Source organism: Culicoides brevitarsis, chromosome 3, assembly GCF_036172545.1.
Source record: "Culicoides brevitarsis isolate CSIRO-B50_1 chromosome 3, AGI_CSIRO_Cbre_v1, whole genome shotgun sequence".
NCBI classification, from domain to species: domain Eukaryota; kingdom Metazoa; phylum Arthropoda; class Insecta; order Diptera; family Ceratopogonidae; genus Culicoides; species Culicoides brevitarsis.
Genome location: NC_087087.1, coordinates 24,905,727 through 25,047,480, shown reverse-complemented (window position 1 = coordinate 25,047,480; position 141,754 = coordinate 24,905,727). Strand labels below are relative to the sequence as shown.

General features: G+C 27.8%; 16 protein-coding genes across 29 annotated transcripts; 8 read left to right on the top strand and 8 right to left on the bottom strand.

The window, feature by feature from the left end:
* The first annotated feature begins 998 nt into the window (after positions 1 to 998).
* On the top strand, positions 999 to 9,997 carry LOC134835410 (calsyntenin-1). Its single transcript, XM_063850287.1, has 13 exons — positions 999 to 1,038; positions 1,546 to 1,685; positions 1,753 to 1,871; positions 1,938 to 2,013; positions 3,579 to 3,884; positions 3,951 to 4,058; positions 4,505 to 4,619; positions 4,683 to 4,862; positions 5,372 to 6,613; positions 6,674 to 6,757; positions 7,502 to 7,638; positions 7,700 to 7,823; positions 7,884 to 9,997. The coding sequence occupies exons 1-13, from the start codon at positions 999 to 1,001 to the stop codon at positions 7,940 to 7,942; spliced, it is 2,730 nt and encodes a 909-aa protein (XP_063706357.1). The 3' UTR covers positions 7,943 to 9,997.
* Positions 9,998 to 11,229: 1,232 nt separating this feature from the next.
* Positions 11,230 to 14,763, bottom strand: LOC134834173 (glycine receptor subunit alpha-2). 5 transcript variants are annotated; one of them, XM_063848742.1, is made up of 10 exons: positions 14,308 to 14,763; positions 13,200 to 13,333; positions 12,864 to 13,140; positions 12,723 to 12,805; positions 12,064 to 12,198; positions 11,877 to 12,001; positions 11,703 to 11,814; positions 11,564 to 11,647; positions 11,447 to 11,499; positions 11,230 to 11,392 (listed from the first exon to the last, which is right to left on the bottom strand). In XM_063848742.1, exons 1-10 carry the CDS (start codon positions 14,406 to 14,408, stop codon positions 11,237 to 11,239), a joined length of 1,260 nt encoding a protein of 419 aa, XP_063704812.1. In that variant the 5' UTR covers positions 14,409 to 14,763; the 3' UTR covers positions 11,230 to 11,236. The 5 variants fall into 5 exon arrangements, with proteins under 5 accessions (XP_063704812.1, XP_063704814.1, XP_063704813.1 ...); XM_063848744.1 differs by having other exon boundaries at positions 11,230 to 11,383; XM_063848743.1 differs by having other exon boundaries at positions 11,573 to 11,647.
* A 3,658-nt stretch (positions 14,764 to 18,421) lies between these two features.
* Positions 18,422 to 21,523, bottom strand: LOC134834658 (CTTNBP2 N-terminal-like protein). Its single transcript, XM_063849397.1, has 4 exons — positions 21,245 to 21,523; positions 20,356 to 21,182; positions 20,182 to 20,297; positions 18,422 to 19,003 (listed from the first exon to the last, which is right to left on the bottom strand). Exons 1-4 carry the CDS (start codon positions 21,416 to 21,418, stop codon positions 18,675 to 18,677), a joined length of 1,446 nt encoding a protein of 481 aa, XP_063705467.1. The 5' UTR covers positions 21,419 to 21,523; the 3' UTR covers positions 18,422 to 18,674.
* A 1,575-nt stretch (positions 21,524 to 23,098) lies between these two features.
* LOC134835409 (sodium channel protein Nach) lies at positions 23,099 to 25,947 on the top strand. Its single transcript, XM_063850286.1, has 7 exons — positions 23,099 to 23,262; positions 23,319 to 23,528; positions 23,598 to 23,991; positions 24,047 to 24,346; positions 25,168 to 25,283; positions 25,335 to 25,374; positions 25,435 to 25,947. Exons 1-7 carry the CDS (start codon positions 23,099 to 23,101, stop codon positions 25,945 to 25,947), a joined length of 1,737 nt encoding a protein of 578 aa, XP_063706356.1.
* Positions 25,948 to 26,008: 61 nt separating this feature from the next.
* On the bottom strand, positions 26,009 to 27,058 carry LOC134835408 (type-1 angiotensin II receptor A-like). Its single transcript, XM_063850285.1, has 2 exons — positions 26,408 to 27,058; positions 26,009 to 26,350 (listed from the first exon to the last, which is right to left on the bottom strand). Exons 1-2 carry the CDS (start codon positions 27,056 to 27,058, stop codon positions 26,009 to 26,011), a joined length of 993 nt encoding a protein of 330 aa, XP_063706355.1.
* Positions 27,059 to 28,315: 1,257 nt separating this feature from the next.
* On the bottom strand, positions 28,316 to 29,198 carry LOC134833820 (ER membrane protein complex subunit 8/9 homolog). Its single transcript, XM_063848276.1, has one exon. The coding sequence runs from the start codon at positions 29,096 to 29,098 to the stop codon at positions 28,505 to 28,507; it is 594 nt and encodes a 197-aa protein (XP_063704346.1). The 5' UTR covers positions 29,099 to 29,198; the 3' UTR covers positions 28,316 to 28,504.
* Positions 29,199 to 31,433: 2,235 nt separating this feature from the next.
* LOC134833039 (high mobility group protein DSP1-like) lies at positions 31,434 to 51,432 on the bottom strand. Of its 2 annotated transcripts, XM_063847195.1 has the most exons (6): positions 51,265 to 51,432; positions 49,565 to 49,813; positions 36,306 to 36,542; positions 33,150 to 33,313; positions 32,008 to 32,182; positions 31,438 to 31,945 (listed from the first exon to the last, which is right to left on the bottom strand). In XM_063847195.1, the coding sequence occupies exons 1-6, from the start codon at positions 51,271 to 51,273 to the stop codon at positions 31,814 to 31,816; spliced, it is 966 nt and encodes a 321-aa protein (XP_063703265.1). In that variant the 5' UTR covers positions 51,274 to 51,432; the 3' UTR covers positions 31,438 to 31,813. The 2 variants fall into 2 exon arrangements, with proteins under 2 accessions (XP_063703264.1, XP_063703265.1); XM_063847194.1 differs by lacking the exons at positions 49,565 to 49,813; positions 51,265 to 51,432 and adding an exon at positions 45,591 to 46,247 and having other exon boundaries at positions 31,434 to 31,945.
* Positions 51,433 to 53,436: 2,004 nt separating this feature from the next.
* LOC134834325 (NFU1 iron-sulfur cluster scaffold homolog, mitochondrial-like) lies at positions 53,437 to 54,588 on the bottom strand. The gene is made up of 4 exons (XM_063848948.1): positions 54,468 to 54,588; positions 54,021 to 54,399; positions 53,840 to 53,960; positions 53,437 to 53,786 (listed from the first exon to the last, which is right to left on the bottom strand). The coding sequence occupies exons 1-4, from the start codon at positions 54,518 to 54,520 to the stop codon at positions 53,527 to 53,529; spliced, it is 813 nt and encodes a 270-aa protein (XP_063705018.1). The 5' UTR covers positions 54,521 to 54,588; the 3' UTR covers positions 53,437 to 53,526.
* A 99-nt stretch (positions 54,589 to 54,687) lies between these two features.
* On the top strand, positions 54,688 to 55,681 carry LOC134834980 (proteasome activator complex subunit 3). The gene is made up of 2 exons (XM_063849817.1): positions 54,688 to 54,828; positions 54,961 to 55,681. The coding sequence occupies exons 1-2, from the start codon at positions 54,799 to 54,801 to the stop codon at positions 55,678 to 55,680; spliced, it is 750 nt and encodes a 249-aa protein (XP_063705887.1). The 5' UTR covers positions 54,688 to 54,798; the 3' UTR covers position 55,681.
* A 1,814-nt stretch (positions 55,682 to 57,495) lies between these two features.
* Positions 57,496 to 86,764, top strand: LOC134834548 (integrin alpha-PS1). Of its 2 annotated transcripts, none has more exons than XM_063849267.1 (7): positions 57,496 to 58,272; positions 60,280 to 61,165; positions 77,954 to 78,081; positions 82,619 to 82,862; positions 82,916 to 85,235; positions 86,041 to 86,262; positions 86,324 to 86,764. In XM_063849267.1, the coding sequence occupies exons 2-7, from the start codon at positions 60,930 to 60,932 to the stop codon at positions 86,531 to 86,533; spliced, it is 3,360 nt and encodes a 1,119-aa protein (XP_063705337.1). In that variant the 5' UTR covers positions 57,496 to 58,272; positions 60,280 to 60,929; the 3' UTR covers positions 86,534 to 86,764. The 2 variants fall into 2 exon arrangements, with proteins under 2 accessions (XP_063705337.1, XP_063705338.1); XM_063849268.1 differs by having other exon boundaries at positions 57,496 to 58,305.
* Positions 86,765 to 89,342: 2,578 nt separating this feature from the next.
* Positions 89,343 to 98,015, bottom strand: LOC134835021 (ephrin type-B receptor 1-B). Of its 8 annotated transcripts, none has more exons than XM_063849866.1 (12): positions 97,878 to 98,015; positions 95,753 to 97,360; positions 95,618 to 95,692; positions 94,362 to 94,463; positions 93,966 to 93,983; positions 92,459 to 92,506; positions 92,124 to 92,177; positions 91,991 to 92,065; positions 91,808 to 91,924; positions 91,120 to 91,719; positions 90,809 to 91,059; positions 89,343 to 90,164 (listed from the first exon to the last, which is right to left on the bottom strand). In XM_063849866.1, exons 1-12 carry the CDS (start codon positions 97,945 to 97,947, stop codon positions 90,060 to 90,062), a joined length of 3,123 nt encoding a protein of 1,040 aa, XP_063705936.1. In that variant the 5' UTR covers positions 97,948 to 98,015; the 3' UTR covers positions 89,343 to 90,059. The 8 variants fall into 8 exon arrangements, with proteins under 8 accessions (XP_063705936.1, XP_063705938.1, XP_063705940.1 ...); XM_063849868.1 differs by having other exon boundaries at positions 91,829 to 91,924; XM_063849870.1 differs by lacking the exon at positions 92,459 to 92,506.
* A 281-nt stretch (positions 98,016 to 98,296) lies between these two features.
* On the top strand, positions 98,297 to 99,535 carry LOC134835023 (uncharacterized). The gene is made up of 2 exons (XM_063849875.1): positions 98,297 to 98,440; positions 98,497 to 99,535. Exons 1-2 carry the CDS (start codon positions 98,361 to 98,363, stop codon positions 99,263 to 99,265), a joined length of 849 nt encoding a protein of 282 aa, XP_063705945.1. The 5' UTR covers positions 98,297 to 98,360; the 3' UTR covers positions 99,266 to 99,535.
* On the bottom strand, positions 99,353 to 101,966 carry LOC134835025 (ADP-ribosylation factor 2). Its single transcript, XM_063849876.1, has 4 exons — positions 101,759 to 101,966; positions 101,393 to 101,655; positions 101,208 to 101,333; positions 99,353 to 99,645 (listed from the first exon to the last, which is right to left on the bottom strand). Exons 1-4 carry the CDS (start codon positions 101,823 to 101,825, stop codon positions 99,559 to 99,561), a joined length of 543 nt encoding a protein of 180 aa, XP_063705946.1. The 5' UTR covers positions 101,826 to 101,966; the 3' UTR covers positions 99,353 to 99,558.
* Positions 101,967 to 103,098: 1,132 nt separating this feature from the next.
* Positions 103,099 to 104,654, top strand: LOC134835022 (asparaginyl-tRNA synthetase). The gene has a single exon (XM_063849874.1). It carries the CDS (start codon positions 103,168 to 103,170, stop codon positions 104,599 to 104,601), a length of 1,434 nt encoding a protein of 477 aa, XP_063705944.1. The 5' UTR covers positions 103,099 to 103,167; the 3' UTR covers positions 104,602 to 104,654.
* Positions 104,655 to 106,437: 1,783 nt separating this feature from the next.
* LOC134835407 (sodium-coupled monocarboxylate transporter 1-like) lies at positions 106,438 to 110,674 on the top strand. The gene is made up of 8 exons (XM_063850284.1): positions 106,438 to 106,796; positions 106,849 to 106,913; positions 106,980 to 107,074; positions 107,134 to 107,199; positions 109,127 to 109,149; positions 109,219 to 109,247; positions 109,306 to 109,400; positions 109,460 to 110,674. Exons 1-8 carry the CDS (start codon positions 106,564 to 106,566, stop codon positions 110,672 to 110,674), a joined length of 1,821 nt encoding a protein of 606 aa, XP_063706354.1. The 5' UTR covers positions 106,438 to 106,563.
* Positions 110,675 to 122,574: 11,900 nt separating this feature from the next.
* On the top strand, positions 122,575 to 123,862 carry LOC134834573 (leucine-rich repeat-containing protein 15-like). The gene has a single exon (XM_063849298.1). The coding sequence runs from the start codon at positions 122,587 to 122,589 to the stop codon at positions 123,391 to 123,393; it is 807 nt and encodes a 268-aa protein (XP_063705368.1). The 5' UTR covers positions 122,575 to 122,586; the 3' UTR covers positions 123,394 to 123,862.
* Positions 123,863 to 141,754: the final 17,892 nt, after the last annotated feature.

Sequence of the window (141,754 nt, the reverse complement as noted above, 5' to 3'; positions counted from 1 at the left end):
AAACACAAATTTTTGTCTGTTTTTTTTTTGTCCATTGTACCCATTTCACGTCACTCCACTCCGAAAAGTGTTTCTGTAGGTGAGAGGATGAAAGACAGATTTGGGATGAAATGGAACACGAAAACAGCAACAACATGGGGAAGGCAACCATCCTTGAAAAGCTTTAAAAACAGCAAAAGCAGATACAAAAATAATTATCTTTATGCTTTTGTTAGCAAAATTGAGGCAGATTTTTTTCTCTCTCATAAATTTTTCTTTTTTGAGAGATTTTGTATCGTTTGTTGTTCTGGCAACGAAAAAGCTCCTTAACATTTTTTTTTAAATAATCAAATTTAGGCATATTCAATATGTTAAATAACATTATCAAAGTGAATTGATAACTGAAAAATAAATCCTCAGTGAAGGTAAAATTTTCAGTAAAATGTGAAAATTTTCAAAATGAATATTTTCTTTCAAAAAATTTTCAAAAACAATTAAAAAGTAAATTTTCAAATAATTTTAATTAAAAATTAAATTATAAAAAAATTTTTAAATATAAAAAAAATAAAAGTTGATAAAAGTAAAAAATTTCGAGGCATTTTTAAGAAAAAATATGAGTCTCAAATTCTTATTTGAACTTATTTTTATTTTTTAAATCTTTTATTAAATTATTAGTTTTTATTTGCAAAAATTTAAAAAAAAATCGAATTTTTGGTAAAATTTAATTTTTTTAATTTTAAATTTTTGAATATTTTGCTGAATTTCAAAAATTAACTTAACCAAAATTATTTTTGGAATTTTAATTTAATTTTTTTGTAATTTTTATTTTTTGTTAATTTTAATTAAATTTTAATTATAATTATTTTTAAATAAAAATTTTAAATAACTAAAAATTAAAAAAAAAATAATTAAAAAAAATTAAAATTAACCAAAAAATAAAATATAATAAAAATTCCAAAATTAACGATTTCTTGAAAAAAAAAATTAAATAATGAAAAATTCTCACCTGATTAAATAAAATGTGTCTTCAAAATCGATTCAAACACATGCCAATTTCAGGTAAACAAACCAAAGACACAAATCAGTGATAACAGATGCTCTTAGCTTGATCCAAATTCATTTGTCGAAATCATGCGTGTTTGTTTCAATCGTTCTAGCTGTCTGTCTGCCTGCCCATCAACTCTTTCACGTATCAAAACTAAGTAGGCCATACATAAATTTTGAACACTTTTATGCTTTCACTCACTCACGTTCCTCAAAATTCTTCTAATCTAAATTAAATTTCATCATCGCAGTTCAGGAAAAAATAAATAAAAAATAAAACGCGTCGTGAAAAAAAAAATTCGAACATAAATCTTGATTTGTCACCTCTTGTGATCTCGTAAATCAGTGCAATATTCCTAATAGCAACCGGGTGTCTGTTTCGCCGTAAATATTCATATATGAAAAAGGTCGCCCACCTACCAGCGACAGATTCTCATTCAACACGTTCTTTATCACTCCACGCGTCGTACGTGCTTGCACCGAAAAATTTAAAACATGTCTTTTCGTTGTGTGTATTTGCAGAACGTGTATTAGAATCATCATATCATGGATTAATCAAGGAGAACGAAACATATGTAGAAATAACGCCACTTATTAAAGTAGACGAGAATAATGTTTGTGGCTTTCGTATAATTAAAAAGAACAAAGAGATCCCATTCCAGGTAATGTGACGTCTTTTTCTCCGTAAATGACAAACAATCTATAATAAGAATTGCTTTTGTTTTTTAGATTGAGCTCGTTGACGGCTTGGGAATACTCAAGGCAAAACGTTCGCTAAATTGCGAGAAACGAAAGACATACAAATTTGAAATATCAGCAGTATTATGCGATGGAACACATTCTAAAAGGTAAATTATTTGTCGTCTACGTTTGACATTTGAACTAATTAATTCGTTTATACGCTTTTATTGCAGTGCAAATGTCCACATATCAGTCATAGATATTAACGAGTACTCTCCGACATTTTTACAACCGTCGTATGTCACGGAGGTGAGTCAACTTTATTTTTTTCGTTAACATCAAAAGTTTTTCCCGGAATTTTTCGAACTTTGTTTTAACATATTTTTTTTAAATTTTATGATTATTTGATGGCGATAATTTTTTATTATTATAAATAAACTTGTTGAACTAAAATTTATTTAAATATAAATAAAATATTTATTTCATTAGTTTTAAAAAATATTTTTTTTACATTTGTTTAATTTATGATTATGAAAATAAAAAAATTATTTTAGTTTTTATTTTTTTAATTAAATATTTTATTTATTAAAATTAAAAATTTTTTATTTAAATTTTTTACAAAAATTTTTATTTTTATTTTATTAAATGTTAAAAAATTAATTTTAATTTAATATTATTTTTTTTTATTTTAAATTAAATTTGAACTTATTGAAATTCATTTTTTTTATTTTTAAAATTTAATTTAAGTAAATTATAATTTTAATTTTTAATTTACTTAATGAAAAAAAAAAGTTTAATTTCATTTGCTTTTTGGCCTTTTTTTATTCAAATTTTTTTTAAAAAAATTTCACTTTTTAAGAATTTTTTTTATTAAAAATCGTATTTTAACATGAATTTTCTTCTTTAAAATTTTTTTCAAAAAAATTATTTTTCAAAATTTTTTGACAGTTATTTTTACGATTTTTTTTTTGTTTAAATTTTTAACTTGAAGTACTCTGAGATAAATTTTAAATTATCAAATCTTAATAAAATCAACTAAAATATTGATTAATGACAAAAAACTGTATTGTGTTGTATGAAAAAGTATTTCAAATTTTTTTTTTATCAATTTTTTGTCTCCCCCCCTCGGATTTTGTCGAAAAAATTCAGGGGGAAAAATAAAAAATAAATATAAAATACAAATATTTTTGACATATTTTGGAATTTTTATATTAAAAAATCATGAAAAATTACTGTTTATGGTTAAATTATACAAAAAACTAAAGAAATTTGCTTAATTACGACATTTTCTATTGAAATGTTGAAAAACATTTTTTTGAAAGTCACGTGACCAAAATTATTTTTTTACAAAAATTTTTATTTTGGGAGATTTTGTTGATTTTTCTTTAAAAGTTCAAATTTTAAAATAATTTAAACTAAAATTTTAAATGTTTTTTTTCAATTTTAACGTCTAAAAACGTTAAAAAATTACAAACGAAAAATTAAAATATTTATTTTTTTAATTATTTAATTCAAAAATCCTCAACAAAAAATGAAAATATTATATTTATTCGCCTTATCTTTTTTTTACATCAAGAGTCAAAATTAATTATAAAATTATTATCAAAAAAAAAAAAAAAAAAATATTTTCAACAAATAAAAATTAAATTAAATTATTTAATTAAATTATTTATAATTTTGTTAAATAATAAAAAAAAATTATTCGAATTTATTAAATTTTCTTTCACTTCAAGAGTTAAATTGGTTTAATTAAATAAAATTGTATAATTGTCCAATCAATAATTTTTGAATGAATGTTTAAATTGAAAAGTTTTATTTTTTTTCTACCTACACAAATTAATTCAAATTTTGTTTTACTTTTTCTCTCGCAACAGGTTGACGAAGGTCGTCTCTACCAAGAGATCCTCCGTATCGAAGCTACGGACAAAGATTGCACTCCATTGTTCGGTGACGTGTGCAAATACGAAATTTTGACAAAGGACCAACCGTTCACCATCAACAATGAGGGTTCCATTCGCAACACCGAGCCGTTGTCGCACAAGGTATCGCACAACCATATCCTGTCAATTGTCGCCTACGATTGTGCCATGAAGCAATCGGCTCCGGTGATGGTCAATATTCGTGTGCGACGCGTTTGTGAGGCGCATGTCATGGGAATTCCCGAACGCATCGACTACGTGGTAAGAGGAGTTAAATTGAATTTTGGGAAACAATTGACAATTTAAATTTTTTTTTTTATTTTTTAGGCTAATTCCATGGAGAGTGTCTCATTGTTCCCCAAATATCACTTGGAATTGTGTGACATGCAGTGCAAGGGAGAAGAAATGATTATTCAGTCGACAATTTTACTCAAGGTACGGTTTTTAATGCTTTTCGAAGAAAAAAAACATTTTTTTTGATTAAAAAAATTTGAAAATTTGCATTGGGACAAAAATTTTCATTGCTGCTTGGGTCAAAAATTTTAAAATTTGCATTGGGTTAAATTTTTTAAATGTGTTTCGGGTTGAGTCACGTGGTTTTTTAATTAAAACTCGTTTTTCTACCATAATTTTGATGAAATTTTGACCGAATTTTCATTTTCAGCACAAAATTGTATAAATTTTTAAATTTTTGTTGAAAAAAAAAAATTAAAATTTGAATTTTAAGATTTTAATTCCTAAAATATTTAAGAAAAAAGCAAAAATTAATAAAAAAAATTAAGAGTAACGTCCCTGACCTTACATAATTTTTTTTTACTATAAATTTCATCCGTAATCATCTCAAATACTACGAAATTTATTAATAACGCATTTATTTTCAGACGAAACACATTTCCTTTGGATGCGATCGCGATGTGAGTCATTGTGTAAAAGATGACTTGGTTGATCTCTTGCCAAAAGATGCAGAATGGACGAAAGATTTCATCTATGACGAAGGTAAATGACACAATTTATCAATATTTCACGTCTTTATGTAACGGAAAAATCAATTTTTGGCAGGTGCTGAATCAATTTTCCACTTTGACGGATCTACCGGAGCTGTTATCCCGAATTCCGTCGTCAAGGTACAGGAATTTGCGACATATCCCTTCAGTATCAGCACGATGTTTAGACATCATAGCAGCGCTACCGCCGATAAACACATGAAGGAACATATTATTTGCAGTGCAGATGATCACAGTGAGTCAAGTTTTTAATTTTTTTCCTGAAATTTGAAAAAAAATAAAATATTGGGGAGACAAAAAAATTTTTTTTTTAAATTTTTTAAATCAAAATATTTTAATAAAAAATAATTTTTAATTTTTTAATAATTTTTTAAATTAATTTCTCATAAAATTTTTTTCAAAATAAAAAAAAATAATAATAATATTTAAAATCCAATTTAAAATTAAATTAAAAAATTAAAAAAAAAATTCGCAAAAAAATTAAAAAAAAAATAATTAAAATTTTTTTATCAATCAAATTTATTTTAAATTAAATTAAAGTTTAAATTTATTAAATTAATTTTTAATTTATTAAGAAATCAATTTCTCAAATTATTTTTTTAAAAAAATTATTTTAAATAAATAAATAAAAATTCATCATTTTGACAATTTAAAATATTTTTTTGTCTCACTAATTTTTTTTTTTTATTTTAAAATAGAAAAAAATGATAAAATTTTATTAAAAATATTTTTTTTTCTTCGTAGAAATGAATCGTCATCACATGGCATTATTCGTGCGCAACTGTCGTCTCATCTTGTTGCTCCGCAAGAGTTTCAGCGAAGGCGATTTGAACATCTTCAGTCCCGCAGAATGGCGTTGGAAGATCCCTCAAGTGTGCGACAACGAATGGCATCATTACACGGTGAACGTGGACTTGCCCAAAGTCGAATTATTCATCGATGGCGCCAAATTCGAGGACAACACCGAAGATCGTCACAGCAATCCCGAAGTAATTGACGACTGGCCATTGCATGCGGCGCACGGAATCAACACAACACTTGCCATCGGTGCGTGTTTCCAAGGCAGCGAAAGTCGTTTGAAGCACGGTTTCACCGGAGACGTCGCCGAAATCAAACTCGCACTCAAACGCACCTTGACGCCGAAGGAAATCGCGTGCGGCAACGATTGCGCCGAACGTTTGTTGCCTCCAGCCGAGCAATACATGGAATCCGACCAACAAATCCAATCGAACACGCACATGAACGAGATTGTCATCGAAGGCACGAACAAGAGTAACATCGAATTGCTGCTCCAAAAGGTCCAGTATGTCAATACGAAGGAAAATCCCACTGTGGGACGTCGTAATATCGAAATTCTCACAACGGTCAGTTGTCCCAACAAGAAAGCCATCCGTTTGCCAAGCATCGATACATACATCATGGTAACGCAAAACCCATCGCAAGCAGCACATCACAAAGCTGCCACCGACAAACCACTCACGGACGAGCAAAAACCCCAAATTACCATCTCCGGCAGTCAAAATCACCTCGTTTCCTATCCCGACATCAAGGAAGGCGTCAAAATCCTCGCCAACATCAACATCACCATCTTCAGTGGCAACCAAATTAACGCAAATCTCCAAAAATTGGATTCGTGCAACGTCAACGTCTTCCCGAGCTTGAATCCGGATCACGAGGAAATCACGTTGGACAACAACGACAACTTGTCGCCGCAATTGGACATCAAGACAAGCATCGGCAAGGATGGCGTTGAGCTAATTGGTTATGATTCCATCGAAAATTACTTGCGAATTCTCAAATCGCTCGTTTATACCAACAAAAAACCCGCCTACTACTTGAATCGTGTGTTTAAATTGTCCTGCTCGCAGATCGGCATCAACTTCAGAAGTGCCGAATACACGTTGACTTTGACCGTTTTGCATCCCAAACAGCAACCGACAGTCGCAACAATCCCCGAGAAGGCAGAAACACGTGAACGGGAACATGGTAAGAGATTTTTTTGCTGAAAAATTTGAAAATTTTAATGAAAAAAATTTTTTTTTTCAGACTCAAATGTGTTTGCACATGCAATGATTCACTCACATGACATCCAAGAGCCACAAGCTAAAACACATAATATCGTCAGAACCGGTAAGTTTAACGATTTTTTTTATTTTTAACGTATTTCGAAGAAAAATTGATTTAAAAAATCTTTAAAATTTTCAAAATGTGCATTGGGTCAATTTTAAAAAATGTAAACTGGGATTAAAATTTTAAATGTGCAATCGGTCCAAATATGTTTTGATACTTTTTTTACAATTTAAAGTTTTTACAGCTAAAAATATTCAAAATTTGCATTGGGTAAATTTTTTTAAAATGTCGACTGGGATTAAAATTTCAAATTTTGACATGGGCAAAAATTCTGAATATAAAATTTTGATACAGACAAAAATTCTAAATATGTAGTTGAACCAAATTCGTTAAGAATCAGTCAAAATGTGCATTGGGACGATTTTTTAAATGTACACTGGGATCAAAATTTTAAATATGAAATCCGTACAAATTTTTTTGAGACGTTTTTTTACAATTTAAAGTTTTTACAGCTAAAAATATTTAAAATGTGCATTAAGTCAATTTTTAAAAAATGTAAACTGGGATTAAAATTTCAAATTTTGACATGGGCAAAAATTCTAAATATGCCATGGGTCAAAATTTGTTTTGTTTTCATGTAGAAACTTTTTAAAATATGCATTAGGTCAAATATTTAAAATGTAAACTGGGTCAAAAATTTAAAATGTGCATTGGGATAAGTCACATAGTATAAAAAATTAAAATTTTCTGTTATTTATCGTACTTCTGATGAAAATTAATTACCTTTTTTTCTTAAAATTTCAGCACAATCTGCTTCCCACTCAACTATGTTGATCGTAGTAATTTGCTCATCATTCGTTTTGCTTATCTGTGGTGTCGGAATCGCACGATTACGCAACAATTCCGTCAAAAATATCGATAAACATCAACCATGTCCTAAGGTAAAAGCCTCAATTGTCTCAATTTTGGCCCAAATCTCATTAAAAAAAATATTTTTCATAGATTGCCGACCAACAACTTGATTGGGATGACTCTGAATTAACAATTACCATCAATCCAATGCAGCAGGAAAGTCTCTCCGATGAAAGCTCAGACTCGGAGAACTCTGATTCGGATGATGAAGAAGGTAAATTTAAAAATTTTAAACAAAAAAAATTTTTTTTTAATTTTTTTTTTCAAATTTTAGTAATGAACGGTCGCTACAAGAACGTCAGTCAACTCGAATGGGACAACTCAACTCTTTAAGTCTGCTAAATCAAACAAAAACATAAAAAAAACGATGATTGAAAATGATTTTTTTGCAATTACTTCATAATTACATAACATATAATATATATAAACAACATATATAAAAAAATACAAAAAAAGGAAACATTGAATTGTTTAGTAACTGATACAGTGGCGAGCCCAGAGCTAAATTTAATTTTAATTTTTCAACGTTTTCTTCAACACACTCATCTTTCAAAAACAAAAAAAAATATATATTAAAAAAAAGATAATAAAAAAAGGAAAATGTTTATATATAATAAGCAGATTGACATTAAAATAATTAAAAAAGTGTATATTAAATAATAAGAAATTCACACTATAAAAAAATTTAAATATATAATCATTGTCATAAATAGATGTGAGGTGTGCAAATCTGAATCAGATTTTTCGAATTACGTAAACTAAACACAAGAAGATTTAAATAATATGTATTCATCCCTAATGAGAACAAAAAAAAAATTATAACAACCAACGGTGTTAGGCAATTTATGTATTCTGTCCATTTTTAACGTTAGTTTTAATTTTTTTAAACATATATATTTTAAATAATTTTTTATTAAACGATTTTAGTTGAAATTTAAATCAAAATGCCATAATATAAAACGAATTATGTTAAAAAAAATATTAATTAATAATAAAAAAAAAACGCTTTTTTGATCAATTTTTTATACACGAACACGAAAAACTACAATTACATGCATTTAATTTTTAATTATTATCATTACTATTATTATTATAAATAATTAAAACAGAGAGAAAGTTATTATATATAGTTAATTAATGATATGTAATAATTGATAAAACAAAAGAAATATAAATGAAAAAGACAAGCAAGCTGGTTTAGAATAAAAGTTTCGAGAAACAAGCATCATACATATTATAAAATATTAATAACAATAAACTTCAATAAATTGTGTACTTAAAAAAAATATAATAATGAGTAAATTTTTTGAATACTAACATATATAAATATATATATATAAATACATATATATACTATTTTTAGAAAACATACCTTTTAAGCAAAAAAACCGCAAAAGTAATAAGAATATAAAAAACTCTTGGTACCGATTTTGTTATAATTGATTGACATATCTATGCTATACATACCATTATATACCATCTATATGTTACAAAAAAAAAACTTTTTAACTCTTAAAATCATAATATCTATTTTATTATATATGATAATGAAAAAAAAAATGATGTAAAAAATATCATTAATGTGGTCCTTCAAGTATTTTTTGCAATATATATTTTAATATTTAAAAAAAAATCAAAAACTAAGCCTACCTATATATTAAAATATAATTAAAATCAAAATTCTGGTGATTCTATCGTGTCATTTTTTATTTTTAAATTTTATTTCATATTACTTTTTTTGGGCGCAGGACGCAAGCTTGCAGCATTTCCATCTTCTCTATATACATACAATACTAAACTTTCATCAACACATAGGAAAAAAACTAAAATATACATCATATATATAATTTTGCCATGCAGTTTGTACAAAAAAAAAGAACATAATGAAAAAATTGAAACTATATATAGATGATAGAAATTTATTATGTGACTCTAAAATGCTTATTATTATAATGCTTATGCAATATATAGAACACACAAGAATGTTTAATATTTAAGGAAATGATGCGATGTTAAAAAATTAAATGAAAAAAAAAACACACAAACACACATAAAAACACTACATTATAAGAAAAAGGCAGTTACTTTGAAAACTATACTAAGCTTCATACTCAAACAGATACAAAAAAAAGTTAATAACGTACAATTTATTATTATTAATTATTACATTATATATATGAAAAAAACACATAACAGCTGAAAAAAAATTGTTTCCAAAAAAATCGGGGTTTTTGCTTTAAAAATATATTAGACGATGATGAACAAAAAAAAGCTCTTTGAAGATTTATATAGAGATAGTGAGAAAAAAAGGATAGATTTATAGTTTTCAAATGCACCTCATTAAATGTCCATCCATAAAAAGTAAAATGAAAATATTCTCATAGCTGGTAATAAAATAGTTAAAGAATGTGAAGAAAATGTGTTTTATTATTTTCCTAGATGCGGTTTTTTTCCTTTTTTCTACTGTATTTATTGTGAGAAAACGAGAAAAAAAATAAAATCCATCTGTACAAGTGTTACATACAAAGTGAAATATTTTTTCAAAAAAAATTTAACTCAATTTCGATTTTTGGCGATTTTCAAGCAATTTTGGAATTTTGGTCGAAAATCAAAATTTTTTGAAAAAAATTTTTTTACTGGAATTGTTCGTTGTCTCGAGTAGATCATTTTTCTCTAAGAAACATATGCCTGCAAACCTACCATTGCTTCAGAAAATCAATTTTCCATGTCTCGCCTTGCGAGTTTATATTGTTTTTAAAAATGATCTAATTTTTTTTTCAAACAAGAATGAGATGATTTTTTTCTATTTTTGAAGGTTCAAGTTACAATCTTTCAAGGTTTTTGAGATTACAGTGAAACAATTAATTTTCTACAAATTTATTTTACAGTTTTTGTCCAAATTTTTTCTCAATGGCGATAAAAATTGGGCATTAAGTATCTAAAAAAAAGTCTAAAATTGGATTGAAAATATTAAAAGTTAAAGAACATACATGCGAAAAATGTCTGAAATTGTGAGAGTTTTCTTCATTTTTATTTAATTTTTGGTTAAAATGTTTGAAGATTTATAAAACATCTAATATTAGCTTAATATAACGTTTCAATTTAGGCCGCTCCAAATTTTGTTCTATGTTTTTGGCCCATGCCCCATTTCAAAAGCTGAATATAAAAAAAAAAGTTAAAAATTTCATCAAAATTGACCGTTTTTTAAATTTTTTTTTATGAAAAACAAAATATTTTTGAATTTTCTTCTCTAAAAATATTTTCAATAACATTTTTTTTCAAAATTACATACAAGTAACAAGTTATTTACAAGTTTTGGGTCAAATTTTTAAAATGTGCATTGGGTCAAAAACCTTGAATGTTCATTGAGTCGAAAATCTTGAATATGCTTTGGGCCAAATAAAATTTTAACGTCAAATGGGGCAAAAACGATGAATTTACATTAGGTAAAATTTTTTAAATGTGCACTGGGTCAAATTTTTTAAAAAGTCAACTGGGGTAAATATCGACTATATAATACTTTAAAAAGTTAAAATATGCACTGGGATGAAAAATCTAAGAAAACTAGAAAAACTTTTTTTTTATCTAATTTTTATTCACAAAAACAACACAAAAAGCAAAATTTGTTTAAAGAAACGTCGTCCAATACACAATATTGAGTATAAAAAATGAGAACGGAAAGAAAAATCTCGAAAATTTGTCGATAAAAAGTGCTGTCTCGCGCCCATGACAAAAAGTATCGTACTGCACTACAGACGGTCTTGGCTCTGTTCCCTGAATGTACTGAAAAAGATGAAATTTTGAGTCTTCAAATACGAAAAAATTCGGCGACCTTACCGAAGAGAGATCTTCATCGGAATATCCCTTCATAACTTTTGTCGCAACGGGTCCTAAAAATTTAAAATTTTTTAAATATTTTTGAAAGCAAAATTATTTGTCAATAGAAATTTTTACCACCCATACCCATGTAATTGTTCACGACAGCAAACTCCATCAAGGAAAGGAAGACAAAAACGGAACAACTGGACATCCAAACGTCTTTAAAAATTGGTTCAATTAAAATTTTTCTTGTAAAAAAAAGATTTAAGCTCACCAATGGCCTTGACGTAACTGACTGGCGGGAGACTTTGTTGACTTTGGGTGTTTTGCGTCGCTAAAGTTAGCAAAGATGTGACTCCTAGTGTAACTCTTGCAGGAATTGCTTCCTATTTTCGATCGAAAAAATAATTATTCTATCAGATTTTTATTTGAAAATTAAATTTCTCACTGGTTTAATCCAAAAACTGATCCAGGACATGACGACAATTAGTGCACTTGGTATGTAAGTATGGAATAAATGGTAGCCCAGACGACGTCGAAGGTTAAAAACAACCGCTAAGCATGTGAAATTTCCTAAAAAATAAAATTTTTCATTAAATTCTGATTCCTTAAATTTTTTCAGGTTGATTTTTTACCGGTTGAATATTCAATTGTACAATCCGAAGTATAATTATTTGAGATGTCGAGTTGTGGAAGTTCAATGTCGGGATTTACTACTAACGGATCTGTCATGTTCCAAATGAAGACGAGATCGTGAACGGTATGAGACACTGAAAAATGTAAAAAATTATTAAATTAATTTTGTTTTATCTGAACGAAAGATAAAATTTTCACATTTTTGTACTCCTCATGTTCTAGAGGATTCACATTTTTGTACGCCTCACTCATAATTTGAATTTTTCATGATTTTATGACTTTATTTTTTGAAGAAAAGAGAAAATTTTGTACTAATTTTAGAATTTTGAACCTCTTGTGGACCAAAAACTTTAAAATTCTATCAAAAGAAACAATTTTCTCATTTTTGAACACCTCATTTTACAATTTTGTACTCCTCGTGAACTGAAAACTTCACATTTTTCTTCAAAATAAACAATTTTCACAATTCATTACTCATAATTTGACAATTTTGTAGTCCTCATAAATTAAAAAAGTCAAAATTTGATCAAAACTAACAATTCTGACATTTTTGTACTCCTCATTTCACATTTTCGTACTCCTCATGACCAATTTTTCAAATTTTTGTTAAAAATATCAAAAAATCATTCAAATTGAAAAATTAAAAGAAGAAACTTACGACTTTCAATCATCATGGAGCAATATTGCGTGTCATGGGGATACGTTTCGAATTTCATGGCGCAACTCAGAACCAAAGTTAACCTAAAAATCATAACAAAAATTAAAAATTATTCAAAAAATCGGTTAAAAAATGCCTCACTTTGACATGTACAGCAGCGTTTTGTCATGATACAACCACAAATAATGGTTCGGAATCGACATTTCGTGAAACGTGACTTTTTTGGCGTTCTTGAAGAAACAATCCGGTCTCCAAATGTCGTGAAGCCATTCGACATCGAGGATTCTGTACTCTTCGCTCATGTTTTCCGGCAGTCGTAGGCGCGGATCGCGCCAACTTTGAGCGAGAAAGATGTCCGTCACATACGTCATACTATTCTCATCGATGGAGTCAATTTGCAGGACTGTCACGTGAAAATCTGCAAAAAAATTAATAAAATTTCTGGCAAAAAAGAGTTTTTTAGGAGAAGCGACTTACAAACAACCGTTGGTTGACCCATAAATTTCGGCGCCCGATTTTTGTCGTAATGCTTCGTTTGTTTTGGCAGAATGTCTTGCAGCGATAAGCTCGTTTCTGTGGGCGTTACTAACTCTGAGCTCTCAGATTGGTTCCTAATTCAGCATTTTTTTTTGGCAGAAAAAAGAATATGGAAGGGGGAAATGGAAAGGAAAATTATCAAAAAGTATTTTTATGTCACAACATTCACTTTTTTAAATAAAAAAAAACTTTTCTAGATACGAATTTTTATGAAAAATTTAAAGAATTAACGAAGAATAATTTTGACAGCTCAAAAATGTGACAGATGTCAATATTTTTGTCAAAATATATTTTTTTTAAAAATAAATTTACATAATTTGTTGTCATTTTGAGGGTATTTTAACTCTTAAAATATAGAAAATTTTAATTTTTTTTTCAAAATTTAATTTTGACAGTTATCAAAATTTTGACAGATGTCAAAAAATTTATTAAAATTATCAAATTTTTCCAGTTTTGGAAGATACATTTTAATTTTTTAATCTAAAAGCTTTTAAAATACTTCAAAAAATAAATTTAGTCTTCTAAAATCATTTAATTTTAACATTTTCAAATTTGACAGCTGTCAACATTTTTCTTAAAATCTTAATTTTTGACAAATTTTTGGTTACTTCAGAAGAAGACTTCAAATTTAGAAATTTATTTTTCGTTTGAGAGACTTTGAACTTTTTAAACTGGATGAAAAATTTTAGTTTTTAAGAATTTTGACATCTCAAAAAAATGACAGGTGTCAAATTTTTTGTTAAAATATTAATTTTTGAATAATTTTAAATTATTTTAGAGGTTTAAGTTACAGAATTTAAATTAAAAGAAAAAATATTTAAAATCTTTGAACTTCATTTTCATTTTTTTGAATTTTAAATCTGACAGCTGTCAATTTTTTTTAATTAACATATTAATTTTTGAATAATTTTATTTTTTTAGATTTTGAATAATAATTTCGATGAAACCGAAAAAATTGAAAAAAAAATTATTTTAAAATCTTTAATTTTTCTCCATAACTTCGTAGAAAATTAAATAAAAAAAAAATCACAAAAAAATTGATGCTCACCTATAATGGTGATGTTTCGTCGTGACAAATGCGGGAAACGTTAAGGTCATAAGAATAATTCCAAATGCAAAAAATGTGTCAGAATGTACAGCCACATACATTATTGTTATCTCCTAATTACGAACTAAGAATTTTTTTATACGATGTCGATGAATCAAGTATCAATAGGCTCTTAAATTTTTATTTTTAACATTATTATTATCGAAATAATTGTCGCGTTTTTTCTTGTGTGTCAAGCGTGCTTTCACTTCAACTGCCTGCCAGACGACGACATTCGTACACAAAATCAACGGTATCCAAACATGTTGCGGCGTGTCTGTGTGTGGCTCTTTTCCTTAATTTAATTAACGGAAATTTTCTTTTTTTAATTTGCTCCACTTTTGATTAAAATCCTTTTTTTGACAGAAATTCAAATCAAAATTCAGATTTTTTTCAGTTTCACTTAAATTCATCATTAATTTAAATTTTTTTATTTTTTTTTTATAAATGTTTAAAATTTTTTAATTGATTTTTTCTTCATTTTTTCAAATTTTCACAAATTAAAAAACCAAAAAAATTATTAATTTTTATTTTAATTAATTTTTCATTATTACACAATCCATTACATAATTTCAATTGTTTTTAATCAACTTTTAAATTTAATCCTTTTCTGATATCTTTAGCAGTTTAAATTCGATCTTTTCACGTTCGCAGCTGACTCAATACTGAATGCAAAAAAAAAAGTTTGTGTGCGACGGAATTTTCCTTGTATGTCAACTACAGCAAAAAAAAAATGAAAATAATTAGCATGTCTCGTAAAAGCGGATGCGACGAGGAGAATTATGGAAGAAAATGGTCAACCTTGTTAATATCTCATTAAACACAAACAACAGGAAAAACTGCTACTTGGATTTGTGTGTAACTGACACTAATATTAGTGCGAATGTTATACAAATTACAGGAAACTTTTGTGAGGTTTCTTTTGTTTTTGTGTTTGTTGAAGAAAAAAAGGAAAAAGAAACGATTATTTTTTTTGAGTGAGACGAAACCGGCATAGATTTAGTAAGTTGTATTGCCAAGAAAATTAGGAGAATTAATTTTTTTCTCAAAAAAAATAAAAAAATAGAAACAAACAATATTGTATTAAAAACTGGATTGTAGTATCCGACGAACCAAAATTTTTCGTTTGCATTAGCGTTTTAGGTTCGTAAGTCATGTTTTTTGACAGCTGTCAAGTTTTCTGACACATTTTTTATCAATTTTTATGATTTTTAAAGTTTGTAAATACTTTTCAAAGACGAAAAATTTTTTGAAGTATTTTTGACAGCTGTCAAAATTTTTGACAGTTGTCATTTATTTTATTTTTTTCAGTTTTGAAAAAAAAAAATTTTTTTGAGGAAAATTTTTTGTGTGTGTCGCGGATTTGTTATTTTTGATAGGCAAAAAAATCCTTCCGATTAGCTGTTCAAAATTAGCCAAAGTTTACGTGAAACTTCTTAGATTTGATCGTCGGGAGAAAAAATTCGGAAATAATATGACTTTTTGATAAAAATGTATAAAAAAATGATAATTTTAGTCAACTTCCAAATTTTGAATTTTTTATTTCGTCAAATATCGACCCAATATGAACAGAAATCAACTTTAGAATGAATATTTATTCAATTTTAGGCTTAAAACTGATCAAAAAATGACTTGCAAAAAAATCAGCGTTTGAACTTCCAAACGCTGATTTTTTTGTTTTGTCAAATATCGACCCAATATGAACAGAAATCAACTTTAGAATGAATATTTATTCAATTTTAGGCTTAAAACTGATCAAAAAATGACTTGCAAAAAAATCAGCGTTTGAACTTCCAAACGCTGATTTTTTTGTTTTGTCAAATATCGACCCAATATGAACAGAAATCAACTTTAGAATGAATATTTATTCAATTTTAGGCTTAAAACTGATCAAAAAATGACTTGCAAAAAAATCAGCGTTTGAACTTCCAAACGCTGATTTTTTTGTTTCGTCAAATATCGACCCAATATGATCAGAAATCAACTTTAGAATGAATATTATTCAATTTTAGGCTTAAAACGCTGATTTTTTTGTTTTGTCTGATCAAAAAATGACTTGCAAAAAAAAAAAATCAGCGTTTGAACTTCCAAACGCTGATTTTTTTGTTTTGTCAAATATCGACCCAATATGAACAGAAATCAACTTTAGAATGAATATTTATTCAATTTTAGGCTTAAAAGATTTTGCAAAAAAAATCAGAGTTTTTATTCAATTTTAGTTTTGAACTTCCAAACTCTGATTTTTTTGTTTCGTCAAATATCGACCCAATATGAACAGAAATCAACTTTAGAATGAATATTTATTCAATTTTAGGCTTAAAACTGATCAAAAAATGACTTGCAAAAAAATCAGCGTTTGAACTTCCAAACGCTGATTTTTTTGTTTTGTCAAATATCGACCCAATATGAACAGAAAAAAACTTTAGACTGAATATTTAATCAATTTTAGGCTTAAAACTGATCAAAAAATGACTTGCAAAAAAATCAGCGTTTGAACTTCCAAACGCTGATTTTTTTGTTTCGTCAAATATCGACCCAATATGAACAGAAATGAACTTTAGACTGAATATTTAATCAATTTTAGGCTTAAAACTGGCTTAAAACTTAAAAAAAAAATAAAATTTCAATTAAAAAATATTATTCGTTAATAACAATAAAAGAAAATTTTTTAATAAAAAAAAATCAAATAATATTTTATATAAAAAAAAATAATTAGGTATTTAAAAAAATTATTATAATAATTTAAAATTAGAATGTTGTATGTTTTTTAGAAAAAAAATATATGTTTAATTTTTTTATATTTTTTATTTATTATTATTATTTTATAATAATATTCATCATTTTTTAAATTCATTATCAACTACGATCTTCTCGGAAAAATTCTCTTTTTTTATTTAAATATTTTTTTTTTACTTTTCTGATGCTTTCAGAGTTGTCATCCAATAATTCATTTTTTTTTAGATTATATTTTCTGGTTCTTAAAGTATTTAAAAGTTTTTTCTATTAATTTCCTTTTTAATTTTTTTTTTTACATATATTTAATATTTTTTTCTTCTTGTGTTTTTTCAGAAGTTTATATATTTTTTTTTATATTTATTTATTATCATAATTTTTATAAGTTATAAGGTATAACTTGTCAAGAAACAGATATAATCCCTATTTTCATATTATTAATTTTTGTTGGTTTCTGTTAATGTTTAGTGTGGTCAGTATGAAAAAGTAAGTAAATATATATCATTTTGGTTATGGATTTAATTTAATGAATATATAACGTATGCACGATAAAAGGCGATCTAATTATTGTATATATGTTTAATGTTTTATGTATGTTTATTTGACTATGTACTTTTTTTTCGTTAATATTATGTTGTTTATGTTATGATGTTTTTTTGAATGTTTATGCAATGGACGAAACACTTTTGATATTTATTTATATTGGTTGTTGTTGTTAAAAGTAAAATAATAAAAAAAATAATTTTTTTATGTATAAAATAATAATTTTTATTTATTTATTATGTCTAATAGTTTTGTGTATATTTACAAAAAAAAAGAAAATTTAGAATGTAAATTATTAAAATTTATAATTAAAAAAAATTACAAAAATGAGTTAAAATTTGAGTTCGACGCGATAAGTTGCCTATAAAATGCTTAAATTATATATTTATAAGGAAACATTGTAAGAGATCTCTCATCATTGTTTTGTTGATAAAAATTAATATTATATAACTTAGAAATTATTTTTGATTTTTTAAGTTTAAAAGTTAAAAATTTAAATTAAATTGAAAAAGCTACCTTCTTTATAGATTTTTTTTAATAATAAAATTTTCGGTGACTCAATAATATAAAAAATAAACTTAAATATAATTATAGCTAAAGGTTAAAAATATTCAATCCTTAAATTGATCACATTTTTATATATTTATATTAATTAGTTGTATTTTTATATATGGCAAGATATTTTTTTTTCTACCTATATAAATGGTTTGTACAGGCCAATATAAAGAAAAATTAAGCTTAAAATTAAAATTTAAGTATTTTTTGTTTTATCAAAAAAAATTTCAAAAATTATACTGATTGTTTTTTAATTAATTTATAATTTTTTGTATAAAAAAATTAAGTTTTAATTTGGAAATGAGTACTATCTATTGCTATTTTCTTGGTTATAATTATTTTTTTTTTATATATATTGAGGACTCCTATACATATTTTTCTCAAATTTTATATTTTTTGTCAATATATTTATTTTTTTTTTTTTGTCTAAATGTCTGTTCTTGTGATATATCAGAGAAAATACTTTATATATTGTTGTATATATGTATAATATTTACTTATTTCGTAATATTGCTGCTAAATGCTGCGACGACAGCTTCTACGGGATTGCCCGTGGCATTGTTGGGAGCTGATGTGACATTTGTAGCTGCCGTCGTGGCATTATTATTGGTGCTTGAGACTTGCGTTACAAAGGGAATCCGTGAATTACTGTCTCTCTTTACCGGTACGATTGGTTTGTTCGGTGGAATTGGCGGCGGATTTCCGACTTTCTTTAACGGAGGTTGGGGCGGCGTTATTGCAGCTGCTTTGTTACTCGTTAAACTACTGATTTGGTTGGCGGAACGCAAACTCTGACTACTTACCACGGATTTGGCGATACCGGTTGCTAGATTTTTGGGAGAAAGAAAATTTTTTAAGTTTTTTTTTATGAGAAAATGTTCGAAAAAAGTAGACAAGATTTTTTTAATTTTTTTTTTGTGTTAAATTAAATTAAATTTAATCGAATTTTAGTTTAATCTTAACCTTAATCTTTTAAGTCATCCAATTTTATATTTAATAAATTTTCATACAATTTTTTATTTTTAATTTTTTAAAAAAATTTAATAAGAATTTTAGTTTTTTTATAAGTGATTATTTTTTTTAATATTAATGTTGAAATATTTAATTTAATTTAATTTTAATTTAAATATAATTTCGTAAAAAATTTAAAATAAATTTTCATAATTTTTTTTAAATTTTGAAAAGTACATTTTTAAAAGCAAAACATTTTTTTTTGCTTTAAAAAAAAATTTAATTATATTTTATTAATGAATTTTTAAGTATTTTAAGACAAGAATATTCGAAATTAATTATTAAATTACTAAAATATATTTTTTTTAATAAAAAAAAAATAAAAACAGCAATTTTTGATAACTTTTAAAAATATTTTTCAAAGATTTAATATTTTAAAAAATTTTTTAAGCATTATTTTTTTACAAAAATATTTTTTTAAAAATTTTTTTTTTTAAAAATTATTTTTTTAAAAATTATTTTTTTTTAATTTTTTTTTTTAAATTATTTTTTAAAAAATTATTTAATTTTTTTTTCTAAATTGACTGAATTAGAATCTAAAGTTATTTTAACACAAATTTTCAATAAAAATCGTGTCTACTTTTGAAAAATTGTTCATCTGTCATGCATGAAATGATGAAAAACTATAAAAAAATACTAAATACACAACGAAACAGGGAGCTTCTACTTTTTTTTTTTGAGGAATGATCCGAATAATGGATACTTCTAGCGATACAAAAAACAAAAAAAAAAAACAACAATTCACGACGACGAAAAAAAGTATGAAGATGACACCTACTTGGCCCAGACACGGGACCCGAAATAGCAATAGATGTAGGTTGAACTACCTTAACCAATGGATTTGATGTGGCAACAAGTTCATCACCGATTGTCGCGCCTTTAGTAATTTTATTTAACGGACAAAAGTGTGTTAGAAGAGAGAAAGAGGAGTTTTGTGAGTCATAATGGAAGGAAATGTTAGTGAAAAATTATTATTAGACGAGAATTTCTTACCGGATTTCGTTTGTGGTGACGAAATAAATTTTCCTGTAACTGTTTTGGGGCCACTGCGTTTCAATTCTTCGATTTGTTCTCGTAGCTGCTTGATTTCAAAGTCTTTTTCGCGAACGCTGAAATGGATTTGTGTGAGAAAAATCACGAAATTTAAAGGAAATTTTTTTTTCTTACAGTTGTTGTTCACTGGCGATGTTCGCGAGCAGCGTTTCCCGCTCCTTGGCATGCGCTTGCGACTGTTTCTCGAGTTCCGCTTCCATGCGCAGCGATTTTTTGCTCTCCTCCTCGAGTCCTTCCGCCAACGTATCACACTTGAGTTTCTCCTCTGTCAGAATGAGGGCATAGTCTTCGGAGCGTTTGCGTTCCTCGATGTACTTCAGCACGAGTTTCTTCCGTTCGACCAGCAGAAAAAAGACTAATTGCTTCTCGCGCGTCTTTTCCCGTTCCAGTTGTTCCTGCAACTTTTTCAGATCCTTCTCGAGCTTCTTTTTCGCCTCACGTTCCTTTTCCAGATCTTGTCGCAGTCGCGTACGTTCAACTTCGAGCCCGTACGTGATGTCGTCGCCTTGTGCCGTGTCGTGTTCATGCCGTCTCCGGGCCTCATCCAGCTCCGTGACGAGTTGTTTCTCCTTACTTTCCGCATTTCGGAGAATTTTGCACATCTGGAGGTGCGTTTGTCGTTGTTGCAGCACCATCGAATCGAGAAATTTCAAACGTTCGTTGGCAATATTGCGACTTTCTTGCTCGCATTTCGCCACCAAAGCGGAGGATTGACGACTTGCGATGTTTCCGGAGCTCGCAACGTAGTCGCGAAACAGTGCGGCATGCGGATCATTCAAGTTACTCGCTTTATTTTGACTCTGCGACGCAGCTATCAAGTGACCTTTTATGCTTTCGGAACGGAGAGCGGCAATTACGACATCGCGCGCTTGCAATTCGCCCTCCAAGTAACAAACTAACTCGAGGATATCACTTTGTGCTAATTCACTTTTTGGGTTTCGCTGCAAAAAAGAAAAAAATTCTCGTCAAATTCGCGGAAAAATTAACAAAAGGAAGCACTTACTTTCACGGTGTCGCTCACTAATTTGAGTTTTTGCGTGTCTAGCTGCGTGAATTTTATATTTTTATTGTTTGCTGCTGCTGCTGCGGACGACGACGATGAGGAGGAATTTGGTGCCTTTTGTTCCTCGGTCTTTGTGTCGCCCGTTTTTGTCGTTGCTGCGTTACTTTGTGACATCGTGACTCGTGCACTCTTGCATTTACCTTGACGTCGCTTCAACGTCCCGAGTTACAGGCTTTTTTTGGGGATTTTCTGCAATCTTTGCGATTTTCACTCTTGTATCACGAGACGAATGAAAATGATTCAAATGGTTTTCGCTCGGAAAAAGACTCTAAATCTATTTCCGATGAAAAGCTGTACTGTTTTTGGAAAAATAAACCCGAGTTTGTTACCGAGCGAAAACAGAAGTGAGACGAATGAAAATGATAATTGGTAACGGTACAGCGAATGGCGCAAAATGAGGTCTTTGAGAGCATTTTGTCACGTTTTGGAGCACAAAGATTACAGAAATTGGTTTAATAAAAGGTAAGGCGACGCTTTGTTTTATTTTAATTTTAATTATTTTAAATAAAATTTATAAAAAAAAACTAATAAAATTCAGAGCTTAACAAAAAGTAAATCGACGCTTTATTTTTGAAATTTATCTTTTTGAGGATACATTTTCTAAAAATATTTCAAAAGTAAAGCAACGCCTTTTATTTATTTTTTTCTAAAATTTAAAAAAATTATAAAAATCGTATTCTTAAATTTTTGCTTGAAGCCTGAAATTGATCAAAAGTTAAAGCTTTTTATTTTATAAGACAAAAGCAAAGCAACGCCTTTTTGGATATTTTAAACCTATAAAATTTCATTTCTGATAAATTGAATTTCTAAGAAAAAAAAACGCCTTTTTAAATATTTTTGATCAAAATCATAGATTTCAACTTGCAAAGTTATGAAACTCTTCAAAAATTTTTGGATTTTAAAAACCAAAAGTAAAGAAAATATAAAAAAAAATTAATAAAGCGTTGATTTTTTTTACCATATGACTATAAAATTTTTTTCTCTAATTTTTCAAAATTTATGCAAAATTTATTTATTGAGAAAAACCAAGATAAAATCTAACTTAGAAGAATAAAGCAAAGCAACGCCTTATTTGAAATTTCATTTTTGGCAAATAAAAAAGTAAAGCAACACCTTTTGTTTTAGGTATGAAATTTAATATTAAAATTTAAAAAAGGTTAAGCGACGCCTTATAATACAAAATACTAAAGTAAATTAAATCTGATTAAAATATTTTATTTTAATATTTTTCTCAAAATTTTTTTGAAATGGCTACAAATCGATAATAGAAAAAAACTTCAAAGTAGAATAAATAGAAAAAAAATTTCAAAGCAAAGCAACGCCTTTTTTTAATATTTCATTTTTTGCAAAAAAAATATTCAGATTTTAACAGAAATTTTTTATTCGGTTACTCTAGTACTATGAATAGACTTGAAATTGTACAAAAAATTAAAAGTTTCTTCAAACTTGAAAAAAAGGTAAAGCAAAGCCTTTTTTCAAGATTTTTTTTACAATTTGCACCCAAAATCGAACAAATCTATTTATAATTTTTCTTTTTGATTTCATTTATTGAAAATTTTTTAAAATAAAAAAGTAAAGCGACGCCTTTTTCTAAAAAATTAACAAAAATTCAATCAACTCACTCACACGACATTTTCGATAAGGATCTCTTTGTTGCATGTCTTTGTCCCAAAAAATGCTTCGCTATCACCTTTTATCATCTCTCATTACCTTACACAATCAATTATTGCCTTAATTACGTATATTAAAGCGGAAAATCATGCAAAGCCATTCAGTTGCTGTCCAGATTCGAACATGAAACGTTCAAAGGCGAAAATTGTCAACGACGAAAAGGTCGGATATGGCGTTCCAACGTTGATTCATCACAGCTATGTCCATCAAACGAAGGAATTTTTCAGCAATTCTACACTTCATGGGGTGCGATACATCGCCGAAGATGGTCGTCCATTTCGAGAAAGGTAAATTTTTGCGTGAATTTTTTAAATTTTAATGAATTTTTGAATTTTTTACACAGATTTATGTGGTTTTGCTTCATTGTTACGGGGATTATTGCTGCCATCGTCATTATCATGGATCTGTGGGAAAAATTTCAAACAAATCCAACGATTACAGGTCTCGATACGGATTTTCACAATCAGCTGTTGATTTTCCCAACGGTAATGGTTTGTCCGGTGAAGCCATTCAATCCTGAAGTCATACAAGAAGTAGCTGAAAAGCAGTTGGGGTGAGATTTTTTTTCATTTTTTCTTTTAAAAAACCATAAAAAATATTTTTTCTTTAATTTTTTGGTCAGAATCGAACCTGAACTCAACAACACGAAATATAACGAGTTCCTTGAACGTCTCCCGGGCTTATCGTACAAGTCAATGTCGGAATTTAGTGAAACTTTACGCGACATATCCAGCGATGACGTCATCAAAAGTGCAAATTTACGACTTTTAGCATTTTCCACGGCAATCAGTTGCAACGAGACCTTCACGTTGTGCAAGTACAAAGACGAGGAAATCGATTGTTGCGAATATTTCCAGCCAATGTTCTCGGAAAATGGCTTTTGTTACGTCTTTAATGGGAAATATCGTGACACAGCGACGGGCGAAGAGGCAATTCCGGAGCAGTACAGCTTGTTTGAGACTGACAAAAAGTGGGGATTGAAGTTTGTGCCTGCACTTGTGTCGGAAATTTACTTGGTGCGTTGATTTTTTTTTTTAAATTTCAGATAAAAAATATTTTTTTGGCTTTTAGCATTCATTTCAAGAAGGTTCCGGACACGATTTTAAGCCGAATGTCAAATGGGAACCAAATTTCGCCGTGGAATTGTTAATTTCAATGAAGCAAACTTACACGACGGAACAAGCGCGACAATTGACAGTCAGTCAGAGAAAATGCATTTTTGAAGATGAGTTCAATATGAAGTACCGGAAGGAGCAATATACGTTTTCGGGATGCATGAGAGAGTGTCGCATCCGAAATTCGATGAAATTTTGCGGTTGTGTGGCGCCGTTTTATATTTCGGATCGACATTCGTTCAAATATTGTCCGATTGTAAGTTATTTTTTAAAAAAATTTTTAAATTTTCAACATAAAAACTCTTCGAAATTAAAAAAAAATAATTTAAAAAAAAAATATTAAAAAATAAATTTAAAAAAATTAATTTCAATTAAATTAAAATAATAAAAAAAAATAAAATAATTAATAAAAAAATTAAGAATAAAAAAATTTAAATAATAAAAAAAAATTAAAATTCAGAAAAATTGTAAAAAATAAAAATAATAAAATTAGTGAAAATTAAAAAAAAATTTTTTTTTGCTCTTCATTGTCTGTCTGTATAAATTTTTGTTTAGAAATTTTTAAAAAAATAAAAAAAAAAAAAAAAAAAAAAAAAAAAAAATAAAATAAAAAATAAAAAAAAATTAAAAAAAAAAAATAAATAAAAATATATAAATTAAAAAAAAAAAATTAAAAATAAAAAAATTGAATTAAAAAAAAAATTATATTAAAAAATATTAAAAAAATAATAAAAAAAATTAAATTAAAATAATAAAAAAATATTAAAATTAAGAAAAAACTCAAAAATTGAAAACAACACTCGTAAAATTTTAAATTTTCTAGAAAAATCTTAAAAACCAAAAATAATAATTTTAGTGAAAATAAAAAAAAAACTTTGAAACAATTAACTCCTAAAAAAAATTTAAAAAAGTAAAAAAAATTAAAAAATCTGAAAAAAATATTTAAAAATAATTTTTTTAAAATAAGAAAAAGTTAAAACATCAAAAAAAAAAAAATGTGAAAATTCGATATTATTTTAATTTGAAAAATAATTAAAAACCAAAAACCATAATATTAATATTTCTTTAATTTTTTAGGAAAAGTATGAATGCTTGGCGAAGAACATGCTGAATATCACGGACATCGATAGCTGTCTTCATTGCGAACTTGGATGCGCCAACACTGTTTTCGACATTGAAAAATTCACCAAAATGTAAATATTTTATTCTTTTTTTTCAATTTTTTCTAATTTCATATTTTTTAGTGCTGTCACTGACCAAAAAATGAAGGATTATATCAACATTGTAAGTTATCCTTCACATTTTTTCTTGTTTTTTAAACAAATTTTCCTCTAAAATTTTCAGGAATATCTCACCTGGCCCATTATCCGTTACAAGCGCGAAGTGCTCTTCGGTTGGGTGGATCTTCTCGTGTCATTCGGCGGCATCGCAGGTCTTTTTCTCGGCTTTTCCTTGCTGTCTTTCGTGGAAATTGTTTATTATTTCACGTTGCGCGTCTGTTGCATGATGTACAAAAATCGTTCGGAGCTCGAAGACATAATTGACGAAAAAAAGGGAAAATCTCTCAAATACACACCCGATTGGGAAACGGAATTTTCGTATCATCGCAAGTATCAGGAGGCCATTGAGGCGTTCAAGGTGAAGCCATTGGGCGAAGAAACGAAATACACGAACAGCGTCCTGATTGGACAACAATCGAAACACGTGACGGACATCCCAAAGTTGAAAATGAACAAAGTGAAGCCAGTGGCGAGTAAACCTGCAATGCCAAAGACGAATTACAACCAAAAAGCGAACTGGAATAATGTGTGGGCGACTCAAACGGAGTATCTGCCTTATGGACAGTACTTACCTTAAAGGAAAAATTTAAAATTTTCTTAGATGTTTGTGTGAAAAATTACTTTTTGATGTTTTTCTTCTATATTTGAGGCACAAAAGACCTTTTGACGACACAATCCATCAATAATTTCCTCGAATTTTTGATATTTCTGGCGTACAAAAAGGGATTTATCATCGAATTGAGTTGCATGCACAACAAAACAGCGATTCCCAAGTTGAGTGATCCATAAGATGGAAAATATCGGTAAATTATGAAGCCAACAGGAGCTGGAATCCACACCAAGAGGAAAAGAAGAATCGTTAGGAAGAGAATTAATGTTGCACGAACCTCACGAGCACTTATTCCAGTCAGAATTTTACGAGTATTTCGACGAATGATGATTTTTTCAGCATTTTTCATGGACTTGGGAACAGTTTTCGTCTAAAAAATAATTTTTTAAAACAAAAATTAGTTCAAAAGTCATAAAAATGTACTTACCGAAGTTCGGATAGCTTTAAAAATTCTCACATAAGCAACGACGAACACAAAAATCGATGGAAAAACTACAAATAAAATTACCGGTTGACTATAGGAGTCACTAATGCGTTCGTAGCTGACGAAACAAATCACTTCTGGATGCGGCGACTCCAAATTCCTCGACAAATAGCACAAAAAAGCTAAAATTCCTCCCAAAATGTAACAAGCGACGATCACGAAGCACGTAACGCCACTTTTGGAATGCACTCGATGCTTCAACGGATAAAAAATCGCCAAATATCTGTCGCAGGTCATCGTCACGAGCAAAAAAAGTGTCACGAGTAACGTATAGGATACCAAACAAATCGATTCCACGCAAAAATTGTCGTTCACCCGAAGTCCAGTTGCAGCAGCGTTCATCAAAACGGGCGTCAAAATGATGCCGCTTTGGAAATCAGCGGTAGCTAAGGCGATGAAAAACTTCCGAGCTGATGTCATGGAGGCAGAATTGAACTTTTTGCGTGTCAAGTAGAACAGAAAAAGTACGATTGAAGCTCCGGTGCAAGTTATGAGCCCGATAATGGCTTGAAAAATGATGAACCACGAACGTTTTTCAAGTAATTCGCGGTAAAAGTTGTCGAAGGGACTTGAATTTGTTGATGGAAGCTGCATGACTGAGAGATGCAACAAAGGAATAAACACTGAATGGGTTAACGGATGTAGGAAATATTAGCAGCAAGTTGTGATTTATTCAAATTAAGTTAAAGGTAAATATTGAAGTTGGTAAAGTTCATGAAGTTATTGAGAGTTTTTGTTCATTTTATGGAAAAAAGATGCTGAGAATGAGTTTTGGAAGCTAAAAGATAATTTTAAGGGCCTTAAGTTCATTTTCAGAGCTAAATTGTTCATTTCGAGAGCTGAAAATTCATTTTTAGAGCTAAATTGTTCATTTTTAGAGCTAAATTGTTCATTTCGAGAGCTGAGAATTCATTTTTAGAGCTAAATTGTTCATTTCGAGAGCTAAAAATTCATTTTAAGAGCTTAAAAGTTCATTTCAAGAGCTAAATTGTTCATTTTCAAAGCTAAATTGTTCATTTTCATTTCGAGAGCTGAAATTGTTTTTAAGAGCATTTCATTTCGAGAGCTGAGAATTCTAAAGTGTTCATTTCGAAAAAGATTTTTAAAGCTAAATTGTTCATTTCGAGAGCTGAGAATTCATTTTTAGAGCTGAGAATTCATTTTTAGAGCTAAACTGTTCATTTCGAGAGCTTAAAAATTCATTTAAAGAGCTGAGATTTCATTTTTAGAGCTAAATTGTTCTTTTCGAAAGCTGAATTGTTCATTCCAAGAGTTAAAAATTCATTTTAAGAGCTTGAAAATTCATTTTCAGAAATAAATTGTTCATTTCGAAAGCTAAATTGTTCATTTCGAGAGCTTAAAAGTTCATTTTCAGAGCTAACATTTCATTTTCAAGAGCTGAGAATTCATTTTGAGAGCTAAATTGTTCATTTCGAGAGCTGAGAATTCATTTTTAGAGCTAAATTGTTCATTTCAAGAGCTTAAAAGTTCATTTTTAGAGCTAAATTGTTCATTTCGAAAGCTGAAAATTCATTTCAAGAGCTCAAAAGTTCATTTCAAGAGCTAAATTGTTCACTTTGAGAATTCATTTTTAGAGCTAAATTGTTCATTTTTAGACCTAAATTGCTCATTTTCGGAGCTAAATTGTTCATTTCGAAAGCTAAAAATTCATTTTCGGAGCTAAATTGTTCATTTTGAAAGCTAAAAATTCATTTTCAGAGCTAAATTGTTCAATAAATGCCTTGTTTCTTGTTCAAAGTTATCTTTAAAAACCGAAAATTGTTAAAAACAAAATTTTAAATTATATTTTGAAGTAAAGGAATTAATTTAATAAAGGGAATTTAAATAATTGCACACACAAAATTTCTCCGATGTTTCCATAAATTCACCTAATAAAGTCTTTTATTCGAAACTAAATAAAAATTCCTTACAAATTACAAACTAAAATGCAAATCTTTAGTCCAAAGTAGTCAATTTAAACGCCACAAATGACAAAATCATCGCCACGAAGCAATATTTCGCCACGAACATCAACAACCACTAAAGCTCAATCTGATTTTGCAGCACATTCGTCAACGGATTCTCAAATTTCTCCGGATTATCCAAGTGATTATCGAAATCCACCAATTCCTTCATGGCTCCATCTTGCAAAAGCGACGACACGGCTCCCAGCGTTTCTTCTTGATCGTGCAGCGAATATTTGGCGACGCCCCATTTGGTCTCGTTCCACTGCCACAAACGCAGAGCCGGTTGTCTCATGTCCATCGACACGAGACGATTGTCGACCAGCACGAGATACGCATTCGCATTGAATTCGGCGACTTTTTCCGCAACTCGGAGACCCGGAACGCGATCCAAGGTGTTGTCGTAAAAGTTTTCCGCAGCAGCATAGTACCCGGCGATTTGAAGATTTTCCTTGGCAGCGCGTGCCTCAGCTTGAATGAGGGCGATTTCTGCCATGGGAGTCACATGCACGCACTGATGGAACATCGGAATGGCATCGACAATTGCGGGACTTCGGGATTTGTCACTTTTGTCGGACAGCAGGAGCCCGTTTACCGCAAGATGCGGATATTTGGCGGCATGCAGGAGGATTTTGGCGTATGCCTTGGCAGACACGGAGGCTTCAGACATCGCTTTTGGGCTTTTTTCGTGACGATTAACTTCGGAGAACGCCTTAATTAATGGAATCAATTGAAAATTTCCGTGTTTTGGTTTTAATTTGAGACGAATGAAAGTGATAAATTTAGTTTTAATACTTACCGCTAATTTCCAGAAGTCGCTGTTTAAATTTTTGAGCTTGTAGCGCCTTTATTTATGAGCGGTGAGTTTTGGAACTCGATTTAAATTGACAGTTTTTGATATTTTTTGGGAAATTCACTTAATTTTTCCAATAATTTTCTTGATTTTTCTTATTTCAAGACCTTCTTGAGGATAATTTTGACAAAATATAGAAAATTCGAAAGAAATTAGTGAAGCAAAATTTGAGTTAGTTAAGGATTTTAAAGTTCAATTTTGAAATTAAAAAAAATAATTAATTAAAAAAATATTTAAAAATTAATTAAAATTAAAAATAAATTAATTTATTATTATTGATTTTAATAAAAAAAATAAAAAATGATTAAAAAAAAAATTATAAATTAATAAAAAAAATTAAAAAATAATTATTACTGAAAATAATTTTTATTAATATGTAATTATATTTTTATTATTTTTTAAATTTATTTTTTTATTAATAAAAATTAATTAATTATTAATCCAATTAAAAAAATATTTAAAAATTAATTAAAATTAATTATTGATTGATTGAATTAATTGATTTATTTTTAATAATTATTAATTTTAATAGAAAAAAATAAAACTAAAAAAAATAAAAAAATATTAATAAAAAATTTAATTAATAATTAAAATCAATTTTTATAAATAAATTAAATAAATTTATAAATTTTTATTTTTTTTTTATTAAAAATTTAAAAAAATTAATTGTTTAATTTAAATTAAAAAAAAATAATTATTTATTTAATTAAATCCTATGAAAAAAAATTACACGTAAAAATAAAAGATCAATATTTTTTTGTTTTAAATTTTTTTTGTTGCACTCTTTATTGATTGGATTCATCGAATATAGATTACAGTTTTCTCTCAGTTTTGTATTTATTAATTTTTTTTTTGTTTGAATTTATTTCTTCCTGGATTTTGATTTTAATTATCCCTTTTTCATTACTGTGACGAATTTCTATGTTTTATTTTGTTTGTTTCATTAATTATAATATATAAAATTTTTTAATTAAATGGAATACTTTTTCTTGTGTTTTTTTTTCTTCACGCAACATTTTACAATTACTTTCTTTTTTTTGTATTTAATTTTTTTTTCTTCATAATTTCTCTAAATCACTTTTTACACATTTTTTGACTATTTATTATTTTTTTTTTTGTTTGAATATATATATTCTATAATTATTATGTACTTTTTTGTTGTTTTTGAGTAAATATTTATATATATATTTTATAAAAAAAATAATAAAAATGAGATACAAGCGACGATGAGTTAAAAATTTAATAAAAAGGGAAAATTAAAAATTATTTTTTTTTGATTTCTGAGTTTTTTTGCTTATTATTTATTATTTTTAACATTTAACCGATTGATTTTTTTTATGTACGTATGGGAATTTTATTTTATTTTATTATTTTTTTTTAGGAAGATGTCTGTTTTTTTTCTTTTTTGGATGGGAGAGACATTTAAACTGCGTTAACTGCGTCAATCACTATCGTTTTCATTTTTAAAAAGTTAAATTTTCATTTGAATAATTTTGCTTTTTCAATAAAGGCAGAATTATTTCTGTACATCTGATTTATTATTTTGTTTGCTTGTCCGCTTTTTTATTGTATTTTTTTTGTTTATATATATTTTTAATCATTATTAATATTATTACTTTATTTTAAGTTACTACTATATTTATGTTGTAAGAGTAATCCTAAAAGCTATTTTTTATTATTTTTCTCTAAACAATATTTTATTTAGTTTTTTTCATTTTTTTACTTTTATTTAATGTCTGTTCTTACAATACTAAGGTTCATATCAACGTAGCTCTAGTTTGTTTTTTTTTACCTATTTATGAGAGAATTTTTATGTTTTTGTTTATTTCTAGTAATAATTAATAATAATATATAATAATAATAGATTTTACTTTTATTAAAAGTTTTGATACGTCGAGCATTTCGTACCTAAATATATAATATAATAATTAATAAACGAACATTATTGACTATTTAGAAGTTTTTTTTTAATAATAATAATTAATAATAATAATCAAAAATTATTTTTTTTTAAGAAATAATAATTAAAACGAACTTTTAATTTAATTTTCTAAAAGTATTTCAACATTATTTTTTTACTTCAGTTTTTTTTTCAATTATTATTATTTCTTATTACATTTTTTTTCATCATATATTCATATATATATTTTTTGTTTCAAGCTTAAATCTTATTAATTTATATTTCTAGCATTTTACATGGATTTTTTTAATTTTAAAGAAAGTTGAAAATTAAATCCTTTTTTTTTTGAAAAAAATGCAAGATAATATTTAGTAATAATAATAATATTATAATATAAAGTATTGATCACTGCTCTATCATATCTTTCCTTAATTTTTTTTTTCATGTTCACTGGAGCTTATGATATATTTTTTTCTTTTATAATCTCAATTTAAATTTCAATCTGACTTCAAATTAAATTTTGTCGCAAAATCAATGCAAAAATGTGCATTTTCTTTATCATTACTATAGCTGCCTACAACTTATACAAATATATTAAAATAAATCAGGGCGAATTTCTTATTTTTTGCTGTTTAATCCATGTCGTCTTCGTCGTCATCATCGCCATCCATGCCGCCATGATTAGCTTGATTCGCCTGCAATTGTTGCACCGAAATGCCTTGGGCTTGGGCGTTCTTGCAATCTAACTTGTATTGGGTCATTTCCTACGAAGAAGAGATTTTTTTGTCAGTAAAATGGAAATGCGTGTGATTTAGGTTGAACTTACTTGCTCGTAGCGTTTCTTGTCACGATCAGCCATCACTTCATACTTTGACTTGGCTTCCGCATCACAATCTGCCCACTTTTTGCCGAGCTCTTTGGCAATATCGCCAACGCCGTAGTCTGGGTTGACAGCCTTTACTTTTGCTCGTTCGTCGTGGCAGAACCAGAAGAATGCAGATCTGTAAGTAAAAATTGTTTTAATTTATTATTTATTTTTTTTTTTTAAATTAAATTTTAATTATTTTTTAATTTAAAAAAATTATAAAATATCTTTCACTTTAAAAAAAATAAAATTTATATTGAATATTCTTCATTAACTTTTTTTTTGATAAATTTTTAATTTGATTTAATTTTGTTTTAAAAAAAAGAGTCAATTTTTTTCAATTAATTTAATTAAAATAAAATAATTTAAAGATATTTTTTATTTAAAAAAAGAATCTATTTTTAATTATTTATTTTTTTAGATTTAATTTTTAATAATTTTTATTTTTTTTTTTATTAAATTGATTATATTCTTCATAAATTTAAAATAAATCGAATCCAATATTTTTAAGCACAAAAAAAAAATAAATTTTTAATATTTTTTTCATTCAAAAAAAAAAAAATTTTAAAAATATAATTTTTAAGTATTTATTTTTTCAATTTTATATTTAATATTCTTCATTAATTTTTTTGTCCATAAATTTTTAGTTTAATTTGAATTTGAAATTTAGAGACAATTTTTTGTTTCAATCAATTTAATTATTTAAATAAAAATTAGAAAATTAATTAAATTATAATAATTTAAAGCTATTTTTATTTTAAAAAAAGGATTATTTTTATAAATTATTTTTTTCCATTTTTTTTTTTATTTAAATATGTAGTTTAAATTTAATATTTTTAGTTTTCATTTAATTTAAAAAAATTTAATAATTCTTAATTTAATACGAATTTTTAATTAATTAATTTTTTTAATTTTAAATTAATTTAATTAAAGAAAAAATAAAATGTTACTTTAAATAAATTATTTAAAAAATGTTAAACCGAATTATTAAAAACAAAAAAATATTTTTTTTTTAAATATTTTTAAAAAAATAATTAAAAAAAAAAAAAAATTTAAAAAAAATTTTAAAATTAAATAATTTTTTTTTTTTGTATGAAACTTACAGTGATCTCTTGGGGGCATTAGGATCCTTAATGTGTTTCCTTTTCTTCCCCCGTCCAACGACCGTGCCTTTTGGTGGGATATAACTTTGCATTTCCGTGTCATAGCGTTGCTTGTCCTTCTCCGCCATCTCGTGGAAGCGCTTCTTCTCCTTATCGAGCATTGTCTGAAAATTCAAAGAAAAATTTTATTAATAAAAAAGCTCGAAAAAATTCCACCAAGCAACGATAGCGTGAATTTCAATCATAAATCATGCCCTAATAGAGAAAGTAATTAACTGACATTATGATATTAAATACAGCGAGACACACACACCAAAAAGAGGAAAAATCGGCTTTCTTATCATTGTAATGCAGAGAAAACTAGATGCATATTCCCCGTGCTTTAAAATGGTGTCAAAAAAGTATTTTATTTTTGTTTTTATTTTACACCCTCTTGTATATTTATGTTTGAGCGCACGCACGAACGACCGACAGCAGGGTGCTGTTACCCTTATATTTTAAAGCAAGCACACAGACACACACACAGAAAAATTCCAATCTCCTTTATTTCCCTCTTTATTAATCAACTGCACGACGGCTGTAGCGCACAAAGGCGTACAAATGACGGACCAAAATAAAATAAAAAAGGTGATTGCTTTATTTATTTATTTAAATTTTTCAATTTTTTTTTTTTTTTGAATACAACGACGATTATGAAGCAGACAGATGATGAGAATTGAAGAAATTAGCATTTAACTTTTTTTTTGTCGACCTTGAATTACTTCAAGAAGCTAAGTATTAGGAACAATGGAAATTCGATACGTTCGATAGCAAAAGAGAAGATAATTATCTAATTTTAATTTCGAACAGCTGTCGGGAACGTACGGGGAAGTGTCTAATGTGCAGAGAAGCAGAGAGCAGGTGAGTCATAAATATTTTATGTGTGCCTTTTGTGATAATAATCTGCTTTTCAGGTTAGAAACGGATGTGGCTACAAACGGAAAAACAAAAGCGCGGTAAGTTGATGGGGAAATTTGGTTTGATGTGATAAGGGAATTGCGTGAAAGTAGGATTAATTTTGAAATTTGTCTGGATTTCCATAAATTATTATTTTAAGAAAATTATTTAATTTTTTTTTTGAACATTTTAAAAAATAAGATTTTTTAGAATTTTTTTTGTGTTTTAAAAATATTTTTTTGTTAAAAAAATTTGATAAAAATTTTATTTAAAAATTTTTCTGAAAATTAATTTTTAAATAAATTATAGGACTTTTCCTTTGAAACGGTAATTAATTTATAATCTTAAATTTTTCCTATATTTTTCAGTATTTTTTTTTTTTTTAGCTAAGAAGACCTTAAAAATTCAGAAAATAAATTTAAGAATTTTAATTCTGCTTAAAATAGTTGCATCAGTATTTTCAACTTAACCAATATTTGATATTGAGATGCTTTAAAAAATTAAAAATACAAAATATTTGAAAAAAAATTAAAATTTTTGAAACTTTTTCTTTTAATTGATATTCAGAAAATTTAATGAATCAAAAAAAAAAAAAGAAGAAAAATGTTCAAAAATTTATTTTTTTTAAATCATGTTCATTTTATTTGAATTTTTTATCGTAAAAAAATAAAATTTATCATACTTTTTTTTTTGCAAAAAATTCAATCAATTAAAAAAATATTAAAATTAATAAAAATATTTATAATAAAATTCATTAAATAAAAATTTTACTAAAAATTTTCTTAGTTTAACAAACAAAACTCAAAAGAAAACTTTCTTTTTTATCAAAATTTTATTTTTTTAATTTTAATTTAATTTTTTAAAATTTATTTTGAGCTTAAAAAAATTTAAAAAATTTAAAAAAAATAATTTAAAGTTTCAAAATTTAAAAAATTTTTAAAATTAAATTTTTTTTATTTTCAAAATTTAAAAAAAATTTAAAATTACATTTTTTTTTATTTAAATTTTTTTTTTTTTTAATTTTTCTTTTTTAATATTTTCTTTAATTTAACAATTTTTGAACTCTTTTTACCAAATTTATTTTTAATGCATAATTAACGAAAAGCATGTTCATCGAAATTTTTCGCCCACATTCTGGAAAAATGTTAATTATTTATTTATCTAAAAATTTTCATAGCCTAAAAACGGAGTAATAATGAAATTTGCTACAAAATTCTATTAGCACAGACACACACACACATAATTTATAAATATTCAAATCAATTTCTCTTCTTCGTCGGTGATAATGTCGCCTCGAACGCAAAACGCTTCTCGGAGGCATGGGTGCAATAATCTGGCGTGTGTGTGTGTGTGTGTGTTGGCGTTATCAGTAAACCATCAACTTTCCACGTAATATTTTCCCTTCACAGACAGCGCGCGCTACGAAAAAGGCAGCAAAATTTCTAGTTCCTCATTCTCTCTTGCGGCATGTACAGTACATGGAATGGCGGGCGCGTTTTCGATACCAGTGGCATTCCAAGCCATCGCCACATACTCTCTCGTACATAGGCGACACACGTTCACATGAAAAATTAGAATAACCACCCCCGCCCCCCCCCTCTCCACGGCACGCCAAAACACCCCTTCTAACATTTATGTACAACACCGAGCCAAGGCAATCTATATTTATGTACTTGGTGTGTCTTCAATATTGGGTCTCCCCCCATACCACACGGCACATCGCACACACAACAATAAAAACATGTACAATTTTATACTTTTGGTGTGCTTGGCTGCCTTATGTACTCCGGGACTCGTGTGTGTGGGTGTGTGTGTGTGTTTGCCGAATATACAGATTATTTCCCAACTTATTTACTCTGCTTCACACTATATATGCGCAATGTCCTGATATTTTCTTGCCAGGGATAAAATCGTTTTAAAAACTTAAAAAAAAAAATTTTTTTTTTCAAGAATTTCCCTTTAAAAAATTGACCGAAAATTTAATTCTGGCACAAAACATGACATCGTCACAAAATTTCCATACGCAAGTCCAAACTAATAACGTTTTAATTAAAATTTATGATTCATTTGAATTGACAAGCTTTCAACATGCATCTTAACGATAATAATAATAAATGTAATTTATTCTTGTGCTGTGCTTGTGACAACGATGACGATGATGATGGTGATAGAGTTGATGTCGTCATCGAGGAATTTTTAATGAGAAAATTTGCGACTTACCTTCCATCGTTCGGCACATTTTTTGGAAAATTCCGCGAAAATAACTTGCTCGTCGGGATGCTTCTTCTTGTGTTCCTCTCTACACGTTTGTACAAAAAATGCATAAGCTGTCATGCGGCCTCGTGGTTTGCCATCGGCATGCTTGCCCTTTTTCGCAGGTGCCTGCGGAGCCTGCTGCATTGGCTGGTTATTGGGTTGTGAATTGCTTTGTTGTTGTTGGTGTTGCATGTGTTGATTCTGGAAGAAAAAATGGAAATTTTTATTAGAAAAATTTTAAAATTATTTTTTGAAAGGTTTTTAAAAAGAGCCAAAAGTGTCATGAACCTTTGAAAATTCGATGAAAATCACAAAAAAAATTTTTTTTTCGAAGAAATTCCAGAAAATTCGAAAAAAATCAGAATTAACAGAATAAATTTGTTCTATTATTTATTTAATTAATTATTAATTAATTAATTAAATTAAATTAAATTAAAATTTAATAAATATTAATATTATTTAAATATTATTAAATAAAAAATTTAATTTAATTTAATTTAATTAATTTATTGATTATTTTATTTATTATTAATTAATTTAATTTATTATTAATTAATTAATTAATTTAATTATTATTATTTAATTAATTTTGGTAAAATTTACTTTAACGCCCAAAAGTATGCAATTAATATTTTAACAGATAATTTACTTTTTTGCTCCATGAGATATGCAATAAAGATTACAAATCTTATTTGATGATTTTTCTTAATTTTTCACGAATTTTTCCGTAATTTTTTTGTACCAAAACCTTCTGAGAGTCCTAATTAACGAATTGTAAAAAAAATCCCAAGAGATTCGTGAAGCAGAACTTGAGTTATTGCGTTACAATGTCAATTTTTTTTGATACAAAATTTTTGAAAATTCAAAAAAAATTTAATAAAAAATATTTAAAAAAGTTCATAAATTTGAAAAAAAATTGACAAATTTAATTAATAAAATCTTGTGTTTTTTTTTATTTTTTTTTTTTTAAAAAAAAAAAAAAATTAAAAAAATTGAAAAAATTGATAAATTTTATCAATTAAATATTTTTTTAATGAACTTAAGTTAAAAATACCGAAAATTGAAGATTTTCTTATTTTTTTAATTAAATATATTTTTTAAAATTAAAAAAAAATTAATTAGGCGAAAAAAAAGTATTTTCTCTTATTAAAAAAAAATAAATAAATAAATAAAATAAATAAATAAATTAAAAATAAAAATTAAAGATAAAGATAAATTTCAAGAATCACAAAAAATTGACCTACAAATATTTCTGAAAGAAAAAGGCAAATGTCACGTGACCCACGTCTCAAAGAAATCAAGAGGCAAAAAAAAAAAGATAAATACCTCCAACACAAAAAAAACGTAAAAAAACTCGGCCTAAAGTTGAATGAATCCTCACAACAACAACCCTTATAAATAAATACGAACGATAAAAATACCTTTGAAGACATTTTTCTCGGAAATTGACTCTCATTCCACACTTTTCTCGAGAAATACTACTAACTACGTCAATTACTACGACAACGACAACCTGTCCCAAGGAAATTTGTTTGTTTTTCGTCTTTTTTGTGATTTCAATTCATTAATTTTTTGTCTGGACCCGTTTTCGTGTTGTATGATACGGTATCTTTTGATGGATAGATAACACAATAGAAGTCTTTATTCATTCATTTGAAGAGCTCTCAGCTGTTCTTTTGTGTTTCTCCCCCTCATTCGAACGAAAAATATTGCAATCTATCCACAAGGTCAAGTCGTCATAACGTAATAATAAATAAACCATAATTATGCTTTTTTGAGAGAATAATTGCTCGTTTTTCTCTTCTTTGGTGATTCAAATTTTTTTTTTGTACGAGAAAAAAAATTAAAAAAATACTTTTAATACCTTTCTTTGCATGAATGGTTCAAATTTTCACTTGAACGATTTTTTTTTCAACAGACATTTCGTGTGCATCGACGAAAAAAAAAACGAGAGCTGGTAGAAGAAAACATTTATATTAAATAATAAATTTAGGACATTGACCTCTGTCGCGTTCTATCTTTCTTTTTTTTTCTCTCTTTTTGTATTTAGTACTTGTAAGCAGGTTTACTGTTATTATACAGCGCGACGTTCGTCTTGGCAATTAAATTCATTGATCGTTCCATATTTAATTAAAATTATTTTTTTTACAACATTTTAATGAGGATGACCGAAAATCTGTCTCATTAAATTATTTATCATATTCATGATGATTATGAAACAGAACAAAACAGCTGTATCTCATTTTATTTTTTTTTTATTTCAGTTTGAAGACTTTTGATTGTCGATTCGACTAAAAAATACGAAAAGAAGATGAAAAAGAACGAAGAAAAATTTCTCCGTAAAACAAAGAACTTGAAGAAAAAAAAACCGGTTTCTACGCTTCGGTATGTTAAAAAAAATCGTGAAAGACAAAAAAAAAAACGACGAATAAAAAAATTGAAGAGAGTTGTTTGATGCTTGTTGTTGTTGTTGTAAAGCAAAATATTTATATTTTTTATATATTGGGAAAAAATAATTAGGTAAAGCTTTGGGTTTTATGTTATTTTTATTACAATTTTATCGATATCTTAACGACGTAATTACTTTATTAGTTTATGAAAAGGAGATTGAGGTGGGAATTTTAACGCGCAATGTTTGCGAATTTTTTAATTTTTTTTTAATGAATAAAAGTTTGAAGAGATTTTACGAAAAAAGAAGAATTTATTTAAGGATTTTAATTAATTTTTGTTTAATTATACTTGATTGTGCCAAATTTGCACAATGAAGTCGAATTAAATTTTGATGAAATTAAATTTAAGAAATTAAAAAAGTTGTTAATTTAAATAAAGTTGAAATGAAATATGGTTCAAGACGAAGGATATAATGAAAAAATCTCTTGAAATGAGAAATTTTAAAATTTTTTCAAGATTGTATTATTTTTATATTTTTTTTTTTTTTTCAAAAATATATAAAAAATAACTTGAAAACATCTAAAATTGTTTAAAAAATATTTTTTAATTTTTGACTAAATTTGAAATTAAAATTCACAACTTGAAATTTTTATATTTTTATTTTGTCAAAATATTTTTTTTTAAATTTATTTCAAAAAATTTTTTAAAATTCTGAAGAAGATGGTAAAATTATTTTTAAAATATATTCATCAAAATTTCATATGATTTCAGAAATTTAAACTATATTCCTTTCTCAAAATAAATTCTAAATATTTAAATATAAATAAATTAAAAATTTTAAATTCTTTAAAATTTATTTTATTTTTTATGGTCAAATTTTTGACTATTTTCGAGGAGATATTTTACATGAAAAAAAATCTAAATTATCAAAAAATGTTCAGTTTTTGGTAAAAAAAAAATAATTAAAATTTCTTTTAAATGAAAGTTAATAAAAAAATAATAAAAATAATTAAATTAAAATAAAATAAAGAAAAATAAAAAAAAATTAATAAATAAATAAATTAATTAAAAATAAATTAAAATAAAATAAAATAAAAGTAATTAAATTAAATTAAAAATAAAATAATTTTCTCACAATCTTTAAAAGATTTTAGTAAAAAAATATTATTTTTAAATTAAAAATTAATTTAATTTATTTAAATTATTAATTTAAAAATTATATTTTTTAAATTTTCAAAATTTTTGTGTAAATTATAAAATTATGGAAATTTTTGAAAAAAAAAATTCTTAAGATTTGGTAAAGTTTTTAAATATTGTTCGTTTTTTTTTTTTTTAATTTTTTATAGTTTATAAAATTCAAAAAATTTTGAACATTTTTCTTTTTTTTTTTGTAAAAATTTTTTTAAAACTTCAATAAAGCTTTGTCAATATGAAATCCTTAAAACAAAACCTCCCATCATAATATCTCTTTATAAAAAAGAGCAAACTCGAATTCTAATTATAATCTAAATATTTAATGAACTCCTCATCTCTCCAGAGAAATCAACGGTCCGCATCCACTTTGCAAAAAAAAAAATAAAATCCATTTCCTCTTAATCTCGTTTTTTTCTTATTAGAATCCCGGTAGCAATCATTTACCAACAGAAAAAACAGTTTGTTTACATTTTTTTCGTCAAATTCTCTCGTTCATTCATATTTTCATTAACATCCATTCATATTGCAACAAAACAAATAATAATAATAAATACCTGCCACACGTCAGACGTCTCTATTATTATAATTTACTCCCATATGTGTGTCACAGCACTCAAAATATATGTATTCGTCGTTATTATGTAATGTAATACAATATAATGAGTCGATAAACATTTTATTTATTTATATTCACACAATGCACGTATACGGGGCACAAAATAACAACAAAAGACTCTCTCTCTGTCGGTCGGTCGGTGTGTGCTTCATAAACATTAACATTTATAAATCCACAAAAAAAAAAGAAGAAATATTTTGTAAACATTCGAAAACATGTGACTTTGGCAGACAAAAGAATTTCGTATACCCAAAACATTGTATAATAATAATGTTATTTGTTGATAAATGAAGGAAGGAGTATCACATGTAGCGAATTCTAGTCATATGACGATACATTACACCGACAATCTCTGTATCGGCGAACGTACGAGTGGCAAGTAAAATAGAAATACGGTAAAATCAGACAACAAAAACAACATCATCACGCATGGAAATTAAACCACGTGGGTTATGAATGTGTTTTGGTACGAGCAGCAGCAGCAAAAAAATTCTCGTCGTAATTTTTCGCTTCGTACACACATCGCTTGGTATATGTATATCGACTAAACATATGCTCAGCTCCTCTGATCATCAACATAATAATAATAATAAATAAAAACGATAAACATTCATATCATATCACATGCGGTGGCTGCTGCTGGAGTAAAAAGCATGCGGAATGATTTGAATGAATGAATCACAGATTTCGTGTTTTTTTTTTGCACATGCCTCGTTTTTTTTTGTTTCGTGTGTTTGTGTGTGAAATGTCGTTTTTGTGGTGTCGATTTTTTTTTGTGAAAAAAATTGTTTATGTTTTTTCTTAATTTCTTCACGAGTCCATCTCGAGATTTCGGTACATGAGAAAAAACCGATTTTCCTGGTTCTGCATCAGTTGTTCGTTCGTCGTCATCGACATCGTCAGCAGAAAAAGAAAAAAAAACACGTTGGTGTTGGTAAAAATAAATGAATATTTTCCCCCTTCGATGTTGTGTCGTCTCCGCTGCTGATGTCACAGAGATGGAAATTTTGTATTTTATTTTAGGATCCGATATTTCTTAAAATTAGATTATTAAAAAAAATAATTTAAATAATATTAAATTATTTTAATTTAAATAAATGAGTTAAAAATGAAATTTAATATTTGAAAAAAAAAATTTTTTTTCGTAAATCAATTAAATTAAATTATATTAATTTAAATTATGAATACATGAATAAATTAATATATGTTCAATTTTTTTTCATAAATTAATTTAATTACGAATAAATTAATAAATATTTCATTTAAATTTTTTTATTTTAAAAAATATCATTTTTGAGTATTTTATTTTATTTTTTTTTTTTTTTTTTGATAAAATTATTTAATTGAAATGAATTTCATGTAAAATTATTTTTTTTAATTAATTTGATTTTTTATTGAAAAAAAAAATAATTTATGTAAATTTATTAAATTTTATTTTAATTGGAAAAAATTAATGTATTTAAATTAAAGAAAAAAATTTAAGAAATTTATTTTTTTTTTAATTAATTTTATTTTAATTTAATATTTTAATTAAAAATTTATTTAAAAGTCATATAAAAATGAGAAAAAAATTTAATTTATTTAAATTAAAGAAAAAAAAATCAATAATTTATTTTTAATTTCATTTTAATTTAATATTTTTATTAAAAATTTATTTAAAAATCATATAAAAGTGAAAAACAATTAATTTTAATAATTTTTTTTAATTTTTTTTAAAAATCATAAAAATTGGAAAAAAATTTAATTTATTTAAATTAAAGAAAAATTAAAAGAAATTTATTTTTTTTTTCAAATTTAAATAATTTTAATTAATAATTAAATTTGACCAAATAATTTAGGTAAAAGTAATTTAAAAGTGACAAAAAAAATTTTTTGAAGTAACATTTCGTGAATTTTCGAAAAATTGTGTTTTTTAAAATGTCTCGTGAGCCTCGTTCCCGCACTTTTTCAACTCCATTTTGATGCCTCTGCCGCCGCGCCACACGCACACATCCAAAACGACAACAACAACGACGACGACGACGACGAAGCAGCAGCAAGAATAAAACATGCTCTAATGCGCTTATACACTTCATTTTCATTTTCGCACACAAACACAGACTCACGCGCTCCGTGGAAAAAAAAAGCAACAACAACAACATGAAAAACTTGTCTTGCTATCTCTTTCACCCTCGCTCAATACTTTGCCTTCTGCTTATATTTTTGCCGCTTGCCAGCCTGCCTGCCTAACCCAAAAAGCAAACTTTTTCTTCTTTCGCATCGTTCGTTCGTTCTACTCGTGTAGCAAAAATTTTATTTATATAAAACGTAACGATTTCGATTTTACTCTCCTATGTACTACTTCGCTGCTGCTGCTGCTTTTAGTACATACAAGCGAATACATAACTCCCTATGTATTGAACAACACGACGACGACGACGACACGAAATATATACACGCGCTGGTAATTGCGTCGAATGTATAAAATAGCTAACATAAGTCATTATGGAAAATATACGCCAAGCAAAAAAAAAAAAAAAAAAAAAAAACAAGAAAAAGAATGATAAAATAATTTATGTTTATTATGAAAGGAAAAGAAGACTTTCGATTTATTTACTCTTTAAAAACACCGTCAGTCCTTCTGATTAATTACTCAACTACGGATATCCTATTTAAAGTTTTTTTTTTATTTTTACATATTTAAAGCGAATTTCATAAAATTGATTAAATATCGAAATTTTTGTGTTTTTTTTTTGTTATTTTATTTCTATTTGGCTCAAGGCGTAGAAATTAAATCGATAAAACACGAAAAAAAATAATAACAAGAATTTTTATGATTTTTTTTTGTGAGCATAGTTGATGGTGTCGCTTGTTTTTTTTTTGCTTCTGGGCTTTTTTTAGGCAAATATAAATTAATGTTTAATCAAAAAAATTATTTGACAGATAAATACTTTCTCAGTTGGAGTTTGAAGAGCTTATAAGAATTTAATGACAAAAATTTCTTTCGGGGATAGTTTAATTTTTTTTTTTTGAAGAATTTTTAATTAAAAAAATTTGAGTTACAGAGGAAGATTTTAAGTTAAAAATTAAAAGAAAAAAAATATTTTAAAATTTATTTATTTTTTTTTTATGAAAAAAAATTTTAAATATTTTTAATTGATTTCGTTAACATGGAATTTTATTTTCGAATTTATATTTAATTTTTTATTCATTTATTTATTTTATTTATGATTTAAATTAAGATTATTGAAAATTTTTAAGGCAAAAAATGAAAAAAAAAAATAATAAAAAAAACTCGAAAATTTTATCGGAAAAAAAAGTTCTCAAAATCTCTTTAATTTTTTCAAAAGTTTTATGACAGAAAAAAAAATTCCGTGAATAAATAAATATTTTCCTCTCTTTCCCTGCTAATAGCAGTAACTGATGGTCCCACCCTTCTTTGTGAGGGAAATATTTTTCCAACAAATTTAGGAAAATGAAATTGAATACTTGAACATAAAACAAACAAGAATACAGGCAAATTGTGGTTTAGTTTGACCTTCTTTGCCTCTTGATGAAATTTAATTTGAGCGAGAATATAATCAATCAAAAAGTCAGACAAGTCTAACATGCACTCTAAATTTCATTCTACAAAAGAAAAAAAAAATAGATTGCAATCCTTTTTTTGCTTTGTTTTTAAAATTGAAGAAAAATCGTAGAAGACACTAATTACAAATAAATGCACGTCATTAAGTGACATTACTCAGATTCCGATGTCCAAGCCCTATTTTTAATAAAATAAAATATTATTTTCACACAAATTCTCTCTTTTTTTTCGCTCGGTGTTTTTAAAACGGTTTGAGATTATGACAACCTCATTTTTCATTCGGTTTCACTCTACCTAGCTGGTATCGTGTTCGTCGTCGTCGTAGTTGGTATCAAGATAAAAAACATGCATTGATTGATTACTACCGCGCACACACACGACACATAACAGTACCGCAGCTGCAGTACGCAGCAAATAAAAAACAGTAAATTTACTTTTTGAGAAGAAAAATTGTTAATCGATCCCATTAATAATAGCTCGGGGTCGTGTCTCTCTCGTGAATGAATGCTACCCTTATTTAATTTTATTATTTTCCAGTGCAAGAGAGCAGAACTACTAATTAACGGAAATTTAGAGACCTGTAAATTTTGTAATTGAGTCAAGTGCTCCTTAAGGATATGCAATGCAGTTTACATTTAATTTTTCTTAATTTCCTTTGTTTATCAGGTTTTTTAATTATTTTTTCTGGAGCATAAACCTTCTTTTTGTCAACAGAGACATTTTACAAAAGAACCCAAAGAGGTTTTTTACACAGAATTTTGAGTTATAGCGTTACAAAGGTCGTATGGGCTTCAAAATTGCCTTTGTAACGCCATAACTCTAGATTTGCTTTATAATTTTTTTTGGATTCTTTTGTAAATTATTTCTGTTGACTTTATGAAGGTTTATGTTAAAGAAAAACTTAAAAAAAACCTGAAGAACAAAGAAAATTAAGAAAAATGAAATGTGAAGTGCATTGCATATCCTCAAATCCAAAGATTTTTGTAGTGTTTCTATGCATTTTTAGTGAGATCGGGTAAGTCAAAGAGGTACTTGAATATACCCAAATGCACTAAAAATTGTCTACAATCCGTTTGGTTCGTTCTAGAATTTTAAATTTAGGTTTTTTGGACTACTTTAGGCCTAACTAATACAAAATCATCAAAAAATCTCATGCCATTTTTTTTTTCGATAAAATGCTTATATCGGGTGATGTGTCAAGTATAGCCAATTCATGTAAATTATTTCGTTGTAATAAGGTTAGGTTTGAGAATGCATCACCGCGGTCCGAAGACCAATTGTAATTGAATAAACTGTAGAACAAAATTCTTCAAAATAGATCCCAAAGTATTCTCAAAAAATTCCATTGTACTTTGATGATTTTTGGATGCACATTTTCATACAAAACTAATTGCCATAAATTCTGCGAACTCAAACGACCTTTCGCAGTAATCACTTTCTCGGAAACGATTCAATCAAGCAGGAAAATGAGCCTCAAACTTACTTGTTGTGGCGGAGGCGTATGATGCGATTGTTGTTGTTGTTGATGATGTTGATTATTTTGCTGCTGCTGTTGTTGTTGTTGCTGCTGCTGTTGTTGCTGCTGCTGCTGCTGTGATTGATGATGGTGCGAATTGTCGTTTTGCGATGTGTACCACGACGTATGCTGCGGATCGCCCGGTCGCGAAATCATATTCATGCCTAATCGATAATCGTATGCACCGACATTACTGCTCGAGACATTGGAAGATGCCTGACCGGGAAAACTACTTGCCATATTTTTATACGAGAATATCTGTTGGGAAGCTGCGGGTACGGTGGAATTTGACGTTGTACTATTACTATTGCGGGACCAATCGTTGTGACTGCTGAGTAAATTTGACTGGTTATGGAGCGATTGTTGTTGCTGCTGCAGAACCTGCTGATGTGCGGCCATTTGTTGCTGGTGCAGCAGCTGTTGGTGATGCTGCAATTGCTGGTCTGTCGTTGTCATTGCGCCGGGCCACCAAACGGCGTCGTTACGCGTATCCCAGGCACCTCGATGGTGCTCCGACATGGTTCTCGATTTTTTTTTTGCCTTTTTTTTTTTGAATTAATTAATTGAGTCACACGTTTTATTTATTTATTATTATTTTTTTTTTGTATCTTCACTTCTTTTTTTATTATTTTTATTTATTGAAGGAATTCCAACTCGTTACTCGTCGTCGTATATAAGTGCAATTTTTATTGCATTATAATATGTGAGAACTTTTTATTTATTTATTATTACATGTAGTGCCATTCATTTATTTTTTGTGCATATACACATATGTTCACACTTCTTTTTTTTTCAATATGTATTATTATTATTATTTATTTTAACAAAAAGAACAGCAGATTATATTCACTATAGTACAATTTCTCACATATTCTTGTAGGTATGGCACACTAACTTTTTTTTCCGAATGCAAAAATGCTTTACTTTAATATTATTTTTCTGTATATGTTATATTTTATATATATATGATGATGGTGATGATGTTGTTGTTGCTTTTTTGCTGGGTAATAATAATGTGTTATTATTATTATGCTTTCTATACTCTTTAGTTGCACTGAAATTCACATTTATTTTCCGTCTTATTTTCATCCACACTGTACAAATGGACGACGACCGAATATATATTATTACCTATTCTTTCAACTAACCAAACCAAACAATATAAAAATCTGATGTCTATGTATAAAAAATCGCAAAAAGAACACACTAGCACATTACGCGCTCTTTCTTTCTCTTGAAAAATTTCGGTCTTTGTCTGTATGTGTGTGCCTGTACGTATTTGTATGTGTGTGTACGAGAGTTTTCTCTTTGAAAGTTCTCTCTCGCTCTCACGCTCTTCGTGAAAAAAAATTTCCGATGAAAATGTGTGCTTGCTCGTTATTCTTCTTTCCAACTTCTTCCTCGCTGGTCGATGAATCGTGCTCGTTGCTGGATTGCTGTCGATGGCTTCATGAATGATCAGCGTCTTTTTTTTAAATTTTTTTTTTTGATTTTATGAAAAAGGTCAAATGTCAAAAAAAAATTTTTTTTTTAATCCTTTCACTTATTTTTTGAGCACATGTCACTTTTTAAATTCGCGCGCGCCTTTCTTTGTCTTTAATCTGTAGATTTTATAATCCGTACACAATTTCGCGCTCAATTTAATCTACAGTAGAGTTACTGCACAAATGTCTCTATTACTGCGGAAATTTCCATTCACATGATTTTTTAAAATTATTTTTATCACTTGCTATTTTTGGATTGTTTTGATGAAAAAATGTGTGTAGCACGCGTTCTATTGTTATTTGTATTTTTTATTTTTTTTTTACACAACAATACTTTTCATTATCATTATTATATTATTTAAAAGGTATATAATAATAATAATAAAAGCAAGAAATTCAAAATTATAGAGCGTACTTATATACGTTTATTGTTCTTTCTGTTATTTTAATACTATAATGAATTGTTGTTTCGAAAAGAGTCTACATGCGGCAAGCTCTCTATAATATTTCAAGTTTGTTTTTTTGTCTTTTTTTTTGTGTGCCTCTGTCCATGTGTTTGTGTCACACCCGCTATACATGAGAACAAATTCACTTTATATACAGCGATGCCCGCATATACTTGTTTAACCACTTTTGAACGCTCGCTTGCTTGTTCAATATTTTCTGAAGCCAAGCATTTCGTACACGTATAGGCGACGCGAGTTCATCTGTATTTGTATTCCTCTAGGAAACGACGACGACGATGATGATGACGACGCCATTTATTGCATTACATAGCGCGCGCGGTACGTGTGTCTATGGAAGACATCTCATGTACGACGAAAAATAAATTGGTTTTTTGTTTGCGCCCTCAAAACGCAGCGGAATGAGAATCAACTAAATAAAACAGAACAAACACACACAAGCGCAAAATTTAACGATGTGTGTGTATGAACTATAACGAAAAATGTGAACTCAACTGAAACCGACGACGACGACTAACGAGCGCGCATATAACGAAAAAATACGAATAGGAGTGTACAAAGAAAAACGGTAATTAAATACATGTGTAAACACACACACACATACACATTGACGTACGTACAGCGCGGCCCCACTGAAATACCATACAAACCGGTAATGTGTATGGGAAGTAGAAAAAGACTGCTGCTGAGTAAAACGAGTTTTTACCGCATTTCGGAGAAAAAATGTGGTATTAAACTCGACTTGTGGTCCGTAGTCGAGCCCTATGTCCCAATTTCAAGTAGAAATTCTTTGTTATTTTAAGACATTTGTGACATAAACCATTGGCTTGTGAGGTTTGCAGCCAAAAACTTTCATCTTTTTGAGCAAAAATATAATGTAAAAACGAGGAATAAATGTTAAGAAAAAAAGTAGGTTTTCAAATAATCGAAAATGCGGTAACTTCCATATTACCCGATTTCATCATTTCTTCGAAAAAAAAAAATATGGCGTAATAATAAGTTGAGTAATCGAAAAACCCTAAATTCTGAATTCTGAAATGTATTTTAGTGTTTGTAGAAATTTTTAGTTTGGTTGGGTAAATGATATCCGTATTCCTAAGGGATAAATCTTAAAAATGCCCAATTTCACTGAAAAAATGTGTAAAATTTCAAAAGCTTATTCCAAAATTTTGAACTTCGTTTCAATAGTTGTTGAAAGTTTTTTTTTTTGATTACTCAACTAACTCGAAACCATCAAAAAATGTCTTGCCATATTTTTTTCGAAGAAATAATGAGATCGGGTGCTATGGAAGTTTTATATTTCGATGTCTATTGGTTTCTTCGATTACTTATTGGAATAAAAAATTTCACGAAACTATAAAAAAATTTCATTGAGATATTTTAAAAACAATGAAATTAGGCTGATATGTTTCGTTCCTCGTTCTTCCGACGATGACTTTTAAATATTTTTTTTCTATCTACAATAAATCTTCGAGCTACGACGACATGACATACACGTGTCGATCTGTACGTACGTACGTTCCATACATACATAATATGCCAGAGGCAGTCAGGCAGGCAAACAACTGGCAGTTGAATTTATGGGATTTTTAGGGTAAGTCTTCGATTAACGAAACTACCAATTATCTGAATTATATTCAAGTCACTTGGAAAATTTGAGACGATAGATGACAGGTGATTTCTATTGAATTTAATTCTTGGTTAAAAAAAATGTCAATGGACATTAAATCTTATTAGCTTATGTACAATGTATGAACTGTATAAGAAGAAGTATATAAGGAACGATAAAAATTTCTCTTTTTCTGTTTTGATTTTCTGTACGGAACTATAAGCACATACATGAGTTTTTATATAGAAAAACGTGTTTTCCACATCGTCAAACGGAGAGTCGGAAAATCTCCGAGAGAGAAAAGTGAAAAACTCTCCGTTTGATAAAGGTTCGGTCCATGTTACTTTGGCTTTAAAAAAATTTAATGAATCAAAAAACACTTACCTGATACTGAGGCATTTGCTGATACTGCTGGTATTGTTGCTGTTGATGCATTTGTTGTTGCTGCATTTGCTGCGGTTGCATTTGCTGTTGGTAATGCATTTGTTGATGCACTTGCTGTTGTTGCATTTGCTGAGGCTGTTGCTGATGATTTTGTTGCTGTTGCTGCTGCTGTTGTTGTTGCTGCTGCTGTTGCATCTGCTGATAGAATTGAGCCAACTGAGCCTGAGCCAGCTGGGTTTGCGCGGCGTTCTACAAAAAAAAATTAATGAGGAAACATAAATTTCAAGGAAATGCAAAAGAGATCGCTTTCATGGCTGTTGAAATCTCCGTATACGCGCGCAATTTCCTTATCACATCCATCAACGGTACATCCTCATCCTCCGCCTGCACATATTTTGCACGTAGCTGATATCGATAGACAAGTCATAAATATAGGTAAACATCATCACTCAAATACTACACAACTCTCGGTCCACGGTCTACAACTACACATGCACAAATGCAAAATAGAAATTGGCGGGAAATTTACATGAGTCACGATTTCGAGGTTATGTTTTACGTATTTCATAATTTTTGATAATTTCCGAAAAAAAATTATCATTATGAAACTCGTAAAACATAAAAAAAACGTAATTTCATAAAATAATCATCATTGAAAAAAAATGTTAAAAGAAACCAGAGACACACATTAATATTACATCATCATCAATAACAATTTTTTCAATGATCAATGTTGTTGTTTCAATCATTGAGAATCTAACCGAATTCTTTTTCTTCGTCGTCGTACATATGTGGCAGTTGTTTGTGTTGTTGGACGGGACATCCCAAAAAATAATATTAATGCGCCATTTCTTTTTTATTTTTATTTCACACACACACATACGTAGCTATGTCTCATGTATATACGCCCATAGCGTATGTGTGTACTGCCGAAAATTCCTTTTGTGAAGAAAAAAATAAAAACTAAAAGATGCTTTGGAACTATTTGACGTAAAATTTGTCGCAAAACACGACAAAAAGTTCCAAAATTATAAAGTTGAAGTCAATCTTTAATTATTTCACATTTTCAAATTGTGAATTCTATTCATTCTGGGATAAAAAGCATATTTTCTACCAAATCCGAATGATGTCAAATCAATTTCTTGTTATTTTTGTCATTTATTTCTCCGATAAAATTCGAGATTTGGTAATTAAAAGTTTTTATTGAAATGTGACAAGCATTGTTTCTGTCGGCGTGCAGTTATAAATTGATGTTTCGGCGGAAAAGTCGCGTATTTCTCGTAATTTTGTTTGTAAACACTTCATTTTCGAACAAAAGTATGGCGTACATATACACACACACACATACACATAGTATAGTATAGTTCGTTGACGATGATGATGATGGCAATGATGGTCAGTCGGATATTTTAGTTTTATTTGTTAAATGTGAATTTTTCTTCAAGAATATTGCTTGAAAATCCAAATTTTTGGTCACTTTTTACACATTTTCCATTCTGACGATGGTTTTTGGAGCGTTTTTCATTGTATTTTTGAGCAAAACACGAAACGCTTCGTCATAGCACATTTTTGTAACGACAACAGCCATAAAAGCGGGTTTTTTTTTCTATCCAGTAATTTTTTCGAAGCACTCATAAAATGACACACAATATTATAATTATGTGTTTTTATGTTTAATTTCTTTTTTTTTTGTTATTTACCAAATACATGATATGTGTTGCTTTTCACTTGACAATTTAGTCCCGATTTATGCGATATATATTTTTATCCAATATATGTGAGGAGTTGATATACAACAGAATACTATTTGTATGGCTGAAGCAAAAAAGAATATCTCTAAAATGCCACCTGATTTTTTGTAATGATCTATCTCTATACTCTTTTGTGAGTGTACTGTCGACGGAAAGGAAAAAAATAAAACTAACACATTACTGTGCGTACGTGACATTCGTTATACGACCATACGCTATGCATACAATGTATATGTGGCAAGTTGTGTGTGTGAGTTTGTGGTGTCGCTGTACACAGAGACATTGTAAGGAATAGAATAGGCTGATCCGAAAATGATGGGTAAGTGTTGAATTTGATTTTTTTTTTTTGTAAAATTTTATGTATTTTTAGGTAAAAATCGCAAAATATAATGAAAATTTCACTCAATTAAAGTTTTAATTATTAAATGGTTTGTATTAATTCAATTACTTACACTTGGATACATAACAAGAAAGATAATTCAGTTTGAATGACTCCGATTTTGATCACAAGAAGTACAAAGTAAAGCACAATAATTTAAAGTAACATCAAGGATTGAACACAATAACCTGTATGATATCTGAAATAAGGTAAAATTATGAAAGTTAATAATGAAGCTCGAACTTACCATTAGATCTTGGCTTAAAAAAGAAACAACACTGGAATTTTTTGTCAATTCCTTCAAAGACTTTTGTCACTGGAATGCCAACGAGAATTGCTTCAACAAATTGAATTAGAATTAAAAATAAAATACAAAAAAACCAAATGCAGTGAAATGGAAAATGTAAACGTAAAAACTAAAAGGTTATGAGCTTAACTAATGACTTATGACAAAATTTTCGATGAAGAGGAGGAATCAACAAGGTGTTTTGTACCCAATAAAATCTTTAAAAGAATATGACTTTGCATAGATCCTGATACTCTATGATGTTACTAATTAACAAGCGGAATTAAAAAGAACGAAACTAATGAAAATGAAATTCCAATTTAACATTTATTTTGAAATAAGTAAGAAAATTTTGGAAAATTTCGACTTTTTAGCTCTTTAAGAATTAACCTGATCAAAAATGAACTAAATTTTGAAAATTTTCTCACATTGAGATTTTGACAAAAAATAATGTGGGAGAAAATTGAAAGCTATTTAGATAGAAGCCTTTGAAATTTCCAAAATTCTTGCAATCGAAAAATGTTCATTAAAAAATCATAAAAATTGTTCACCCTACATAACCTAAACGACATACAATACGTTTTACTTCTCCAGAAATACACAAACACAGATGCGTATAAAGTTTTGTTTCGGAGTGTTGAACACCACTAATGTACATCAGAGCATACAGCAGAGGGAACGACGATATTCTCGTATTACATTCTAAATGGTGTGATGCCGAAAGCAAAAGAACAGAACATACGCAAATGGCAAAAGACGATGCCTGTTTCATCCCTCTACTGCTACGATAATAATATTGTATCCTCTTCGTATATACGTTTTCTGATCCTTCTCTCTTGTCTTGTCTTGTTTTTGCAAAAGGCGAAATAGGCAATATATAATCGTAGTGGCATATCCCTTTCGTGCCAAGCGGGATTTTAGTTTTTTATTTTTCGCGTCATCACAGGGCAAAGTTCTTCCTGAATATTGTCAAAACACCGTTTCCCCCTATTGATAGTTTTGGTGTCGTGTCCCGGGACCAGCTGATACGTTTGCACGAAAAGGGATATAAATGAGGGTAGAATAAAACGTTTTGTATCCTTTGTGGCTAATGTTTTATACATCTACCTACCTATCTATCTCTCTAAGCACATATTGTGTGTCTATGTGAAATGTGTAGCAGATGATGCAATGTACGCATATCTTTTTCATGTTTTTCTCTGCAGAACGACCCCAACGTTGCTTCGTTAACTACTTTTTGGGAAAAACATTTCTGCTGTTTATTTCCTTTGCTTTATTTTATTCTTTGGATGCGTACTGGCGGTATGTCTGTGTTTTATTGCCATACTAAATATTATCAGGAGAAATCTTTATTTTATGTTCAGTTATCATTTGCGCAATGAACGTTTATTTCGAATGGACAATCGAAGATGATTCTTGGCGTGGAATGGGGGACAAATTAGAGATTCTTTTGATCTTCTTGTAACAATAGCTGTCACGTTATTCGCGACATTTATTTTTAATTACCCATTTTGTGTCTACGTAACAAAAAAAAATCTTTTGAATTTCATTTCTTTTCGTCTTCTGCCTTTTTCCGCTCTTCAGCTGTCTTTAATTGAGCTTCTAGCTTTTGAAAGGCCTCTGTCGCGATATCGTCTTCTTTATCGGTTACCTGTTGCACTTCCTTTACTTCAGGGATATAGAATTGTAACATGTTCTCGATGCCATTTTTGAGCGTCACAACTGAACTGGGACAACCCGAACAGGATCCCTGCATTTTTAATTGAACAATTCCATCTTTAAAGCCTTTGAAAATTATGTCACCTCCTAAAATGGACAAAAAATGAGTAAATTTCAATTAAAAAAAATGAATTTTTTACCATCTTCTTGTACAGTAGGTCGAATTTTGGAATCCAAAAGCTCTTTGATCATCAGTACAGTTTCGTAATCTTCCGAATTTTCGTCAACGCCATCAGCTTCGTGTTCAGGACGTTTTCCAGCCTGAAAATAATTAATTTAAAATTCGCCCCATGTTAGAATTTAATTAAAAATAAAACTTACTGAAGGTGAAATAACGGGCAATCCTGATGCGAAAAAGTCCATTATGATCGCAAACACTTCCGGTTTAATGGTTGCCCAACTACTGTCCTCCGATTTGTTGATCGAGATGAAATTCGTTGCAAAGAAAACGGATCGCACGCCGTTCACGCGAAACAAGAGCTTTGCAAGCGGCGAATCCTGCGCCGAAGCTAAAGTCGGAAAATCCATCGTGCCAATTTCTTTGTCGATCACTTCGCGACCCGGAAGGAACTTTAAGCTGTCGGGATTTGGCGTGTCCTGCGTTTGGATGAACATGGTACGGACAAAGGACACGTTCGTGGGCTTGTGTTGGAGGAAATTTTTTGATTGCGGGACATTGTGAAGGGCTCGGACAAGAGAACTATCGAGAAAAAATGATTTTTTAAGGAATTTTGAAAAATGTTGAAATATGAGATGAAAAATTTTTACCTCAAAGGTCTCGTGTGTTGAGTCAGACACAAGCGACAAACTGTTCTTAGCATGATTTTTGTGGAAAATTAAAAAATTTAGTGTTTTCAATGTTTTTGTTGATGATCATTGACAGTTTAATGACGATCATTGAAATGAGACGAATGAAAATGATAAAATCCCAGTGAAAATTTAATTTTTTAATTTTTTTTGGTCCAGTTGGCATTCGGTACAAGACGTCAAGTGTCATTCGTCTCCGCAAACTGTTTCTTTGGAAGTCCCCGGAAGAAAATTTGCACAGTTTTTCACTTATTTTTCTCGTAATTTACCGATTTTCACACATTTTGGCAGCATGGCAGACGCAAAGGCAGTTAGCGAAAAGGTAAGTACTGAAATTTGTTAGTTGCGAGCGAAAAATACGCAACGCAGCTCGAAACTAACCAAGACACCAATTTACATGTGTGGAAATTGTTGCTCGAACATGTTTGTACATGATTTTCCGTTTGCTCCGCAGGTACAAGCGTACAAGAACGACCTCATCAAGAAGGCGGAAAACCTCATTGTGATAGAGTTCCCACAGAAAATCGTCAAGCTGAACGAACTTTTGGAGACATCGCGTTTCGCCAAGGACAAAAACATGAAATGCGTGAAGCAGGATCTGAATATTCCGGTGCCGGATCCCATTTTGTTGTGCGATGGCGACGGAAATTCCTGTGAGCCGCCAGCAAAGCGCACTCGTGTTGCCACGGATACCGTAACGGGCACAAAAGTCATGGCACTGCCCAATGGACTCGTCAAATGCAACACCTTCATCACAGACCTCATCGAAATTGTCAAGCCAATTATCCAGGAACTCGTCGAAGACTCGAACGTACTCAAGATGTGGATTTCCTTCCTGATTCCCAAAGTCGAGGACGGCAATAACTTTGGCGTGAGCATCCAGGAAGACACATTGGCGGAAATTCAGTCGGTCGAAAGTGAGGCAGCGGCATTTTTCGACCAGATTTCGCGGTATTTCATCTCGCGCGCCAAAGTCGTGTCGAAAGTCGCCAAGTATCCACACATTGCGGACTACCGAAGAGCTGTGCAGGAGCTCGACGAGAAGGAATTCCTCAGTTTGTGGCTCGTTACGAGCGAAGTACGGAATCGGTATTGCTCGCTGCACGACATTGTCATCAAAAATATGGAAAAACTCAAGAAACCACGATCATCCAATGCCGAAAGCTTATATTAAGGGAGGATTTTTTTTTACATGTATACGTGAATAATAATAGACATGCAAACGAATTGGCCGTACATTAAATTCCATTAATTATATTTACGACGAACAATTGAAAATCGCGAGACTTTAGTGCATAAAGTGACTTTTGTTCCATATTTTTTTTGATTTAGCTACTTTCAACAAGACAAGCAGAAAAGTTTCTCATAATTAATTAATTATTTTTCGAAAAAAAAAAAATTAAAATTAAACATCATTTCATTCATGAACAAAAATGTTTTTTTTGTAATTTTAATTCTTTCAATAATTTAAATTTTTTGAAGGTAAGAATTTATAAATTCTAACTAAAAATTTAAAAATTCTTTTAAAAGTTAATAAAAAGAAAATGACTGAGAAGCTGTGTGTGTGTGTGTCAGTAACGCTGTGCCCCAAAAAAATTTTTTTTTTATTTTTTCAAAAATCAAGGAGATTTCGATGGAAATCATCTTTAGAATGAATATTTATTCAATTTTAGCTTTGAAATCCATCAAAAGTTGATTAAAACTTGACTTGAAAAATCTCTTGACCGTTTTTCTTCTTTTTCGAAAAAACGGTCATGAAAAAATTTTTTTTTTATTTCTTCAAAAATCAAGGAGATTTTGATGGAAATCATCTTTAGAATGAATATTTATTCAATTTTAGCTTTGAAATCCATCAAAAGTTGATTAAAACTTGACTTGAAAAATTTCATGACCGTTTTTAATTTTTTTTTTAAAAACGGTCTTGAAAAAAATTTTTTTTTTTATTTTTTCAAAAATCAAGGAGATTTCGATGGAAATCATCTTTAGATTGAATATTTATTAACTTTTAGCTTTGAAATCCATCAAAAGTTGATTAAAACTTGACTTGAAAAATTTCAAGACCGTTTTAATTTTTTTCTTTTAAAACGGTCAAGGAAAACAATTTTTTTTATTTCTTCAAAAATCAAGGAGATTTTGATGGAAATCATCTTTAGAATGAATATTTATTAACTTTTAGCTTTGAAATCCATCAAAAGTTGATTAAAACTTGACTTGAAAAATTTCATGACCGTTTTTATTTTTTTCGAAAAACGGTCAAGATAAAAAATTTTTTTTTTATTTCTTCAAAAATCGAGGAGATTTTGATGGAAATCATCTTTAAAATGAATATTTATTCAATTTTAGCTTTGAAATCCATCAAAAGTTGATTAAAACTTGACTTGAAAAATTTCATGACCGTTTTAAATTTTTTTTTTAAAAACGGTCTTGAAAAAAATTTTTTTTTTATTTTTTCAAAAATCAAGGATATTTTGATGGAAATCACCTTTAGAATGAATATTTATTCAATTTTAGCTTTGAAATCCATCAAAAGTTTACTTAAACTTGACTTGAAAAATTTCATGACCGTTTTTCTTTTAATTTTGACTTATTTGGATTTTACTTTTGTCTTCAACTTAATAATAACTTTTAATAAGCTGAGCTTTTAGTTTTTTTTCGACTTAAAGTATTTATATAGGACCCTTATTTTCAGAATTTGGGGCTCAAAAATGAGGCTTCATGGAAGATCTACAAACGCAATGAAACGCAAATATTCATAAACGTCCCAGCATGCAAAAAACCACTCATTTACATTTCCCAGCTCACAGAAAAAAATTTTGAAGCGTCGCCTTAATTTCCAACCTGTCAAACACTATGCTCACATACGGGTTTCTGTAGCGACGTACAGACATCATCGTACCGTGTATGTGTGTGTCGTACAGCGATAGTTCATGCGCGAAATGAACAATTTTGAAAATGGTAATGAACTAGTCACGAACGATCGTCCGTTCCGTAAACATCGCGCGCTCCTCTTTAAAAGAAAAAAATACAAAATTACTTAATCCATATATTTAACCCGATTCTCGTAAAAAAATTCGTTATCATATACATGACATAATTATTTAATATTTTTTTTCTATTTTGAGAATTAAATAAAACAATGATAAGCCAATTGAAAAATCAACCGGTATGTTTGCGATAACGTTCAACTTTATTTTTGCCTACACACTTACGTTGACTTTTACATTCATACTTATTTTATGAAAGAATTCATAAAAAAAATTATAAAAAAGGTGAAAATTCTGCATAATATTTTTTTTTCTTAATTAATTAAAAAAATAGTGCCACGAAATTTTTTTTTATCCAAAAAAAAAGAATAAAAATTATATTATACTAAGTGAATGTTGTGAACCACATTTATCACAAAAAAAAAATATAAAATTTATGAATGCAGAATAGAAATAAATAATACAAAAAAAAAAGTTTATTCCGTTCCATGCCATGAACACATGCTCGCGCTGGAATCACTTGTGGAGCAAAGTTTGTGTATTTATCGAGTGTAAAAGAATAACAAGACAAGCGGATTAATTAAAAAACGTTAAATAAAAACATTTCTGGGGAATATTTTTTTTTTGGTGTGTAAAAATTTTTTAAAACATTCAATTGATTTACCATAAACAACAAAACAAACCGATGACGATAGAGGATTATAAATAAATTTGTATTTATTATTGTTTTGAGTGCCTTCGAACAGCAAAGCAAGACAAGATTTTCTAATAAAATTCCGAAGGTGAAACATCATCATTTTTTAACACTATCGCGTGTGAGTGTGTAGCTTCGAGTGAGAGAGGGACGTGTTATACGAGGATGTCTACAGAGAAGATAATTTAATGGAGTTGCTTCAAGGCTTTGGGTTAATAGAATTGCTTTGACAGGTGTCTAATTTTTGATAAAAGTTTGAAATTATTGAACATTATTGGTCTTAAAATGTTCAAATATTCAATTTTAATTAAAAATTTGACACCTGTCAAACAATTCTAAAATTCTAAAGCATTTGTCTGAAAATGTTTCTTGAAATTTTTGGTTTAAATTGACTTTTTATGCCTTAAAAAAGTATAAAGAACACAAAAAAACTGAAAAAAAAAAATATTTTGGAGAAATTTTAAAATTTGGGTTTTAACCTGTTGATTTATCATTTCACTTTGCATAAGTGCGATCTGTCAACAAATTTTGCACCAAATTTTGAAATTTTATCAACTTTTATGAAAATTTAGTCTTTTCGCACACTTTCTCATCCTTAATTCAATTTGGTCTCAATTTGTGCGATTTATTTTTTAAAAAATAAAAAAATTCTTAAACTTTCTATGGTAGAACGAAGTTTACAGGTCCATTAATTTTACCTAAAAAATAAAAAAAAATTAAATTAAATTTTTAAAAAATTATTTTCTATGGTAGAACCAAGTTTACAGGTCCGTTAATTTTACCTAAAAAATAAAAAAAATTAAATTAAATTTTTAAAAAAATTATTTTCTATGGTAGAACCAAGTTTACAGGTCCGTTAATTTTACCTAAAAAATAAAAAAAAATTAAATTAAATTTTTAAAAAATTATTTTCTATGGTAGAACCAAGTTTACAGGTCCGTTAATTTTACCTAAAAAATAAAAAAAATAAAATTAATTTTTTTTTTATTTTTAAATTTTTTTTTCTATGGTAGAATCAAGTTTACAGGTCCGTTAATTTTACCTTTTCTTCTTTTACTTTGCCTTTTATTTATAAATAATTATCTACAATTAAATATAAAATTCTCCCGATTTCGTCATACGATCTCAGGGTTGGCGGTCCGTTAATTTTACCTAAAAAATAAAAAAAAATGAAATTAAATTTTTAAAAAAAAATTTTCTTTGGTAGAACCAAGTTTACAGGTCCGTTAACTTTATCTAAAAAATAAAAAAAAATTAAATGAAATATTTTTTTATAAATTAATTAATTTTTAAGTAAAAAAAATTAAATAATTATAATTTTTTAAATTTCTTTTAATTTCAATTTTTTAAAATTGTTTTAAAAATCATATTCAATAATGTTTTAATTAATTTTTAATCAAAATAATTGAATTTTTTTAAATTCAATTCAATTTTATCAAATTCAAATACGATTTTATTTAAATGTAAAAAAAATAAATTTTACAAAAAAGTAAAAAAAATAATGAATAATTTTTTTATTAGTTTTAAACCAAAAAATTGAATGTAAAAAATTCTAATTTTTTAAATCATTTTTTTAATAATAATTTTTTTGTATATTCTAAAAAAAGTAAATTGTACCTTAAAAATTTATTAAAACTTTTTTTTTGTGATTTAAATATTTAATAAATTCACCTGAAAATCTAAAACTATCAAAAAATCACTTTTTTTAAACAAAATTAAATTTCAGAAGACTTCTTATCTTCTAAATTCTTTAAAAAAAACAAATCCTTATCTCAAAGGAATGTTCATACAGGAACAAAAAATCACTCAAAAAATAAAAAAAAGCATTTAGTCTACCACAAAAGCATACAGGTTCCAGGTGTTTCTCCATTCTGTGAGTCTATCTATCTGCTTAACAAAACACACATAGATTGCATAGGCACGTCTTTTATTCTTGACACATGTATGGACAACAGTTCTCCCATATCTATGTGCGTTTGATTAATAAACTCCGCTCTCTGTCTACGTCTCGTTCACATGTTCTGTGTGTGTCTGTAATAAATAAAAAAAAAAGAAGAAAAAATACAACAATAATAAGAAATATTATACGTTATAGGTGTAAAACTGATGCTGCTTTTGATTGTTGGTACTGCTAGTTGTTACTGCATCATCTACTTCCTCTATGTCGAACATGTCTAAGCAACACAGAGACAACAGCTAGAGATGGATTTGGATGACATCATTGAAAAAATGAAACTGTAAAAAAATTGTTGTTGCGTTCTTCTTCTTCCGCTTACTCGCATTGGCATTGTTTACAACAACAACAACAAGTTGAATGAGATTCAACCAGATCGCTCGCGTGTACAAAAAAAAAATTGCTTTTCGCTACCAGACTATTACCACAGACCTACTCGTAATAGTAAACATAACAAATTTATGTTTTATTGCTTCTTCGTGCATCTCGTTTCCACGGAAAATTTATTATTGAAGTAGGTGATAAGTGTATTTTTAACCCAAAAAAAGTGATCAATCTACTGCGATACGCCTATTAAAAAAATAAAATAACAAGAAAATAAAAATAAATAAAAAATGTTGTTTCAAAATATTTACAAAAACACGAGTAACAAGCTCAATGATAAATTGGCGTAAAGTGCAAAAAAAAAAAGATTTTTCTCTCTCGCAAAAAAAATTACGTAATTTTGTGTCACAACAAATAAATAAATAAAATTCCTAAAAAATTTGCACAAATATTTCTATCAAGTGAAAATGAAAACGAGGACATCATCGTCATCATCATCTTCAAACTGCACAAATGGATCGCTGTTCGCCGTAATAAGTGTATTTTTATTGGCTGCACCAACGTTCGTGACACCGTTCAACTTTGAGAATCGCTTGCCAATTCTGAAACAAGGTCAAGCTGGATCGTATTTTGGATATTCCATTGCGGAGCACGTTGAACTCGTAAAGGATCGCAGTGGCAGAGTGACGGATGAAAGAAAATGGTGAGTAAAATGAGCAATTTTACGGTTATTGAGAGATTAAAAGAAATTTCGGAATAGGGGAATTATGACCAAATAATAAATCAATGCAAAAGGGCAAACCCCTTAAAAGACAAGAGTGTGAGAAATGTTTGAAGAAAAAGAGCAAATAATTGAAAATCGTAAAAGATTAACAATTAAATATGGTTTTGTTGATTTTGTGCGATTTTATGAGAAAAGTATCCAGTTTTTGAGATTTTTTGCTTGGTTTGGATTAAATAAATATTAATTTTGAATATAAAATTATTACGAACTTCAAAAAAAAAATTAGATTTTAATCAAAAAATTATTTTATAGAATATTTTATTAAATTTAAAAAAAAATAACAATTTTGATAAATAATAAATTAAATAAATAAAAATTAATTAAAAAATTTATTAAAAAAAAAATTAAAAATAATTTTCATAAATTAATTCTTTCATTTTAAAAAATAAAATTAAATTAAATTAATTTAAATAAAATTTTTTAAAAATAAAAAATATTTTAAAATTTTCATGAAAATTTAAAAATTTTTATTAAATTTTTAAATATCAAAATAAAATTCCAAAAAATTTTTTCCATTAAAATTTATATAAATTTAAAAAAAATTTTTTTTTAATAAATTAAATAAATCGGTAAAATAATTTAAATTTTGAATTAAAAAATAATTAATAATAAAAAATTAAATTAATAATAAATTAAATAATTATTTTCATTAAAAAAAAAAAAAAATTAAAATTCTTACGAGCTTCAAAAAAATTTTTTTTCTGCTTGAAAAATTTTAAATTTTCTGAAAATAAAAATTTTGTTAGATTTTAAAATAAAATTTAAAAAAATATATTATAAAATATTTTTTTTAAATTAAATAAAATAAATTTTTAATAAATTAAATGATTAAGATTTTTATCAAAAATTAATTAATAAATAAAAAATTAAATTAATAATTAAATAAAATAAATTAAAAATAATTAAAAAATTAATTAACATAAATTAAAATAATTAACTACCTTCAAATTTTTTATCAATTAAAATTTCTGAAAAAAAAATATTTTAATTTTTTTTCTTAAATTAAATAAATTTTGATTTAAATATGTTCAACAGTTACCACTCGTGATTTCTGACTCATGCTTCAGAAAACCAATCGAATTCTTCGTAGATAAAAGTGATTCAATTGAAAATCCAGAAAGTACCAAAAGAGACGACGAAAAGGCAGGCAGATAAACAATAAAAATCAATAAAGTTCATTTTTATGTCTCATGATGTTTTTCGTGTTAGTTTCCATCGAATGTCGTCGTCGTTGCAATAAAATGCATTAAACGGCTGATTATTTGATAATAATAAATAAAATATATAATGCGCCGAGGCTCGAGTCATGTATTTTGTTAATTTGCTTGCATTATGTTTTATCTTTAATATTCTTGCAGTTCCTATACAATTTATTTGCTTTTTTTTCGCTTCAAAGGCAGGAATTTACGTGAGAATGCTTTGTTCGTAACTTGAGGCAAAATTGCAATATATTTAAACGTTTTTTTTTTTAAAAAGGCCTTCTTGACTTCATTAGTTTATTTATTTATTTAGAAAAATATTTATAATGCAACTACTGCACTACTAAAGTGCAGTACAGAACAAAAAAAATATTATAAATAAAATCATGACTCAAGACTCTTTTTGTTATGTCGTTATGTTGGCGAATGACGATCGATTTGCTTCGATGAGCAGCGTCGTCTGAGTGCTCCTTGAAATGCATGGGCGGCAATTTTTTTGCTCTCTTCTTTGTCTTTTTTTTTGATAAAACTTCCATTTAAGGCCAGCGTTGGTTATCTATTTATTACAGTTTCTCTGTTTTTCCACTTTTAATGAGGCAGAAAGACGAAAAATAAATTTTTCGCATCACTTCCAAAAAAGGGACATTCTTAACAAATGTTCAGAGACAGAAAATTTGTTCGATAATTAAAAACTGGAAAAGAGACAGAAAGAGAACAAAAGACCAGGCATGACTATCATAACAATAAACATAACAATAGAATATAAATTTGTATACAATTTTGGAATCAGATTGAGATTGATTGGCCGAAGTTGAACGTTATGGGGTTCAACTGTATAAAATGCTTTTTATTACAATTATTATTATTTCGGTTAGAAAGACACCGATCGTTCGTTCGTTGGTTGCATATGGTCTCGATGATTTATTGTTACGCTTTTAAAAAAGAAGCGAAAACTCAAACAATGGTAATGAACACTGTCGATGTCGTTTCTCGTTGTTGCGCTCATGTTTTTCCTTCTCGTAGACATAACAAAACAAGAAATCTTTTGAATGTTATTATTATTATGAAATTTTATAGTTAGTTGGCAATCTCTATCTGATATTTCATATTTTTAAATGAGATTCTTTTGTTGTTACTGCACATTTGGCATCATTTTTTGATATTTGTTAATCAAACGTGCCACTCACTATGAGGCGTCTTTGTGGCGTAATCTTTGATTTTTTTGATCTTTAGTAACAAGAAAGTTAATTAGCTGTCCTTTGAAGGAAATTTCTCGTCTTTCAATGTTGGCGATAGTCTTTAGGTCTTTCCAACTTTCATCTTTTTGTCTTAGATTAGATTAGATTAGATTACGTTTATTTAACTTCTCAACTTTACAATGAAAATTTCATTTAAATTACTCAATCAGGGGGAAAAGCCTTTATATTAGTGATGCCAAAGCTTGGGCTTGCTTGCTTGAAGCTCGAGCCTTAAGTCAAGCTTGAAGCTCGAGCTTTTGATCATCGAGCAACTTTACAATGAAAATTTCATTTAAATTACTCAATCAGGGAGAAAAGCCTTTATATGCGGAATCCCATTTAAAAGTTCAAAATTGAAAAAATAATCCGAATAGTTGACACCCTTGCAAAGCCCAAAGCCAATCCCGGTGTCTGCCAAGCGGAGAGCGGCCAACAACAAAATCCAGCTGCAGTCCAGCTAAATGGCTGCATTTCTTAATTCTAACAGTACAGATTTCTTAAAATTGCAGGAAGACATTTCATTTGTGTACAAGCTACTAAAACGGTTAAAGGACAAAGCACATCTATAAAAAATCGGATCTAGCCAACTCATTCTCGCAATGCTTCAGCTCAAAGAAGCGCTCGAATCTCAAGTTTCTTGTCGGTTGATGGCGTATTTGAATGTACATGTATTCCTTGAAAGGTTCTTTTCTTTAAAAAATCTCTTCAAAAAGTTTGGAATTCTTAAGTTGTTGAATATTTAAGTTGTTCTCAAACCGAATCCTGAAACTTATTTAAAATCATATAAACAACTAATTTTCATTTAAAGAGGGAACTTACCAAGAAAAGATTTCAAAGTTAATTTCTTATTGAGAGTTTTCAAAAGTTCGTCCTCTTCTATGCTCCAAAACGAGTTCCTTCCCACACTGTCATTCCATTAGCCTCATGGAGATGCAAACTTGACTCTATCGACGTCCAATCAACTATTTCTTACTATCCCCAACGTGACACGTGGACACGAGAATTCACTTATCCATAAATAACTATTTCAATTATCTGTGAAATTTTGTTTTTCTCCACCTATAAAAACACGTATTTTTGCGCGACAAACGTCGACTTCAACATCCACGACCAGACCAGATGTACTGAAAAAAAGAAAAAAAATTATTATAAAAAAATAAATTTATTATAAAATATGGTGTGGCATGTCGCTTATCAATTTTAATTATTTTCAACGTTTGTAGCTTCATTCAGTTCTGCCTTAGGTACAAATTTCACATTATAAATAAATAACACATATGTGACAGAGAAACTTTTTTCGCGATACAGAAAACTAGCATAATAAAATTTGTGTCTCTCGCGCTGTAGAATCTTATGTAGTTGAATTTCATGTCGCTCTATGATGATGAAAATTATATTTTATGTATTAAATATGTGGGAGTTGAAAAGTATAAAGAGGCTTGTCTCTAATCGCCTGTCTCTGACATTCGTGCAAAAATACATAAAACTAGTTTTAGAGTAACATAAACTAACGTAGCAGCAGCAGCTCGAACATTAACGACAATGTTTTTTTTAATGTTAATGAATAATGCGCTCATAATGCCGATTTATGGACAAAAATAATGAGCCCTTTATGCGATTCGTGGACTTCTGACTGAATCACAAGAAATTTTTTGAAAAATGGCTTTTTAGTGCTTTTTGAAAACTATTTACTATGAAGTTAATCTTATCTTAATGTTTATCACACCTCGGAAATTTTTCGTGTGAGTGTTTGTTCGGGCAGTTAGCTTTCGAGAAATGAATTCTAACAATGCGTAAAATGTGTGAGATACCGCGTTGAAATAATATTGATTTAAGCGTATTTATCAGTTACTTTATCGCTAAATAAACAGCGAAAAGTAATAAAAAAATAAGTCGTTTGAGTATTTTGAACTCGTAAGCGGTGATAACTGAGAATTTAGATATTTTTATAGGTAATAAATTGAGATTGCCTTAATTTAATTAAAGCTATATTCGTAAAAGAGTCGTAAAATTTGTGAAGAATATTAATTGGGCAGTTATGATAATGCAATTTGGATCAAAGAGTTAAGAGAATTACCGTTATTAAATGTTATGGAATCAATTTTTTTTTCAATTTAGATTAAATTTAATTTTTCAGAAAGTTTTAATTTTCTTCATGGATGTCAAAATTAAGCGATCAATAGCTCACATCAACCGATTTTATTATTTCATCGAAAAAAAAATGGCAGGAGATTTTTTGATGGTTTTGTGTTAGTTAGACCTAAAGTAAGTAAAAAAAACCTAAAAATCAAAATTCTAGAATGAGTTTTTGAGATTTTAGACATTTTAGTGGTTTTGGGGTTTTTTAAGTATCTCTTTGACATACCTAATATCACTAAAAATGTATAGAAACACTGAAACTCATTCTATAGTTTGAAATTTATTTTTTAAAAAATCCTTTAGATCTAACTAACACGAAACTATCGAAAAACCTCATGCCATAATCTTTCGATGAAATAATAAAATCGAATGATTGTGAGCTTAACTTTAATTAAGCTTTAATTAATTAATTATTTTTTTTTCTTTAATTCAACCTGTGATATGAGTGACATTGAATTACCAAAGATTAGCTTTAAGAAGAAATTGAAGCTACTCCAACTGGGCCTGAGGGAGGACTGTGATATATTCAATGGCAACGGATTAAATGGCACACGACCAACAAAATTGAAATGTGAAAGAAAAGATGAGGTTTTTTAAGCTTAATGCTTTTTCCTCCAACTGCAATCCAACTGTAATCTTAATTTGATGATATAATGAGGATATAAATGGCTTCAAAATTAGGATTCTTGATTAAAATCTCAAAATTTCCTAAAAATATTGAAATTCTATCACACAATTTCTGATTCACGAATCTTTTTGGGATTTTTTGGAATATATCAGGATAAGCTTAAAGAAGGATTTGAAGCTCATAAATTGATTTAAAATTGTATGGTCTCTAAATTAGTGTATCTGTTTATGAAAAGAATGGTTCTCAATACTTTGTCTCAGATCTTTTGAATTTTCATTCGAGTCATGAAATAAACTTTCTTTGATATCTTCTTCGTAACCATTTCCGCATGTAGTTCAAATCAAAATTTCTCATCTATCAAAACTCCAAGATATTTCATCTTGTTAACTTTTTCTTCAAGGTACCTAAAACAAAAATTAAATAAAAGTTCAGTTCTTTACTTAAAACTTACCAAAATAAATAAACATTTGGTGTTAAAACAAAAGTAACGAAACTCTCTCAAACACCTCTTTAACTTGTCACTTGCAGTATTTGCACTTTCTTTTCACTTTGTTCAGTTTAAACAAGAAAAAATAAGTTGATTAACATAAGTTAATGAAGTCATCCATCTCTATCCTCTGAGACGCTGGAAATGTTCCGTGATAGTAATAATTAAATATGTACTAACAACAAATGAGTAATCACCATCGCAGATAATTAAAAGCTATTTTGCTTAAACTAGTTTGTTTGCGCGCTAATTAAATGCTGATGATGCATCTCAATGAACAAGAATCTAATTTATCATCGTTTCATCATCGCGCACATATTGCAGCGTGGACATAATATCTGATGATATGTCTTGTTGTCTCGTCTGTCATAATTTTTTTCCTCTTTGCTCCTCAGTCTTCTTGAATAATAAATATTGTTATTCAAATGAACTGCACATCCACGAGTGCTCGACCTGTCGGTATGTGTCGTCGTAGAATGTAGACTAAACACACACAAAAATATTACATTTTAAGCGGTTTATTTTTATTACTCTCAATACCAACTTTTTTTTTTGTTTCTTTTCTTCCTTCATAATTATGAAGAACATGATCAACATGTTGTTTATGTTGTGTGTGTCGTGCAGGCCGCGTGTTTTTATTACGCCTTTTCTTTTTTAACAGACTTTTTTTCTTCATTTTTTTTTGTTGTTGGAGTAATAATAAAAATCAAAACATCACGACCACAGCTGTAGTTTATCTGTGATGGTGTCTGTTTTTTTTCGTTCGTTCTTTCTGAAGTTATCTTCGCGCAAAATTAAAATTATGTTGCATTTCTTGCAAATAATAATGTAGGCAGTTGCTACGCTCCAGAGCGAGTAAAAAGTGTTCGAAACGATGATTAATGAGGCGATTTCCATAAAAATTGCATGGGTAATTTCCGTGCTCGCTAATTCAGTGTCTGGTTCGGTTAATGATTCCTTTTTGTAATAAAAAGGTTCTTTAGTGGTTTTTCTGAAAGAGAAAGAAAAAAACTGTAAAATAATAACAATAAAAGGCATTGATTTACTTTTACAATTACTAGAATGGATGCGCTTTCGCATTTGAGACATGTGGAATTTTCAACAGTGTAAACACCCTTTATGGAATTTTTTTACACTCGAGTGTGAAATGAAATTTCAATGCATTGACTTTTATTGCGTCGAGTGTGCAGTGAGGTTGAAGCAATAAAAAATAATGTTTCATACACTAAACCTATTTTTGTTTGAATTAGCACAACAGCGATTTTCAAATTTTTATCGATTTGTTGATTTGAAAATTTGAAAATCGCTTTTTGCTAATTCAAATCTAAGTTTAGAAAAAATCAAGCATTTTACTTACTGCTTTGTGCATCTCTTCTACTATAGAATTCAATTGTGGAGGAGTGAATTATTTAATATATGTTCAATATTTATTCTTTTGTGAGACTTTATCGTGGGTGCATGGTATTCATTTCTTCTGCGTGTCAATCAGGAACATCAGAAATGAAAAAATTTTCGTGTAAGTATTGCGAAAGGTATCGACATTTAATGGCAAAAATCCGCCGCAAGTTGGCATTGCTGTCGCTTGGGCGCCCAACAAGAGAAGATGCAACGTTTTTCGATCCTTTGGTGTCATCAAATACCACGAAATACTGTAAATTTCTTGCACCAACGTATCATTCTTCACTTCAATGAGTGTTCCGATGACACATGGCAATAGAATCAAGCTAGATATCACAGTGAATGCATAGTAGCCGATAAACCAAAATTGATTGGCAATCACGAACAAAGTTATCACATTCATGATTGTGTAACAGGCAATGTTAACGAACCACATATCACTGAAGCACAAATCCAACGCTGTGAGGTAATAATGAAGATTGTGATGCAACTTTATCATTTCTCGTAATTCGGTTTCGTATCCTTGAAGATTGGGACTTGTCTCTATCTTTGCACTTAGTTTTCGTAGTTTGATCACAAGATTGTCAAATTGAATTAAAGCTCCACTCTCAAACATAAAATATGATAGTATAGTTGTGAGAACAGCAGAGGACATTGTCAAAAACACTTCTAATACTTGCATAGCATATTGAATAAAATATCCTGGAAACTCAACCATGCTAACGTAAGGTATAAAAAATCCAAATGGGAGGACTTTCTCTCCAGTAAACATGTAGATAATCAAAGGATACGAAACGGAAATAAATGCTCCCACAGCCGCTGTAGTTGTGACGATTTTGAAGAACTTCTTGCAAATATTTCCGTATTTCAGATAAACCTTCACTTCATCTGGTTCCGTTTTATGATCTAAATTGTCGCCATAGTCATAGATGATTTGCATCAAATCACACATCGCATTATGATTCTTTATATAAGTATAAAACAGCATCATCGTCGTAAATCCAAGCATAAAAGTAACAAAACAGAAGAAAATCGTTTTAGCATCTTCGTTTCGAATGATATAAAAATCAAAGGAATTCATGATGATGTACAAAACATAATTGATTACTGTCAGAATAAACCTAATAGTTTTTTTGTAATCACGATCAAGGACACGGTAACCATACAAACTAGTTAAAGTTTGCATGAATTTCAGTAGAAACCCTTGGTAAGTCCGTTTTGGATTTTCTATTGCTTCTTCAGATTTAGAGAATAACTTTGCGTTGTTCCGAAAGTTTGTAACTTTTTCTTTCAATTTCAAACAGTGTCGAAAACTCTTTTGAGAATCCATGACGAAAGTTGTTTTTACTTTGAGAAAAATTTACTTGCTACTCGGAAATATATACCAAGCTCTAAGCATCTAAAGTTATGCAATTAAGAGCAATTTAAGAATTCTAAGAACAATCAGAAATTAAGAACTGTAATGATACAATTTTCATTAAAATATTATATTAAAAGCCTTAAAAAGTTTTTTCAGTACTATTTTTTTCTTAAATAATTTAGTAGGGATTTGTGTTTGTTAACAAAATAATGGAAAAAATAATGTAAATTATAGTAAATTATAGTTACTAGTTTCATAAATTTGTTTTTAATACACATATTGGGACTTAAAACATCTGTTCAAATTAATATTTTCCGACAATAGTTTAAATATTTTAGTTTATATTTATATCGAATCACCATTAAAAATTTGAAAATCGCTTTTTGCTGATTCAAATTTAGAATATAGAAACAAACATCAAAAGTTAAGAATGAGCAAGTCATCAGTTCAAACATATGCAAAACATATATGAAAAGATCACACAGAGCCAAAAAACTTTGAAATCAAAAGACTTAAAAATCACATTTTCTGTAAGTCCGTTTTTCACTAATGACAATAATTTTAACATTAATTTTTTTCTAATTCAAGGTTAAATAAATATAATTTGGATTACAATATACAGATTTGTAGACCAGAATAAACAAGGATCAGTGTGGTACAAAGGTATCAAAATATTCAATGAAATGTCAAGTCTGTACGGAACTAACTGTGATAATATAAATGAATTCAAGCAAAATCCTCTAAAATACGTGAAAAGTGCAATTAAAAAGAAGGCGTTGAAAGGAATATAGTTAATTTTTTTCTGCTGATGAAAATTTAGTTTAAAAAATAAATTTAAGCACTTTTAATAAGTTATTAACTCCATTCTAAATTCAAAAACAAAGCTAAACATTTTGTCCAACGAATTTATTAAAATGAGCCTAGGTGTTCACCTATTAAAATGCAGCTGAGAAATCGCAACAAAAAGACAGAAAAATATTCTGGAAGATAACCTAATTGAAATTAATGATGGAAATTCAAACAAAGGAGATGATACCTACATGGAAGAATTGCCTATAATTTCCGGAACTTTCGAGGAAAAAGAAAATTGCAAAATTTTTTCAATTTGCGAAATGAAAAAAAAACTATTGATGACGTTTAACTCAAAGTTGAATAAAAAGAATGAATGTAATGTCTTCACAAAGACGAATTCATCTAAACATGTAAATAAAATTCCAGTGAATATGTGATAAACATGAATAGTATGCTTGACCAAATCATCGAAAGATAGACCACCAACAACTACAATAACATTAAAAAGATAAAAATTTCCAGATTTTAAGAAAATGAATTGTTGTAAAAATTTTGCTTTGATCATTTATCACTTTTTAAACTACGAAAACACATTTTTTTAACCGCAACTCATTAAACAAGCGAGAGTCGACTTTTTTTTTGTTTCCAGCAAGCGACACCTCTTTAATTATGCTGGTGTTTGATCTTTGACTTTGAACTATTATTATTACATCGTCATCGTTATTCTTTCTCTCTCTATCTATTGATGAAGGTTGTCACACATGAGGGTGACATAAATCATGGGACATGTCATTAATATTATTATAACGAGATACAATAATAATTGCCGAAACCTCGAACATGAACCAACAAAAAATTTGTGTCATAAAAACTAACATTTATTATGTCTTTCTTTAAATCCCCCCTTTTTGAACATAAAAACATACATCACGCCAAAAATTGTCTTCAATCATCTCAGGCAGTAAAAACTGCTGTGCGAGACAAGACAACGACAACAATATTGCATCTCTTAATTTTTTTTTGTTGTCTACTACTACTACAACTCAACAATCATCGCCAGCGGAAACAACTGGAAAACTTTTCTTCGCTGTCATGTAGTAGCAGCAAAAAAACAACGCTATGATGCTGTATACTGCGGGAAAAATATTGGCGCCTCACTGTCGAGCATGACAAGTTTTCCTTGGCATATATCGCTGTCCCATATTTTATTCATGTTCCATTTTTTCGCTGCTAGATTGAATTTTTTTGTAATATTTATTGAGTTATTGAAAGAAAAGCAAAAAAAAAAGACAACAGAGGAAATTGAAATGACACATGAAAGCTACGCAAACAAAAATTTATTATACCTATATGGTCATTATTTCCGCTCTTCTTTTTATACTATTTGCCTTTTTTACAACGTGCCGTATAATATTTGCTCAATCATTACAATTATTTCCATTAGGCGAGAAAAAAAAGTTGGAATGCAAAAATGATTTGCAGCACTCACAAAAAAAACACACAAAACGAGCGTGGTAGTAAATTCATAACAATAAAAACGAGTGAGATGGAATGCAAAATATTTGTTCAAATATGTACGTTTTGTGGCTAAACTGACAGAATCTAACAACTGAATAAACATACATGAAAAAAAAACAACGACGAGAGAACAAATAAAGAAATCCTTAGAATCGAGTAGAAACAAAGAAGACTTCAAAAATTTTGTTGAACAAGGACAAAGCTTCGGAAACAGCGACGACAAAAAATATCTGAAAAATCTTACGGTAAGAACCGGTCTACGTGTGTTGTCTTATTTATTATCTCGAAAACCTATCATTTTTTATTATCTCTTCGTCCATTTCACACGTTCGAGTTTTTTGTTCGTTTTACGCATATTTGCATGTGTTACCTTTGTGTGAGTGGCTCAGTGTGCAGTTTAACAAAAACTAAAAAAATATTTCGTCGTTTCTTTCATATGCACATGATACCCATAATTATTAAGTGCTTTGCTGCTACAGGTTTCTTGCATAAATTAATGTATAAGTTCTCAGGTAGATTTTTAGTAGTTGTGAGTTCGAGAGGATTTTCTAAAAAAAAAATCTCATTGTGTTCGAACGTATTTGAATATTGAATTCAATGCTTCATTTTAGTGTAATGTATTGTAAAAAGAAAAATATGTACATATGAGAGAAATGCCACCAACTGTTTTACTCACTTTTTACTTTACTTTGTACTTTATTTTATGAATTGTTATGTTTTAGAGATTTGAGCGCATTTTATTTAATTTATTGAAAAATTTGAAAATCGCTTTTTGCTAATTCAATTATGAAATAAGGTGCAAAACTTATTAATTCAAAAGTCAATTAATATGACTTAAATCCAAATTTATTGATTTTACTCAAGCTTAAGTCAAAAAAATTTAACTTATGACTTAAGCTTGAGTAAAAATTAGACTTAAGTCAAATTAACTGACTTAACTCACCAAATTTTTTAAAAGATTAAAAAAAAATGATTTTTTCAAAAATTTGGTACAAATTTTAAAAACCTTTAACTTAATTTTTTTTTCTTTAATTTTATCTTTAGTCAAAAGTCTGAAAAATTAAGTGCACATCTCCCGATTTCAGCATTTCATCAAAAAATAAATAGTGCAAAATTTTTTGAATGTTGATAATTTTAAATTCTAAAACGAACTCCAGTGTTTCTATTCATTTTTAGTGAGATTGGGTATGTCATAGAAGTACTTCGATATACCGAAATGCACTAAAAAACACTGAAGTTCGTTCTAGAATTTTAAACTCAGGTTTTTTGGACTACTTTAGGCTAAACTAACACAGAACCATCAAAAAATCTCATGCCATTTATTTTTCGATAAAATGTTGAAATCGGGTGATGTGTTAGTCACTTTATTAGGACTCATCTACTTAATAGAGAAAATATTCAATTTCTTCTCATTTGGAGAAAAAAGTAAGCTTTAAGCATTAGATTTTAGAACTGCATCTTTTCGATTTCAAAAGGTGTCTCTTCCAGTTATTTTATGTTATTTAAACCTTCATTGAAATATGATTCTCAAACCTATAGGATCTTAGTCGATCTAGATCTTATTCATTCTTATTTTAATTTTTTTAGGTTATGTCTAAAAATTTGCAAATCGCGTTTTGCTAATTCAAATCTGAATTAAGATGAAAATTTTTGCTTGCAGCTTTCTAAAGTGTATGAACTTTGTTTATTTCTTCTACTTGATGTGCATTTGTGAAGGCGTGAGTTATTCAATTTCTCTTTTTCTTAGACTTTCGTGGGTGCATTTAGTTCATTTCTTCTGCGTGTCAATCAAGAACATCAAAAATGTATAAATTTTTGTATAGGTTTTGCGAAAGGTATCAACATTCAATGACAAAAATCCGCCGCAAGTTGGCATTGCTGTCGCTTGAGCTCCCAACAAAAGCAGCTGCAACGTTTTGCGATCCTTTGGAGTCATCAAATACCATGAAACGTTATAAATCTCCTGCACCAACCTGTCGTTTCTCAGCTCAGTGAGAGTTCCGATGGCACATGGCACAAAAATCAAAGTTGAAATTACCACAAAGACATAGCAACCGACAAACCAAAAATGGTTGACCAACACGAACAACGTTATCACAATCAAAATTGTGTAGCATCCGATATTTACGAGTAACAAATCATTGAAGCACGAATCCAGCTTTGTAAGATAATAATGAAGGTTGTGATGCAACTTTACCATTTCTCGTAATTCAGTTTCGTGTCCTTCACGATTGGGATTCGCCTCAAGGGCTGCACTCAACTTTCGTAATTTGATAACCAAATAGTCGAATTGGAAAAAGGCGCCACTTTGTAGCATGAAATACGATAAAATTGTCGTAGTAACGGTCGAAGTAACTGCCAAATGGGTCTGATACACTTGATACAGGTATTGGAAAAGGTATCCAGGAAATTCAGTAGTGCTGATGAAAGGTAAGAAAAATCCGTAAGGTAGAACCAATTCACCAAATAACATGTAATAGAACATGGGATACGAAATGACTCCAAATGCACCCATATAAAAAACAGTTGTACAGAAAACGAAAAACTTCTTGCACATATTTCCATACTTCAGGTAAACTTTCACTTCCTCAGGCTCGGTTTCCTGATCCAAGCTATCACCAAAGTTGTAGATGTCTTGCAGCAAGTCACATATTGTCAGATGTTTCTTCAGATAAACGCAAAAGAACGCGATCGACGTGAAACCAAGCATCCAGGTAACGGTACAGAAGCAAAATGTAAAGGCACCTTCGTTCCGAACCATCCATACATTGATGCCATTCAAGATGGTGTAAGAATAGGCATCGAATATTGTGAGTTTCAAGTTCAAGGTCATTTTGAAATCACGATCGAAGATCCGATAGCCATATAGCCAAGTTCCGAATTGCAAGAATTTCACTAGTGACTTTTCGTAGATCCGTTTTGGGTTTTCTAGTTCTTTTTCTGCCTTGATGAATAACTTTGCATTGTTCCAAAAGTTTTGAATTTTAATTTTTAACAAGTTGATGAGTCCAAAGCTCTTTAGAGAATCCATGATGAAAGTTGTTCTTAGTTTGAGAAAAAATCAGTTGCTACTTTGAAATTTATACCAAGTTTCAAACATCCATCGATCGACTTTTAAAACCTAAAGAGATGCAATTATGTGCAATTTATGAATTATCAGAGCAATCAGAAATTAACAACAGATTGGCCTAATGATACAAAATCTGCTCAAAATTACATTAAATCCCTTCAAAAATTATTTTTATATTATTTTTTCTTGAATAATTTATTAGGGATTTGTGTCTCTTAACAAAATAATGGGAAAAATGAAAATTGCAGCAAATTAATGTTTATAATTTGGTTCAAAATGAGGGACTTAGAACATCTGTGCAATTTCGTTTAATTCAATTGACATTAATTTTAATATTTAATACAAAATTTACTTTTCTGTTTCAAGGTTAAGTAAAGGTCATTCGAATTTTTATAGATTTTCATTAAAAAATGACCACGGACAGACATTTTTCCTGCTAAAGCTAATTTTTTTGTTAAACTCTCTTCTCGATACTTGTTTGATCTTCGAATATGCGTGCTTTTTGTTAATTCATTTCCACTATGAGATCATATTTTTAGTAATTTTTTCTATTACTTCGTTAGTATTTCATCGCAAAACATTAGCTCATAAACGTTTATGATCTCACATGCCATTAAAAAATTAACCTAGTTTACGCGACGACGACGACGATGCTTAGGCAGTGGCAGACATTAGCGCACAAACTACTTACAAAACTCCCGAAAAAATAAACATTTTTTTTTAAATTATAAACATCAAGTACTTCACACCAAACGCCATGAAAAGAGCAAATTTCTATGTTTATGCGAACGTTTTGTGATGAAATAACGTTAGAAGTCAAGTTGATTTCAGCTGATGCGTTTTTTACATGTTTCGAAATACCAGACACGCGTCATTCTAATTAAACAATGAAAAGTATTGAAATTGAATCATATTGAGTTTCAAACGAAGCGCAGTGAATTTATATTATCATAATTTGGGTGTATGCTGGTTGTCTTCTGCGCTCTTATTTTTGTGGGTCTGGTTTTTGTTAAAAAGTTATCTATTTAGAGAGAAAGAGGCATGACGTCGCCTCAAAATAAAATAAAAAAAATATAATTCGTTATTTGGTACTTATGACGGTTCAATAACCCGAATATTTTATTTTTGTGCACTTGACCAGATTTACGAATGGAAAAAAATTGTTGGTAAATTTTTGTGTGCTTTTTCATTGAATTTCATTCATTACTTATTTTATTTTGTATCCGTTTCGTACTATAATATTTTTTAAAAAAAGTGTAATTTTAAAAAAAAATCAAAAAAAATATTTTCGAAAAATATATTTAAAAACTTTTCAAATTTTCGAAAAATTTATTAAAGAATTTTCAAATACTCGAAATTTTTAATTTTTTTTAAGAACAAGACAAATCAATATAATTAAAATTATATTCGAAAAATTTTAAAATTTCGAAAAACAATAAAATTTTGAAAAATAGGTATTAGAATGCGAAAAATGTTAAATTTCGAAAAATATTTAAATATTCGAAAAAAATTAAAATTCGAAAAATATTTAAATATTCGAAAAATATTAAAATTCCAAAAATATTCGAAAAAAATAAAAATTCGAAAAATATTTGAATATTCGAAAAATATTAAAATTTCAAAAATATTTAAATATTCAAAAAAATATTAAACTTCCAAAAATATTTAAATATTTGAAAAAAAAAAATAAAAATTCGAAAAATATTAAAATTCGAAAAAAATTTAGATATTCGAAAAATATTGGAATTCAAAAAATGTAAAAATTCCAAAAATATTTAAATATTCGAAAAAAAATTAAAATTCGAAAAATGTAAAAATTCCAAAAATATTTAAATATTCGAAAAATATTAAAATTCGAAAAATATTTAAATATTCGAAAAATATTTTTAAAATTTCTTTAATAAAAAAATTTTTCAAAAAATTTCTTGTTTTCTACTTTTTAGTGCTTTCCTTAAAAATTCATATGAAAAAAAAAACAATTTAATTTTTTTTAAATTAAAAACAGAAATGAATAATATTATAATAAGATGGATACAAAACATGTGTTTGAATTAAATTAAATTTATTTATCGGAAAAGTAAAATTAATCACCACGTGTATATAATGCGATTAAATATACTTAAAAAATTTATCAGTCATGAGTAATAAAGATTTATGAACAGATCTGTTAAATTTTTCGTTGAATTACGATTCAATAGAATTTTAAAAAATATTTTTGGTGCACAAAATGCACTTTCGTCACTTTTTGTTCGAATAAATCAGGTTTTCTTTGCATGTCGACATGGAAATTTGTAGTGTAATTACAAACCTCGGGCTACAATCTCCGAACAAAACATGTAACTAATGTTTATCAGAAAAGAAAAAAAACGCAAGATTAATGATAATTTGCATTTTCTCTATCTCTCACATGTACAAGTCGTAAAACCGCAACAAGTAATTGAATATATTATTATTTTTTTTCTTTCTTCTCTCTCTCTTTATTAATCGGTAATAATATCGGCTTGGATGGATTTCCAAGTAGAAGAGAGAAAAACAATGCATTGTAACATGACTACTGGTTTACACTTTAATTTTATTTATTTTTAAAGCCTCTTGATCGCTCACATACAATCGTGACCAGAATCGATTAAATTCATTTTACAAAAAATTAATGTTTTTTTTTTTAATGTAATATGCATGTAAAATACTTGCCTATATGGCACAAAAATGGAATATCTTAACTTTTTTTTTCTCCGTCAAACATGCCGCCACATTTGTCGATATGTGCGCTTGTAAAGTAATCATTCGAGACACCTGTAGCTGACTTTGCATGAACAATGGAATAATAAAGATTTTGCCACTTAATTTCTTTATTAACTTTAATTTTTTTTTGTTTCAGGTTATTGGTTGGTGCCCCTTTAGGAGAGAATCTTCAACCGAGAACGAATAGATCGGGAGCTTTGTTCAAGTGTCCTTTAACTCAAAATAGGCGGGATTGCGAGCAGGTGATAACGGATGGATATCGACGTAAGTATCCTATAAAATTTAAAATTTCAATAAAAAAAATAAATAAAATAGGAACGGAGTAGAAAAAGAAGGAAAAAATTAGAATAAAAAAAAATTTTAGGGGAAACTTTTATAGAATAGTTGGTGAATGGCGGATAGAAATTTTTTTCAGCTTCTATTGTAATTAACTCTTCTCTCTTCCATTTTATTCAGGCTACATGATTAATTACATCTAGAATAGATGCAATTTAGATTAGAAATTCATTCATTTTTCACTTCCTAGACATTTAGAGTCAAACATATAGATAAGGAACTTTTTTATAAATAGAATAGAAACTATTTCAAGGATCGTATGGAAAGTATAGAAAAAAGCAGCAGCAGAATTAATGAATATGCGGGAAATAATTTATGTGTCACTAACGAAGGGATTTTGTTATCATAACGTTAAATAAATTTATTTAGACGAAAGGAAGTTAGTTATGTCAATATTTGTCAACATTTGTCATATGAGAAGATAAACAAGACATGAAATCCAAAAAAAGTGAATTATTGTAGATGTTGAGATTTTTTTTGGAGAAATTATGATAGTTCAGCTTTTTAAGATTTTTTGGTTAAAAAAATTACGAAAAAATCTTAAGAAACTGAACTTCTAAATTTTAACTTGAGTTCAAAACTTAAGCTTTAACTTAAGTTAAAACTTTAATTTAAGTTTTAACTTAAGGATTCTTAAGTCATAAGTTGTTAATGAATAATCAAATTTCGCACATTTTCTAAGCGAAAATGTTTTTTGGTGATAAATTTTTCAGATAATGTAAAAATTTAGTGTGAAATTCGATTATTTATTAACGACTTATGACTTAAGCATCCTTAAGTTTAAACTTAAGTTAAGATAAAACTTAAGTTGAAGTTGAAGTTTTGAACTCAAGGTAAAATTTAGAGGTTCAGTTTCTTAAGATTTTTTCGTAATTTTTTTAACCAAAAAGCTCCAAAACTATAAGAATTTCTCAAAAAAAAAAATCTCAACATCTCAAAAGTTGCTTTGTAAAAATTGAAATTGAATTTGTAATAAGATTTGCTCATTTATCAACGAATTAACAAAATTTAAACTTTTCTTGATATTTTTAAGTAAAAATATTCAAAAAATATCAAGAAATGTTTGTAACTTTAGCTAAGTTCGTTGATAAATGAACAAACTTAATCGATATTTTTTTAAAGAATTAACGATTTTTGTTACATTAATTGATTATTTTTGAAATTTTTATGTTTTCTGATTGAATTAGATCGAATTAAAATTAAATTCGACTTAATTCAATCAGAAAACATAAAATTTCTTTAAAGGATCAAACGTGTAACTTTTTGTTTTTGTGAACGTAAGGATTCTTAAGTCAAGTTTTTTACATAATTCATCAAATTTTATGCTGAAATTCGTTCAAACAATTATTTTTAATTCAACAAACGAATTTTAGTAAAATATTTGATAATTTTGTAAGAAACTTGACTTAAGAATCCTTAAGTTGCCACAAAAAAAATTACACGTTTATCCATTAAGTTAACTTAAAGACAAAATTCATTTTTGAATCAAAAAAAGTTAAATTTAACACTAAAATGGTTAAATCTACCTCTTTTTGATCCATAAAGACCATAAACTTCAAAATCAGTATCTTACAAATAATTTGTCGAAATGACGTAAAAATCACTATAAAATTTGTCAAAACTCGTCTTCAATGAAATTCTTGTCTCGAACAAATTAACATATAATTTTGTATTAAAAAAAATATTTTTTTAGCAATTCAAGTTCCTCCATCAAAAAAGGCAAAATTTAGTTATTAATCGTTAATAAAATGTAAATGTTTCTTTTTAATCTAATCTTCATGCAAATTTACACAGAAAAACGTCAAAATACGCGTTTCGAGCAACTTTTTAAGCGAAACTTCACTTCCAAACATGGACATTGCGGATAGTTTCTCATGAGAAACAAACCAATGTCCCCCGACACTCGATTATTGCTTTCATGGATTTCATGTCTGCCCATTTCAAATCCATCTAGATTATTACAATTATTTACCATAATGTCACATACATGTCAGAACAATGTAACTAATATTATTCGTGCGCTGCACTCGACATCGAAACTGTGCCATTTTGTGTCTAATTTCGTGCTTGAATGAATTGCCAAGTACTTTCATCGCAACAACATCGACTGATCTAGATTTGAAAATTTTACAATTTTTTACCACGTATGTTAATATTCCTTCCTTACAATCTCATAGGACATGCCAAAGGTGGACGATATGATATTGGTTTCGGTATGGGCTGCTTTATATCTTGTCATTTATTTGTGTATTTAACGTTTTTTTTTTTCCTAATCCTGATTCGCTTATGTCAACGTTTGCTGTCATTGCACGTAATTTGATATCTAATTGCTTGTTTGCCTGCCTTGTTTTTGCTTTTTAATGCTAATGTAGTTAATGTAATGAATGAGTTTTACTATTAAAATTACTAACACACGCTGGAATGCGGGAAGGGAAGGACTTTTTTGTACATAAAACTGCGGGAGAGAAAAGCGTTTTAAGTAAAAATTTATGTCAAAAACTTGAAACACTTTTCAGACATGAAATTATTCTAACATTGTGTCACTTTGTACTAAAAAAACACGATAACGAGAACAATAAAACTACTTTATCAATGTATATATTGCTGACTTAGCTTAACTTACTTTACTTTTTTGCATGCGTTTCATTTCACTTTTCATTGTAAAAATTGTCGTATGATGCAAAAAACAAACAAAGAATCAAATATTGCATTCGCAGAGCTTTATTTGCTCATGAATTCTTTGAAAACAGGGTTGTAAAATGATAAAAAAAACGGATATTCAGCTAATTCAGCAAATTTCTAATATATTCAGCAACGTTTAAAAAAAATTTTTTTTGCTGAATTACATTCTTAATATCTATATATTTACAAGTTTAGTATATTAATAAATAATTAACTTGTTCAGCAAATTTTAAACATATTCAGCAATTCTTAAAAAGATTTTTTTGCTGAACTTTTTTTATATTCAGCAATATTATGTGAATTTTTTTTTCTATATTTTTTTTTTAACAAATTATGAATGAGGCCGCTCCAAATTTTTTTCGAATTTTTGTTCTAATGACTTTTTCAACTAAAAAATTTTTAATAAAAAAAAATTTAAACTTTAAAAACATAGGTTCAATAATTTTCGAAAAAATATTTTTAGAGAAGAAAATTCTTGTAAAAATATCATTTTCAGAACAAAAATTAAAAATTTTTTGAAAATTCTTCGAAAAAATTTAAAAATAGATCAAAAACGAAAATTTTAAACTTTTTTTTATTTTGCTCCATTAAATTTTGAAATGGCTTTTGAAATGGGCATTGGATATAAAGTTAAAAAAAAATTTAAAGCGGCCTTTTTATTAAATGAATAAATTTTCAGCGAATTCAGCATATTTTTAGTATATTCAGCAGAAATATTGAAATTTAATTGAATCAGAAATTAAAAGAAAAAGCTTAAGTAAGACATTTTAAGATAGATAAGGCCGCTCCAAATTTTTTTTTTAACTTTATATAACTTTTTGTCCCATGCCTAATTTCAAAAGTCAAAAATCCAATGGGGCAAAATAAAAAAAAAAGTTAAAAATTTCATCAAAAATGACCGTTTTTTGGCATATTTGCATGATTTTACATATTTTTTTTTAGCTTTTTGCATTGAAAATGATATATTATAAAGAATTTCCTTCTTTAAAAATATTTTTTCAAAAATCAGTGAACTGATGTTTTCAAATTTTTTTTCAAATTTTTGTTGTAAAAAATTATTTTTCAATTTTTTAGTTGAATTGCTCTAAAATCAAATTTAAATAAGAAATTATCAATGAAGATACATTAAAAACAACGAAAATATTAATCATCGGTCTAAAATTCATTGAATATTTGTCATTTTGTAGGAAAAAGTATTTTAACGAATTCAGCATATTTTTAGTATATTCAGCAGGACTATGGAACTGTATTTGAATCAAGAATTAAAAGAAAAGTTTACATAAAACAATTTTTAGATAGATATGACCTAAAAAAAGTTTATTAAAAATTTTAAAAATAAAAAAAAAATATATTCAGCAAATTATATTCAAATTCAGCAAAAATATTATTTTAATTTTTCTACAAAAATTTATTTTCTAATATTTTTTCTCATATCAAAAGCACTTATTTTTAGCTAATTCAGCAAATTTCTATTCAGCGAATTTCCAGCACATATTCAGCAACATAATTTTTCAAACCCTGATTGTAAATTCGATTCCTTCTAACCGATAAATGGCAATCATGTTAGATTTGCGATAATCTACGACGGCGAAACGTGCTGAATACTAATGCTGATGCAATATTTGATTCACTGTAACATTGACATTCATTTCACAATCAGCTCACTCACTTATTTACAATAAAAGTGACACCACAACGGAGTTTGAATTAATTTGTACTCACTGTTATGACATAATTTTCCTTTGTGACAAACTGATCTTTGATTTTTTTGTTTTAAAAATAGTTGACGAAAACACAGGAGGCCCTTCGAAGATCTTAGATCCGCCGTACGACGATGAAATCAAGGATGGTCAATGGATGGGCGTCACAGTTCGTTCTCAGGGCAAAGGGAATGTGCTGGTATGCGCTCATCGGCACATCAAAAAGAGCGGCGAATCACGTTGGGGACAGGGAATGTGCTATTTGCTGAAAAATAATTTGGGTTTCGAGCAGAATTTTGAACCTTGTACGGGACGACCGACGGAGCGGTAAGAAAATTTTATCAAAAAAAATATTTTTTTTTAATTTTCATGTTTTTCAGCGCTCACGAGGATTATGGATTCTGTCAGGCGGGAACTTCGGGCGCCATGTTGGAAGATGGCACAATGATCGTTGGAGCTCCCGGGCCTTATACATGGCGCGGAACGATGTTTCTCACGGCAACTGGCGGAAACTACCTTTCGCGCGACAAAACTCAATACTATACGCCTCACATGGATCTCAATTCGCCCGTCGATAAATACAGCTACCTCGGCATGGGTGTCACTGGCGGAAAATACTACGGAAATTATTATTCTTTCGCAGCAGGTGCCCCCCGCTCCGAAGGCTTTGGTCAAGTCGTGATTTTCTCGAAAAATAATAATGCAAATCCGATGTTGGTGACTCAAGTCATCAATGGCACGCAATTTGGCGCGAATTTTGGATACGAACTCGCCAGCGCCGACATCAATGGCGACGGAAAAACCGATTTAATCGTCGCTGCGCCATTTTATTTCGAAAAAAATAACGGCGGAGCAGTTTACGTGTATCAAAATAAAGATTTCTCACTGCCGCAAGACCCAACATTGACCTTAACCGGTAAATTTGAGTCGCGTTTCGGTTTGGCGCTCGCTAATTTAGGCGACATAAATCAAGATGGCTGCGAAGATCTCGCCATTGGTGCTCCCTACGAAGAACGTGGCGTCGTTTACATCTATCTCGGTAGCAAAAATGGACTTTTAAAGGAACCATCACAGATTGTAACTGCTGCATCATTAGGTCTCAATACACCAACCACCTTGAAAACCTTCGGAAGTTCCTTATCAGGCGGCGTCGATCTCGACAACAACATGTACCCCGATCTGCTGATTGGCGCATTCAATTCTGACGTTGTCGTGGCGTTACTTGCTCGACCAATCACAAACATCAAAACGGAAATTGAAGATTCACAACTGAAAAATATCGCTCCCGATAAAATTGGATGCCAAAGTGATCCGTCGAGTAATTTGACGTGTTTTTCCTTTACGGCTTGTTGTTCTTTTGAACGCGTTCAAAGTCAGCAGGAACTGGAATTGATCTATAACATCGAAGCGGAGACGTTTAATGGCATGAAGAAATTTTCCCGCGTTTTTTTCGCGCCATATTTGGAAAGTAAAAACAATTCGATACGGAAGTCGATTAAAATTTTACCGAACGGGCGTCAAAATTGCCAAACTGAGACTGTGTATTTGAAGGAAAATACGCGAGATATCCAAACTCCGATAAAATTCCGTTTGAGTTATAAAATCGTCGAGCCGCCATTGCCTGATAGTGCTTTGACGCGTCTCCATCCGATTTTGGATAAAACTCAAGCGGATAGGACTTTTGTAGCGACTTTCGCTAAAGATTGTGGCTCCAACGACATTTGCGAGACGCAATTGGAGCTTCAAGCGACCTTAGTTGATATGGAAAAAACTGAAAATCCCTCGGAATATGACTTGATTCTCGGAAAACGCAATGAAATCCACTTGAAAGCGACAGTAACGAACGATCAAGATTCCGCTTACGAAGCCCAACTTTTCATTTTGCATCCGAAAACGATTACTTACATCGCCACAAGTAAAAGTACCGTCGTTTGTAATTCCTTCAATGAAACTTGCATCGCTTGCACGCTCGGGAACCCCATGAAACGCGACACAACCGCTTCCGTTGTCGTTCGTTTCGAACCAAGTGGCCTCGATGATTCGACGACAAATTTGGATTTCCAACTTTTTGTGAATTCGACATCGAAACAAATCAAACCACGCCCGGATCTCTTCCTCACAGCGAAAATTGTGAAAAAAGCCGAAGTCAGTATCGTGGGAACAGCTAGGCCCGAACAAGCCTTCTACGGTAGCGAAGCAAAACGAGAACGTGACGAAATGGAAAGCATCAATGACATTGGAACCGCCGTTGAGCACATTTACGAAGTTTATAATGATGGTCCGTGGCGCGCGACATTCATGGAAGTCTTTATCGATTGGCCGCATCAAGTGCCAACGGGCAAGGATTTGTTGTATCCCGAAGAATTGCCGATTATTGAAGGCGGGGGAGGCGGTACATGCTCCATTGTGGGCGATGGCGTCGTAAATCCGCTGAAACTCGAAAGGAGACCCACAAAAGTCATGAGTCAACTTGTCGAGGAACCCATCCCGGAGTCTCTGAGACAACGCACGGGAGCATTACGGAACAAGACGTTGATGGAGACGTCGAGTCGGTATCAGGAAAAGAGCAGCTCGGTACATGTGAAGGAAGAAACTAGCTCAAGTAGTGCGTTAAATCGGGTGCGACGATACACGGAAGATGTCATAAAAGCGGAAAAGTTGGTAGATAGCAATGGGAACTCGAAATATGTCGTTACGATGGTAAGCATTTTTTAACCACGTGACTTTTTTAATAAAAAAAAATAAAACCACGTGACCAATTTTTAAAAATTATTTGATAAAAATTTTAAAAAATAATTTGAGAAATTTTAAAAAAGAAAGTTTTTGATCAAAATTCAAAAAACCAATTACTTTTTTAAAAAATATCATGTAAAAATTTTTGATAACCACGTGACCAAACTTAAAAATTTACTTGATAAAAATTTAAAATACCACGTGATTTTTTTGCAATCCTTTAATTAATCTTGCTCGAATAAACATGATCAAATTTGGAAAAACTCGATCACAAAATTCGTAAAAACCACGTGACTTTTTATAAAAGTTTGGTCACGTGGTTTTAAAAAAATAAAATTTGACAAAATTTAAAAAAAAGGATTTGAGAAATTTTAAAAAAGAAAATCTTTGATAAAAATTCAAAAAATCGATTAATTTATTAAAAAATATCAGAATACAATTTTTGATAACCACGTGACCAAGCTTAAAAATTCACTTGATAAAAATTTGAAAAACACGTGATTTTTTTTGTATTCTTTTTTACCAATATTGCTCGAATAAAAGTGATCAAATTTAGAAAAACTCGATCACAAAATTCATAAAAACCAAGTGAATTTTATAAAAATTTGGTCACGTGGTTTTTAAAAATTTAAACTTAAAAAAATATTAAATTAAAAAAAAATAAAATAAAAAATTAATTAAATAAATAATTTAGTAATTTTTTTTAATTTAATTTTTTTAAGTTTAATAAAAATAAATAAAAATCATATTTCATTTTTTTTTTACTTTTTAGGACTGCCAAAAATCCACCGCCAAATGCATTCGCTTCAAATGCGTAATTTTCAACCTTCAACCAAAAAAAGATGCCTTCATCAGGATGCGAGCGCGTCTCTGGAATGCCACTCTAACCACAGACTATCCCAAAATTGATTCTGTTCGTGTGGTATCGCATGCAGAAATTGTCATACCCGAAATTTACAAAATTCATCAAGACATTAGCAATGATCGAACAACTGTAAGATCCTTTAAAAAAATTAAATTTTATCAAAATTTCTTACTTTTTATTTAATTTTCAGGCTGAAACAATTGCATACCCCGATCTTCCTGGCGAAGACGAAGGAGTTCCCTTCTGGATTTATATTCTTGCTATTTTATTGGGACTCTTGTTACTCGCTCTCATGGCATTGTGTCTCTGGAAATGTGGATTCTTCAAACGACGACGACCCGATCCCATGGTTTCCGGCAATTTGGAAAAATCAAGCGAAACTAAACCTTTTATTTCGTAAATTTTGTAAAAAAAAATGTTTTTTGTAATATTTGATACGCATTTAATGTACATGTAAAATCTAGATGTTGCCAGTTTATACAATTTTTCATAAAAAATTTCGACATCTTTTACTTTTATACTTAAGATAGTTGATAAAAACTGTTAATATTGAAAAATGCGATACTAATAATATACGAAAAAAGTGGAAAACTTAATTTTATATAAAATTTAAGTTAATTTTAATTCAAAAAGTGCCAATTTATTGTTAAGTACATAATAAAAAATGTATGAAAAATTTATCTTTACGTTAGTATTATGTCATGAAATTGTTTAATTACTTAATATTTTTGTACAAAAATAATTTAAACATAAAAAAAGTTCCATAAAGTATAGTTTTTTAGTAAACCGCAAAAAATATATCAAAAATATTTACGTGATAAATGTTTAAAATTAGTATTATTTTAGAAAAGTAAAATTTATTTTTTATAAATATAAAATATATATTTTAAAATATTTTTTTTTGTATAATTTAAAAAAAATAAATTTAAAATTTTAATGATAAGTTTAATTTTAGATAGGACGAAAAACAAATTCATGTTAAAAAAAATATATTATTAATTATAATAAAATTTAAATGTTGAGTCAAAGTCAAAAAACGTATTTTTACTCACCTTTAAATATTTTTTAAAAACAAAAAAAGTTATATATTTTTTTATTTTATTTTTTATTTGTATGAAACGAATAACTTTATTCTTAATGTTTAATCTTCCTGTTGATTTTTTGTTTTTATATTTATTTATATTTTTTTTGTTATGTATATTAAAAACCCTTTTTTCTCATCTCTCTTGTCTTGTTTCATTATCATTAATTTATTAATATTATTTTTTTTTTTGTTTGAATTAAAATCAAATAAATTAAATTCTGTTTTTAAGTATCATCTGTTTTGTGTATTTAAGGTAAGGTAAGGTATATAAAAACTTATTTTTAATATAGTTTTGATTTTTTTTCATATAAAAATTTTATTTTTAAAAAAAAAAAAAAATTGTCATGATCAAATTTTTTTAGCTCGTTTACAGTTTTTTACAGCAAATATATTTTTTAAGTATTTATTTTTTTTTATCTATATAATATAATAATTAATTAATGATTTAATAATGTGATATGAATGGTGTTTTATTATTTTTTTTTTATAATATACATTCTTTTTTTTCTCATTTGCTTTTAGAAAGATGATGAAATACTTTTTTTTTCATTATTATTAAAAATTACGATTTAAATTTTGTTTATTATTGTTATAATTTATAGCCTTTTTTTCTTCATTCATTATTTATTATTATTATTTTTTTTTTAATATTTTTATTTAGCAAACACAATTATATAGCAAACCGTTTTTTTTTACTTTATATTGCTTATCATTAAAAATTTTCACTAAAATTTGATTTTTGGAAGAGTATTTTCTGTGTTTTAGCATTTAATTTTTATTTTAGATATTTTAAATCTTTATTTATTTATTTTTTTCATATATAAATTGTATGTTTAAATATTTTATTTTGTTACATTTCTTTTTTTTTCACAACACTCTACTCCTTTTTTGTTATATATCGATCCCTAAAAGATTTTTCTGGTTGTCTAACTTTGCTTTTTTGTACGTTTTTCCATAATTTTGCTTTCTTTTTTTTTAAATTCTTGCTTGAAAATTAATAATAATGATGAATGAATAAATAATAATAAACATTTATGGCATATAAATTACAAACAAAATCTGCATGTGCGTTTTCTAAAATAGAGAAAAAATATATATGATGATGGTGACATGATTAATAATTGTTTAAATATTATTATTAAATGTTTAATGTTAATACCAATCGGTTTATTATTTTTTTTATTGTACAGAATATTTTACATTTGTTGTTATTGGAATGAATGAAGGATGAAAAATTAAAAAAATGGCAGTTAATACACGACGGCAAGATTTTTTTTAAATATAATTTAATATACATTTACGAAAATTGGCAATATATATGTTTTTTTTTTATTAAATATTCTATCTATTGTTAAGTATCCTGTTTTTGTGTGTAAATGTGTATATTAATATATGATATAATTATTAATATTATTTAAATACAATTAAAATGTGTATTAAGTGCTCGGTTATAGGAATATGATGGCAAGAAGGATTTTTAAGTATTTATATTTATTTTATTTAGAAATTTAAACTTCATTCTATTGTTTTTTTTTATTGAGTTGAGTTCCGTTTCTGTTCCATAAAATCATAAAATGCATTGAATTCTATTGTAAGTAGTTACTTTGTGTATCACAGTAATGTAGCTTTTTCATAATTTTCATGTCTATTGTTTGCTGCAAGTTATTTTTTTTATTTGTTATTATTTGTTATTTAAAAAAAATTTTTTTTTGATGATTAAATGTGATGAGTGACATTCCAATAACTGAGAAACATATATTTGTATAAATAATGATGAGAATTTTTTTTGTTTTTTTTTTAATGAATAATATAAAACTTAAAATGCTACAAATAATATCAACAGACGGTATAATTTACATTTCTAAGTCTTTTAATGTTTATATTTTTTTTTGCTAAATTTATTTAAATTTATGAGCTTCCTAATGTTTAATTATATTTTTGTCCTACAATTATTTTATACATTTTTTTATTAATTATTCATAATAATAATAATTAATAATTATTTATAATAAAAGAAGCTTTTATTTATTTTTTTTTATTAAAAAATATATTCGAAGATTTTTTTTATAAATATTTTAAAAAAACATTAAAATCGATCTAATTTTTTTTAAATTTAATGGCGCGAAAGTTTTTCGTTGAAATAGAGTATTTTTTATTATAAAATATATTTTTAGCCGAAATTTTTTAAAAAGTTATTTTTTTTTAGATTAATTTTGATTGTAATGACACATGACGCTCGAAACTGGGACAATGGAAATTTTTTTAACTGGAAATTAAGGAGAGTAAGTAGAAAAGCATGGCGAAACTGAAAAAGGGACGGAAGTCACGTTTCGCTGGCGAGAAAAGAATTTTGAAGCACAGCTTCTTAACTAAATTCGTAGCGTCGTTTTGGTCTAGATTAAAAAAAAATAATTTTATTTACAAAAAACTGGCAGTTGGGCAAGATTCATATAAAAAATTGGTGGTTTTTTGTTTTAAAAAATGCATTCGGAATGTTAAAATACATAAAAATTGTTTTGTAATAAAAATTTACAAAAAAAAATCACATTCTTAAAATCTATCATATATAATTCAATATTTAACATAAATGTGATGTCGAGAAAAAAGAGAGATATTTTTATAAAAAAGTCTTATTTGTCCGTGAATTGATCGAAAAAAACGAATTAAAAGCAAAAAAGCTACTTTTGTATACTTTTACATTCTTATGAGTCTAAGTTTGTTGTTTTGAGTTTTTTTTTGTTGTCTCTCGAGTTGTCTCAAGAAATGCGTTGTCCTAAATAATTCTTAGTTAAATTAATATATTATACGTAATAAAATCTAATTCGCTAAAGTCTAGTTGATTCTAGATAATCGTATCGAGCTGCCTTGCCTGATGCAATATCTTCTTTTGATGTCCTACTAAGGTGATACCCATGTCGGATAACTGTTGAGCGGTTAGTCGTGAGATCTGTATAAAAAAAAAATTTTTATTAGAAATTTGTTAGAATTTTTTTTTTAATTATTCAATGTGAGCCTTTTTAAAATTTAAAATAATAATTTTTTACAAAATAATATTATTTTGTATCAATTGTATGATTTAATATTTATTAGATTAAAAAATAATAAATTTAATTTAATTAATTATTTTTTTTTAATTTAAATTTTAAATTAATAATTTTTTGTTAAAATCGTAAAATATTTTTTAAAAAATTAGGTATAGGCATTTTTTTATTATAGAGAATTTTAACCGGTTTAATCGGTTAACCGTTAAAATTTGGAAATCGCCTTTATACTCATTCAAACTATTCAAACCGACATTTATCGGTTCAAAATTTCAAATTTCGTCAAAAAATTTAAAAAAATCTTTTAAAAGTTAAAAATTGAAGTAAAAACTTTTAAAAAATATATAAAATAAGTAATAAAAATCCAATATAAACAGTTTACTGATTGAATAGGTTCATTTTTTTTTTTTTTGTAAAAATTGATGAAAATAATTTAATTAAAATTTAAGAAATTTTTTGCTCTTATTAAAAATTAAAATTCGTTCATTTCTTTTCTAAAAAAATATGAAAAAAGCGAATTAAAAGATATTTTTTTTTGAAAAAACCTTACCTGATGTGCCGTCACTAAATCAGCTTCTTTAAAGTGCTGCAAATACTTTGACATTTTTATACTTTCGAGCCACAGATCGACTGTGATGAAGACATTATTCGGTCTGCCCTGACTCTCCATTGTGGCAGTTCGCTCGTTGTCGGGTGAATTCCGTGTTACAATTAGTGCCTGCGGTTGCCTAACTAAATTATCTAACGTGCTGACGATACTGGCGAATGCTGGCCTGTGTGTTCGTTGTTTCTGCCAGCAATCTAAAACGGCAAAAATTCAATGAAAATCGAATTTTAGTGAAAAATGTAAAAAAAACTCACCTAACATAAGTTGGTATAACGCTTCTGGACAATCCATGGGCGCCGGAAGTCTATAGCCTTTCTCTATCGACTTGATCACATCCTGATTCGACCAATTCCAGTATGGTCGTTCCCCGTACGACATTACCTCCCATAGCACGACGCCATACGACCAAACGTCGCTCGCCGACGTGAATTTTCTGAACGCGATTGCCTCCGGTGCGGTCCAACGCACGGGAATTTTGCCACCGCGCGTCGTATACGCATCACTTGCGTTCTCAATTTCACGCGACAACCCGAAATCGGCAATTTTGCACACGAGACTCGTATTTACGAGGACATTTCGTGCTGCCAAGTCGCGATGCACGTAATTCATGTCGCTGAGATATGCCATGCCAGCAGCAATGCCACGTAGCATGCCGATGAGCTGAAGCGTTTGGAATTTTCCGTCGTTGGCACGCAAGAAGGTGTCTAAACTGCCGTTTTCCATGTATTCGGTGATAATCATGACGGGATTGGAACGCGTGACGACACCTTGCAAGTAAATGACGTTCGGATGGTCAAATTGACCCATGATCGACGCTTCGGTGAGGAAATCGCAGCGGGCTTTCTCAGAGGAACCTAAAAAAATCAAAAATTAGCAAAAAAAATCTTTCGTCGCCAACCGAACTGACATGTAGATACTTTTCTGACATGTCAAAATTCTTACTTCTAAAGTCACCAGACTTACCCGGCTTCAAAGTCTTTATTGCTACATCAATTTCTTGGATGAAATTAGGTGGTATCTTCAGTCTTCCGCGACAAACGTCCCCAAATTCACCGCCCCCTAAAAGAAAATTACAAAAAAAAAAATAAATTTTAAATTTTTTTTAAAAAATTCCTCATTTCTTACCAATAATGGCTTCAATTGTAATGTACCCTGCATCAATTTCACGAGCAAATTCACGAATTGCTTGATTCGGATCTTCTGAAAGTTAAAAAAAATGTCAAAACTTCCAATTTTTAGCAAAAAATTAAAATCTTACCGTAAGTGTGTGGATCAACGTAACTTCTCGTCGTTCCAAATAAGGGAGTCGTCACTATAAAATCAAAAATTATTAAAATTTGTAAAGAAAACTCCTAAAATAGAGGGATTTTTGATATCGACCAAAAATCGATCTATTCTGAGAAATTTTTTTAAAAGAAAAAAGAATAAAAGGTGAGATTTGCAATCAGCCAAACATGAAAAATAGCCAAAAAAATTTAGAAGCATGCTAAAATTTTGAAAAATATAAAAAATGATTTTTTTTTGATTTTTTAGAAAAAAAGCGAGTCTGGATTTGGAAAAAATTGATTTGAGTTTTTTTGGGTTTTTAATTACCGTTGTTTTGAATTGTTTTAACAATCGGTGTTGTGTCCATGGCGTGCACTAAACGTTATGATTTATGAAAAAAAGAAAGAAAAAACACAAAACGATAAAAACACAAAAATATTGACGAGAATTTATTTTTTTGTTAAAAAAATAACAACTTGCAGACACAAAATGTAAACAAAGTACGAACATTCCATATGATTAATATTAACAAAGTGTCTTGTGTACTTGCTGTTTATGATGGAAATTAATAAAAATGGAGGCAGAAGTAATTTTAAAAGAGGGTTTCGGTAAAAAATATTTTTTCTGAGGTTTTTTTTTTGAAAAAAAAGGAATAAAAATTAATTTAATTTAATTTAATAATTAAAATTTTTAATAAATTATAATATAAAATTAATTTAATTTAATAGAAATTAATTAATTTTTTTAATTATTATTATTAAAATATCAAAAATTTTAATTTTTAATTAAAAATTTTGTAAATGTCAATTCAAAAAAATGACCGTTAAAAATTTTAAAACCTTCTAATTGATGAATTAAAGTAAAAATGTTTATGAAAAATTAAAAAATTTTCTAAAGTTACGTTAAGAAATATAAAAAAATTAATTTTAAATCAAAAATCCGATAAACGTCACTTCAAAAAAAATCATCGTTATAAATTTAGAAATTAATAATTCTAATTTTAAAAAGCCTAAAAATGTAAAAAAAACTATTTTCTGAAGAAAAACTAGATAAAAATGTTAAAAATTTCTTAAATTAGATAATTTTTGACGCCTAAATAAAAAATTCGTAAATGTCAATTCAAAAAATGACTGTTAAAAATTTGAAAATCGCTTTTTAGCTAATTCAAACAAAAATTCATTCATAAATTCATAAAAAAATATTTAAATTTTAATTACTTTTAAACGCGAAAAACTTTTCTTTATGACTCCATTCTAAATTTATCAAAAACCGCAAAAATTTGCATATTCTTGGTGGTCCAAATTTTTTTTATCTCGTAAAATCATAGTTCAAAACAAAAAATCGCTTTGACGAAAAAAAAAAACTGGTCTCAAAAACCAGTTGAAAAAAAAACAAAAAGAAGATGAAGGAGAAAGAGTTAAATATTTGAGCAACGTGCTAATGTTTGTTTTTACACAAAAGAAATAATATTGCCGGTCGACTCTGTGTCTCAGTAGTTTTCGTACGAGTCATACTGAAATATGATAATTAATGTTATTAATTCAGAGGCACGTTTCAGACTAAAAATGTTTTATTATTTTTTTGTTTAAAAAAAAATAAATAAATTTATGCCGCTCTACATTTTTTATTCGTTGAAGTTAAATTCTCATGCGATTTTCATGCAACAAAGAAAATTTTTCATGCAAAGACATCACAGGACGAATTTTCCCGTAATGTCACGAAAATTGGCCAAAAAAGCTGTTGTGTGCTGATTTACAAAAAAAAAAGTTTTGAAGTAGGAAAATTTTGAAAGAACTTGAGATTTATGAAAAAAAAACTTAAATGGAAAACTTACTATATGTTACAACGAGTCCTGTTAATTTTTTATCGGGTTAATTTTTTTTTTATTTCGAGCAAGTACAACAACATCGAAACAACGAACAGCATTCAACAATTTTTTTATAGATATAAATAAACGTTAAATCAAGTTTCATATCACAAAGTAATTAATCATCAATTAAGATGGGATTAATTTTGATTTGAATTTTTTTTGTAGTCGGAGTTATTTACACAGGCCAGCCAAATGAATTTTGAATTTTGAAGAAAAAAAATGTATATGTAAAAAAAAAGAAAAAAAAAAATTAATAAATTGTCAATGGTTTAATAATGAGTGTTTGCCGAAAAAATTGATTAATGAAATATTTAACGGACAATGTGATTAGTGAGCGAAATGAGAAGAAGCAAGTTTTACCTTCGTTGCTGGCGTAGTCGAGGGGAAGTTGGTGATGATTGTTGGCTTTCTTATCGATGTCGTCCTGATTTTTCGAACGGATGTAGCCGAAAATGCAAATGCCTGAAAATTAATAAAAAAAAATTATTAAAAATAAAGTTTGAATTTTTTTAAAATATTTCAAACTTATAACTGATTTTTATTTAGGCGGATAAATTTAATATTTTCATTTTTTGTCCCATGAGGATTTTCACGAGGGGAGGGAGTGGGGGGTGTGGTTAAAAAAAAATAAATATTTTTAAATTTTTTGTTTGTAATTTTTAACGTTTTTATACGTTAAATGTTGATTCTTGAACATTTATTTAATTTTATTTAATATTATTTTTTGAATTTGAACTAGAAAGTTGTTTTTTATATTTAATTTTTATTTTTCCCCCTGAATTTTTTCGACAGAATCGGAGGGGGGGAGACAAAAAATGGATATATTAAATTTATTCGCCTTAGAAAATAATTTAATTTTTTTAAATATTTTTGAAAGAAAATTTACAAATTTTATTTTTTTTTGTTTAAGAGAATTTATATTTTTTACACAAATTTTCTCTGCTAAAAATATTTCTTGTAAAATTAATAAATATTTTTTCTTTCGCATAACAAAAAAAATCTTTTGTAGATTGTTTTGCATTTTTTAAAATAAATATTTGGACATTTTACTTATAAAAAAAGTGCGAAATAATTCAATTGTTTGAAAAAATTTGAAATTTCTCTTAAAAAATTATTTAGCTTAAAATTCTAAGAGAAATATTTTCAAAAAATAAAATAAAATTTTTATAATAAAATTTAAATAAAAAAATTAATAATATTTAATTTAAAAAAAATTAAAAAAATATTTAATTTTAAAAATAATTAAAAATATTTAACTTAAAAAAAAATTAAAAATATTTAATTTAAAAAAAATTAAAAATGTTCGATTTAAAAATAAAAAAATTAAAAATATTTGATTTAAAAAAAAAAATAAAAATTTTTGATTTAAAAAAAAAATATTTAATAAAAAAAAATTCGAAAAAAATTAAAATATTTTTTAAAAAATCAAAAATATTTAATTAAAAAAAAAATATTTGATTAAAAAAAATTAAAAATATTTGATTAAAAAAAAAATAAAATATTTAATGTAAAAGAAATTATTAATAAAAAAATAAATACATATTTAATTTTGATTAAATTTAATTTTTTTTTTAAAAAATCACAAAATAAATGTCAAAATTAAAAATAATACTCACAAACTACCAAAAAGATGACAATGATGACAATCGTACTTCCAGCAATCACGTTCACGGAATAATTATCGTCATAAACTGCAAAACAAAACCCATTAAACCCGAATTCTCTGAAAAACTCAAATAAAACCTCCTTACCTGGACTCACACTTTGATGCGTTTGGGCATACACAATATTGCTGTACGTGCCAAAGCCGTTAATAGTCTTGCATCTCACTTGAAATCCGTACTCTGTATTCTCCATCAGATCGGTAATGTGAATTTTGGACTCTTTCGTACTGAGTGTCGACTTATTAACGGCATCTACTTCCGCCTTTGGGAAATACCGCACCTCATAAAACTCAATGGGCGAGTCACTGTGCATCGGTTTATCCCACATCAAGTCGACTTCCTTGCTCGTAATTGCCTGAACTTTCAAATTATAGACCGTACTTTGCACCGTCGACTCTGTCGTGAAGATAATTTCAGCGAATTCCGATTTAATTTCATCGCTGGCTGGATCAGTGCCACGAGCGAAGGGCGTTTCAGTGGTTACAGAGTCCACAGGAGTGCCCGTATCGGGATTCAGCTCAACTGAAACGCCATTTTGGGCGTGAATTTGGACGGTATACGTACTCATGGGGTCGAGATTCGTCAGTGTGAGTTTTGTGTCGTTAAAAGTTTCGGTTGGCGGATTGAAAACGACGTTCGACGAGCATGCCGAGCATTTTGCGCGGAAAACAATGTGACTCCGGTACTTCAAATCGGCAATTTCGTTGCTGGAACGAGTTGGGGCGTTCCACGAGAGGATGGCGCTGGTTTGATCGATGAAGAGTAACGTGAGATTCGTTGGCGGGCCGGGCGGTTTGTAACATGGCATGTGTTTCCCGTCTCTTGGATGTCGATAATAGCCGTCGATGCATGTACAGAACGCTGAACCGATCTTATTTGAACGCGAATTTAGTGGACAAGTCGTGCAAGTATTAACTTCCGACGATCGAAAAGTCCCGATGGGACAAACGTTGCAAGATTGCTTTTCATTATCTGCTTCAAAACCAACTTTACACTTGCAACCACCCGTTAAAATGGTCCATTTGCCATCTCCTTTGCACAAATAAGTCGGTGGTTCACTCGCTTCCGCATTATCAACGCAATATCCCGTCTGCTGTTCGATAATTGTCACTTCCCTACCCGTTGGCGTCTCATTAAAATGCGCAAAATTTATCGTAATTGCGGGACACGTGACATAATAAACTTTCACAGCTAAAATACTGATGCAGGCGCCTTGATCGCGAAACGCGAAATACACCCCCTTCTTGGTGACGGCGATACTTTTGACCTCGACATTGATGTCAACGTCGGAATTCTGGTTGAAACGACCTTCGCCCGCCGCAATTCTCCCAATTAATTTATAGCTTTCGGGCTGCCATGGCGGCGGTTCGCGCGTTGCCGCATCAAATTCGTAAAAAAGTAGCGAAAATGTCTCTTTGCAGGAGAGCGCGTTGCCGGGAAAGAGCGAACAATCGCGAATTGTGAAGTGAATTTCGATGTAAAGTCGATTGGCGGGTCCGCGATCGATGAAGGGGGACCACAACCAGTTGTTGACGTTGTTGTAGGCGACGTCGCAGACCACATAGCTGCGCCAATTAATGCCTTTGCCGAAATTCGTGAAGGATTCCTCGACCCAGCCGGGCGTTTGTGCCTGCGGTCCGTACGGGAAACGAGTCCATTCGAGTGTTGCTTCTTTTGTCGTGTCCAATAACACCACTAAAGAGGGAAAAAAATGAAAATTTAAAGTTAAGTAACGCAAAAAAAAAAGGAAAAATCCATCCTTCGACATCCCCGTGTACCGTATGTGCAATAATAAGTGCATGTTAATTAGGCAATAATCTGCTAAGATCAAAGAACTGTCTCTCCATACACTTTTTTTCATCCATTCATCCATTCCGTACGGGAATTCTTGCAGCACGTACGTGAATGGATGCGCTGTAGACCAAATTGATGATGGGATTTTTTAAATGGCGTCTTTCAAAGGACCTTGTTTTGTCACTTTTCTCACAGCAAACCTCTGTAAAAGGCAAAATTCTGACAAAAAATGACAAAATCAGGCTTTGAAATTTTTTGAAAAGCACCAAAAATGTCGGAAAAGTCCACTTTTGACTCAAGAATTGGCAAAACATGTCTTTCACTTTTCGTCTCGGTACACGGGATGTGCCTGTGTGTGTGTGTGTGATGGAACTTTTGTCTCCCACTTAAGTTTTTTTTTGCGGATTTTATCAGTTACCTTGGTCACTTTTCGCGAAACTTATCAGTAAACTTATATGGAAACACACCAAGATCTGGTTTATTATCATTCTACGCGGCGTGTCTTGGGGCTTTCATGAAATTTTCTTGTTTTTTCTCACGGACTGCGATTCACTTTGCTCGAAATAAAAATGATACTTTGAGGCGATCGAAAGTGATAAATATGACATTTCATTAGTTCCTATTTTTGCCGCATTTCCGGTTTGGTGGCGCCAAACAGGATATTGACATCGTGTCTGCAGCGACATCTAGAGGATTATCAATTTCATTCGTCTCAAATTATAAAAGGTACTATATTTCCTTGAAATGAACCCACGCCCGAAATTTATTGATCGCTGGAAAACTGTAGTCATGTGGATTTCATCGTGATTTCCGAGGAAGTGTATGGATGAGCCCTCGAACTCGTGTTTTTGTTTTGATTTTAAAAATCCACGTTAAGGAATTTTAATTAATTTAAGCAAAAATGGGAAAGAAACTTCCAAAGCCAAAGCGACATTTCGGTGTTCGAGACCCTTTGAAACAGCTTGAGGAACGAGAAGCAGCGTAAATCTTAAAAAATTCAACAAATTTCAAAAAAATTTAAATTTTATATTTTTTAGTATCAAGGACAAAATTAACAATCCACCGGCGAAGGATGAAAATCAGCAAAAACTCTCACAAAAGATGCGAAAATTCGTCGAACTCAAAAATCAAGCAAAAGAAGCCTCCGACTCCAAAAAACAAGGTCAAAAGAAAAAACCCAAAAAAGATCGTCTCGGCGAAAAAAGTCAGTTGAAACGTCGTCCCGAGGAAACAGAAGAAAAATACCTCAAACGGCTGTCTCGCTTAAAGAACGAACGTCTCACCGAGTCTCTTTACGCCGCCAAATACAACGTTCGCATCACTCGGAATGAAGAAACGGGCGAAATGCAAGTCAACAAAGGAGGCAAAAACGAAATTGACGAACTTTTGGAACAAAAACGCAACAAACGAGCACGCCGAAAACGCGACGAAACAAAATTGACCCCTTTGGAAAAATTAAAACTCAAAAAATTACAAAAACTCGAAAAATCTGTGGAGGAAATTGATTATTCGAAGCCACAACGTGAGATAATTCCCTTTGGAGAACGAGTGGATGCGCCGCCGACGCTTGTGGTGCCACGAAAAGCCACAAAAGACGATGATGGAAATCCAAAAAGAAATCGGAGCAATTTATTAGTTCACGAAGTGCTGAAACGGAACCAAGAAGCGATGCAAAAACAAAAAGTTGAACGGGAACGCGAAAATATCGTGAATTTGTACAAAGAATTCAAGAAGAAGAAACGACTGGCAACGAAGGCGACTGGAATGCCGATACAGAGAAATGAAACGGGAATGTCCTCACTTTAAAAAAAAAAATTAAATAAAAAAAATATTTTTTTAATAATTAATTAATAATTAGTATTTAATTTAATTTAATGCTCATCAAAAAGGAAATGAAATGTCTTACAATTTATTTTTTATTTATATTTTACCTTATTTGTTTTTTTTTTTAGCATTTATACACGAAAAAAAAACTCTTTTCTTGTAAAAATGATCATCCATTCAAAATGTTAATTTTTTTGTTTTTTTTTCGTTTAATTGTTAGTGCACGGTCGTTTATCATTTCAAAAAAACAAATTATCTTCCATTAAAAATTCAGATTACTTCTTTGCTAATTCGTTGGAAAGCCAGTCAAGTCCTTCGTAAAGTCCGTGACCCTGTGTTGCACACGTAGCTTGAATGTACCACTGAAATTTAAAAAAAAAAATTAAAAAAAAATTCAGATAAAAAATTTTTTTGGGGCAGAAAATGGAAAATTGATGGAAATTTTAAAATTTTTTGATTAAAAATTACTTTTTTTTAAAAATTTTTTATTTAAATTTTAATTTTGAAATTTTACTTAAAAAAATGAAAATTTTTGTCCCATAAGAAGTAATTTTCGACAAATTTAAATGAATTTTTATTAAAAATAAAAAATATTTTTTAATATTTCATGAATATCTGATACATTTTTTTAAATTTTATCAAAAAATTAATGAATTTGTATCGTAAGAAGGCATCAAAAACTAATTGAAAAGAAAATTGACTTAAATTTAAGAATTTTGACAAAAAATTCTTATTTGAATTCAAGAATAGGTCAAAATTATTAAAAAATTCTTAATTTGGAGTAAATTTAGAACTTTTATTAGAAAGTTCAATAGAAAATTAAATAATTTTATAATTTTTTTTATGAATTTTAAGAAAAGATTACCAAAATTTGACAAAATGTAAAAACTTTTCCAAAAAGAGCCAAATTTTTAAAAATTTAATTCGAGAATTCATAAAAATACAATTTCAATCAAAATATTTTAAGTACAAGTTGTGTTACTGATTAAAATCATCAATTTAAAAAAAAAATAAGGCCGCTCCAAATGAAACTCAATAGTTTTGTCCGATGCCCCATTTTAAATTCCAAAAACGCGTGGGGCAAAAAAAATAAAAAAGTTAAAAATTTCATCAAATATTACCGTTTTTTGGTCTTATTTTCATATAATTTTAAGAAATTTTGAAAAAAATTTTAATTTTTTTTTTTAATTTTTCAAAAAATTTGTATTAAAAAGTGAATTTTAGCATGGATTTTTTTCTCTAAAAATATTTTTCATAAAAATTGCTGTAATTTTTTTTTCAAAAAATTTTGACAATTTTTTTTATAATAATAATTTTTTCAATTTAACTTAAATGTTCTTACATCAGTTTTAAATAAACAAATATCAATGAAAAAAAAACTTTGAAAAAAAATATTGATTAACGGTCAAAAATTGTTTGAAAATTTGGCATTTTGTTTGAAAAAAAGTATTTCAAATTTTTTTTTTATTTTGCCCCCCCCCATTTTTTTTCAAAAATTTTGGACAAAACTATTGAGTTTCATTTGGAGCGGCCTAATTTTTTAAAGAATATTGTCCTGAATTTGACTTCAAATTCAATTTTATCGGCTTAAAAGTTAGATATATTTTCAAAATTTTGATCTTCAAATTTCAACAAATTTGATAAAATATTAGCAAATAAATTCAAATTCTATCAAAATTTTCCATAAAAAAATTTTAAAGTGCATTATTTTCGTAAAACTTGTTACTTTTGCGACGTAAAAAGACACATACACGTCATAAAAAAACAAATTTCAATATTTTTTGTTTACAAAATGATGACGATTCCAAAAACTTTTAGTGAAAATCGCTCAAATCAAAGAAAGAAATTGATTTTAATCGGGCGTGAATTAATAAAAATGTGATCTTTTGACCTTTTATGAGTCTTCTAAATAAAAATTACTCACATGACGGTTTCGTAAGTTGTTAAGGTGAAGTTTATCGGTGAGCTCTGCTGCTGTCATCGCATTCGGGAGATCTTGTTTGTTGGCGAACACCAGTAAAACAGCATCACGTAATTCATCTTCTTGTAACTAAAAACAGAAAAATCTTGAATTCCTAGCTTATTAATTAATTTTTTACAGAAATTTACCATATTTTGCAACTCCTTTTCGGCTTCCACGATACGTTCGCGATCATTCGAGTCCACGACGAAAATCAGTCCTTGTGTATTCTGGAAATAGTGACGCCACAGTGGACGGATTTTGTCTTGACCGCCGACGTCCCACACGGTGAAGCAAATGTTCTTGTACTCTACTGTCTCTACGTTAAATCCAATTGTGGGGATTGTCGTGACGATTTCGCCCAGCTTGAGTTTGTACAGAATTGTGGTTTTACCAGCGGCATCCAATCCAACTGAAATTTAATTTAGTTTTTTTCCGATGAATCATTAAAAATGCACTCTCAAGGAAAAAAAAACACAGAAAGAATGAAGACAACAAATGGACAAGGGACCTACCCATCAAAATTCTCATCTGCTTCTTGCCGAAAAGCTTGGTAAATAAGCTGGAAATTGTGAGACCCATTGTTCCTACACTTACGTCAGTACTAAATCTAGTGAATTACAGTGGATTCTATCAAAAATTAACGCGAAAATTGCGTCTAATTGCCACGTAAAGAATTCTGCGTTTTTATTTGATTGTAAGAACAAAAAGCCGTGAGACGAATGAAAGTGACGGATTTAACCGAAATTTTGCTTTGGGTGTAACTTAGGACGAGACAATTATCAGAAATGTTTTCGATTTCATGGACTTTGGAAATTAACTTCAAGGAAATATTTTTTTACGTTAAATTTTTTTAAAATAAATCTTTATTTAACATTTCATTTTTATCATTACTTTCAGCTCTAAAATATCCCATGAAGCAGAGGAAGTTAGAAAAAATTATGTAGATCTTCATTAGGAGATCTACGTTGGCTGGTTCTCTTAAATGACACTCACTACAAAGCCTGGATAAATATAACAAGACTAACAGAATCAATCAATACTGATCAAAATTGAAGGGGAGGGGAACCTTTAGACATATTTCGGTAGACAAGCATAATCTTGCATGTCGTAAATTTTAAAAAAATTATAAAGTGTGGCTCGAAGGAATTATATCAACGTCGTATCGCATAAGCCGAAATCAAAATTATATGATGAGCTTGGCCAAGACATACTTGTCTAAGCAGTAAAACGTGTTGTTTGATACTATTGAAAAGAAGAAAAGGGACAAGCACAAAAAGGCAACAACATAAATTAACTGTCCATTGAATACGTCCTGATACTATGGAAATATAAGAGAAGATAAGATAATTTTTTCTTCCCCCCAACTATCATCGAATATTCAAACTTATACAGCGAGAAAAAATAAAGAAAATAATAAAATCGTATCGGTGGTAGTCGTTGTGAAATAATGTAAGTAAGAAGTAAGAAGTCGTTGTGAAATGATGGTTTAATTTTGACTCAAATTGAGAATAACATAAAATTTAAGAAATCGAGATGTTTTGAAGTTTTCAGCTTTTTATGTTAGTTTTTCATCCATTCATCACCATTTTTTGATCTTTATTTCTAAAACTTAACATGTTTTTTGATATAATTTTTCTCTTTGATATGAGTAAATATTTGAATAACAAACATTAGATCGATTGAAATATCGATCTTTTTAATGATCTTATTAAAAGTGCCATAGAAAAATTATTTTCTTAATTTATTCTATTTAAGATTTGCTAAAATTCTTACATTTAAAAAAAAACATTCTCGAATATTGTATCAACCTAAGATTATCAATTTCATTCGTCTCAACATTTGTTTTGATTTTTTGATATTACTGAAATTCTCACGTTCACTTTTAAAATCATTTAAAATAACTATTCCTTCGCCATAAAAAATGTTTCAATACTTAAAAATCTGTCGAAGGACCTTCTCCGATTTGGCAAAAGATGTTGTCACACCTCCAATTGTTCGTCAACGTACCACAACTCGACTCAAAGACCTTCTCGCTTCCAAAAATGTATCTCCCGACGAGAAACATTTCATCAATGGCTGGGTCACCAAAGTGCGAAAGATGAAAACTGTCACATTTCTAAACATCAACGACGGAACATGCAACGAAGACTTACAAATTGTCGTGGGAAACAAGTTATCAAGTGATTTCAACGTTGGATCCTCCATTCAAGCTACCGGCAATCTCGGCACCACACCAAGAGGGCAAATTGAATTGCAAGTAACGGACATTGATCTCGTCAATACTTGCAAACATCCGGAATATCCTTTCATCACGAAGCAGCAACATTTACCGCAATACGTGAGAGAGTTTATTCACTTGCGATCGCGACACAAACCTTTCGCAGCGACGATGAGAGTTCGACATGCCGCTCAAAAGGCGTTTCATGACTTTTTCGATGCCGAGGGTTTTGTTAATATTCACACGCCAATTTTGACGTCGAATGATTGCGAGAATTCTGGTGAAGTATTTTTGGCTCGTCCTGAATCTGCGGATTTATTAAAGCAAATGAAACGAGATGGAGTCCCAGAGGAAGCTTCGTATTTCGATAAAAAGACCTTTTTAACGGTGTCTGGACAATTGCATCTCGAAGCGATGTGCTTGGGTCTGGACAAAGTTTATACCTTCAATCCGGCTTTTCGTGCGGAAAATTCAAAATCTCCGCATCATTTGGCTGAATTTTACATGTTGGAAGGTGAAATCGCATTTATGGAACGTCTCGAGGATCTCACAGCTTTACTTGACGACATGATAAAAGGCGTTACCCGAAAACTTCTTGACTCTTCCTCAAATGACATCTCATATCTAACGTCTTCAGATCAAATTGACTTTTCATGGTTGGAAAAAGAAACTCCCACAATCACCTATCACGAAGCCCTTAAAATTCTGGAAGCGAATCGCGATAAAATTGATATCCCAGTAAATCCAAAGGAGGGTCTTGCGAAGAACCACGAACTGTTTCTAACGAAATACGTTAACGGTCCATGTTTTGTAGCGCATTTTCCGAAAGATATTAAACCCTTTTACATGCGACAAAATCATGAAGACCCGACGTTAGTGGATTGCTTTGACTTTTTGGTGCCAGAGGTGGGAGAACTGATTGGCGGAAGTGTGAGAGAGCATAAGTTGGAGTTGTTGGAAAAAAATTTGCCAAATAAGGAGGACTTGGAATGGTATTTGGATCTGAGGAGATATGGCAGTGCATGTACAAGTGGCTTCGGAATGGGATTTGAACGATATTTGCAGTGGTTGTTGAACGTTAAGAACATTCGGGATGTGATTCCGTTCCCACGATGGCCGCATCATTGTGATACTTAAAAAGAAAAAAATGCAATAAAAATGTATAGAAAGTTATTCGGAAAAAAATGAAACTGGTCTATTAATTTCTTAAAATTTTTCAAAAATTTTTATTTTTTCAATAGTTTTTCTTAATATTTTGACGTTTTTTCTTAATATTTTATTAAACTTTATTAATTTAATTTTTTTTTTAGTTTTTTAATTTTTTTTTCATTCTTAATAAGATTTTGACGAACCTTAATAATTTTCTAGTTTTTTCTGATTTTTCAGTAGTCCCATGCCCCATTTTATCTTAAAAGTTTAAATCCAATGGAGAAAAATAATTTTTCAAAAATTTCATCAAAGGACCATTTTTTGGCTTAAGCTTTAAAATTTAAAATTTTTGAAAAATTTTTTTTTTTTAAATTTTTTTTTGAATTTTTGAAATTTTTTAAATTTAAAAATTTTTTAAAAATATATAAATTTTTAAAACTTTTTTTTGTATGATTTTTAAAAATTTTCATATTTTTCTAAAATTTAAATTTTTGGGAAATCATAAATCATAAATTTTCGAAAAAAAAATTTTTTCCGGGATCCTAATTTTTTTTAAAAAAAAAAACTAATTTTTTTTTTGTTTTTAATAAGATTTTCACGAACCTTCATTATTTTTATTTCATTTATTTTTAACTTTGATTTTTCAGCAACTTTTAACGTTTTTCTCTTGATTATTTAAATTATCTCAATTTTTCAAAATTTTGCTTGAGCTTTTAAATTTAATTAATTAACTTAAAAAAATATTTTTTTGTTGAAATTTTTTTGCTTTTAAGCTTTTTTTTAATTTTATTTTTTGAAAAATTTTTTTTTCCAAATTTTGAATTTTCATTTGAGGAAATCTCAAAACTTAATTAAATTTTTTTTCTCGAATATTTAAATTTTTTTAAAGAATTTTCATAATTTTTTTGAAAATTTCCCATTTTACTTTTTCCCAATTATTTAAATATTTTAAAGACTTTTTTTTAATTTTTTTTCAATTTTTTTTTTTTTAATTTTTATCAATTTTTTAATTTAAAATTTTATTTTATGAATTTTTCACTTTTTTTTTGAGGAACAAAATATTTTCTTCAAAAAATATTTTTTTTTTTTATAATTTTCAAGTTTAATTTTTTTTTGCTATTTTTTTTTTAAATTTATGTTAAGTACCTTTTGATGATGAAAATTAAAAAATTTTCATTTTTCCATAATTTTTCTTAAATTTCCATGATAAATAATTTTCCACGAGATTCTAAGTCTTACTGGTGAGGTGTAAAATTTTCCACTCCTCTCACAATTCATAACACTTTTATCACTGTAAGATGCAAAATGACACAATTTTTAAAAAAAATATTTGATTTCGCCGTAACAACAATTATATCACAACACGTGACTCGCACCTTTTGTAACCAGAAGATTTATGCTCCGTTTTATCTTTCATTATCACAAAAAATTTCTGTCCTTTCAGATTGCGATAATGTAACTCAAACAAATTTATCGTGCCATAATTAGAACATTGATCCACGACAAAATTATTTTTAGGCGAATTTCGGTTGTTAATTCACGACCAAATACCGCGCGGTTCCTTCTAGATTAGATTAAGGAAGGAGAGAAAAAAAACTCGAAAGATGAATATCACAAAGTAAATAAAAAGTCATCACACCTCAATTGAATAACAGTACGGTTCGCATGGTGCCTTTGTGTGATAATAAATCAATTTATGAATGAAGATAAGACTACAACTACTACATTTTTTTTTTGCATTTTCATCTTATTCGGTGTTATCGCGACAAGAACAATGACACTTGATACTGAGATGCTCAGTCTCTTGTTGATCGTGAACGAAAATAGTCCTCAATTATTCTTCCGTTATCGGGTCAATTTTTTTTGTGAATGTAGGTGAAGGCGAAACGGATGCAAAATTTTAATTAATTTTTTTTAATCACGTGGAGACGCCTTGTTAAAAATAAAAAAATGTCGATAAACGTTTCTCAAATCAGCAAATCTTTACAACGATTCAGCTGGCCAGACTACCTGGTCTTTATGCTGATGTTGATAAGTTGCATGTGCATTGGCGTGTACTTTGGATGGCAGGATCACCTGAAAAAGAAACATCATCGTGGTCGAAGGGGTTCCGAAGCGCTGGATTATCTCGTGGGCGGGAGAAAAATGAAAGTTTTTCCCGTTGCGATGTCGCTGGTTGCGAGGTGAGTCAAAACCACGTCAAAAAAACATTTTTTTATTTCCTAATTTTTGCAGTTTCATCAGTGGAATTAGTCTTTTGGGCACAAGTACGGAGATTTACGTTTATGGCACGCAATATTGTGAGTCACAACTTTGATAAAAACTTTTATTTTATATTTATTTATATTTGTTTTGAAATCTTTAAGGTTACATTTTCATCGCAGTCGTGCTAACGGGTTTCGCTTTGCATTATATTTATTTGCCAGTTTTTCACGAGCTTCAGTTGACATCGACTTACGAGGTGAGTTTGAACGTTTTGTTTGTAAATAAATTTATATTTACAATGTGTCTGGATTTCAGTACTTAGATCGTCGGTTTGACAGAAGGATTAGGCTGTTTGGCTCAGTTACTTACATTATCACTTCGGTAAGTACTAAGTAGATTTATTGAGATAAGGTTGATACAATTTTAAAGAATTTTCCTTCAAATTATTTTTTGGAAATTCTTTTCCAAGCTATTGAAATTAATTTTCAAAATTAGATTAATATTTTTTTAAATGAACTCTAAATAAGCTCTTGAAATGAATTTTTAAATTAAAATTTTTAAATTTGAAAATGAATTTTAAGCTCTCAAAATGAATTTTCAAAATTTGAAAATGAATTCTAAGCTCTTGAAATGAATTTTTAAAATTTTAAAATGAATTCTAAGCTCTTGAAATGAATTTTTAAAATGAATTCTAAGCTCTTGAAATGAATTTTTAAAATTTGAAAATGAATTCTTAGCTCTTGAAATCAATTTTTTAAATTTGAAAATGAATTCTTAGCTCTTGAAATGAATTTTTAAAATTTGAAAATGAACTTTAAGCTCTTAAAATGAATTTTTAAAATTTGAAAATGAATTTTAAGCTCTTGAAATGAGTTTTTAAAATTTGAAAATGAATTCTTAGCTCTTGAAGTGAACTTTTAAAATTTGAAAATGAATTCTTAGCTCTTGAAATGAATGTTTAAAATTTGAAAATGAATTCTTCGCTGTAGAAAATAATTTTTAAATTTTAAAATGAATTCTAAGCTCTTGAAATGAATTTTAAAATTTCAAAATGAATTTTAAGCTCTTGAAATGAATTTTTAAAATTTGAAAATGAATTCTTAGCTCTTGAAATGAATTTTTAAAATTTTAAAATGAACTCTAAGCTCTTGAAATGAATTTTTAAAATTTGAAAATGAACTTGAAATGAATTTTTAAAATTTAAAAATGAATTCTAAGCTCTTAAAATGAATTTTTAAAATTTGAAAATGAATTCTAAGCTCTTGAAATGAATTTTTAAAATTTTTGAAATGAGTTCTAAGCTCTTGAAATGAATTTTTAAAATTTGAAAATGAACTCAAAGCTCTTGAAATGAATTTAAAAAATTTTAAAATGAACTCAAAGCCCTTGAAATGAATTTTTAAAGTTTTAAAATGAACTCAAAGCTCTTGAAATGAATTTTTAAAATTTGAAAATGAATTCTAAGCTCTTGAAATGAATTTTTAAAATTTGAAAATGAATTCTAAGCTCTTAAAATGAATTTTTAAAATTTGAAAATGAATTCTAAGCTCTTGAAATGAATTTTTAAAATTTGAAAATGAATTCTAAGCACTTTAAATGAATTTTTAAAATTTGAAAATGAATTCTAAGCTCTTGAAATGAATTTTTAAAATTTGAAAATGAATTCTAAGCTCTTGAAATGAATTTTTGAAATTTTAAAATGAATTCTAAGCTCTTGAAATGAATTTTTAAAATTTTTGAAATGAGTTCTAAGCTCTTGAAATGAATTTTTAAAATTTGAAAATGAACTCTTGAAATGAATTTTTAAAATTTGAAAATGAATTCTAAGCTCTTGAAATGAATTTTTAAAATTTTAAAATGAACTCTAAGCTCTTGAAATGAATTTTTAAAATTTGAAAATGAACTCTAAGCTCTTGAAATGAATTTTTAAAATTTTAAAATGAACTCTAAGCTCTTGAAATGAATTTTTAAAATTTGAAAATGAACTCTAAGCTCTTGAAATGAATTTTTAAAGTTTTAAAATGAACTCAAAGCTCTTGAAATGAATTTTTAAAATTTGAAAATGAATTCTAAGCTCTTGAAATGAATTTTTAAAATTTGAAAATGAACTCTAAGCTCTTGAAATGAATTTTTAAAATTCAAAAATGAATTCTAAGCTCTTGAAATAAACTTTTACTTAGAAAAAAAAAATCAAAAATTCAAAAAATTAAAAAAAAAAACACTCTTTGATAATTGCATCAACCTAAAATCCAGATCATTTTAGCTTTTAATCAAAAACTAATATTTGTTATTTACTTTTCTTCTGTAGATTATTTGGATTCCGATTGTAATGTGAGTTTTAATATTTTTATCATCTCTTTAAATAACTTACAAAAATTATTTCTCTAATTTTATTTTTAGCTACGTACCATCATTAGCTTTTGCTCAAGGTCAGTAGTGATAACAACGTTTTTGACATACTTTTCTTATTTTTTTTTAATTTTGCAGTTACTGGCATCAACATCCATCTCACCAGTCCAGTGATTTGCGCTGTTTGCATCTTTTACACTTGCATTGGGGGATTGAAAGCAGTTGTCTGGACGGTAGAAAAAATTTTTTCCATTAAAAAAGTTTTTATTTACCTTTTTTGAATTTTTTTTAGGATGTCATTCAAGGAGTTATAATGTTAGCCAGCATGATCGTTGTCGCAATAAAAGCCACAGTTCAAGTCGGGGGACTGAATGTCGTAATTGAGCGAAATTATGAAAGTGGTCGCATTGAAGCTCCGATCTGGGATTTGGATATGACCATCAGGCATAGTTTCTGGAGCACCGTAGTTGGAGGATTTGTCTATTGGAACAGCGTCAATGGCTGCAATCAATCCATGGTGCAGCGATATTTGTCACTTCCGAATTTAAAAGCTGCTCGAAAGGCGGTGTGGTTTTTCGTCATCGGAATTATCGTGATTTTATCTTTTTGTGTCTACAACGGACTTTTGATCTATGCCATGTATCACGATTGTGATCCACTGCAAACGGGTCTTGCTAAGCAAAAGGACCAACTTGTGCCGTTACTCGTCATGAGTGTTTTGGGGGATTATCCAGGCTTAACGGGATGTTTCGTCGCTGGGGTTTTCAGTGCAGCTCTTAGTTCCTTATCGACCGGGATGAATTCGCTCGCCGCTGTCGTTCTCGAGGACTTTGTCAAACCGGCGTGCAAGGAAAAATTGAGCGATCGCACAACCGCGTACATTATGCGATCCACAGTCATCTTTTTCGGACTTCTGGGAACAGCTTTGGTCTTCGTGGTGGAACATCTCGGACAAGTGCTGCAACTTTCAATGAGTTTATCGGGTGCCGCACTCGGGGCAAGTCTCGCCGTTTACATTATTGGACTTTTTATGCCGTGGATTAATGCAACATCGACTCTCGTGGGTGCCTGCAGTGGCATCGTAAGTGCCATGTATATCGTGCTGCGGGCCCAAACGGACATCGCCAACAAAGTACTTACGTTTGAAACGAAACCGACATCCATTGAGGGCTGTACTTATTCGTTTGTCGCGAAAAATGTGACAAATTTGGGGTTGGATGTGAATAATTTTACGGAAAATCACAGTAAGCCAATTCATCACATGTCATATATGTATTATACGCTCTTTGGGGCTCTCATATCGATTAGTGTGGCGCAATTAGCGACTTTTGTTTTTGGCAAGCAGGATCCCGATGAGCTGGATAGGAAGCTCATTACGCCGATTGTGCGAAAGTATTTAAGGAAGCCTAGTATTAACAAGTATGATGTGCAGTTAGGGAAACAAATTACAGACGAAAATGTTTGTAAGACGTACGAGTTTCAAGATGCTGAGAAAAATGGACATTAAATTTTTAAAAAAATAATTATTTTCTTACAACAAAATTTTTTTATTAAAGTAAAATTTAAAGGATCAAATTTTCTTGTAAGTATATTATTTTACCAACTTTTTTTTATGTTTAAATTTTTTTTCTTTCAATTTTTAATGCCTATTTTATAAATCGCACAACTGACATTTTTGACAAAATTGAGTTAAGAATGAGAAAATATGCCTTAAGACGAGTATTTTAAGATACATTGAGAGATTTTCAAAAATTTTTAAAAAATACCAGTTTTATTTCAATAGAAAGAATAGACAAAAAAGGATAAATCGCACAAATGCATGAAAATTGGTAATAAGTCAAATTTTAAAATATCTCCAAATCATTTTTTGTTTATGTAATTGTGTTGTTTATGCCTTATTATTGCATAAAAAGTACATTTGAGCCAAAAAATTTGGAAAAATTTTAAAATTGGAAGACTTAAAAAATCTCATTTTTATATGAAATTTTGTGATTTATCCTTTTTCTCAGTAAAAAATTTCCCAAAACTACCCCTTAGAGATTAGATAAAAAATTTTTTTGCACAAAAATTGTTTTTATAGGCCAATTATTTACTTTTGTTAGCTTGAAAATGAAGAAATAGTATTTAAAAAAATTTTTACAGCTCAAAAACCGTAAAAAACTCGATTTTTCTCAGTTTGTTAAAAATGTTAGTTGTGCGATTTATCCTTTTCGCCCGGGATATATATTTAATTTTTTTCTTAATTTTTTTTAAATTTTGCTAAAATTTTTATTTTTTTTTGTTAAAAAAATAGGCATTTTTTTATTATTTTTTTAAAGTATTTTTATAACTTTTAATTTAAAAATTTTAGTTTTTTAATAATTTTTTTGTTTTTCTTTTAAAATTCTTCGATTTTAATAGGTATTTTAAATAAAACTTAAAACATTTTACGAAAATTACAATTTTTCGTTCTCATAGGATGCAGGTAAGAAAAAAAAAATGCATTTCTTCGATAATCAATTATTTTTGCAATATTACATCATCATCATTAATCACAAAATAAATTTAGGCAAAATATCGGCAAAGAATAACTGCACAGGAAATTGTCACGGAAATCTTGTTGTCTATTGTTGTGGAACGTAAAAAAGGGTAAAAAATAAGGAATATTCTCAAATTGTTTATGGCGAATTTACATTTTATTTTTTTGGATGATGTGCAATTTTCAAGCATGAAAAAATTGTTAATGATTGTTGTTAAGTTTGTTATTAATGATGTGGTTTATTGTGGACCGTTTGTTTGCGCTCTTTTTGAAGGGATTTGTAGGTAAATATGTTTCAATGAGTTTTTAAGTTTAATGTAAATAAATACAATTTGTACAAACTTACTCATAAAAATAAATTTTGTATAAAATTTTACTTTTAGAACTAATTTTAGTACAAATTTGCTGTTTTAGAACAATTTGTACTAAAATTTATGAGTTTTCACAAAATTTAAAGTAATAAAAAAATATTTTTTTGATTTTTAGTAAAAAAATTTTGATTAGTTAAAAATTTTAGTACTAATTTTTTTTTAAATAAAATATTTTTACAAATAATTTAAATAAAATGTTTTTTTTATTTTCATTCTTAATTTTTATTTAGATAAATAAATATTTTTAGTACAACATTTTAAATACCATTTTAACTTTGACTTTATAGGAAATTTTTAAAACAAATTTTTAATTTTAGAACAACTTTTAGTACAAATTTTAAAAAATTCTAATATTTTTAGTACCTAACTTTTATTTGAAATAAAAATATTTTTAGTACAAGTTATAGAAATCTTTTCAAATCAATTGTTGTAAATCAATTTTAAATTAAATATAACTTATAGAAATTTTTATAAGTACGAATTTTACAACTTTTAGTACAAATTTTATTTTTTTTATAAAATTTTAATTTCAGAATATAATTTTTTAGTACAAATTTTTAATCAAACTCTTACAAATGATTTCTACGAAAATTTAAATAAAATAATTAAAATTCTAGATTTTATCAAACTCCTAAATTTTTATAATCCTTTATATCTCAAAGCACTAAAAAAATCCGTTAAGTTATATTTATAAAAAAAAATCAATCATCTGCTAAAATATTCACAAAAACCGTCCATCTTCTCCTTTTTTCCCATCCCGATGCAATTATTCATATTGTCAAAATATTTCATTGATTGAGCAACAATAATAATAACAACAACAAAGACGAAGCGCAAAAAACACAATAAAAACAGAAATCGTCCTCTATCTATCGTCTTTTGTTCCCTTTTACCTCTATGATAGTTGCAGCAGCGCCCTTGGTTGAATCAAATACCTAAACTTGATCGAAATTAAAAAATAAAATTATACATTTCTCAATAAATAAATATAAATTTTAAATAACACAAAATTTTTCCCAACATTGTTCTACAAGCGAAAAAAATACATTAACGACCAAAACCAGGAAGAAAATTAGAATCTATTTATAAAAAAAAATTAAAAACTTAAAAAAAAATTTTTTTTTTGTAAATAATAATTTTTACCCTTTTCTTGTGCGTATGCAAGCGTCTTCCATATGTTACAAAGGTCGTACGGAGGAAGAAGGATTCTTGCCCAGGTGTTGAATTACCTAAAATAAGCGTGTTTTTTATGCCGAAATTTTAACCCTTTTTATTTGAGTGAACACAACATTGTTGAACTATTGTGCAACATTCACACACACGAAAAATATTAATAATAGTAAATTAAATCTCGTCTTGGGACGATGCGATTTGGACGAAAAAAAAGAGATCAAATAACGAACTTTTTTTTTTATCTCCTGATGCAATGCAAAAGATGACGTGAAACATTCAATTATGAAAAATTAGCAGAATAGAAGAAATTCCGTTACTTCGTTTTATTCTTACACGACAACAAATGTAATTATTATATACATGAGTGAATATAGACAAAAAAAAAATAAAATAAAAATAAAGAGTTTATAATGGATAATGAAGAAAAGAAGAAAGAAGGAGAATCGCCAAAGGGAACCTTTTTATGACAACTATCGAATGATTTATTCGCTGTAACAATTATAAACTTTTTTTTTGTTCTTTATTATTAATATTTTTAACCATCATCGTCAATACAATGTTATAAAAAAAATTATTTAGTATAGAGTTACAGTTCATAAACAAAAGAAGTAGACAAATAGTAAGTAAAATTTTTTTACAACAAAACCGCGAATTTCTCCTCCTTTGTAAGTAACCGTAGAGTAGAACTGAAAGTCTGGCATGAGTTTGCAGAAAATACGAGCAAAACGACAATGTAATAACAAGAAACTCATATTTAATTTGCATAAATCACTTCTTCTTGATCATAAAATTACTCCCACACGTTGGAGCTCGCGTAGATATATGTTCAATAAATTTTGCGGTAAAATAAAAGACTTTGGTGATTTCTTCAAGTAGTGAGGAACGAAAAACAAAACATATATGAATGAATGAATTAATGTTTTTATTTATATATCATATATATTTTTTATTAAAAAAATTTTTTTTTTGAAATAATTTTACTGAGATTTTTTATATTTTATACCAGGAGCTTAAAATTATATTTTTTTTAACTAGAAATATTTTTTTATATTTTTTATATGATATGTACTTAAATGATTAACTTGTAATAATTAATAATGTTAATGTATAACATAATGTAACAAATATTCTAGCAATTATAATATAAAAAAGGTAAGAATGTTATGAATGTTACTGACAAAAAAGGTTGAATGATCACTAAATTATACACTCAAGAAGTAACAAATACTTAAATTGTAGCAAAAACATTCATTAGCCTTACACAACATTCATCAAAAAAATGAATATTAACATAACTTACTTGTAGTTGTACACACAAATTAAAAAACCACTTGAGATTCTTCCATTTGGATTCTTCCTTTTAAAATTTTTAGTACTATTTTTAGTACAAATTTTATGTTTGAAACGAATTTTATGATTTTTAGATTTTTTTTGAACAAATCTCAACTTTATATATCTAACCTATCTTTAAATAATCTTTTTAATCTCAAGTTTAAACTAAAATTAAAGATAAATTTTTGAATAATTTATTAAATTTAGTACAATTTTAACCTTTACAAATTTCAGTTTTAGTACATGGACAAAGTATTACTTTCAAAAAAGGATTTTAGTACAAAATTTTTTCTTTAAATATTCCTAAGATTTTTTTTGTGTAAGAAATTAGTCCTAGAATATTTTTGCTATGGATTTCTTATTCTAAAATTATTTTTAGTACAAATTTTTAGATTATTTTTTAGAACAAATTTTTAATTTTACAATAAATTTTAGTACAAATTTATTTGGCTTAATATAAGTTTGAAGTCAAATTTCAACTCTTAGTAATTTTTAGCACAAATTTTTCTTTCATTTTTAGTACTAAAAAATTTAAAATGTTCTTAGAATTTTTTATAGAAAATTTCAGTTTCGATTCGATTTTCAAATTTGAACCATTTTTAGACAAATATTCTTTAAGATTTTTAGAACAAATTTCAACTTTTAATACAAGTTTCAAAAATTTTAGAACAAATTTTAGAAAAATTTTAATTTTAACTTTTTAATACATTTTTAGTACAAAATATTAAAAACTCATGAGAATTATTACTTTCAACAAAGGTTTTTAGTACAATACTTTTTATTTAATTTTTTTTGTAAAACATGGTCTTAGAATAATTTAAATGTATATTTATTGTTTTAAAATTATTTTTAGTACAAATTTCAGCATTTTTTAGTACCGATTTTGCTTTTACAATTGTTCTAAAATAAATTAGAAAATTTTGAAATATTTTTAGAACAAGTTTAAGTCTAAGACCTTTAAAACTTTTTTTTTAGAATCATATTCTATTTTCAAATTTGTACCATTTTTAGTAAAAATATTCATTAAAATTTTTAGAACAACTTTTAGTACTAAATTATAAAAAGCAAAATTCCCCTTGTAGCTTTTTCATCAATGTGTGAACATATCTCTACGCACCTGATTCCCGTTTGATTTATTCATCCAATTATAACCTGTCTACGACTGTTTTAGTTTTGTTGTTTATCTTAAATATGTATTTGGTAAACACAAGAAAAAAATGGCTAAAGTTAAATCTCATTTAAAATTCAAACACCTCGCAAGATCTCTCGCTATCTATACATACACAATTATTTAAATGATGTGTTGAATTGTTACCAGTTTTAAATGAGTTTTTTAACACAGAAAAAAGGTGGAGCTTTGCCAAAGATATTTGAATAAAATATAATAATTTTTTAAGTAATTTTCATGGACGCGTTGTTTCTCTAGTCGTTTATTATTAATAAAATAACATTTTTTTTTACACAAACATGCGCGATCATCTTAGACGTTTCGTTTCATTTTTGGGTGCGTCTTACAAAAACGAAACTCTATTGTTTCTTATTATTATTATTATTTTTATATATGTTATGCGTGTATCATATTTATTTAACATTTTCTTTAAAACAAAAAAGAATAACTTTTTTTTATAATAATGTTTACAAAAAAATATAATAATAAGAAGAAAGACTCTTTTTACCTTTTTTAGACATTTCGCACATTATCATCATCATATATATTAATAATAAATATTTTCATTGAATTATTGTTATTATTATTTATTATGTTTTAATAATGCAATTTTCTGTTACTAAAATGGGGAAATAATAATAATGTATATTTGTAAAAAAATAATAATAATGATAAAAAAAAATATACAAAAAGAATGATTTTGATGATATGCTTAAACAGGGCTCGAAAAAACTTGTTTTCGATACAAATGCATAAAACAATAAAATAATTATTTTTCGATCCCAGAATAATAATCTTCATTGATTCTCCGGTTTTTTTTCAACAATCGATTTTAATCCACATAAAAATAACATCAAAGAATACACACAAAATGATAATCAAAAGAAAGGAAATAAGGCTGGTTATGGTGATTTTTTCTGTATAAAAAATACATGAACTTTGCTCACAAATTGTCTTCATATAATATATACACAAAAATTTATATAAAATTTATTCTCACAGACAATACATCATTCTTATGGTGCCTCTAACACACCCTTTTCTCCTATATTCCAACATAATCTCTGTATTCTCGCATTATTTTATTTTTACATTTTATTTAATAAAATTATTTTTTTTTATTAATAATGTAAAAGTTATGAAGAACTCAAATTTACATGAAAACATAATTTTTCAATATTTTTCATACTAATGTCAACGTCATTCTGAAAAAAATCATAAATCAAAAGTTTTGCAAGAAATTATCCTTAGACAAAACGCCCAATTCATGTTTCTCAGAAAATTATCACTTTTTGTAGCTCTTTTTTTATCATCAAGAAATAGATTAGATAATGTAACATTTCCTTGCAATTGCTAAAAGTTTTCACAATTTCTTTGCGAAGAAGAAGAAGAAATTAAATTGAATAAATTACAAACAGACTCTTTGTAACTTTTTTTTTCTCGTTAAATGCTAAAATAAAATGACGATGAAGAGGAAAAGCTAAGTCAGTGATTTTTTTGTGTGTGAAATGAACAAATTTTGCTGTAGATGATTTATTGTTTTATATTTTATGATGTTCTGCACGAAAAATATAAAACATCAGCTACCAGTTTTTGTACAAATATACAAAAATATTCCCACAATAAATCTATCAAAAAGATTTAATAATAATAATAATATTAAAGTTGCATAAGATGATGTCCAGCAAGTATTTAAGTCCAGATAGAAGTCACAACAAAGTGATGACATTGAATGCAGTTCCGCAGATTTAAATCGCAAAAAAAATGTTTATGTATAAAAATGTATATATGCGAAAGATGGAGAGAAAAAAAGAAGCTCGTAAGCATATTTAAAACGACATAATCGGTCATTATTATACGTGCAAGATATTTATTAATAACATTTCAAGCGAGATATCAACAGATCGTGATGCAGCTCGGCTACTTGCAGTCATGCATTTTGAGTTGTTGTAACATTATTTATACATGACGGTGGATGCTGTGGCGATGTAATGTAGAGTAGAGAAGGAGAGAAAATGAAACATGAAGAATGGTGAGTAAAAGACTTGAGCGTATTTTATTTTTTTTTCTTATAGATCGTTAGTAAGATATTTTTTAAAGTATTGAAATTTTTGTATTAAGATATTTTTCAGATTCTTATAATTTAAATTAATTAATTATAAATTATAAGGAAAATGTTTCGGAGAATGCTGACCACAAAGAGGTAAATATAGATCATTACATGTATGTGGCCTACTATAAACTATCTATACCAGGACAATATATGTATTTTAAGTAAAAGGAATTTAAAAAGACTATAAGAAAAATTATAAATGCAAGAGTGACTCGATTAATGATAAAATGTATGCTGATGTCTTTCCAAAATATAAAACGATGATTGTCAAAATGCTATTACAGTTTTAAGACAGCTCGAGACAGTTTGAAGCTATTTGAGATACAGTTTTGATTTGATATCAATGTATAAACATTAGAATAAAAATTCCATCTGTTCCATTGCAAACTTGCCTCTTAAAAATATTCTAAAAATTCCCGACCGACCATCCTTGGCAGAACATCGCTAAAATTGCTGCTTGCGAAAGCAAATACACAACCTTAAATATCCACCGAAAGTCTGTTACTCATCTGATGATGAACAATATGCAAATACAAAAATATACAAAAATTTTTATAACTATACAAAAACAAGAAAATATTTAGTAGAATTTCATTTTTAACTTTTTCTCTATTTGATGAGAATATGACTTTTCTTTTTTTTATTTCTATAGTACATATTTTTAAATATATGCTATAAGACCAACAGACAGACCCACTTAGGACAGATTATTTTTACTTTTCCGAAATGTCTTTAAATAAAGTAAAATTATCTGTATAATGTAACAAATGATCAACTAATAATGTATAATAAGAATAATGTTATTTATTTATAAATTTCAAAAAAGAAATGGGCGCCACACTTGTTTCTTTCTTCAAATCTAAAATATTTAAATTTCTTCATGAAATTTAATATTTTTTTCTTATCACAAGAGTATCTAACATTCTTTGCTTCTTGTCTTTCGCTTCATATATTATATCATGTATATGTTTTGTATAATGTATTATGATAATAATAATAAAATACGAAGCACGTGCTAATGTACTAAAAAATATTTTAAAATTCATCAAAAAAAAGTTATTTCCATTGTTTTTTCCATCGTCTGAATAAAGCAATTATTTTTGATTACTAATATTCCACCTTAAACAATAAATCTTTGTTCACGAAAGATATACATAAAAAATATTAATAATAATAATCAAATCAAAATTCCAGTCAACCATCAACTTATTTTTTTCTTCAACTTTTTTAGTAATTTTCTGAGTCATTTATTAATATATTTACAGAAAAAAAAAGTTTTTTTTAGGAGTGTCACTGGTTTCCGTTATTGTTATTATTTTATTGAATTTATACATGTTTGTATGGAAAGAAATTAGTAATTAGTGTTTCAGGTCAGGTTTTAACGTCAAAGCGTTTAAAGTTAAACATATATCGGAAAAAAATGGTTTGATGCCAATCTTTTGTCGTTCTTCGGAAACATATTCAAATATTTTATTAAACATTATAATAATATATAGCATTGTTAAACACGTTCCAAATTTGGTATTTGTCTGTTTTTCAATTTTTTTTTGTATAAATAATTTTGCTTAAACATGTTTAAACAAAAAAAAAAAGAAAGACAAAAGAGAATGATAATGATAAGCATGAAACAAACAATATATATATTATTGTACAACATATACCATAAAGTTAGCGCTTTATTTGAATATTAAAAAATCTTAAATAAAATAAATGTAATAAGAATATAACATTGTTATTTTGCTGGATTCAATATGAGTTATGCCTCCTTCTTCATACATTTATTTATTTATTATTTTATTTATGTTGTTTGTTCAATGTTCATAACATATATATTAATGTTGGCATTATATATACGCGATATTTGGTTAATATGTGATTAAAATTATTATTAAGCGCCACTCCATTGAACAATATTCAGAACTAACCGTTTAATTTTTTTTTTAAATAAAATAACAAGTAGAAAGTTTATAAATTTTATGCCAAAAACATTTAAATTTAAAAAATATATGTAAACAAATGAAAAAAATAAAACGAATGATGTGTAAATAATATCATTTTTTGAAAGTCATTCTCTAATGTTTAAAAAATGTTTATAAGACACTCGAAAAATGTTTCACTTCATTCAATTTAATTAGAGAGATACGGAGAAAAAACCGTAAAATAGCGTCCGAAACCACAAAAATTCGTTTCAAACAATAAAAAAAATATCAAACTTCATGCCTGTGCTTGTAAGCAAACCAAAAATTTGATCACGACTTTTTTTAGAGAGAAACAGAAAAAAATGAATAGAAAATTATAAACTTGAAACACTTCTTACTACTAACTTAGTTTAATATAATATAATAATAAAGTTGATTTTTTTTTTGTTAAATTTTTAACTCTTCACATTTAAAAAGAATTTCAAGAAAAAAATCAAGCAAGGGGAAAATATGTTACAATTGTATTGTTTCAGCTATTTATTCGTTACATTTTCGAAGAGAAATTCACTACTTTTTGGAGTGGTGTTGTTAATTTTTTGCTTTTATAGAAAATGCCTCGAAGCGATCGCCAAGCCATTGAATTCTACATTAATAATAAAAACTAATCAAACACATGTCGAACTGAACTTCGATTCGTGTCACATCGATTCTACATGGCCTCAGGTGAGACTTGATATATTTTTTATTCCAAAAAATTTAATCGTCGATCACTAACGAGAGATTTTTTTTTAAATTGATGCGCTTCCTGCAAATTTATGTAAATTAAACTTAAATTCGTAATTTATCTAATTTTCGTATTATTTTGTGTAGAGTCTAGTTTATTTTATTTTTTTTTTCATCGCAAAAAGGGGGAAACTGATGACAAATCATCATTTATTGAGATAAAAATTATTCGTGTCTATAGCAACGACGTTTCGTCTGTCCTCGGCAAAAATATCTAAAATTTATATCAAACATATGGAAAATAATCGGCAGACAAAAGTTCAAACGGCTTTTTTTCGATGCAATTGTTCAAATAAAAATCTACAATTTTTACAGCTAATTTGCATAAATCCATCATTTTTATTGTTGTAAATGAGCGGGATAGAGATTTTTACGTGTATGAAATGCGTAAAAAATGGTTTTGTGAGTGAGGGACAAGGAAGTGGAAGTGACATAAAATGATTCTATTTTTTAAAAGTTTTTGTGTTTTTTATAAGGGGTTATTGTTAATGTTTTATCGTTTATTTTATGCAGAAAAAAGGTCGTGAAATGATTAAATACAGGTCTTGTTAACAGGATTTTGGTCGTTTTTGATGTCAGAGAGAAGAAAATGAAGGAGATGAGGAGATGAAGAAGGTCAAAGAGATACTTTGGACGCAAGGAAAAGGTAAGGATGAGAAAATCTGTATTTAAAAAAAATAAAATTAAATAATTATTAAATAATTGTCTATTTTTAATTTTTTAATTATTTGGAGATTAAAATTTTTGGAGTTTTTTAATTTAATTATTAATTTAATTTAATTATTTAATATAATTTTCAATTATTAATTAATTTTTAATTATTTATTCTTTAAAATTTATCTAAATTTTTAATGATTGATTTTAAAAGTTTGAATTAGAAAAAGGCGATTTTCAAATTTTAACATTTTGTCATTTTTTAATTGAAAAGATTGCAGTTTTAGGTGAAATCCATTTTTTTACTAAACTAAACAAATTTGGACCTCAAAATGAAAGAAAAATATTTTTTGATTAAATTCGCTCCAAAAATTGTTCAAGCTTTTTTGAGAATTTTTAACCCTAGTATTTTCAAAAAAGCTTGAACATTTTTTTTTAAATTTTAATTTTTGACAAAATTACAGAAATAATTTTTTTGAATTAAAAAAATATAAGGAAAAACATTTTAAAACTTTAAATTAATAATTTTTATTGGTCGAATTTTTAAATTATATTTCCATTATATTTAAATTTTTAAAGTTTGAATTAGAAAATAGCGATTTTCAAATTTTTAACGGCAATTTTTTGCATTAAAATTCGCATTTTTTCGGGTGAAATTTAAATTTAAAAGTAATGTTCAGGACATTTTTAACAATTTTTCACTAAATGGAACAAATTTGGACCTCAAATTGAAAAAAAAATTTTTTTAATGAAATTCGTTCGATCTTGGGCTAAAAAATTAACACTCAAAAAAGCTTGAACAATTCTCTTTTAAATTTTTGTTTTTGAAAAAATTACAACAAAATATTTTTCTGAATTAAAATAAATATCTAAGAAAAAACCAATTTTTTTAAATTTTCTCATAGTACAACAATTTATCAAAAAACAATAATTCTCAATACTCTATTAGCGCGTTATTAGCACACATTGACAGTTATTCACAGTTGCCTGCTCACGACACGTTTTTATAGGAAAAAAGACAAAATTATTCAATTCACATCTCCCATACCGCCGTGATTTGTACGAACAAACACTCGCGTACACAAATTATGAAATTCATATCATGTCGTGATTTGAACACGCGCCTTAATGGTTTTTATACTCGCGCGTCACACACACACAAACAGAGACCCATCCGAATGAATGAATTCCAGTGATTTTTTGCGTTAATATTTTTGTTTACAACGAATTTCGTGCAATTTTCTCCCTGCTACGAGATAACGCCCGTTGTTAACGGTATGTTTTTGGATGCGATTTCTCAAGGTCAAATTAATTGACAGAAAGGTTCGCAAAACTTTCAGTTCATCCGTCAGTTTTAATCTGATCGTTCATTCAACTGGATTGCCACAATGGATTACATCAAAATAATTTTTGGATTTTTTTTGTCTATCGGATTCGGGAGTTCGCAACCTGTGGAAGTCTCAAAAATCCCAACGTTCGTTTGTGAGACTCGAATGTCCGATTTGACAGAATGTCGCTTTCACGAGATGATTTTACGAGAGCCTGAAGTTCATTTTCGGATAAAAACGAAGGGGGCACGAGATGATGAGATTAAAAAAATCTCCTTTGACAATAGTTCGAACATTCATACGTTCCCGAGAAACTTTTGTGGACGATTTCCAAACTTAGAGGTCATTTACGCAAATCGCCTCTCAATACAGGAACTCAAGGACAATGCCCTCACTGGTTGTCGTCAACTTCAATCAATGTCATTTTCAGTCAACAATTTGAAACGAATTAACGCTCGAGCTTTTGCTGGACTTTCTCACTTGCAGGAACTCTATGTGGCTGACAACAAACTTGAAGTTCTCGATCCCGAAGTTTTTCGAATCTTAACCAACTTGAGAATTCTCTCGCTCAACGGAAATCAATTGCGAACCTTTCCAACGACCGTTATGCAAAATCTGCGCAATGTCGAGGAACTCAAATTATTCAATAATAAATTAACAAAGTTGAATGCCCAGGAAATGATCAAATACATGCCGAAACTGAAGATTTTATACATAGCTGACAACGAGTTCTCGTGCAAAGAAGTAGTGGATGAAATGTTGCCAATTTTCCGTGAAAATGGCGTCACGCCGGGCGGACTGAGCGTTGGCACGGAAAAACGGGACGATAGGTTGCAACGAATCGAGTGGATTCATTGTTATCCTTAAAAAATTTGCGAAAAATTTAAAATAAAATTTAAACATTATTGAGAAAGATTTTTTTTCTCTTTAACAAGTTCTTGGTTTGGTTTGGGAACAAAAAAGGGAGTAAAATTTAAAGCTATCTTTAGAATCAAACTTTTTTTTCCTTAAATTGAAATACCGCGCGCTTGTTCTTTGTGTTATTATTATTTTTATTATTTTATTTATGCAACAACAAAAAAATTGCATTAAAATTAACAATATTACAATGCGAATAAAGTAAAAACGTAAAGACTTTCAATGGGATTCGAACAACGTCAACAATGTGATAGCACACAGTCCAGATATTAATAAATATAGCAGGAATCTTTAGATGAATACGCGAGATAATATGCAATATATATAAAATACAATTATAAATGTTGTTTTTGAAAAAAAATAAGAATAATAAAATTACAAGATCAGCTGAGGAGATAACTATAAAATAATAAAACTAGTTGAATTGTTAATAATTTTTCTTTGACCTTATTTAAATGTTTTATTTTAAAAGGTAACATTTTGTCGCCGCCGAACATTTCTTTCAAATTTAATTAAAAGTTTTTTTTGTATGTGATTGTTTTTTTATTTACTTACATTATATCTTATGATTATTTAGCATAAACCAGAAGAAAGAAGCAGAAACAGATGGATTTGGTAAGTATCCTTAATTTTAAATTTTAGCTGGTATCCTTACCACTAGACAATATGGGAAAATTTTTTAAATTTTTTATTTAGGTATCAAGTGCATTTATTTATTTTATTTTTATTTAGTTCATTTTTTACCAAATTTATATTGTATTTGCCCCAAAATTTTTATAACCAACGCGTTTTTAGCGAAAAAATCGGTTTTCGACAAAAAGATATTAAAATAGATATAAAAAGAAAATTCCAAAAGAAGTTGAAAACTTCAAAAAATTCATTTTTTATCTCTTTTATTTTTATATAATGATTTTTTTTTTAAATATTTTTTTCATAGTTTCATAGTTCTGGCAAAAAAGTTACTACAATGTTAAATTTCAATTTTTAATTATCAATTTTTAATTAGTTAAATTTTTAAAAATTTGGTTTTACTTTGAACCAATTTTTTTTATTATTTAGCCAAAATGAGTAGTTTTGCCCATCTGGAGATCAGAAAATCCCAAAATTTAAAATAAAAAGGTCACTTAAAAATAAAATCAAAAAATATAAATTTTTATAGTATTTTTTTAACTTTATGATATTAAAATTAAATTTAAAAAAAAGTTGACTTCTGATAGCAGAAATCTTTAAATATATAGGTTAAAAATAAAATCTTTGGTTCTTTCCCTCAAAATTCGCGAAATATTTAAAAAATATTTTTGGTTAAATTTTCATAAAAAATCCGATATTTAATTTTTTTAAATAAAAAACCACAAAAATTCGAATAAATATTTTTAGTTCATATTTTTTTTGTAATTCTCAAAATTATTTAAATTTTTTTGCACTAATAATGCAATAATACATAAAAAATGTATTCTTATAACATATATGATGAAAAACTGTTTATGTAAATTTCTTCTTACACTCTTCTTCGTTGTTTTTTTTTGTGAGCTCGTTTGAAAAAGAGCGACAAAGTCTAACAAAACCAGATCAATGCATATAAAATAAAATAATAATCATCATCGGTTTTACCACTGCACTAAAGCGAAAAAATTTATATTTATTATTAAAATCGATTTACAAGACCCAAGTTTTATGTTTTATTGAAAATTACAAAAGCAAGAAAATCCATACAAAAAAGTATAAAAAGAAGCGCACAGAAACATGAAAAAATATTATTATTTATATATTATTATGATTGCAGTTTTTGCATTTATTATAATAAACCATTTGCTTCATCAGACGAAAGGTGTAATAAATGCAGAAATTTTTTGCGTAGAACGAAAGGAACGTGCGTCGTCGTCGTAGTCGTCGCAATGCAAAAAATTATTATTTAAAATACAGAAACATGGATAATGAATAATCTGATTTTTATTATTATGAAATTCACATAAAACAACTGCACACTGGCCTTGTATTTATTTGTTGTAAATGATACTAAATATTCTTGAATATACTTGAATGAATGAACAGCGCAAAAATTGTAATATTGATATTTCATTTTTAACTGCCGTTTTTTGCCAATAAAACAGAACTTGACGTGAAAGAAACGCAAAACGAGAGAAAAAAAAAATCATTTTTTATGGGATTTTGCTGTGAGTTTCTCATTATTTTATACGACGAGTTTCAAGTTTGAGAAATTTTAAGGAAGTTTTACGCGTTTTCTCGCGAAAAGCAATATTTTATGCGTATTTTATGGATTTTTAATAATATTTCTTGCTCGGTACTTGTCTCCTCCTTTCCGCGCGATCTGCACTAAAGCTCATGTCTAGCACACCAAAAACCGATGGAAATTAAACTTTTTTGCCATTGAAAAATTATTAAAAAATATTTTTATAATAATGAGCGTTTATTTATCGCAAAATTCCACTGAAAAATGGAAAAAACAGCAATAACCAGTCCCACTGAACAACTGTATTAATTAATAATATTAATTGTCGTGTAACGTAACTCATCTTGGCGAGAACAAAAAAGACACACAAAGGACATATTAACTTTAAATTAATTAACAATCCATTCTTGATCTCATTTGTTTAACATTATTTTGTGCACTTGCTTGTCGTCGTGTTCTATGCGTGATTGAAAATGGTCAAAATATGCACAAGAATATGAAAAAAATTGCAATACCGGTCTCGATGCTAATAAAATTGTATAAATTTCATTCACATTCTATTGTGTATCAAAAATTTTCTGGTAATTAATCGTCATCGTTCGTTTGTTTGTTGCTGTTATACTTTTTTTTTCAATGTTTCATTGTTCTCGTTAAATATTTATGAATTCTGACGCAGACGTGTTAAGAGACCACCCAGGAGGCAAACAAGTGACGATTAAACACGTTTATTTTTCTGCCAATTTCGGGTTAAATTTGAGATCGATCGATGTGATTCGATGAGTTTTAATTATTTTTTGAACGATTTTAAGAATTACATTGTTGTTATCCAAAATTGATGAATTTTGTTCTTTTAAAGAGAAATTGATTTTTAAAATGAAAAGAATAAAAAAAATATTCCATTTATTGGCAAAATATAAAATTAATTAATTAATTTAAATTTTATTGAATTTTTATTCTTTGATTGGAATTGAACAAAATATTAAGAATTATATTTTTTTCGTAAAAAAAAAATTAAAATTTCGAATTCAAGATTCGTTTTTAATTTTTTTAAAATATTTTTATTTACTTTAAAAATTTTATTATTATTTTTTTGATAATTTTTTTATTTTTATTTATTACATCAAATTTATTAAAATTATTTTTATTCAATTAAAATTTTATTTAATTCTTGATTTTTTTCATTAAACTCAATAGCTCTTTGAGTTTTTTTTTAATATTTATTAAATTTAATTTAAGCTTATTTTTTATTATATTTAAAAATCATAAATTTAAGTAAAATATTTTTTTTAGGAAAATGATCAAAAAATAATTATTTCAACATATAAAAAAATCAGTTGGAATGTCATTTTCGATCATCGCAATAATGACTTCATCATCTTTTAACTCAAAAATAATTTTCGTTGATGGACAAAAATCATCATTTATGCACCACACGCACAAAAATATCAAGTTGCACGTAATGATGAGAAAACTATTAAAATTTCGTCACTTTTTGATTCATCTTTATTCATCCGAAAGCCCTTCGAAAAAAAATTCAAAAACCAGATATTGATTAAATTTTATTGAGTGATTGAAAAATTTTCCTAAACAAGCAAACATATCACTTTCACCAAGAATTTGTTTATTTTTATTACTCTTTCTTGAAAAGCATAAAGTGACGCTCGATCAGATCCCTCAGAGAAAAAAAGACACAAAAAAGTTTACCAGATGTGCTCATATTACCCTTCATTGCATTCTTCCGTGGCACTAAAAAAGAATCATATCGAACGTATATCTCACACATAAATCACAATTACAAAAATTTGCATAATTTTGCACTCTTTTGCGAGATCCTTTTTCGCATTATTTGCTTATGAAATGAAACCCTTCAGTTTTTTTTGCTGTGCATGATTACTTTTTGTACTTTTCAGAATAATAAGAGAAATGTTCATTTAGGGATGTTGCAAAATAACTTTTTTTTTCGGCATCTATGCAGATACAATTTATCATAAAAATCTGAGTATGCATCATTTAATGTTCGACTGTCGACTCCAAATTTGCATATTTAACTAGCAAGCAAATAAATTCTGGTACTTTATTGGGAATCAGACAACGATTGGGAATATCGATCGTCAATTTTTTGTTTGCGAACATAATGAGATCAACGACTTTATGACAAAAATTTGCATAATGTAAGAGACACACATGCAATTTTATTGTTAACTTTTTTTTTCGTTTTATTTATTAAAACTGCAACATAAATCGTAAAAAGTACGGGATTCAATTTTATTTCATGAAAAAATAACTTGAGCGCATTTAAATTTTTTAGTTTGAGCAAGTTAACTCAAAAATTGTAAAAATATATTTTGACGCTAGATGTCGCTTCTTGAAAAAAATCTGCAAAATTTCTACAGACCCAAATATCTGTCTTCGGTTTTAACCAAAAATATTGTCTCTTATTTCCAGCAGGTTCAAGAGGCAACATGTGCAAGATAGAACGAATCAGAACCAGGCATTAAAGGCAATTCAAAACTGACCTTCCTGATAGGACTTGTATTTGACGCTGAACCAAACTCTAAGAACAATTATGGAAACTCTTTGGAATATGAACTGTTAGAATTCAGGCATGGGATATTATTCCCTTCAAAATTTTTGTGTACCGTCCAATTGCGCAAATAGAGCATACAGCGCTAAACTCACCTTTATACGTACCTACCCAAATACTTACCTAAAAGTCTTTCTTTTTCCATCCAGACCACCATTTTTCCTGGATGCAACGCCGTATACGAAGTGGTGGCTCTACGGACTCTTTGACAAAAACCTCGTCGACTTCATAAATGAAAATTGGGACAACTACGACAATGACGAAGACCGCCTCCAGCTCTTCATCGCCATAAATTCAGCGCGAAACTCGAACTGATTGACCATAACTGAAAGAAGACTTTTTTTCCTCGAACATTATGTATACACAAGTGGCTTGCTAAGGGCTTTCGCTTGTTGTGCGTTGAATAAAATAAGATTCCTCATCTAGACAAGAGTCGAAGATAATTTTAATGTCTCTTAATTTTAATTTTTCTTAATTTTTGTTTCACAATTAGACAATTTAACGCTAGATGTCCCTTTGATAAAAAAAATTAAAAAATAGTTTTTTAAAATTACTTTTGACTTCAATTTAGAATAAATATAAGAATAAATTTTCGTACGGACAGACTCCATTAAAAACTTGAATTTAAAAAAAAGAATGCATTTAAAAAACTAACAAAAAAATTCATAAATTATAAATAGATATCGCATATATTGACACTTTACGGATTAGAATTTGTATATTTTCCATATTGCTAATGTCATGTCGGTCTATAATTATGCATATTTTTTTTATTTTCAATGTTATTGTATTCAATAAACCATGATAATATTTAAAATATATTCAAAAATTTTAATAAAATTGCACGCAATTTTCACTATATTTATCAAATACGGTACAACTAAGGTACGACCAAATGCACACACGTTTGGTAATAATAATAAAATTTATCCATTTATGTGTCTGCTATGCGTTTGTTACTTAGTTATATGGTAACGGAGTAATCATACATAGTTAAGTTTAGACTGTTTGTTGTTGATATTTTTTGCACAATTTACATATTTAGCTTTAAATCGGGACATATATGTATTTAATGAATATGTGATTCGATTCTAGTGATTGTTTAAACTGAAATTATTTATAATGGAAATTGAGGTCTTGTAAAAATTTTTTTTAGATGTGAGATAGTAATTTTCTATTTATTTGGATTTAATTGAATTTTTTTCGCATAAAGAAATTCTGTATAATTCAACTTTGTTGCAGAAAGTTAATGAAAAAAAATAAACATCAAAAAATCTGCCAATATGAAGTAAATTATCTTCAACTTCATCATCATCATCGGCAGTTATTGTTTTTTTTTCTTCTGCATCATCATCAGACGTTCAAATATTTTTTTGTTTATGGATTTTAAGTGAGTAATATTTACATATAATTTACCATGAATTTTTGCGCTCCTTTTGATATTTTTTTGTCAGAAACGTTGTTATTTTTGTGCTGCAGAATATGATATTTTTCGCTCATAATATTTATACTAATAATAATTTTGTTTATTATTTTGACAGAATTTTTTTTTGTTTCATATTTATATTTAATTTTAATGATTAATAAAAAGCCGCTTCTTATTCTGAATTGTAATGTAAGCAATTTCGCCCACCAATTTTTTCATTTATTTGCTCGTGTGTAATGATATCATTCTTTAAAAATCTTTCAAAATATTAATAAATTTTATTTTTGTAAAAAAAATAATTAAAATAAAATTTAATTAAATTAAAATTTAATTAAATTAAAAAAAAAATTAATTTATTTTTAAAAATTAAATTTTTATAAAACATTTTTTTTATTTTATAAATTTATTTTATTTTTATTTTCTATAAAAAAAAAATAATGTTAAAAAAGTTATTTGAAAAAAAATTAAAAAAAAAAAAATTTATAAAAAAATAATTAATTAATAATTTAAAAAATAATAATTAATATTTTTTTAAAAAATATTTTAATAATATTTATTTTAAAAAAATCGATAACTTTTTAATATTCTTCATAAATAAATTAAAATATTTTTTTACTTCATTTTTCGCACATTTGGCTTGCTTACTGAATTACGCGTTCTACATATTTTTATAAAAAAAATAAAAATATTTTTTAATAAAAGTTTACTTAAATCTGTTAATTATTATGACAAACACGTTCACACCGTAATAATCTGTATTTCAAATCAATTTTTAACATTAAAATTATTTTTCATTCAAAAAAAAAAAGGTTTATCATTAATCCAAGTATAAATTTTTTTTATCGTACAAATAATTTTGACCGTCAAGAACTTTATTTTACGAGTACACTTATTGTTACATTGTTTGTATTATTTTTTATTACGGCATAGAGTATAACATACGGGTACCAAATAAAGCGACGAGAACGATGAACATGACAAAACAACTTTATTGACGAAATGAAAAGAAATATAAAAAGACGAACACGAATATTCAATATAAAGAAATTAAATAACAACTACACAGCCATACGTTCATCGTTTTGTGAACGATGAAAAAATTTTATAATATTCACAAAAAAAAAAAATATTAAAATATATTGAAATAAATGTGTAAAAAAATTTTTTCAAGCACATTTTTTCTATTTAAAATTCATAATGCTTTATATCCGCTCAGGCCAAGTTTTTTTTTAATAATATTTTTTTATACCTTCATGTGTGTGATTGAATATGTCGTGTACCTTATTCGCTCGCTGTTTGCATGAGTTAAAAAAAAATTATTTACAATTAAATACAAAGTTTCTACAAACATCTTCAGATTTCTCGTGTACACGTATTAGCACTCCTAGACACCACAAATGCAGCTTTTTTTATTGTTATATTTAGTGTGGTATTTCTATAATTGTACAAGAAGACCATGAAATCACTTATTTATTTGTATATTTTAAATACAAACAATAGAAATTATAATAGGTAAATAAATATAATAAAGAAAAAAATTGTATATTTAATAATCATAATAACAATTATTTTAGCTCAGTTTTGGTTTTGGAATAATTTTTTTTTATTCAATGAATTTATGAGGAGTTACTAATATGTGAAGTTACCTGCGGAATATTGATTACAAAAAAAAGGTTTAGAATAGAAAACGTTACAAAATGTATAAAAAATGGTTAAGGTTGTAATATTTTGTATGTTATATTTTTTTTAATAATTTTATAAATATTTTAAAATAAAAGAAAAATATTTTCCTCCATTTTCTTGTTTTTCTTCACATGAAAAATTCAACCAATGAAAAATAGGGGAAAATTCATGCGCAGAATTTGCAAATATTGTTTTTCCTACATTTTCTTATTATTGTTAATTGTATATTATTAACATACGTTCCTATAAAATTTAAAAAAAAAATCAGCTAAATAAGTTCATCAAGTAATAAATTCAATGAATTCAAAATGTTTTATATTTCTTATAAAAAATAAAAATAAATAAATAAATTATTGAAAATAACAAATTATGTATTTTCTTTTAAATAATATATTAACCATAAATTAATGAAGATCAATAAAAATATAAATTAAATAAAATATTTTTAAATAATTAATAATTAACTTTAACTTTAATTAAATAAAATTATATTTTTATTTATTGATTTTTTTATTTTGTAAATTTTAATTAAAAATTTAAAATAATTTTTAATTTTTTTAAATTAAATTAAAAATAAAATAATAATATAAATATAAAATAAAATAATTTTTAATTTTTTAAATAAAAATTATTTTATTCAGAATAAGAGATCTTATTTTTTATAATTTTTAATTAATATTTAATTTAATTTTAAACTTTAATTTTTAAAATTAATTTTATTTAATATATTTTTTTATAATTTTCTCTACAATTAAACAATTTAATTATTTTATTCAATAAATTAAAAAAAAATCAATAAAAAAATTCAACATTATATTACAAAAAAAAACTTTTATATATGTTGAAACAAAAAAAAATCATGTGACAACTTTTAACATTTTTATTATTTTCAGTCAAAACCCACTGAAAAAACCTCATCATCAAAGCCGCACCAATAAGAGATACACACTTTGTTTAACTTAATTTTTACGTATTTCTTGTACGTAAAACGTTGCCGTGTAGCGCGCGACAAAACAAATACCGAACGAGAGCCAATCACTTAACTAGAAAATACAAATAAAATAAAATACATCGTTTTTTTATTTAAATAAAACAACATTTCTATGTAAAAATTGTAGGTAGTTCGGTAAGTAGGTGTGCTCTGTATGCGCAGTACGTGCCATACGAGACGGAACGAGGACGGAAGGTAGACAGCAACAATAATGAATTGAAACATTTTTCAGTCTCTGAGAAAATGACACAAAATAAGCCGGGAACGAAATGAATTGTATAACTTAATTTTTTTTTTTATTAAATTATTAAAAAATATATGTTTAAAAATTTGTCATCATTCATTAAAAATAATAAAAATAAATTAATAATAAAATTTAATTTATTCAAAAAAAAATATTTTTCCCAAAATATAGAAATTTATTGATAATAATAATTTTTAAAAGTCTCAACACTTGAAACTTAAGCCCATATCGTTCCCCCTACTTTTAAAATTAAAACATATTTCTATGGAATTTACGTAAACAAACATGCAACAATCTGTACATTTTTTCCACAAGTTGCACCAAAAAAAAATCCCTTATTAAATTTTATTGACACATATTGATACTCTTAGGGTCGCATCGGCAATTGATACATGTTGTTGATAGTAATTGAGCATATTGAGGAATTTATTTTGTAATATTTTGGGAAAAAAATATTCACGAGGGGACGATTTTTGTGTCTGTTTTGTGTAAAATTGGTGAGCAAAGTGCATTGATTTGTGTGTCATTTAATTTTTAAAGAGGGAGTGCATCTGTGAGAAAACAAGTGGAAACGAGATATTTAAATGTCTCAATTTATTTAAGTACCTTTCAAGAAGAGAAAGAATCCTTTCATCATTAATTTTTCTGAAGTTTTATGAGATGTATAACAGTTCCAGAATGAACGTTTTTAAACAAAATGAACTTCAACTCTTTCATTGATAATATTTTTAGATCGTTCTCTTTCTCTCTCTCTTTTATACAAAACTTCGTCTATATGATATATGTTATATACGGATCGTACCCCGTTCACATTACTGTCAAAGGCATTCATTCAGTTTTTTTCAATGGATAAAAAATTACATGTTGTATGTACTGTAGGCAGTAGTAAAGCGCTGCTCTCGTAATATTCGGTAATATAATGTATTCATCAATTTAGTTGCCTCAGAGACATCAACGGATTCACATTTCGTGTCATCTCGGCAAAAGAATAAAGGATAAAATATTTAAATTATCATCTAAAGTGTTAGATAACTCACAAAATTTCAACATTAAACATTATTAAGTCATTTAAAATAATAATAATTATAAATTTAAGTTTAATTATTATTAATTAATTAAATAAGTTAATTTAGAATAAAAAATTAATAATTTAACTAAAGCAATATAATAACTCAAAAAAAAAGTCAAAAGTGTAAAATAAAAGATAAAAATTTAAGTAGAATACCAGACAAGTGTAATATAAACTAATCATAAACAAAACAAATATTCTGCTGATTTGTGGAATTTTATCATATATCATAAACTGTGTGTACAGATAAAATACAACAAAAAACCCTAAAAATCTATATGGTTGAAACAAAACATAATTATTAGTAAAAACCAGAAAAAATGTTTAAAAAAATTCACAGATAAGAAATTCACATAAAATTTAAACAGAAACGTATCGAATTTGAAAAAAGTTTTATTTATAAAATGATAAATAATAGTAAAAAATATAATAAACATATATAAAAAAATTTATATAAACATATTGTGAACTAATTCGGCGAAAAAACAGACTAAAAAGTGCAAAAATAGTGCGGATTCTGGATTTCGTTTTAATGGTTTAATTTTTTTTTATCTGAGGTAAGTTTTATTATATTTTTATGTGTAATTAATATTAATTAATGATAATATTTAATAACTAATTTTAAATAATGATAATATTTAATAATTAATTTTTAATAAAATATTAAATAATTAAAATTTTTACATATTTTTTTTAAATATTTGTATGTTATAATGTTAATTTAATTAATTTATTAAAAAAATAATTAAAATTTTTATATAAAATTATACTTTTCATATTAATGTTAAGTTAAAAAAAAATATTTAAAAAATAAATAATTTAAATTACTAATTATTATGGATTTTGTACGAATTTTTGTATTTTTGGAATAAAAATTAATTAATAAAAAAATTTTGAAAATAACTTTTAATATTTTAAATAAAATTAGTTAAAAAAAATATTTTTTTTATTAATTTATTTTTATTTATTTATTATTATTTATTAATTTAATTTAAAATAATTAAAAATTATTTTAAAAATCATTTTATTAATTTTTATTCCAAAAATATAAAAATGCGCACAAAATATATAAAAATTTTTAATTATTTAATATTTTAAAAAAATTCGAATTCCCTAAAAATTTATATATTTTTACATTTTCTACAACATATATAAAACATATAACATAATACAAAATATTAAACATAATAATGATAATTATTACAATAAATAATAATGCGTCATTGTAACTTTGAAGAAATCTTATTAGCTCATAACAATGCGCACTTCATAATATAATCATAATTCACCTCAAACAAGTCTTTATAACTTTACCAGAAGCGTACACGTGCGCAAATAAAACTTACCACCCGAATATTAAACATTGTAAAGCTGGACCTTGTTGTCCAGACTTGCGATGACAACAATAGACACGAACCGGTTTTCATGAAAAATTGCGGTGGTCATCATCATCATCATAATACATTAATCCATTGAGACAGTCCGCATTATATGTATCATACGGAAGGGCATAAGGATGTTTTTCCTCTAATTCTTTTTTTTTCTTTTTTTTTGTTATTCAAAAATATTTTAAGCTAATAACAAATAATCACGAATTTTAATTAAAAATTAGGAAATAAAATATTTATTGAACCCTCTTTTACACCCACTTTAAAAAATTTCTTCTTTTTTCTATTATTTAATTTTTTTCTATTAAATTTAAAATTATCAAAAGGGACGTAACCCATTTTCGAAAGATTAAAGATATTTTTTAAAAAAAATTATTAATTATAATGATTTTATATCTACACACGCGCTTTTTCACTTTTTATTATTATTTTTTTTTTGATAATCTGTACGTGCGTATATGTTTAGATGATTCTTCAACAAGCGTCCATCCATCCATCTATTCGTCAAACATAAAGAAATATTATGCAATAATAATAAAATAAAAACAAGGGTTGTAACAATCTTTTTTTTTTTGATGCGCGCAATGCAATATGCATGAGTTTATGCGATAAAACGTGCTTGATTTTTATTTGAGAAACAAGCATGTGCTTTTTTGAACAAAATATCCATTCTTCTTCATTGTATATAATTTAAAATTTATTCAAATTTTTTTTTTATCATTTTAAATTTGGTAAATCTGGTGAAATATAAAAATATACAAATGACACAAAAATTCTGTATTATTATTATTATTATATAGAATTATAGAGAGGGAGGGAATAAACCGGTCACAATCTATTGTTGTTACGATTTTTATTTTACGAGTTTTTTTTTGTAGAATTTTTAATGAAATTCGAGGTAACGAACTTTTTTTTGTTGCCTAATTGAATAATCTTAGAATGTAGAATAAAATTGCGCAATATTTATATTTTTTTTTTTTAGAATAAACAAAGTTTTATATAATAATAATAATAATAGTGGAAGGAAAGTAACTGAATTTTTGTACGTGACTTTTAAACAAAAATTCATACATTTATTTGGCAACAAAGCCACACACGTGAAATGTCATTTCTTGGTATTTTTGTTACATTTTAAAAAATAAATATAAAAAAAAATTTTTTATTGATATTGATTATTAAATAATATGATCAATTTCCATAAAACACTTAAAAATGATAAAAGTTAAAAAAATTAAACTATCATGGCACTCGTCTAAAAAAACAAGAGCACGCGTATATTTGTTAACATTATGCTCACAATACATAATGAGTTTCATTGTATATAGTTAACTTAATATTATTATTATATTTCATTATACATTATTTGTATATAAACGGGAAACAACAATTTCTCTACGTTTACAGAATAAATAATTTTTATAAAATAAAGTAATAATGATCAAGAATGTCTACAAGAAAAAAAAATGTACAATGATTTTAAATCAATTATTTTTTTTTTATTATTTTTCGGAATTGGAAATGGAATACAATAAAACATTAAAATAAATATTTCAAGTAATAAAACACGGGAAGCAAAAATTAAATTTTTATTAAGTCATTCTTTTACCATAAAAATATATATTCCGGAAACTTACCGTTTATTTTTTACCTAATATGATGATATTTTTTATAGGTTGCATCTTCGTGACAAATTTTTGATTAATGACTCTCCAATGAGCTTTGCCTTTTTAATCCTTTTAATATATATAACATACATTGTTATTTCGGAAATGAGCGCCAAAAAAAAAATGGACCAAAATCTATAAAATCAACATTAAGTTTTCGTTTAAAAAACACAAAACAAATTTCGGTACAAAAAATAATCCTTTTAGAATTGGTGTTTGTCACGCAATGATAATATTCACAACATATAGGCAAACATCATCTCGATTCCAATTCCAACAAAAAAATAATAGATCTCGTTTTTTTGTAGAAAAGATCTCTTTTTATTATATAGAACACGATCAGATCATTTATTATATTTATCATGTTCCGTACGTCAGTTTTGAAGAAAAAATGTACAGGATGGTCGTTCGTCACACAATACACAAACAAAACTGAAAACAAAAAATAATTTTGATGTACCTACTACAGAGACGAGAAAAAAATGACGTGCTTTAATACAATACTCACATTTTTAGGGAGTTATTTGGACAACTGTTCCCGGATTAAAATCTCAACGAAAAAATAATAATAATAATGAAGAAAAAAAGCTTCAAAAAATTTTAAATTAAAGGGGTTAAAAAATTTTTTTATACATTTTAGAAACAACATTTTTTTTCCCGTGCGCGCCATATGAATGCATCACATAATATCATGCTGGTTGATTTTGATCGATGATTCACAATAACTCATATTAATGTTATTTTAAAGAAGCATGTCCACAAATCCACCGGACCCGTCAAATAAATCGATTCTCGGGATTTTGCCTTTTTATAAAATTTTTCATGTTTTTTTTTCGTGTGACACCCACACAAATACAAATCTTGGTTATCAAGAGATGAAAAAAAAGTTAAGAACAAAAAAAAAATATTTAATGAAATAAAATGTTACATATAATAATAAAAGAAAAGAAAAGTTAAACGTTGATAATAATAATAAATATGTAATGTATGTAATGGATTTATTAATGACTTGTTCTGTGTATGTTGATATATTATGATTGTGAAAAAAAAAATACGCTGGTACTGTATGAAATAGTAGAGCTTAATAATCATAATTCATTTTATGCTCAATCATAAATTGTAAATGCACAATAGGGTGTCCCATTCAGTTACAATTGACGTCACACCCAATGACCTATTCTTTCTCATGGCAAGTCTAGCGAATTCTTTACAATATTCTTGAAATGCATCTATTAATCACCTTTTTTTAAAAAATTATTTTACAGATATTTAGTTTTTGTACAAATATTAATATTAGATAAAAATCTCTTGATATGATATGATTACATGAACAAATACAATATAATATTGTTAACGCTTTAAGGGCTTTTGGGATTTTGTGCATTTGACATAAGTGCTTAGAACTGCTTGAAATTGTTGAATTTAAAAATTTATAAAGTTATTGTATTGAAATTTGCTCTAAACTTGATCTGGTAAAGGAAGTAAAAAGATTTTACAAGAAGATGAGGAAATTTTCCTCAAAGATGCTGGTGATGAGCTTGAAATTACATTTAACTCTTTGATATTAAATAACTTTTTAAAAGAATAGAATGTTTCCTAGTAACATATTTGAAATGAATTTGCGACATCTTGCCTCTGGAGAGTTTTTAACTTGGACCGTTTTCTCTCTTTTGAACAGAAAGTCTTGTATTTCTCATGTAAGATATATGCGAGAGGTCATTTTAAATCTCTGCAAGAGAATGTCCTTCAAATATAAGAAATTTTAAAGACGGAAAGGCCTCATCTTATTTAAAATAATTTTTCTACACAATATTCAACTTCAGTCAGAAGCCATGGTCAGATTTACTTGTACAAAATTTGTGAACTCAATTTTTCCAGAATTTTTTTTTTTAGCTATCTATCTATCTGATGACATCCAGTTTCATTAAACAAAATTGATTTTTACAGTATTGCATTTTTCTTCACGGTTTTATCTGTTTCTTCAATCGGTGATTTTTTGTTCTGATTCTTTAATCTGAGAAATTGTAGTTGAGTTAAATTATTTGCTCTATCGTTTAATTTGATTTTCTTGAAAACTTAGAATTCACCTCGAAAGTCAGATTCAATTTTTTCGAACTGTTATTTGTCGGTTTGGTCCATTTTCATCAAATTCAATCCTTGACAACCTCATAAAAGTAAAAAGACCTGAAATAAAAATAAAGTTATCATAAAGTTAAAACAAATTCATAAACTTACCCCGTCACAGCCTTCAAAGTGTTAATCTACATTTGTTTATAATAATAATAGCAATAAATAAATATGATTGCACCAATCTCTTTAAGCATATTTTTCAACTGAAGTACTAAAACAAAATATGCACATGGGTTGAGTGAGTAATTAATTGCCAACTGCGATTTGTTTTTTTTTTCAACATTTCATGTTATTAATGTGATAGATGACCCTTGTTCAGCGATCTTCGTATAAATCAGATAGCTTGATATGAAAGTCGATGACGAGCGATATTTTCATTCACAATCCCAAACTTTTTAATTCACCAATAAAAACCGTAAAATTACCCACCATTTTAACGTAAATAATTAATAATCGCCATTATTCATGCAAATTATAATTTAGATATAATGACATCATAAATCAGCACACAGGTTAACAAATTTTAAAGTAAAAAAGTAATAACATTAAAAGTTCAACAATTCAAGGTAGGCGTTGATAATTTTTTTTGCACTTAAAAAAATTTTTCACAACAAAAAATATTTTTTGCTTTTAATTACTTACATTTTATTTTTTGGTTGGTCAATCGATCAAAAAGTTTACTCGTTCACCTTAAATGAAAAAAAAAAAATTAACACAAAAAAAAAAATAAATATTTAGAAAGGTCTCTAACATATTTTAAACTTTTATGGAGAAAAGTAAAACACTCACCTGAAGTAACAGAAAAAAAAATTTAAAAGTAAAAATCAATCGTGAATAATAAAAAATCACGGTGAAACGAAACAATAATATAATAAAAGATGATGAACGCACAACACACGAGCAACTGAAGTCCAGTCACAAAAAAGTGGCTATTCATGTGATGAAATTGCTGTAATAATAATGGAAACATACGATGATGATGATGATGAATGTTGTTCAAACCACTATTTACCTTTTTTGTGTCCAAAATCCATCAAAAAAATTTCTAAGTTATTAAGATTTTTTTCTCTTCTTATATTTTTTTTGATATTTGTAACAAAAAAATGATCGTTTTAAAAAATCGTTACATTCACATGTCACCTTCGTAGTTGAATGGATGAAATGAAGTAGAAAGGTGAATCTGTAAAAAATTAAAATTATTCAAATTTTTCGAATGTACTAATCTATATAGATTTCGTTTCTCGTTATTTTTTAATATAACTTGATGTTATACATTTTTTTAACTTAATAAATGTTGTACGAATAAGCGGTAAAACAGCAATAACCAAGAGTAACCACATCCACTTTTTTTTTGTTATTAGTCAAAATTTAACTTTTTTTGTGTTGTTTGACTTTTGGGATAATATCTTTTTGACGAGATCTGGCTGTGTGTGCTTCATACGAACATAACATTAAAAGTACTCTAAAAAAATCATTTAAATTAAAAATATATATAATATTTTTTTTTTACTTATTTATACAGATAGATAGATGATGTGGGGATTTGAATATTTTTATTTTAAAAACTGGATCGAACAAAAAAATAACTAGAAGAAAAAACATGATTTAAATCAAATGAGTGATTTTGTTGCTTTTTATCCGTTTTTTTTGTGTGCTCGCTATGTATTTCGGAATACACTAATAAAATAATAATAATAATATCAAATGTTCCAAAAGAGAGACACGAAAAATATTTCAAGGGTATTTTTCTGATATATTGATCGTGTGACACATTCTGACAGTTTAAGATCATTTGAATGATTATTATGAAAAAAAAAATGTTTTTTTCCTTTAATTTTGTTTCTTGTACGAATCAATCGAATTAGAATTTTTTGTCTCAATAGGTGACATGACGCACACAATCAAAATAAGACGTAAATCGACGACATATCAGATCAGAATTTAAATTATTTTTCTCTCTTTCTCGTGTAATTAACTCTAAATTTAAATCAATTTGACCGTAAGATGCACGAGGAAGCAGCAAATAATTTTATAAACAACTAGAATAAATTTAATTTCTTGCATTCTCACACTTTTGAAGGATATATTTTAAATCGAAAAATGTATCGAACCAAAGACTGCTGATAAGTTTGAAAGAAAAAAAAATATTTTTTTTCTATTTTTAGGTTCGCGTTACTTACTACAGCAAAATAATGTGCAATTAATTGGCCATCGATCACAAAGATTTCGGTGTTGATTTGAAATTTTAAAATAAAACTTATAACAAAAAGTTTTTTTTTCTCTCGTGTGTGAGTGTTTGTGTGACCGAGCGACATTTCATGGTTTATTTTAAAATAAAATTAGATAAAAAAATCACAATCAATCTCTTTCGATGATTTTTTTACGACATACATATTAGGGAAGCATCAACGGCAAAACGGGGTGTGAAATATCTATCTTTTTTTTTTCATTGTTCTCAAATCAATTTCAAGTACTTTCGTCAAAGATTTTCGTTTTTTTTTTACAACGGCTATCTGATGGATGATGGCTGTGTATGTGTAAATTACTCATAAAGAATGTCGATTTTTGATCAAATCATCAAACAAACGGTCGTGCGATTGTGCGACTCTCACAAGATTGGACCAATAATCGCTTGAGCGGATGATCAAAAATAAAACAACAAAATGTAAAATAAGCGGCTGCCAAGTTTTTTGTGTGTGTTTTATATGCATTGCTAACGAAAATCGAAGAAAGAAAAAAAAAACATTAATTGAGAATTTTTTCATTGAACTACTAAGTAATATGATGGGTGTTTTTAAATTAAATGTATATTTAATTATTCTGCAAATCACTGTGAGACAAAGACGTTCAACGATAACAAGTTTTTTTTCTATTGTGAGTGAGCTTTAAACTTTTTGTTTTTTGTTGATAGAAAAATATTTAATATTTTATTTTCATTAA

Excerpts from the sequence above, each read along its gene's own strand:
- LOC134835410 (XM_063850287.1), top strand. The coding sequence starts at position 999 with ATGTGTCTTCAAAATCGATTCAAACACATGCCAATTTCAG. Across the intron at positions 1,686-1,752 it reads ACAAAGAGATCCCATTCCAG|ATTGAGCTCGTTGACGGCTT; the intron begins GTAATGTGACGT and ends TTTGTTTTTTAG. Across the intron at positions 3,885-3,950 it reads CCGAACGCATCGACTACGTG|GCTAATTCCATGGAGAGTGT; the intron begins GTAAGAGGAGTT and ends TTTATTTTTTAG.
- LOC134834173 (XM_063848741.1), bottom strand. The coding sequence starts at position 14,408 with ATGTATGTGGCTGTACATTCTGACACATTTTTTGCATTTGGAATTATT. Across the intron at positions 13,334-14,307 it reads ACGAAACATCACCATTATAG|GAACCAATCTGAGAGCTCAG; the intron begins GTGAGCATCAAT and ends ATGCTGAATTAG. Across the intron at positions 11,648-11,702 it reads CAGTTACGTCAAGGCCATTG|ACGTTTGGATGTCCAGTTGT; the intron begins GTGAGCTTAAAT and ends CAATTTTTAAAG.
- LOC134834658 (XM_063849397.1), bottom strand. The coding sequence starts at position 21,418 with ATGTCACAAAGTAACGCAGCAACGACAAAAACGGGCGACACAAAGACC. Across the intron at positions 21,183-21,244 it reads TAGTGAGCGACACCGTGAAA|CGAAACCCAAAAAGTGAATT; the intron begins GTAAGTGCTTCC and ends TCTTTTTTGCAG. Across the intron at positions 19,004-20,181 it reads GTCACCACAAACGAAATCCG|CAACCGGTATCGCCAAATCC; the intron begins GTAAGAAATTCT and ends CCAAAAATCTAG.
- LOC134835409 (XM_063850286.1), top strand. The coding sequence starts at position 23,099 with ATGAAACGTTCAAAGGCGAAAATTGTCAACGACGAAAAGGTCGGATAT. Across the intron at positions 23,263-23,318 it reads GGTCGTCCATTTCGAGAAAG|ATTTATGTGGTTTTGCTTCA; the intron begins GTAAATTTTTGC and ends TTTTTTACACAG. Across the intron at positions 25,375-25,434 it reads TGAAGGATTATATCAACATT|GAATATCTCACCTGGCCCAT; the intron begins GTAAGTTATCCT and ends TAAAATTTTCAG.
- LOC134835408 (XM_063850285.1), bottom strand. The coding sequence starts at position 27,058 with ATGCAGCTTCCATCAACAAATTCAAGTCCCTTCGACAACTTTTACCGC. Across the intron at positions 26,351-26,407 it reads TTAAAGCTATCCGAACTTCG|ACGAAAACTGTTCCCAAGTC; the intron begins GTAAGTACATTT and ends ATTATTTTTTAG.
- LOC134833820 (XM_063848276.1), bottom strand. The coding sequence starts at position 29,098 with ATGTCTGAAGCCTCCGTGTCTGCCAAGGCATACGCCAAAATCCTCCTG.
- LOC134833039 (XM_063847194.1), bottom strand. The coding sequence starts at position 46,142 with ATGTCGGAGCACCATCGAGGTGCCTGGGATACGCGTAACGACGCCGTT. Across the intron at positions 33,314-36,305 it reads AATGTGCCGAACGATGGAAG|ACAATGCTCGATAAGGAGAA; the intron begins GTAAGTCGCAAA and ends TTGAATTTTCAG. Across the intron at positions 31,946-32,007 it reads ACAAGAAACGCTACGAGCAA|GAAATGACCCAATACAAGTT; the intron begins GTAAGTTCAACC and ends TCTTCTTCGTAG.
- LOC134834325 (XM_063848948.1), bottom strand. The coding sequence starts at position 54,520 with ATGCTAAGAACAGTTTGTCGCTTGTGTCTGACTCAACACACGAGACCT. Across the intron at positions 53,961-54,020 it reads TGCCCGTTATTTCACCTTCA|GCTGGAAAACGTCCTGAACA; the intron begins GTAAGTTTTATT and ends AATTATTTTCAG. Across the intron at positions 53,787-53,839 it reads ACCTACTGTACAAGAAGATG|GAGGTGACATAATTTTCAAA; the intron begins GTAAAAAATTCA and ends TGTCCATTTTAG.
- LOC134834980 (XM_063849817.1), top strand. The coding sequence starts at position 54,799 with ATGGCAGACGCAAAGGCAGTTAGCGAAAAG. Across the intron at positions 54,829-54,960 it reads CAAAGGCAGTTAGCGAAAAG|GTACAAGCGTACAAGAACGA; the intron begins GTAAGTACTGAA and ends TTTGCTCCGCAG.
- LOC134834548 (XM_063849267.1), top strand. The coding sequence starts at position 60,930 with ATGAAAACGAGGACATCATCGTCATCATCATCTTCAAACTGCACAAAT. Across the intron at positions 78,082-82,618 it reads GATAACGGATGGATATCGAC|TTGACGAAAACACAGGAGGC; the intron begins GTAAGTATCCTA and ends TTTTAAAAATAG. Across the intron at positions 86,263-86,323 it reads TTAGCAATGATCGAACAACT|GCTGAAACAATTGCATACCC; the intron begins GTAAGATCCTTT and ends TTTAATTTTCAG.
- LOC134835021 (XM_063849866.1), bottom strand. The coding sequence starts at position 97,947 with ATGATAATAAACCAGATCTTGGTGTGTTTCCATATAAGTTTACTGATA. Across the intron at positions 94,464-95,617 it reads TGTCATCTTTTTGGTAGTTT|GCATTTGCATTTTCGGCTAC; the intron begins GTGAGTATTATT and ends ATTAATTTTCAG. Across the intron at positions 90,165-90,808 it reads ATTTAGTGACGGCACATCAG|ATCTCACGACTAACCGCTCA; the intron begins GTAAGGTTTTTT and ends TTTTTTATACAG.
- LOC134835023 (XM_063849875.1), top strand. The coding sequence starts at position 98,361 with ATGGGAAAGAAACTTCCAAAGCCAAAGCGACATTTCGGTGTTCGAGAC. Across the intron at positions 98,441-98,496 it reads CTTGAGGAACGAGAAGCAGC|TATCAAGGACAAAATTAACA; the intron begins GTAAATCTTAAA and ends TATATTTTTTAG.
- LOC134835025 (XM_063849876.1), bottom strand. The coding sequence starts at position 101,825 with ATGGGTCTCACAATTTCCAGCTTATTTACCAAGCTTTTCGGCAAGAAG. Across the intron at positions 101,656-101,758 it reads GCAGATGAGAATTTTGATGG|TTGGATTGGATGCCGCTGGT; the intron begins GTAGGTCCCTTG and ends ATTAAATTTCAG. Across the intron at positions 101,334-101,392 it reads AAAAGGAGTTGCAAAATATG|TTACAAGAAGATGAATTACG; the intron begins GTAAATTTCTGT and ends TTCTGTTTTTAG.
- LOC134835022 (XM_063849874.1), top strand. The coding sequence starts at position 103,168 with ATGTTTCAATACTTAAAAATCTGTCGAAGGACCTTCTCCGATTTGGCA.
- LOC134835407 (XM_063850284.1), top strand. The coding sequence starts at position 106,564 with ATGTCGATAAACGTTTCTCAAATCAGCAAATCTTTACAACGATTCAGC. Across the intron at positions 109,248-109,305 it reads ATCATTAGCTTTTGCTCAAG|TTACTGGCATCAACATCCAT; the intron begins GTCAGTAGTGAT and ends TTAATTTTGCAG. Across the intron at positions 109,401-109,459 it reads TGAAAGCAGTTGTCTGGACG|GATGTCATTCAAGGAGTTAT; the intron begins GTAGAAAAAATT and ends AATTTTTTTTAG.
- LOC134834573 (XM_063849298.1), top strand. The coding sequence starts at position 122,587 with ATGGATTACATCAAAATAATTTTTGGATTTTTTTTGTCTATCGGATTC.